At 43.8% G+C, this 144,179-nt stretch overlaps 3 protein-coding genes across 5 annotated transcripts; 2 read left to right on the top strand and 1 right to left on the bottom strand.

Moving 5' to 3' along the window:
• Window positions 1-26,241: 26,241 nt before the first annotated feature.
• LOC120020550 (sodium/potassium-transporting ATPase subunit beta-1-interacting protein 4-like) lies at window positions 26,242-95,066 on the top strand (the record flags this gene model as incomplete). The annotated part of the gene is made up of 6 exons (XM_038964257.1): window positions 26,242-26,385; window positions 28,287-28,367; window positions 45,242-45,439; window positions 80,695-80,755; window positions 92,493-92,577; window positions 94,842-95,066. Coding segments are annotated over 6 exons (579 nt in total), but the record flags the coding sequence as incomplete, so codon positions are not given.
• A 4,717-nt stretch (window positions 95,067-99,783) lies between these two features.
• Window positions 99,784-104,868, bottom strand: LOC120020074 (baculoviral IAP repeat-containing protein 7-like). The gene is made up of 7 exons (XM_038963510.1): window positions 104,246-104,868; window positions 103,367-103,466; window positions 103,175-103,253; window positions 102,966-103,011; window positions 102,008-102,223; window positions 101,164-101,229; window positions 99,784-100,614 (listed from the first exon to the last, which is right to left on the bottom strand). Exons 1-7 carry the CDS (start codon window positions 104,793-104,795, stop codon window positions 100,412-100,414), a joined length of 1,260 nt encoding a protein of 419 aa, XP_038819438.1. The 5' UTR covers window positions 104,796-104,868; the 3' UTR covers window positions 99,784-100,411.
• Window positions 104,869-117,278: 12,410 nt separating this feature from the next.
• Window positions 117,279-130,897, top strand: LOC120020139 (YTH domain-containing family protein 1-like). Of its 3 annotated transcripts, none has more exons than XM_038963610.1 (6): window positions 117,279-117,696; window positions 118,343-118,367; window positions 120,627-120,724; window positions 125,806-127,389; window positions 127,708-127,755; window positions 127,877-130,897. In XM_038963610.1, exons 1-6 carry the CDS (start codon window positions 117,670-117,672, stop codon window positions 127,904-127,906), a joined length of 1,812 nt encoding a protein of 603 aa, XP_038819538.1. In that variant the 5' UTR covers window positions 117,279-117,669; the 3' UTR covers window positions 127,907-130,897. The 3 variants fall into 3 exon arrangements, with proteins under 3 accessions (XP_038819538.1, XP_038819540.1, XP_038819539.1); XM_038963611.1 differs by having other exon boundaries at window positions 117,281-117,696; window positions 120,627-120,706; XM_038963612.1 differs by lacking the exon at window positions 120,627-120,724 and having other exon boundaries at window positions 117,280-117,696.
• Window positions 130,898-144,179: the final 13,282 nt, after the last annotated feature.

Genomic DNA, 144,179 nt, shown 5'->3' with positions numbered 1-144,179 from the left:
CAATTTCGACCAAATAAAGATATAAATAGTCACTAACCAAGAAACAACTTCATCAGATGACAGTCTGATAACATATTTATTGTATAGCATATGTTTTGTTAGAAAAATGTGCATATTTCAGGTATAAATCATAGTTTTACATTGCAGCCACCATCACAACTCTCACCAAAGCAACTAGAATAACTACAGAGACCAACGTGAATTACCTAAATACTCATCATAAAACATTTATGAAAAATACACAGCGTACAGCAAATATTTCAGATTTTTTAAGTGTTTTACAGCAAAAACACAATATAGCATTATATTAGCTTACTACAATAGCCAACCACACAACAGCATTGATTCAAGCCAACAATAGCGATAACGAATAAACCAGCAAAAGATATTAATTTTTTCACTAACCTTCTCAAACTTCTTCAGATGACAGTCCTATAACGTCATATTACACAATACATATAGAGTTTGTTCGAAAATGTGCATATTTAGCGGCACAAATCGTGGTTATACAATGAGAATAGTAGCCAAGCTGCCAACAAAATGTCGGGAGAAATCTTGGGAGAGGCACCTAATCTAATCAGTAACTAATCATAAACTTGACTAAAAAATACAGGTTGGACAGCAAATGAAATATACATTAGTTCTTAACTTTTTCTGGCTGCAAGCCCGAGGTCGGTACACTTATGACAACAGCCAGCTCTATTGCAGGGCGCGAAATTCAAAATATATTTTTTAGAAATATTTAACTTTCACACATTAACAAGTCCAATACAGCATTTGAAAGATAAACATCTTGTGAATCCAGCAAACATGTCCGATTTTTAAAATGTTTTACAGCGAAAACACCACGTATATTTATGTTAGCTCACCACCAAATACAAAAAAGGACAGACATTTTTCACAGCACAGGCAGCATGCACAAAACCAACCTAACTAACCAAGAACCAACCAAACTAACCAAGAAACAACTTCATCAGATGACAGTCTTATAACATGTTATTCAATAAATCTATGTTTTGTTCGAAAAATGTGCATATTTGAGGTATAAATCAGTTTTACATTGCAGCTACCATCACAGCTACCGTCAGAAATGGCACCGAAGCAGCCAGAGTAATTACAGACACCAACGTCAAATACCTAAATACTCATCATAAAACATTTCTGAAAAATACATGGTGTACAGCAAATGAAAGACAGGCATCTTGTGATTCCAGCCAATATTTCCGATTTCTTAAGTGTTTTACAGCGAAAACACAATATAGCATTATATTAGCTTACCCCAATAGCCAGAAACACAAGCCATTCCCCAGCAGCAAAAGTTAGCGATCGTAACAAACCAGCAAAAGATATATAATTTTTGACTAACCTTGATAAGCTTCATCAGATGACAGTCCTATAACATCAGGTTATACATACACTTATGTTTTGTTCGAAAATGTGCATATTTAGAGCTGAAATCAGTGGTTATACGTTGTGCTAACGTAGCATCTTTTTCCCAGAATGTGCGGATATTTTTATGACACTCAACTATTCTGACCAAATAACTATACATAAACGTTACTAAAAAATACATGTTGTATAGGAAATGATAGATACACTAGTTCTCAATGCAATCGCCGTGTTAGAATTCTAAAAATAACTTCATTACGATATGCAGTTTACGTTATGGCGAGAGCGTGCCCAAAATCTGGGCGCAAACTACTAGTACAACATGTTCGACAGATATATGAAATAGCATCATAAAATGGGTCCTACTTTTGACGATCTTCCATCAGAATGTTGTACAAGGGGTCCTTGGTCCAGAACAATCGTTGTTTGGATTTAGAATGTCCTCTTCTCCAGTCAATTAGCACGGAAAGCTAGCAAAGTAGCGCGAAGCTCTCCTTCCTGAACAAAGGCACACAACGCAACACGCCTAATGTCCCGAATAAATTTCAATAATCTAATAAAACTATATTGAAAAAACATACTTTACGATGATATTGTCACATGTATCAAATAAAATCAAAGCCGGAGATATTAGTCGTCTATAACGACAGCTTATCAGAAGGCAAAACCAGGTCCCTTCACGCGCTCTCCAGAAAACAGGAAACTGGTGACACGTCATACAAAGAGCTTTTATTCGACCCCAGATCAAGTTATACACTCCATTTCTTCTCTCACTGCCTGTCGACATCTAGTGGAAGACGTATGAAGTGCATGTATTCTAATAAATATCAAGGACATTTATAGGCAGGCCCTAGAACAGAGCATCGATTTCAGATTGTCCACTTCCTGTCAGGAAGTTTGCTGCAAAATGAGTTCTGTTTTACTCACAGATATAATTCAAACGATTTTAGAAACTAGAGAGTGTTTTCTATTCAATAGTAATAATAATATGCATATTGTACGAGCAAGAATTGAGTACGAGGCCGTTTGAAATGGGCACCTTTTATCCGGCTACTCAATACTGCCCCTGCAACCCAAACAGGTTAATGCAACCGCTGTGTTAGATTTTTAAAATTAACGTTACTACGACATACAGCGTGCGTTAAAGCGAGACCGCACCGAAATTAATGGCGGAATAGTAGTTTCACATTTTTCAACAGAACAACGAATTAACATCATAAATACTTCTTACTTTTTGATGAGCTTCCATCATAATCTTGGGCAAGTTGTCCTTTGTCCAGAGGAATCGTTGCTCGGTTGTAGATTGTCGCCTTCAACTTTGGAATTAGCAGTAAACATTAGCCATGTGGCGAAAGACGTGCCCAACTCACTATAACGCAGCACAAAGAAATATCCGAAAATCGCAATATACTGATATAAACTGATATAACTCGGTTTAAAATAACTACATTATGATGTCTTTAACACCTATATCGAATAAAATCAGAGCCGGATATATCTAGGGAGCTTTCCAGAACGCCATCCTGAGGTCTGTCTTGCGTCATGGCGAATGTTGAAAAGAGTGCACCCCACGTTCCAAGACCCTTTATATGGCCTCAGATCTGCCTAGCAACTCCATTCCAATTCTCACTATTTGCTGACATCTAGGGGAAGGCGTATGCAGTGCATGTCGACCAATAGAAGACATGCAAATTAATAAACTGACCCTAGAACAGCCTGCCTGATTTCAGATTTCTCACTTCCTCACAGGAAGTTTGCTCCAACTTGAGTTCTGTTTTACTCACAGATATAATTCAAAAGGTTTTAGAAACTAGAGAGTGTTTTCTATCCAATAGTAATAATAATATGCATATTGTACGAGCAAGAATTGAGTACGAGGCAGTTTAATTTGGGAACAAAATTTTTACAAAGTGAAAACAGCACCCCCTATTGAGAAAAGGTTAAGCAATGGTATTATATGCTTCCGGTTTGAATGGGAATACTGGGAAGCACAGTAATTTCTTGCAATTTTCTTGGTAAAGAAAATTGGTAGGTTCCCTGGGAAAATATTAAACCCTAGTATGGAGAGGAAAAGAGCTGAGTACTGAGTCAATTATGGAGAAGAGAATGGGCGTATATAAAACTGCTGACAGCTTTTGGGGAGGGCTTACTTCCTGCTTACGTGTTCCTTCCTGCTAAATCCCTCTGAAGTTGCTGAATTACCATCTCGCTAATTATGGTTAAACCCAAAGTGTTTGAGAAGGAGAGGAAGGGTTTATTTAAGCTGCTCTTGTTTTGTCACTTTGCCTATCATCCGTCCTTCGTTATTTTTTCACTTAAAGGGATTGCAAACCTCTATCTCTCATTTTCCCTGGCCTGGTTTGGTTCTGTCGTCTTCTCTGATGAATCAAAGCGAACTGTGTGTGTGTGTGTGTGTGTGTGTGTGTGTGTGTGTGTGTGTGTGTGTGTGTGTGTGTGTGTGTGTGTGTGTGTGTGTGTGTGTGTGTGTGTGTGTGTGTGTGTGTGTGTGTGTGTGTGTGTGTGTGTGTGTGTGTGTGTGTTCCAGCGCATTTTCTCATTCACATGTCAGAGAAGCTGATTAAATTGTGAGTGTGATTCCAATAGAACCAGGGAAAGAAGCCTGCAAGTACCAGAGAAGATGTATCTTAATCCTCTACTCTTGTTAGCCTTGACATCTCTTTGAAAACCTAGTCTATTCTTCCCAGTTTAGCCAAGTAGTTGAGTTAGAATCTGAAACGGTCTCCAATAACACAACTGTAACTGTCTCGGTAGATACACGTTATAATGATGATGACCATGATACTCAGATTTGGGAAAGGAGAGAGAAAAGAGAGAGAGGAAGAGACAAGAAAAAGATGCCAATATCCAGAATGGGCGGTCAGAGGAAGGAAGTAGCTTGTCTCTGACTATGTGGGTCATCTTTGACCTTTATTTTGGCTTGTGATGTTGGGCTGTATCTGTGTCGTGTTGCTGGGTATCTGTGTGTGTAATGTTCTGAGGTCGGCTAGGTTGTGATTGTGATGGGTCTGTGGCTGGGCACCAGTGTATCTGCCATGGGATGGGAGGTTCCAGTCAGTCAGCTGCTATCAGTGGGAAAAACAGAGTCATGGCTAAGTCACTGGGCATACTGGGGGAGAGAGGGAGGGAAAGGGTGAAACTGAGGGTTAATGAGAGAGGAGAGAGAGATATGGAGACCTGTGTGAAAAGCCACCTCCTGGTTAATTTTTGTTGACCTGCGGAATAGTTACACGGGAAAGGAGCCAATTGGAAGCTGGGGATGATTAGGTGGCCATGATGGTAAAGGGCCAGAGTGGGAATTTAGCCAGGACACTGGGGTTAACACCCCAACTCTTACGAGTAGGCAAGTTGAGAACAAGTTCTCATTTACAACTGCGACCTCTAGCCAAGATAAAGCAAAGCAGTTCGACAAAAGCAACAACAGAGTTACACATAAACAAACGTACAGGCAATAACACAATAGAAAAATCTGTATACAGTGTGTGCAAATGTAGAAGAGTAGGGAGGTCAGGCAATAAATTGGCCATGGAGGAGAAATAATTACAATTTAGCATTAACACTCAAACCAAATCAAAGTTTATTTGTCACGTGCGCTGAATACACCTTACAGTGAATTGCTTACATACAGGCTCAAACCAATAGTGCAAAAAAGGTATTAGGTGAACAATAGGTAGGTAAAGAAATAAAACAACAGTAAAAAGACAGGCTATATACAGTAGCGAGGCTATAAAAGTAGCGAGACTACATACAGACACCGGTTAGTCAGGCTAATTGAGGTAGTATGTACATGTAGATATGGTTAAAGTGACATTGCATATATGATGAACAGAGAGTAGCAGTAGCGTAAAAGAGGGGTTGGCGGGTGGTGGGTGGCGGGACACAGTGCAGGTAGCCCGGTTAGGCCAATGTGCGGGAGCATTGGTTGGTCGGCCTAATTGAGGTAGTTTGTACATGAATGTATAGTTAAAGTGACTATGCATATATGATAAACAGAGAGTTTGATTACCATTTGATTACCTGTTCAAGGTCTTATGGCTTGGGGGTAAAAACTGTTGAGAAGCCTTTTTGTCCTAGACTTGGCACTCCGGTACCGCTTGCCAAGCGGTAGTAGAGAGAACAGTCTATGACTGAGGTGACTGGGGTCTTTGACAATTTTTAGGGCCTTCCTCTGACACCGCCCGGTGTAGAGGTCCTGGATGGCAGGCAGATTAGCCCCAGTGATGTACTGGGCCGTACACACTACACTCTGTAGTGCCTTGCGGTCAGAGGCCGAGCAGTTGCCGTACCAGGCAGTGATGCAACCAGTCAGGATGCTCTCGATGTTGCAGCTGTAGAACCTTTTGAAGATCTCAGGACCCATGCCAAATCTTTTTAGTTTCCTGAGGGGGAATAGGCTTTGTCGTGCCCTCTTCACGACTGTCTTCGTGTGTTTGGACCATTCTAGTTTGTTGTTGATGTGGACACCAAGGAACTTGAAGCTCTCAACCTGCTCCACTACAGCCCCGTCAATGAGAATGGGGGCGTGCTCGGTCCTCCTTTTCCTTTAGTCCACAATAGTCTCCTTAGTCTTGGTTACGTTGAGGGATAGGTTGTTATTCTGGCACCACCCGGCCACTGGAGTGATAGATGTGCAGATGATGATGTGCAAGTAGAGATACTGGGGTGCAAAAGAGCAAGAGGATAAAAAACAATATGGGGATGAGGTGTGCTATTTACAGATTGGCTGTGTACAGGTACAGTGATCGATAAGCTGCTCTGACAGCTGATGCTTAAAGTTAGAGAGGGAGACATAAGACTCCAGCTTCAGTGATTTTTGCAATTCTTTCCAGTCATTGGCAGCAGAGAACTGGAAGGAAAGGCGGCCAAAGTAAGTGTTGGCTTTGGGGGTGACCAGTGAAATATACCTGCTGGAGCGCGTGCTACGGGTGGGTGTTGCTATGGTGACCAGTGAGCTGAGATAAGGCGGGGCTTTACTTAGCATAGAGTTATAGGTGACCTGGAGCCAGTGGGTTTGGCGACAAATATGTAGTGAGGGCCAGCCAACGAGAGCATACAGGTCACAGTGGTGGGTAGTATATGAGGCTTTGGTGACAAAACGGATGGCACTGTGATAGACTACATCCAGTTTTCTGAGTAGAGTGTTGGAAGCTATTTGGTAATTACATCGCCGAAGTCAAGGATCGGTAGGATAGTCAGTTTTACGAGGGTATGTTTGACAGCATGAGTGAAGGAGGCTTTGTTGCAAAATAGGGAGCCGATTCTAGATTTAATTTTGTATTGGAGATGCTTAATGTGAGTCTGGAAGGAGAGATTACTGTCTAACCAGACACCTAGGTATTTGTAGTTGTCCACGTATTCTAGGTCAGAACCATCCAGAGTAGTGATGCTAGTCGGGCGGGAGGATGCGGGCAGCAATATGTTGAAGAGCATGCACTTAGTTTTACTAACATTTAAAAGCAGTTGGAAGCCACGGAAGGATAGTTGTATGGCATTGAAGCTTGTTTGGAGGTTTGTTAGCACAGTGTCCAAAGAAGTTACAGATGTATACAGAATGGTGTCGTCTGCATAGAGGTGGATCAGATAATCACCAGCAGCAAGAGCGACATCATTGATGTATACAGACAAAAGAGTCGGCCCGAGAATTGAACCCTGTGGCACCCCCATAGAGACTGCCAGAGTTCTGGACAACAGGCCCTCTGATTTGACACACTGAACACTATCTGAGAAGTATTTGGTGAACCAGGCGAGGCAGTCATTTGTGTAGGCAAGGCTATTGAGTCTGCCGATAAGAATGTGGTGATTGACAGAGTCGAAAGCCTTGGCCAGATCGATGAAGACGGCTGTACAGTACTGTCTTTTATCGATGGTGGTTATGATATCGTTTAGGACCTTGAGCGTGGCTGAGGTGCACCCATGACAGGCTCGGAAACCAGATTGCATAGTGGAGTGGGATTCGAAATGGTCGGTGATCTGTTTGTTAACTTGACTTTCGAAGATTTTAGAAGGATATAGGTCTATAACCGTTTGGGTCTAGAGTGTCTCCCCCTTTGAAGAGGGGGATGACCGCGGCAGCTATCCAATCTTTGGGGATCTCACACGATACGAAAGAGAGGTTGAATAGGCAACAATTTAGGCGGATAATTTTAGAAAGGGAGGGTCCAGATTGTCTAGCCCAGCTGATTTCTTGGGATTCAGTTTTTGCAGCTCTTTCAGAACATCAGCTGTCTGGATTTGGGTGAAGGATAATCCGGGGGGGGGGGGGCTTGGGCAAGTTGCTGAAGGGGGTGCTGAGATGCTGGCCGGGGTAGGGATAGCCAGGTGGAAAGTTTAGCCAGCTGTAGAAAAATGCTTATTGAAATTACCGATTATCATAGATTTATCGGTGGTGACAATGTTTCCTATCCTCAGGACCCATTACGTACACAGGCAATGAGGCAATTATCACTGAGATCCTGGTTGAAGACAGCAGAGGTGTATTTAGAGGCCAAGTTCATCAGGATGATATCTAAGAGGGTGCCCATGGTTACGGATTTAGAGTTGTACCTGATAGGTTCCTATATTATTTGTGTGAGATTGAGGGCATCTAGCTTAGATTGTAGGATGGCCGGGGTGTTAAGCGTGTCCCAGTTTAGGTCGCCTAACAGTACGAACTCTGAAGATAGATCGGGGGCAATCGATTCACATATGGTGTCCAGGGCACAGCTGGGGGCTGAAGGGGGTCTATAACAAGAGGCAATGGTGAGAGACTTGGTTCTGAAAAAAGTAGATGCTAGAATTGTTTGGGCACAGACCTGGAAAGTAAGCCTGCAAAGTTCTGTCAATCTCTGCAGTAGATTGCAACTCCGCCCCCTTGGCAATTCTATCTTGTTGGAAAATGTTATAGTTAGGGATGGAAGTTTCAGGATTTTTGGTGGCCTTCCTAAGCCAGGATTCCGACACGGCTAGGACATCCGGGATGGCAGAGTGTGCTAAAGAAGTGAAGAAAACAAACTTAGGGAGGCTTCTAATGTTAACATGCATGAAACCAAGGCTTTTACGGTTACAGAAGTCAACAAATGAGAGCGCCTGGGGAATGGGAGTGGAGCTAGGCGCTGCAGGGCCTGGGTTAACCTCTACATAGCTAGAGGAACAGAGGAGGAGTATTGTAAGGGTACGGCTAAAGGCTATAAGAACTGGTGAGATGCATGTGTAGCTTAGTGATCATAGGGTCCAGTGAGTAGCTAGGCGAGCTGGAGACACGGTGATTCAGACATCTAGCGGGCCGAGGCTAGCAGGCTAGCATATGGACTTTCGGGGGACGTCGCAACGGAAGAGCCTGTTGAAGCCTCCTTGGATGGTTACGTCGGCAGACCAGTCGTGATGGATCGGCAGGGCTCCGTGTCGGCAGTAAAAGGGTCCAATTGGCAACATAGGTATTGTAGCCAAAGAATTGGCTGATGGACCTCTTCAGATAGCCAGGAGATGGGCCTAGCTCGAGGCTAGCTCCAGGCTAACTGGTGCTTGCTTCGGGACAGAGACGTTAGCAAGGAGTAGCCACTCGCTAGCTAGCTGCGATGAGTGTCAGAGCTGCGGTAGGAATCCAGAGATGTGGTAGAGAAAAAGCAGTCCGATATGCTCTGGGTTGATATCGCGCTGTGCAGACTGGCAGAGTTAACGGTGATGACCGCTAGCAGTGGCTAACTGACTAGTAGCTAGTTAGCTGGCTAGCTTCTGATGGGGGTTCCGATTCTAAAGTGTAAAAAATAGCAGATCCGTACCACATTGGGTGAGGAGAGTATGTTCAGTCCGTAGATGGGAATTGAGATGAAAAAGGATATTACAAATATATGCGAAATATATTAGAAGAAAAATATATATACATGGGACGGGACAAGACAAATATACTGTCCTACTGTTACGCCATCTTGGAATATGAGTGACCACAGAGAGTGAGGACACCCGTTTGAAGTCCCATCTGAAAGACGGAACCCTATAAAGGGCAATGTCCCCAATCACTGCCCTGGGGCATTGGGATACATTTTCTTAGACCAGAGAAAAGAGTGTCTCCTACTAGTCCTCTAACACTACTTCCAGCAGCATCTGGTCTCCTAACCAGGGACCGACCAGAATAATGTTTCAGAAGCAAGCCAAGAACCTCCCAATTGGAACTCTGGAAAAACTCTGGGAGCCATGGTCAGGTTATGGGGTTCCCAGAGGGAGAGGGGGAGGAGGAAAGAAGATGTGGGGAATCAGTGAGGGAGATGAGGAGAGAAACAGAAGGGTACATAAAGGAGAGGGTGGAGGGAGAAATGTAATGTGTAATGTATCTCAACCAAGGGCGTAGGAGCTGTACCCCCCCCCCAACCCCCCAATGTTAGAAGCAGGGAAAATAATAAATAAAACATCTGCAAGACTTTATTTTGAAAAATGAGTCGCCAGATTCGTTGAGGGACTTTTATTTTGAAAAGGCCTCTGCTGGAACGAGATTCACTTCTCTGCCCCCACTGACTGTTTCGTTCTCAGTTGTTGCAAGCAGTGTGGCAGTGTGTGAGTGAGAGTAAAACCACTGTGCAGAACCACCATCATTACTCACCGCAACGGGTAAAGTAATTGTTGTTGGCAACAATTATGACATGTTATGTTATGTAGTTTAACAATTGTTGTTGGCATCACTGTCAATCTTCATCATAGGGTCAGCAAGTTAGTAATCTCTCGTGGACAGGTGAAACGGCAAAAGTCTCACGTAGATTTATGTGATTACGAGCAGCAGTAGTTCCTGGTTTTGGGTTTTTGTAATTGATTATTTGGACAAATCAGGATTGGGTGAATGTGGTGCTTAAACTGGTGTGGATGATCAATTGTTTCCACTATTTTCCATAGCCACAAAGTCCAAATTGGCTATATCGTAACGATTCATGAAAACAAACAAAGTGCTTTTTGGTCATCATAAACAAAGGTGAAATTAGCGGAAGGGAGGGGTTTGGCCAAGAGTTTCCGTTTGCCAGGAAGGAGACTTCACTTCCTTCCTTTGCGCAATGGTAATCATAGTTGTTAACGGGAGTAAAACAGGAAATGTCAAACTTTGGTGAGATCATTTTACTTCTGGGTAACCGAGATGAGCCACCAGTCAAGAGGAGAGAAACAAAGAACGTAAATAGTTTTTTTCAAAGGACTGTAATATCCCTTTCCAACTTTACCATACTTCCAACCTTGTTTTGCCTTTTCTTTGTATCTGAAAGGTATTGCCGGTATCAAACCCAAAACTTTTATTTCCACCAAACAACCTAGTAATCATTTCGGTAAAGTTCTGCCTACGGCTTAGTATCAAACGTAGCTGAGTTAGCATTGGCACGCACTACGCACTCTTTACTCTTGATGGTTGCTAGGCAGCGCAAGTTTTACCATCCTCCTGGCAGTTCTAAACTTTACAAGGCATGTCACTTCACATAGCCCCACAACTAAGCGTGCACTGTTTTCTTAACCACAACTGGATGGATCCATAAAGAATTACTGTGGGAATAAATAGCACTGAATGACCAAAATATTTGAATAAAGTAGGCTAATTCAATTGAGGGCATGTGTCAAATTGTTGGTAGTGAAACTACCAAAGTCATCCAATCCATGCATAGTGTGGTCAACTAGATGATAATTCGGACAGTGTCATCGTGCTGCTTTGAGACAAGCGTGGGGTCTCTCCTTGATAAATCAATCATTGTAAGGTTATTGTTTTCACTGAATGTCCATTTGGATATTGGTTTGGCTACACTTAGGCAGGGGAAATGTTAGCTAAGTTGAGGTGAGTGCTGCTCATGATCATCTTGTCTAGTTGGTTCATTTATTACAACATTTTGCCAGCACGTTATGTAGTTTAACAAGTGGATCACTTTACTCTTCACTCGCAGTCGCTTAGTATCCTAGGCCTACTCCCAACCAGTTACTTAGTAGCCTAGGCCTACTCCCTACCGGTCACTTAGTAGCATAGGCCTACTCCCTACCGGTCACTTAGTAGACTAGGTCTACTCCCAACCAGTCACTTAGTAGCCTAGGCCTACTCCCAACCAGTCACTTAGTAGCCTAGGCCTACTCCCAACCAGTTACTTAGTAGCCTAGGCCTACTCCCTACCGGTCACTTAGTAGCCTAGGCCTACTCCCTACCGGTCACTTAGTAGACTAGGTCTACTCCCAACCAGTCGCTTAGTAGCCTAGGCCTACTCCCAACCAGTCGCTTAGTAGCCTAGGCCTACTCCCTACCGGTCACTTAGTAGCCTAGGCCTACTCCCAACCAGTCGCTTAGTAGACTAGGCCTACTCCCAACCAGTCACTTAGTAGACTAGGCCTACTTCCAACCAGTCACTTAGTAGCCTAGGCCTACTCCCAACCAGTCACTTAGTAGCCTAGGCCTACTCCCAACCAGTCACTTAGTAGCCTAGGCCTACTCCCAACCAGTCACTTAGTAGCCTAGGCCTACTCCCAACCAAAAGCCTGTGACTTCCCTGACTTGTCAGATAATCAATCAGTGATTTTGTTTCATGGAATGCCAGTCTGTACAGTATAGGCTACTTGGTTAATGGTTTCTGGCTGTGCAAATCAGTGGAGGGGGTATAGCTCATCTATTAGTTTGCTCATCTATCCCTGATCAGAAACATTTAGCATGCAATAATGTAGCCTAAATCACTGATCAGAAACATTTAGCATGCAGTAATGTAGCCCAAATAAATAATCAGAAACATTTAGCATGCAATAATGTAGCCTAAATCACTGATCAGAAACATTTAGCATGCAGTAATGTAGCCTAAATCACTGATCAGAAACATTTAGCATGCAATAATGTAGCCTAAATCACTGATCAGAAACATTTAGCATACAGTAATGTAGCCTAAATCAAGTGGAGGCTTATTATTTTTGCCTGATCGCGTATAGGCAACCCCAAAAGTCAGCGGAGGTTGTGAAAGATGAACACGAGACACACGTGCTTTTGAAAATAGGATTGCTATTATCTTCTATGGGTATCATGATGAAGATACGACCCTACGGCTGCTCCCGAACAAAGTGGAGTGAGATGTAGGAAAGAGATGAAACGTGGATACAAAAATATCCCTTTCCTATGTCAGCAGTTCCAGACGTTCCCTTGACAAGTAATGTGGGAAAAATATTATTTGTATTTTACTCTGTTGTGCGTTGACTGTGATCGGGTAGGTGCGTCTTGTCCGTTTAATGAACAAAATAACAACCTATTGATTTCATTTGTATTGCACAGTCATGGGTAACATAGGCCCAATTAAACTCAAAATGGGCTATTATTTTCTTATAATGTTTCTCGGGACCTGCCTAAACGAATTAATTAATTAATTGATGTTTTTTTGATGGTGTATATTCTCAATGGATTTATCAAGATAAATGTCAACCCACATCTGCGCACCCCTACTACCACGTGTCACTGGCGTGCCGGCATGCGCACGGTAGGTATGCAAGGTGTAGACATGTATGCAGTATAATTTATGCCTACTCCCTCAAAGAATATTCAGGGGGTGCTTGGAAGTTCACCACCAACTGTTCTTAGAGTAAAATATATGATTGTGAAGAAACATTAACACTCTCAGCTGCAATTACTGCCTGTAGGAGTAATGGTGGTCCTTTGGTAATAAACATGCTATACGGTTCTTTAATGGAATTCATCCATTCTCTCTGAGCTAATCATCTCAGCCAGCGCTGCAAATTACACATAGTCCTAGAGGGAACACCATTAAGGGTGGTGGAGAGATGGAATGACGCTCACACACACACTGCACACATGCATTAATAGGCGTATCATTTTAATGCTAGAATGGCTTGTGAAGTAATCTCGTGACAGCCTTAACATAAAAATTGAGACGATTTGGTTCTGGCATAAGTGCAACTCTGACATTGGGGGTGGACACACAAACATTTTGCTACGGGTTCAGGGGTAACTTACTTTATACACAGGTTTTCAATGCACATTTCTAGTGACCTGTTGGTTTGTGGACTCTCTCGATCTCCCTGCCTGCCCGATTGTATGTTCACGGCTGTCACTCTCCCGCCATGAACATAAAAGCGCCAATCAAAGTCTTAACACATGGAACACACCCTCATGGCCCATAATCACTATAATGAGGTTAAAGACAGCTAAGCTGAAATATCTCAAATGTGCCAGCTACTTTGCCAGGGGTTGTGTGTGGGCAGTTTCCAAGAACCTTACTTATACTGCCAAAAAATATCACCCCTTTTACAAACAGGCCCATTTTTACCACCTCCTTGCCTGCATGTTCAATTTCATAACATGAGAGAGAAGATCAGGCAAGGTTGCTACTAGGAACTGTTCTCTCTTTATTAAAGAATTGTGTCTTTGAGTGTATTTATATGGTGAACGTGTCTCTGGCTTGAACATTGTTGAAAGCTTGCTTGTAAGTAGTTTACTGTTCGGGGCTGTTGGCTGTCAAGAGACAGGAACAAGAGGTGGGACTAAGCTACACAGTGTTGAAATGGCCTTGAGGCTGCAGCATTCAGCAGGTTAACACATCAAGTGAACACATCAGTACAACAAGATACAATAGATTGACAAGCTTTTACTGTGTTCCCACCTAGGGCTGTGGCGGTCATGAAATTTAGTCGGCTGGTGAATGTCCGTTAATTGTTCAGTCTCACGGTAATTGACCGTTAATTAACAAAGACGTTTAGCATCTCCTGGTTTCCACACATAGCCTACAAGCCACTGATGCAGACCTTTGGAACATCTACATTTTAAAAGTCTAATACATCCATGTAATATAGCCTACACCTTCACAATAAATCCATTCTTTATTTGAGACAGGTCTCAAGAAACATGATATGAAGAAAGTGTAGTCTATTTCAGAAGAACAGAGTAGCATACTCTGGAGTTGTCCTTATGTTACGGCCTGATCTGGCTATGCCATATGGCTGTGGGCCACACTAGTTCATTTAGCAGACAAGATTTGCTTACAATTACGTGGCATTGTTTTATAGTATGAAGAATACAATTGAACATAGCTGAATAAAACGATTTGAAGGAGTGCGCACGTGTCCATTCTGTGTTGAGTGGTTAATTATGGCTGAGATCCCGTTAACGGGATCGACTCGACAACAGCCAGTGAAAGTGCAGGGCGCCAAATCCAAACAAGAGAAATCTCATAATTAAAATTCCTCAAACATACAAGTATTTTACACAATTTTAAAGATAAACTTGTTGTACATCCAGCCACAGTGTCCCTCAAGCATTTCCCTGTATTTAGCTCCATCCATTATTACTTCAATTCTGACCAGTTTTCCGGTCTCTGCTGATGAAAAACATTGTGGTGTTCTCGGGGTGATGAGAGGTTTTGGATTTGCGCCAGACATAGTGTTTTCCTTGATGGCCAAAAAGCTACATTTTAGTCTCATCTGACCAGAGTACCTTCTTCCATATGTTTGGGGAGTCTCCTACATGCCTTTTGGCGAACACCAAACGTGTTTGCTTATTTTTTTCTTTAAGCAATGGCTTTTTTTCTGGCCACTCTTCCGTAAAGCCAAGCTCTGTAGAGTGTACGGCTTAAAGTGGTCCAATGGACAGATACTCCAATTTCCGCTGTGGAGCTTTGCAGCTCCTTCAGGGTTATCTTTGCTCTCTTTTTTGCTTCTCTGATTAATGCCCTCCTTGCCTGGTCTGTGAGTTTTGGTGGGCGGCCCTCTCTTGGCAGGTTTGTTGTGGTGCCATATACTTTCAATTAAAAAAAAATGATTTAACGGTTGTCACGTTCGTCGTTATATGGTGGAAGAAAGGCGCAGCGTGAAGTGAATACATACTACGTTTAATGACACGAAACGAAGAACACTTGACAAACTAAACAAAACAACAAACCGACGAACGTGACGCTAAAGCTAAACAGTGCAGACACAGGCAACTGACATAGACAATAACCCACGAACTACCCAATGAATATGGCTGCCTAAATATGGTTCCCAATCAGAGACAATGATCAACAGCTGCCTCTAATTGAGAACCAATCTAGGCAGCCATAGACATACAAACACCTAGACTAGACACTGCCCCATAAACATACAAAACCCCTAGACAATACAAAACACATACATCCCCCATGTCACACCCTGACCTAACTAAAATAATAAAGAAAAACAAAGATAACTAAGGCCAGGGGTGACAGTACCCCCCCCTCCCCCAAAGGTGCGGACTCCGGCCGCAAAACCTGACACAGAAGGGGAGGGTCCGGGTGGGCCTTCTTACGGCGGCGGCTCGGGTGCGGGACGTGGACCCCACTCCACCATAGTCAATACCCGCTTTGGTGGCACCTCTGGAGCGAGGACCCTTACAGCGAGTCCCGGACTGAAGACCATCCTAGAGGGCGCCACTGGACGGAGGGGCAGCTCCAGACTGAGGGGCAGCTCCGGACAGAAGGGCAGCTCCGGACTGAGGGGCGGCTCCGGACTGGCGGGCGGCTCTGGCAGCTCCTGACTGGCGGGCGGCTCTGGCAGCTCCTGACTGGCGGGCGGCTCTGGCAGCTCCTGACTGGCGGGCTGCTCTGGCAGCTCCTGACTGGCGGGCGGCTCTGGCAGCTCCTGACTGGCGGCTCCTGACTGGCGGGCGGCTCTGGCGGCTCCTGACTGGCGGGCGGCTCTGGCGGCTCCTGACTGACGGACGGCTCTAGCGGCTCCTGACTGACGGACGGCTCTAGCGGCTCAGGACAGACGGGCGGCTTTGACGGCTCAGGACAGACGGGCGGCTCTGACGGCTCAGGACAGACGGGCGGCTCAGACGGCGCTGGGCAGACAGGCAGCGCAGGCGGCGCTGGGCAGACGGACAGCTCAGACGGCGCTGGGCAGACGGGCAGCGCAGGCGGCGCTGGGCAGACGGCAGACTCTGGCCTGCTGAGGTGCACAGTAGGCCTGGTGCGTGGTGCCGGAACTGGTGGTACCGGGCTAAGGACACGCACCTCAAGGCTAATGCGGGGACGAGGAACAGGGCATACTGGACTCTGGAGATGCACAGGAAGCCTGGTGCGTGGTGTTGGCACTGGTGGTACTGGGCTGGGGAGACACACCTCAGGGCGAGTGCGGGGAGTAGGCACAGGACGTACTGGGCTGTGGAGGCGTACTGGAGGTCTGGAGTGTAGAGCTGACACAACCCGTCCTGGCTGGATGTTTCTACTTGCCCTGCAAATGCAGGGCGCTGGCACAGGACGCACAGGGCTGTGCAGACTCACAGTACGCAGAGCCGGCGCAGGATATCCTGGTCCAAGGAGGTACACTGGAGACCAGGAGCGCTGAGCCGGCACTCTCCTACCTGGCTGGATGCCCATTCTAGCCCGGCCAATGCGAGGAGCTGGAATAGAGCGCACCGGGCTAGAATAGAGCACTGGAGACACCGTGCGCATCTCTGCATAACACGGTGCCTGACCAGTTACACGCTCCCCACGGTAAGCACGAGGAGTTGGCTTAGGTCTCCTACCTGACTCAGCCAATCTCCTCGTGTGCCCCCCCAAAAACAATCTTGGGGCTGCCTCTCGGGCTTCCGTGCTAGTCGCGTACCTTTATATCGTCTCCGTTCCTCCATTCTCCTGTATCCCTCCTCGCACTGTTCCATTGAATCCCAGGCGGGCTCCGGCACTCTCCCTGGATCGATCGACCAACTCTCTATTTCCTCCCAGGTTGTTTTCCACTCATCCTTCTCCCGGGTCCATTTTTCCACCAAATGCTGTTCCTCCCTTTCACGCTGCTTGGTCCTTGTTTGGTGGGTTATTCTGTCACGTTCGTCGTTATATGGTGGAAGAGAGGAGGACCAAGGCGCAGCGTGAAGTGAATACATACTACGTTTAATGACACGAAACGAAGAACACTTGACAAACTAAACAAAACAACAAACCGACGAACGTGACGCTAAAGCTAAACAGTGCAGACACAGGCAACTGACATAGACATAGACAATAACCCACAAAATACCCAATGAATATGGCTGCCTAAATATGGTTCCCAATCAGAGACAATGATCAACAGCTGCCTCTAATTGAGAACCAATCTAGGCAGCCATAGACATACAAACACCTAGACTAGACACTGCCCCATAAACATACAAAACCCCTAGACAATACAAAACACATACATCCCCCATGTCACACCCTGACCTAACTAAAATAATAAAGAAAAACAAAGATAACTAAGGCCAGGGTGTGACAATGGTGCTCCGTGGGATGTTCAAAGTTTCTGATAATTTTTATAACCCAACCCTAATCTGTACTTATCCACAACTTTTCCCTTACCAGTTTGGAGAGCTCCTTGGTCTTCATGGTGCCACTTGCTTGGTGGTGCCCCTTGCTTAGTGGTGGTGCAGACTCTGGGGCCCTTCAGAACAATTGTATATATACTGAAATCATGTAACAGATTATGTGACACTTAGATTGCACACCGGTGGACTTCATTTAACTAATTTTGACTTCTGAAGGTAATTGGTTGCGCCAGATCTTATTTAGGGGCTTCATAGCAAAGGGGGTGAATACATATGCACGCACCACTTTTCCGTGTTTAGTTTATTTTTACACATTTTTGAAACAAGTAATTTCTTTCATTTCACTTCTCCAATTTGGACAATTTTTTGTATGTCAATTACATGAAATACAAATAAAAATCAATTTAAATTACAAGTTGTAATGCAACAAAATAGGAAAATGCCAACGGGGTGACTATGTACACAAGCCACTGTATAGAGAGATGATAGGATCCTCCTCATTTTAATAGAGGCCATCACTATGTTTTCTCAGGCAATTGCATAGCCTATAGAAATGTTGCGCAACACGAGCTCATGGGCTCTCATGAAATGTTTGATTCGATTTTCAGTTACATTTGCATTGATGTCAGTGATTAGAGGAACAATAGAGGAGCTGAGTACCAGGCAGTTATCAAGTTTGGTAGGCTAGTAATGACCATCAGCAGTATCAGAGCTTGGAGAAGCCTAATTACCGTAACTAAACGGTCATGTGGAATTTGACTGCCATCGTGACTCGTGACTGCCGGTGTGGCGGTAATACGGTCACCGTAACAGCCCTATTCAAACCTTCTGTCTGTCTCTAACTCAACTACACACACTTTGTTTTAACACCTTAGTTTTTGCCTGACAGCCCCTCCCAGTGTATGGGGAGGGGGGGGGGGGGGGGGTCAATACTGCTGTTTTATACATAGCCGTGTTTGTGCGTGCATGTATGTGGTCTACATATCTACAAACACTGTTTTCCTGTCAGTGCAGCTCTCTCTCTGTGGTGTAGAGTACGAGCAGGAAAGAGGAGCTGTCGTAGCGACCTTATCGCTAACTCAATAACACACACTGATGACAGCAATCAATCTGAAGGTGCGCACACACACACACACACACACGCGCACACACACACACACACACACACACACACACACACACACACACACATACACAGAGTGGCAGGTAGCCTAGCGGTTAGAGCGTTGAGCCAGTAACCGGAAGGTTGCTAGTTTGAATCCCGAACCGACAAGGGGAAACATTTGTTTATGTGCCTTTAACTAATTGCTCCAGGGTCGCTTTTGATAATGTCAGAATTTGGCCGTGATCACACTCTCCGAGGTTGTCTCGGGGGAGTTGCGAAAATCAAATGTCCAATCCACAAATGCGTATAATACACACGTGTGAAATAGGACAAATGTAAGCACCCACCAAATTATTATTACACACACACACCTCAGGGTAGGTCTAAACTAATCCTTGGGAAATTGCTAATTTGGAAGTGGGGTGGAATTTGATCAAATGGATACCAATACTGAGAACCCACTACAGCAGCGCCTTAAAGCATTCCGCCACCCTCCCGCAAGTGTAAACTTGCGGTGTGTATACGTGAGTGTGTAAACCTGTGGTGTGTGTATTTTTGAGTGTGTAAACCTGTAGTGTGTATATGTGAGTGTGTGTTAAGGCGTCAACATTTTTCCATTCAGCTGGCATTACTTTGTTTGCTAGCTCAGCTGGTTAGCTTGCTCAGTCTTTTTGACCACCAAATTTTGCTAACGCTAGCCACTTAATATAACTTGTTTTCTCTAAATACTGTATATGTTAGCTAGCTAAGTTAGCAATATGAATACAACTCACATCTGCTGTCGAAATCATGATATGATTTGAAATAACTAGTTAGCTCCAAAAGTGGATATAGCTTTGACTGCACGCTGACAGTAAATTCAGTCAGACATTCAGTGGCTAGCTACACTACAAAGATAGTTTTACCAGGTTCCTGTGAAGCAATTGTACTGACAGTCCACTACAACATACCCAAGACTTTACTGATTAGAAACGGGTAGTCTGTTTTATTTAATTGTGTATTAAAAACACAGTTTGAGATCATTGTGAGGGGATTTCGCCAGTGGTTGAATAGGGAATTGGGCTTCCGAGGTTGCAACAGTAGGGGGTATAGCTACAGGTTAGCAGACGTCTGTGTTGTTCGGATTCTGGATGGTGAGATAGTGGTGCACGACTCAAGGATTTTTGGAGTCTTGGTCGACTCCGACTTCTGTGGTTGGAGTGGAAGGAGTCGACTCTTGCTCGACTCCCAAAACGTGTTGAAAGGGATGCACACACACATACACACCACCTCATTATTGCAGAGTCCTACTAGGAAGACAACATTTGCGTTCTAGCAGATTGACATCAGCTTAGCCTATAAAATACCTATTTTGTTTGAATATATAGGGTGATGTGAAGGAACTAGAATATTTCAGGGATATTTCTGCTCTGCGCAGCCTTGACGGATCCCATGGAATGCTTTGGCGCACTCTACGCTGATAAGCCTATTCTTTGCCATGTTATAGACCTATTCAGACGCGTATTACTAGAGACGTTGGTTATGTAATTACTATCCAAGCATGTGTGTTATTCCAGAGGACAATTCACACAGGATTCGTTTTTACAAACTGCTCCGTAAGTCTCTATTTGATGATGGAAGCGTGGGGGGTTTTATTCTCGGGGTGAAGATAGTTTAACGTCATGTCTACACGATAATAGGCTACATTGACAACTGATGCTTGGCTGCCAAATGTATTTATTTTTTATTTCACCTTTTTTTAACCAGGTAGGCCAGTTGAGAACAAGTTCTCATTTACAACTGCGACCTGGCCAAGATAAAGCAAAGCAGTGCGACAAAAACAAACAACACAGAGTTACACATAAACAAACGTACAGGCAATAACACAATAGAAAAAAATCTATGTACAGTGTGTGCGAATGTAGACGAGTAAGGAGTTTAGGCAATAAATAGCCCATGAAGGCGAAAAAATTACAATTTAGCATTAACACTGGAGTGATGGATGTGCAGATGATGATGTGCAAGTAGAGATACTGGGGTGCAAAAGAGCAAGAGGATAAAAAACAATATGGGGATGAGGTGTGCTATTTACAGATTGGCTGTGTAAAGGTACAGTGATCGATAAGCTGCTCTGACAGCTGATGCTTAAAGTTAGAGAGGGAGACATAAGACTCCAGCTTCAGTGATTTTTGCAATTCGTTCCTGTCATTGGCAGCAGAGAACTGGAAGGAAAGGCGACCAAAGGAAGTGTTGGCTTTGGGGATGACCAGTGAAATATACCTGCTGGAGCGCGTGCTACGGGTGGGTGTTGCTATGGTGACCAGTGAGTTGAGATAAGGCGCGGCTTTACTTAGCATAGACTTATAGATGACCTGGAGCCAGTGAGTTTGGCGACGAATATGTAGTGAGGGCCAGCCAACGAGAGCATACAGGTCACAGTGGTGGGTAGTATATGGGGCTTTAGTGACAAAACGGATGGCACTGTGATAGACTGCATCCAATTTGCTGAGTAGAGTGTTGGAGGCTATTTTGTAAATGACATCGCCAAAGTCAAGGATCGGTAGGATAGTCAATGTTACGAGGGTATAATTGGCAGCATGAGTGAAGGAGGCTTTGTTGCAAAATAGGAAGCCTATTCTAGATGTAATGTTGGATTGGAGATGCTTAATGTGAGTCTGGAAGGAGAGATTACTGTTTAACCAGACACCTAGGTATTTGTAGTTGTCCACATATTCTATGTCAGAACCGTCCAGAGTAGTGATGCTAGTCGGGCGGGAGGGTGCGGGCAGCAATATGTTGAAGAGCATGCACTTAGTTTTACTTGCATTTAAAAGCAGTAGGAGGCCTCGGAAGGATAGTTGTATGGCATTGAAGCTTGTTTGGAGGTTTGTTAGCACAGTGTCCAAAGAAGGGCCAGATGTATACAGAATGGTGTCGTCTGCGTAGAGGTGGATCAGAGAATCACCAGCAGCAAGAGCGATATCATTGATATATACAGAGAAAAGATTCGGCCTGAGAATTGAACCAAGTTGCTGCAGGGGCTGCTGAGATGTTGGCCGGGGTAGGGGTAGCCAGGTGGAAAGCATAGAAAAATGCTTATTGAAATGCTTATTTATCGTAGATGTGTTGGTGGTGACAATGTTTCCTATCCTCAGTGCGGTGGGCAGCTGGGAGGAGGTGCTCTTATTTTCCATGAGCCTTACAGTGTCCCAAAACCTTTTAGAATTACTGCCACAGAATGCAAATTTCAGTTTGAAAAGATAGCCTTTGCTTTCCTAACTGCCTGTGTATATTGGTTCCTAACTTCCCTGAAAGGTTGCATATCGCGGGGGCTATTCGATGCTAATGCAGTACGCCACAGGATGTTTTTGTGCTGGTCAAGGGCAGTCAAGTCTGGAGTGAACCAAGGGCAATATCTGTTCTTAGTTCTACATTTTTTGAATGGGGCTTATATAAGATGGAGAGGAAAGCACTTTTGAAGAGCAACCAGGCATCCTCTACTGACGGGATGAGGTCAATATCCTTCCAGGATACCCGAGCCAGGTCGATTAGAAAGGCCTGCTAGCTGAAGTGTTTTAGGGAGCGTTTGGCAGTGATGAGGGGTGATCGTTTGACCGCGGACCCATTACGCACTCAGGCAATGAGGCAGCGATCGCTGAGATCCTGATTGAAGACAGCAGAGGTGTATTTAGAGGGCAAGTTGGTCAGGATGATATCTAAGAGGGTGCCCATGGTTACGGATTTAGAGTTGTACCTGATAGGTTCCTATATTATTTGTGTGAGATTGAGGGCATCTAGCTTAGATTGTAGGACGTCCGGGGTGTTATGCATGTCCCAGTTTAGGTCACCTAACAGTACGAGCTCTGAAGATAGATCGGGGTGGCAATCAATTCACATATGGTGTCCAGGGCACAGCTGGGGGCTGAAGGTGGTCTATAACAAGCAGCAACGGTGAGATACTTGTTTCTGGAAAGGTGGATTTAAAAAAATAGAAGCTCGAATTGTTTGTGCACAGACCTGGATAGTATGACAGAACTCTGCAGGCTGTCTCTGCAGTAGATTGCAACTCCGCCCCCTTTGGCAGTTCTATCTTGTCGGAAAATGTTTTAGTTAGAGATGGAAATTTCTGGATTTTTGGTGGCCTTCCTAAGCCAGGATTCCGACACGGCTAGGACATCCGGGATGGCGGAGTGTTCTAAAGAAGTGAAGAAAGCAAACTTAGGTAGGCTTCTAATGTTAACATGCATGAAACCAAGGCTTTTTCGGTTACAGAAGTCAACAAATGAGAGCGCCTGGGGAATGGGAGTGGAGCTAGGCGCTGCAGGGCATGGGTTAACCTCTACATAGCTAGAGGAACAGAGGAGGAGTATTGTAAGGGTACGGCTAAAGGCTAAAGGCGGCCTAAGGCAATCATCTCCTTTGTCTTGATCATGTTGAGGGAGAGGTTGTTGTCCTTGCACCACACGGCCAGATCTCTGACCTCCTCCATATAGGCTGTCTCATTGTTGTCGGTGATCAGGCCTACCACTGTTGTGTCATTGGCAAACTTAATGATGGTGTTGGAGTCGTGCCTCACATAGGTGTTCCTTTTGTCCAGGTGGGAAAGGGCAGTGTGGAGTGCAGTTGAGATTGCATCGTCTGTGGATCTGTTGGGGTGGTATGCAAATTGGAGTGGGTCTAAGGTTTCTGGGATAATAGTATTGATGTGAGCCATGACCAACCTTTCAAAGCACTTCTTGGCTTCAGATGTGAGTGCTACGGGTCGGTAGTCATTTAAGCAGGTTACCTTATTGTTCTTGGGCACAGGGACTATGGCGGTCTGCTTGAAACATGTTTGTATTACAGACTCAGTCAGGGAGAGGTTGAAAATGTCAGTGAAGACACTTGCCAGTTGGTAAGCGCATGCTCGGAGTACATGTCCTGGTATTCCGTCTGGCCCTGCGGCCTTGTGAATGATAACCTGTTTAAAGGTCTTACTCACGTCGGCTACGGAGAGCGTGATCACACAGTCATCCGGAACAGCTAAAGCTCTCATGCATGTTTCGGTCTTACTTGCCTCGAAGTGAGCATGGAAGTAATGTAGCTCATCTGGTAGGCTCGCGTTACTGGGCAGCTCACGGCTGTGCTTCCCTTTTGTACTCTGTAATAGTTTGCAAGCCCTGCCACATCCGACGAGTGTCGGAGCCGGTGTAGTATGATTCAATCTTAGTCCTGTATTGACGCTTTGCCTGTTTAATGGTTCGTCGGCGGACGTAGCAGGATTTCTTATAAGCTTCCGGGTTAGAATCCTGCTCCTATAAAGCAGCAGATCTACCCTTTAGCTCAAACATAAAACATATTCTTCCAGTGCAGGGTGAGTAATCGTTGTCCTGATCTCGAGCTCTTTTCGGTCATAAGAGACAGTGGCAGAAACTTTATGTACAAAATAACGTGAAACGTAAAACGGCAGCCGTCTCCTCCGGCGCCATTATTCTCCATTTCAGAAGTTTTGCTGAGAATGGTTTGGACGCCCACGCACACCCATAAAAACTCTTCCCTTTTCTCTTATGTAGAGGATTCCCAGTCGCTCTGAAGAGTAAAAACTTCACTCAACGCAATGTTTCACACTCAGCTAATTTCCTGCAGTTCTACACGTTCTGCCATGACTCATGATATCTGAGTAGGTGTGATTAACAAAATCAATGGGGGCCCCCTAGAAGTCAAGGTCCCTGGGCATGCCTTGCTTGCCCGGCCAGTAATTCGACCATGATTACTGCAAGGTGTAGATAGCTGGCTAGACTAACTTACCTATCAATCTATAAAATGTTAGCTGACATGGGCTAATTGAGCGACTGTCCATGGCTTACATTACAAGAGGAAAATTGCTGATGCAGTACCAAATTTGTACATTATTGCCAATATCAGTTATTTTGAATTCTTTATGTTTATATTTTTCTCTAAGAGGTTGTCAGTTGGATAGGCTCTCTGCAAGGTTTTGTATTTTTTACCTGTCATATGAACATCATTTTCTGACTCAAATCGGATTCCCTCAAGATCGCTTCTGATGTCCAAAAGATTTCCAATCAAAATTTCGTTCTATGAAACTTTTAAGTTCCATATATTTGAAAATATCTGCATTTGTCAGTCCAAAATAAAAAATGTATTCTGTCCTCTAAGTGGTTGCTTATGTCGCTTATGCCTAGACACAGCTCTGTGTGTGTGTGTGTGTGTGTGTGTGTGTGTGTGTGTGTGTGTGTGTGTGTGTGTGTGTGTGTGTGTGTGTGTGTGTGTGTGTGTGTGTGTGTGTGTGTGTGTGTGTGTGTGTGTGTGTGTGTGTGTGAGGCTGGATATATCTCTGGCTGAGGCTTACAGTGCAATGCTGTGTGTGTGTGTGTGTGTGTGTGTGTGTGTGTGTGTGTGTGTGTGTGTGTGTGTGCGTGTGCGTGTGCGTGCGTGCGTGCGTGCGTGCGTGCGTGCGTGCGTGCGTGCGTGCGTGCGTGCGTGCGTGCGTGTGTGTGTGTGTGGCCGGCTGGATGTATCTCTGGCTGAGGCTTACAGTGCAATGCTCTGTGTGTGTGTGTGTGTGTGTGTGTGTGTGTGCGTGTGTGTGTGTGTGTGTGTGGCCGGCTGGATGAATCTCTGGCTGAGGCTTACAGTGCAATGCTGTGTGTGTGTGTGTGTGTGTGTGTGTGTGTGTGTGTGTGTGTGTGTGTGTGTGTGTGCGTGTGTGTGTGTGTGGCCGGCTGGATGTATCTCTGGCTGAGGCTTACAGTGCAATGCTGTGTGTGTGTGTGTGTGTGTGTGTGTGTGTGTGTGTGTGTGTGTGTGTGTGTGTGTGTGTGTGTGTGTGTGTGTGTGTGTGTGTGTGTGTGTGTGTGTGTGTGTGTGTGTGTGTGTGTGGCCGGCTGGATGTATCTCTGGCTGAGGCTTACAGTGCCATGCTGAGAGGGACAGATCAGATAGAAGCAGACCCACCTCTAGTCCAGGGATGAGGGCGGGAGGTGGTGAGGGTTGACGCATCATGATGCAGAGAGCTTCGTCTGTGAGAACCCCCTCTTTCCCTCTATAGTCCTGTGTGTTGGTCTGTGGTTCTAACATCATGTTGAGCCCAGTCTGTTATTCCCCTCCCCTTTCAGTGTTTATCTCCCTGTCAGTGTAGTTATTCATCCGTGTTTTGTAAAAAAGCTCTCCTTCTCTCTGTCTCTATCTCTGTTGTCACACCCGCACCTGCTTCACGAGGCCCATCTAAACATTTCCACCTCGTTAAGATGATGTGTCTGTGTGTGGTTATGAGACTAAGCAAACGCAGAATGGACCATTGCACTGCTTTATGCTTTCATTAAGATGTGGATGGATGTGTCATGTTGGCTTATTCTCTTGTTGTACATTGTGGTTGGTTGGGTAATGCACCTAGCCTATACTGTACCTTTGAGTTTCCTTGCACTTTCAAATGCGACCAAAAAGGATGTTATTGACCTTCATCCCCCAAATTCAGTCTTCCTAACCCTCCCTGCCCCTCTTTCTCCCCGCCTCTCTCTCTCTGCAGATCGTGGCATTGGAGAGACAGGTTTTTGACTTCCTGGGGTACCAATGGGCGCCCATTCTGGCCAACTTCTTCCACATCATCATTGTCATCCTCGGCCTCTTCGGCACCATACAGTACCGACCACGCTACATTGTAGTGGTGAGTACAAACACTCACACAGATGCACACATTACATTTGGTAATTTGTTATTTTTCCATTTATCCAAACTCCCAAGATCCCTGGCCCTCTCCCTAAACACATTGTTTGTCGTCTTAATCATTTTTAATCCATCAGTAATTACATTTAATTAATGACTCAACTTCCATTCATTTCACACTCGAACAGAGTGTACCCTAGGGCCCACCTCAGCACGAATCCACAGGATTTAGGATTTGGTTAAATCTGAGGGGTTAGGGGTGGGGGGAGTGGGGGAGTGGGAGATTAGATTAGTTGAATTAGGTGTGTTAGTACTGGGCAAGAACAAAAGCCTGGCCATCTGGTATCACTCCAGACCCAAGATTGAAAAACCTAATGTTATGCCCTAGAACATTCAAGATTGAAGCACACTAGAAGGTTGCAGATTGAAGAATACTAGAATGTTCTAGATTGAAGAACAGTACAATGCTCTAGATTGAAGCACACTAGAAGGTTGCAGATTGAAGAATACTAGAATGTTCTAGATTGAAGAACAGTACAATGCTCTAGATTGAAGCACACTAGAAGGTTGCAGATTGAACAATACTAGAATGTTCTAGATTGAAGAACAGTACAATGCTCTAGATTGAAGAACAGTACAATGCTCTAGATTGAAGCACACTAGAAGGTTGCAGATTGAAGAACATTACAATGTTCTAGATTGAAGAACAGTACAATGTTCTAGATTGAAGAACAGTACAATGCTCTAGATTGAAGAACAGTACGATGCTCTAGATTTAAGAACACATAGCTCCCAGACAGGGTATGAATATTTGAAGTGGTATTCCACTCTGGTGTCGTTTGGAGTTAGAAGATCAGTACAGGAAGTGTATTGTCTCTTTTATTCAATTAACACGGGATGGATGAAGCTAAGTAACGATAACATATTCACAAATACATCAAAAATGTATTAGCAATGTTCAGTTTGGGTGTTAATGTGGAAAGAAAATCAAAGGGCGAGAGAAGAGAGAGAGATTGGAAGGAATGGGTGAGGGAAGGGAAGGGGGAGAATAATCAAAGGCGAAAGAGGATAGAAGGTTGAGAAGGAATAGGATAGAAGGTTGAGAAGGAATAAGGAAACAATAGTGTCATCTTTCTTGGGGAAAAGGAGGGAGAGTAAAAAGCGAAGGGAGAGGAGTGGAGAGAGTAACCGAAGGCAAGAGCGGATAGTGGGAAGAATAATTGTGTGTCAGCTTTCTTGGAAAAAGTATGGTTCGACAGTATGACTCAACGTCTAGGATAATTAGGGAGGGTAAGTCCTTTACTGTCTCAATGAGCGTTGACATGTTCACATGGTGAAAAACATCTCCATTGGAAGAAGTTCAGCCTTGAGTGGAAGTTTGGTTAGCAACTTCCTGTCAGAAAGACCATGTTGATGGATGGTTATGGATTGGATTTGAGTATCGCTTTTTCAAAGTGCTCAAAGTGTCTGTAAGCAGACAAACTGAAGTTAGTTTTTTGTATAATAGACCCTTTGTAAATGTTGCAAATGTAATTCCATCCTAAGACCTGTTTATGCCCCTCCATTAAACACTCAGCTGGTTTAAAAAACAACTCCTTTAAGTCTTAATGGACTTACCGCAGCTTTGGCATGTGGGCTAGAGCGGGTAGTACACATAAATAAATTAACAGTCTAGTGCAGTGTAGAGTGTGTCCCATAACACCATTCACAGACAGAGATCTTTCATTTCATTTCCAACTTATTTTAATGTACAATGTGTTTTTTGAAGTGTGTGTGTGTGTGTGTGTGTGTGTGTGTGTGTGTGTGTGTGTGTGTGTGTGTGTGTGTGTGTGTGTGTGTGTGTGTGTGTGTGTGTGTGTGTGTGTGTGTGTGTGTGTGTGTGTGTGTGTGTGTCCTATACAGTACACAGTGTGGACAGCTCTCTGGGTGACCTGGAATGTCTTCATCATCTGTTTCTACCTGGATGTGGGAGGCCTGACCAAGGTAGGCGCTATTCTCTCTGACTCATAGGTCAACTACATGACAACTACAGAGCAACTGTCCTCCATCTTGGAGCTCCCGTGACTTGTGTGTATCTTCCACCATTTAAGATACAGTGTGTTTCTCTGTCTGTCGGTATGTTCATGTGTTCTCTCCTTGGCGCTTGAGAGACATTGAATAAAACATGTAAAATCTAAACAATTTATTCCAAGAGAGTAGAGGGCTCAACCCCAGGAGGATGTCCCACTGACCCCTGCCACAAGCACACACACCCCGTACCTAAATACCCATCCCACACACACGGATACACATACAGACACACCTACTTACCCATCCCACACACACGGATACACATACAGACACACCTACTTATCCATCCCACACACACGGATACACATACAGACACACCTACTTACCCATCCCACACACACGGATACACATACAGATACACACACACACACATCTCACCTACTTATCCATCCCACACACACGGACACACGTACAGACAGACACACCTCACCTACTTATCCATCTCACACACACGGATACACATACAGACACACACACCTCACCTACTTATCCATCTCACACACACGGATACACATACAGACACACACACCTCACCTACTTATCCATCCCACACACACGGATACACATACAGACAGACACCTCACCTACTTATCCATCCCACACACACGGACACACATACAGATAGACACACCTCACCTACTTATCCATCTCACACACACGGATACACATCAGACACACACACCTCACCTACTTACCCATCCCACACACACGAATACACATACAGACAAACACACACACCTCACCTACTTACCCATCCCACACACACGGACACACATACAGACACACACCTCACCTACTTATCCATCCCACACACACGGATACACATACAGACAGACACACACATACAGACAGACACACACACACCTCACCTACTTACCCATCCCACACACACGGATACATATACAGACACACACACACACCTCACCTACTTACCCACCCCACACACACAGATACATATACAGACACACACACCTCACCTACTTACCCATCCCACACACACGGATACACATACAGACACACACACCTCACATACTTACCCATCCCACACACACGGATACATATACAGACACACACACCTCACCTACTTACCCATCCCACACACACGGATACACATACAGACAGACACACCTCACCTACTTACCCATCCCACACACACGGATACATATACAGACAGACACACCTCACCTACTTACCCATCCCACACACACGGATACACATACAGACACACACACCTCACATACTTACCCATCCCACACACACGGATACACATACAGACAAACACACACACCTCACCTACTTACCCATCCCACACACACAGACACACATACAGACACACACCTCACCTACTTATCCATCCCACACACACGGATACACATACAGACAGACACACACATACAGACAGACACACACACACCTCACCTACTTACCCATCCCACACACACGGATACATATACAGACACACACACACACCTCACCTACTTACCCACCCCACACACACAGATACATATACAGACACACACACCTCACCTACTTACCCATCCCACACACACGGATACACATACAGACACACACACCTCACATACTTACCCATCCCACACACACGGATACATATACAGACACACACACACACACCTCACCTACTTACCCATCCCACACACACGGATACACATACAGACACACACACCTCACATACTTACCCATCCCACACACACGGATACATATACAGACACACACACACACACCTCACCTACTTACCCATCCCACACACACGGATACACATACAGACACACACACCTCACATACTTACCCATCCCACACACACGGATACATATACAGACACACACACACACATCTCACCTACTTACCCATCCCACACACACGGATACACATACAGACAGACACACCTCACCTACTTACCCATCCCACACACACGGATACACATACAGACACACCTACTTATCCATCCCACACACACGGATACACATACAGACACACCTACTTACCCATCCCACACACACGGATACACATACAGATACACACACACACACACACATCTCACCTACTTATCCATCCCACACACACGGACACACGTACAGACAGACACACCTCACCTACTTATCCATCTCACACACACGGATACACATACAGACACACACACCTCACCTACTTATCCATCTCACACACACGGATACACATACAGACACACACACCTCACCTACTTACCCATCCCACACACACGAATACACATACAGACAAACACACACACCTCACCTACTTACCCATCCCACACACACGGACACACATACAGACACACACCTCACCTACTTATCCATCCCACACACACGGATACACATACAGACAGACACACACATACAGACAGACACACACACACACACCTCACCTACTTACCCATCCCACACACACAGATACATATACAGATACACACACCTCACCTACTTACCCACCCCACACACACAGATACATATACAGAAACACACACACACCTCACCTACTTACCCATCCCACACACACGGATACACATACAGACAGACACACACATACAGACAGACACACACACACACACACACCTCACCTACTTACCCACCCCACACACACAGATACATATACAGACACACACACCTCACCTACTTACCCATCCCACACACACGGATACACATACAGACAAACACACACACCTCACCTACTTACCCATCCCACACACACGGACACACATACAGACACACACCTCACCTACTTATCCATCCCACACACACGGATACACATACAGACAGACACACACATACAGACAGACACACACACACCTCACCTACTTACCCATCCCACACACACGGATACATATACAGACACACACACACACCTCACCTACTTACCCACCCCACACACACAGATACATATACAGACACACACACCTCACCTACTTACCCATCCCACACACACGGATACACATACAGACACACACACCTCACATACTTACCCATCCCACACACACGGATACATATACAGACACACACACACACACCTCACCTACTTACCCATCCCACACACACGGATACACATACAGACAGACACACCTCACCTACTTACCCATCCCACACACACGGATACATATACAGACAGACACACCTCACCTACTTACCCATCCCACACACACGGATACACATACAGACACACACACCTCACATACTTACCCATCCCACACACACGGATACACATACAGACAAACACACACACCTCACCTACTTACCCATCCCACACACACAGACACACATACAGACACACACCTCACCTACTTATCCATCCCACACACACGGATACACATACAGACAGACACACACATACAGACAGACACACACACACCTCACCTACTTACCCATCCCACACACACGGATACATATACAGACACACACACACACCTCACCTACTTACCCACCCCACACACACAGATACATATACAGACACACACACCTCACCTACTTACCCATCCCACACACACGGATACACATACAGACACACACACCTCACATACTTACCCATCCCACACACACGGATACATATACAGACACACACACACACACACCTCACCTACTTACCCATCCCACACACACGGATACACATACAGACACACACACCTCACATACTTACCCATCCCACACACACGGATACATATACAGACACACACACACACACACACCTCACCTACTTACCCATCCCACACACACGGATACACATACAGACACACACACCTCACATACTTACCCATCCCACACACACGGATACATATACAGACACACACACACACACATCTCACCTACTTACCCATCCCACACACACGGATACACATACAGACAGACACACCTCACCTACTTACCCATCCCACACACACGGATACACATACAGACACACACACACCTCACCTACTTACCCATCCCACACACACAGATACATATACAGATACACACACCTCACCTACTTACCCACCCCACACACACAGATACATATACAGACACACACACCTCACCTACTTACCCATCCCACACACACAGATACATATACACACACACACCTCACCTACTTACCCATCCCACACACACGGATACATATACAGACACACACACCTCACCTACTTACCCATCCCACACACACAGATACATATACACACACACACCTCACCTACTTACCCATCCCACACACACGGATACATATACAGACACACACACCTCACCTACTTACCCATCCCACACACACAGATACATATACACACACACACACACCTCACCTACTTACCCATCCCACACACACAGATACACATACAGACACACACACCTCACCTACTTACCCATCCCACACACACAGATACATATACAGACACACCTCACCTACTTACCCATCCCACACACACAGATACACATACAGACAGACACACCTCACCTACTTACCCATCCCACACACACAGATACACATACAGACACACACACCTCACCTACTTACCCATCCCACACACACGGATACATATACAGACACACACACCTCACCCGCCCACCCATCCCACACACACACGGATACACATACAGACAGACACAACTCACCTACTTACCCATCCCACACACACGGATACACATACAGACAGACACACACATACAGACAGACACACACACACACCTCACCTACTTACCCACCCCACACACACAGATACATATACAGACACACACACCTCACCTACTTACCCATCCCATACACACGGATACACATACAGACAAACACACACACCTCACCTACTTACCCATCCCACACACACGGACACACATACAGACACACACCTCACCTACTTATCCATCCCACACACACGGATACACATACAGACAGACACACACATACAGACAGACACACACACACCTCACCTACTAACCCATCCCACACACACGGATACATATACAGACACACACACACACCTCACCTACTTACCCACCCCACACACACAGATACATATACAGACACACACACCTCACCTACTTACCCATCCCACACACACGGATACACATACAGACACACACACCTCACATACTTACCCATCCCACACACACGGATACATATACAGACACACACACACACACACCTCACCTACTTACCCATCCCACACACACGGATACACATACAGACAGACACACCTCACCTACTTACCCATCCCACACACACGGATACATATACAGACAGACACACCTCACCTACTTACCCATCCCACACACACGGATACACATACAGACACACACACCTCACATACTTACCCATCCCACACACACGGATACACATACAGACAAACACACACACCTCACCTACTTACCCATCCCACACACACAGACACACATACAGACACACACCTCACCTACTTATCCATCCCACACACACGGATACACATACAGACAGACACACACATACAGACAGACACACACACACCTCACCTACTTACCCATCCCACACACACGGATACATATACAGACACACACACCTCACCTACTTACCCATCCCACACACACGGATACACATACAGACACACACACCTCACCTACTTACCCATCCCACACACACGGATACATATACAGACACACACACCTCACCTACTTACCCATCCCACACACACGGATACAAATACAGACACACACACCTCACCTACTTACCCATCCCACACACACAGATACACATACAGACAGACACACCTCACCTACTTACCCATCCCACACACACGGATACATATACAGACACACACACCTCACCTACTTACCCATCCCACACACACGGATACATATACAGACACACACACCTCACCTACTTACCCATCCCACACACACGGATACATATACAGACACACACACCTCACCTACTTACCCATCCCACACACACGGATACATATACACACACACACACCTCACCTACTTACCCATCCCACACACACGGATACATATACAGACACACACACCTCACCTACTTACCCATCCCACACACACAGATACATATACACACACACACACACCTCACCTACTTACCCATCCCACACACACGGATACATATACAGACACACACACCTCACCTACTTACCCATCCCACACACACAGATACATATACACACACACACCTCACCTACTTACCCATCCCACACACACGGATACATATACAGACACACACACCTCACCTACTTACCCATCCCACACACACAGATACATATACACACACACACACACCTCACCTACTTACCCATCCCACACACACAGATACACATACAGACACACACACCTCACCTACTTACCCATCCCACACACACAGATACATATACAGACACACCTCACCTACTTACCCATCCCACACACACAGATACACATACAGACAGACACACCTCACCTACTTACCCATCCCACACACACAGATACACATACAGACACACACACCTCACCTACTTACCCATCCCACACACACAGATACATATACAGACACACCTCACCTACTTACCCATCCCACACACACAGATACACATAGACAGACACACCTCACCTACTTACCCATCCCACACACACAGATACATATACAGACACACACACCTCACCTACTTACCCATCCCACACACACAGATACATATACAGACACACACACCTCACCTACTTACCCATCCCACACACACAGATACATATACAGACACACACACCTCACCTACTTACCCATCCCACACACACAGATACATATACAGACACACACACACACACACCTCACCCGCCCACACATCATTCTTGTCACTGTTCCAACAGCGTGTGCTGACAGGTCTTCGCTCTGTGGAGTCTCTGTTCTACACGCACACACTCACCACTCTATAGCCCCTGACGGACTGCCAGACACACACACACACTCTGACAGGTCTCCTGAGTCTCTGTTTCCGTGCCAACAGAAAGTGTTACATTTGGGATTATGATCATTTCCCTTCTCTGCTCCCAATTTGAGCAGTTTGATCTGAGTGCTGAGACTGTTCTCGGTGTGTGTGTGTGTGTGTGTGTGTGTGTGTGTGTGTGTGTGTGTGTGTGTGTGTGTGTGTGTGTGTGTGTGTGTGTGTGTGTGTGTGTGTGTGTGTGTGTGTGTGTGTGTGTGTGTGTGTGTGTGTGTGTGTGTGTGTGAGAGAGAAAGAAAAATGGAGGGAGCTAGAGATGGGAAGGTAGGCTGTAGTCAACGGCTCATTCTGCTTTTAGGGAGCTATCATAAGTCCATAGGTTGGACTGACCCTAGTCAGGTATACTGCATATGTCCTAGTTCTCATGACAGTGGCTTAATCCTGGGGTCCCCCCTGTCTGATGTGGAGTCACACTTAGGCTACGTGGGGTTAAATGCGCTCCTCATCCAATTAGAGGACTAACACACAAATGGACAGTCTGTGCCTGTGTGTGTAAGTGTGTCTTTGGAATTGTGGCTTTGTCTGGCATACACAAATATTTATCCAGTTCGAATCTTGGGTTATATTCTGCCGAAGCTCACACTGCTGAGACGAGACAATGACATTGTAATAAAACATGACAGGAGATGTGAGCGGTTTTCCTTTGTATATGTCTGTCAACTTCACTGTATAGAAAGTTCACACAGGCCCACACTATGACTGGACTTAGCACACTCCAGTCTGGTTTCTCCAAATCTCCCCCGGGGTTCCTTTTAGCAGGTTAAGGATTTAGGTTTATTGGGATCCCCATTAGCAGCAGCAGCTACTCTTCTCGTTCATCAAACATTTGTCCTCCACTATCTTCACATTCTCCCCCTCCTTTTTTCTTTCTCACTTATTTCCTGTCACACCCTGGCCTGACCCATCCTCCTCCATTTCTTTCTGCTCCACTCCTCTGCTTTGTCTTCGGTCTATTCCCTCCCCGTCCTCTGTTTGATCGGCCCTGTTTCTCTCCATCAGACTCAGATGGACTCCGTCAGTGATGGGGATCTACATTGATCTCTCAGTGAAGATGAATGCTCATGCCTAACATAGTTGGAGTGGTCATGCGTGCGTGTACTCGTCGCGGGCCCCAGCTCTGGCTGGTCTCAGCTGTCGTAATGAGGTGTGTAGAGGCCAGCAGCTGGGGCTGGGCTGTAACACACCGGAGGGAAATAGCCTGCCCTCCCAAAATGCATATGGTAGCCAGGAGGGGAGACAGCTAATGGACAACACACATACACATACTGTTCCTAATTCAGGCCCCAACCAAACCCTCTATGCACCCCTTACCACCTCCCTTCAGCGACGCGTATGTGTGAGAGTGAGACCAAACCAAACGACCACGAGTAAAACAGGGAAGAGACACAGGGGGTATGCTAATTTGGTATAGAGCAGACCTAACTCACTCTAAATTAATCAAAACAGGAACATTTTACATTTGGCTAGAAATTAATAAGGAAATTATCTCCACAGAGAAAAATGTCCTCGTGTGCTACCTATATCCGCCCACTACAATCCCCATACTTTAATGAAGACAGCTTCTCCATCCTGGAGGGGGAAATCAATAATTTCCAGGCCCAGGGACATGTGCTAGTCTGTGGCGACCTAAATGCCAGAACTGGACAAGAACCTGACACCCTCAGCACACAGGGGGACAAACACCTACCTGGAGGTGACAGCATTCCCTCCCAAATATGCCCCCCTAGGCACAACTACGACAACATAACCAACAAAAACGGGTCACAACTCCTGCAGCTCTGTCGCACGCTGAGTACGTACAAAGTCAATGGTAAGCTTCGAGGGGACTCCTACAGTAGGTAGACCTATAGTTCATTTCTTGGTAGTATTACCGTGGATTACTTTATCACCGACCTCAACCCAGAGTCTCTCAGAGCGTTCACAGTCAGCCCACTGACACCCCTATCAGATCACAGCAAAATCACAGTCTACTTTAAAGGAGCAATAATCGACCATGAGGAGGCATCGAAGCTGAACAAACTTCATACTATTAAGAAGTGCTATAGATGCATGGAGGGTAGTGTAGAAAATTACCAAAAGTGAAGGTGTAAACGCAAATGTAGTCAATTTCTCAGCGTAAGGAATCACTGATATTTCATTCCAGGCATTTATTACAACGTTTTTGAGACCTGATCTCCTACGTCTCCTTTAACATACTGTAGGGGACTTCCATCAGTCCCGGATGGAAAAATCTTACTCAAAACACATTAGATAATAGTGTTTCATTAATTGATACCTCAAATAAACAATAAACAAACCCGCATTAAGTAGGAAAAATATAAACCTGTTGTTTAACAAATCTAGAACCTTTAAAAAGTTGGTGCTGTCTCATCAGCGTAATAGTCCAAACGAACGGTCGCCCACTCTTAGCTATGATGTGGGCGTACGCCAAGGGTCAATACCGTTCAGCCTGTACATTAATGATTTGCCTTCTGTCTGTACTGGGTCTGAAGTTCAAATGTATGCAGATGATACAGTGATATATGTGCATGCAAAGAGCGAACAACAAGCTGCACAAGAACTCACTACTGTAATGGTCCAGGTTACAAAGTGGCTCAGTGACTCATGTTTGCATCTCAATATAAAAAATGCATGTTCCTCACGAAGAGGGCAACAGATGCTACTGAGCCAGATGTCTGTGTCAGGGGAAAAGCTCCAGGTGGTATCCAATTTGAAGTACCTTGGCATCATAGCTAATTCCAACCTCTCTTTTGAAAAGCGGGTGAAAGAGGTATCTGAAATATCCAAATTCAAACTAGCTCATTTCCGAACTATACATTTTTTTTGACTACAGAGGTAGCAAAACTGTACTTCAAATCTATGATACTCCCCTACTTAACATACTACCTGACTAGTTTGGCCCAAGCTTGCTGTACAACATTAAAACCCATTCAGTTTGTCTGCAAACAGGCTCTCAAAGTACTTGATAGGAAACCCAATAGCCATCATCACTGTTACATCCTCAGAGCTCCTTAGTTGGAAAAATCTTGTGCAATACATCGACGCATGTCTTGTATTCAAGATTCTAAATGGCCTGGCTCCCCCTCCACTCAGTAATTTTGTTAAACAGAAACCCAAACCTATGGCAGTAGATCATGTCTGGAATATCCTGCCATCAGACACACACAACTCAACTGTACCACCTATCACACCTTAAAAAATAACATGAAGACATGGTTAGAGGCCAATCAGACTTGTGAAAATAATCCCTAGCTGTGTATTGCCGCATTCCATGTTGTCTGTGGCTGGTGAGGCGTGGAAACACTTTGTTGCTTTTATGTATTTTGTTTTGTAGCTTTTTGCATGCTATCAATCAAATTCAATCAAATGTATTTATAATGCCCTTCTTACATCAGCTGATGTCAAAGTGCTGTACAGAAACCCAGCCTTAAACCCCAAACAGCAAGCAATGCAGGTGTAGAAGAACGGTGGCTAGGAAAAACTCCCTAGAAAGGCAAGGAACATAGGAAGAAACCTAGTGAGGAACCAGGCTATGAGGGGTGGCCAGTCCTCTTCTGGCTGTGCTGGCTGGAGATTATAATAGAACATGGCCAAGATGTTCAAATGCTCATAGATGACCAGCATGGTCAAATAATAATAATCAGAGTGGTTGTCAAGGGTGCATGTCAGCACCTTTGGAGTAAATGTCAGTTGGCTTTTCATAGCTGATCATTAAGAGTATCTCTACCGCTCCTGCTGTCCCTAGAGACTTGAAAACAGCAGGTCTGGAAGAGGGATAGGTCTGGAACAGGTCAGGGTTCCATAGCCGCAGGCAGAACAGTTGAAACTGGAGCAGCAGCACGGCCAGGTGGACTAGGGACATCATGCCAGGTAGTCCTGAGGCATGGTCCTAGGGCTCAGGTCCTCCGAGAGAGAGAGAAAGAAAGAGAGAAAGAGAGAGAATTAGAGAGAGCATACATAAATTCACACAGGACACCGGATAAGACAGGAGAAATACTCCAGATATAACAGACTGACCCTAGCCCCCCGACACATAAACTACTGCAGCATAAATACTGGAGGCTGAGACAGGAGGGGTCGGGAGACATTGTGGCCCCGTCCGACGATACCCCCGGACAGGGCCAAACAGGCAGGATATAACTCCACCCATTTTGCCAAAGCACAGCCCCCACACCAATAGAGGGATATCTTCAACCACCAACTTACCATCCTGAGACAAGGCCGAGTATAGCCCACAAAGATCTCTGCCACGGCACAACCCAAGGGGGAGCCAACCCAGACAGGAAGATCATGTCAGTGACTCAACCCACTCAAGTGACGCACCCCTCCTAGGGGCGGCATGGAAGAGCACCAGTAAGCCAGTGACTCAGCCCCTGTAATAGGGTTAGAGACAGAGAATCCCAGTGGAGAGAGGGGAACCGGCCAGGCAGAGACAGCAAGGGCGGTTTGTTGCTCCTGGGCCAGACTACACTCAATCATAGGATCTTACTGAAGAGATGAGTCTTCAATAAAGACTTAAAGGTTGAGACAAAGTCTGCGTCTCTCACATGGATAGGCAGACCATTCCATCAAAATTGAGCTCTATAGGAGGAAGCCCTGCCTCCAGCTGTTTGCTTAGAAATTCTAAGGACAGTAAGGAGGCCTGCGGATTTTTCAAGAGATGCTTTATTACTGCCACTTTTAGTGAGTTTGGTACACATCCGGGTGATAGGGAGCCGTTTATTATATTCAACATAGGAGAGCCAAGCACAGGAAGCAGCTCTTTCAGTAGTTTAGTTGGAATAGGGTCCAGTATACAGTTTAAAGGTTTAGAGGCCATGATTATTTTCATCAATATGTCAAGAGATATAGTACTAAAACACTTAAGTGTCCTGGCAGAGCTGTGCAGACTCAGGACAACTGAGCTTTGGAGAAATACACAGATTTAAAGAGGAGTCCGTAATTTGCTTTCAAATGATCATGATCTTTTCATCAAAGAAGTTCATGAATTTATCACGGCTGAAGTGAAAGCCGTTCTCTCTTGAGGAATGCTGCTTTTTAGTTAGCTTTGCGACTTTTTTTTTAATGTTCTTATTCTCCTCAATTAAGTTGAAAAAATAGGATGATCGAGCAGCAGTGGGCACTCTTCGATACTGCACGGTACTGTCTTTCCAAGCTAGTCGGGAGACATCCAGTTTGGTGTAGCGCCATTTCCGTTCCAATTTTGTGGAAGCTTGCTTCAGGTCTCTGGTATTTTCTGTATACCAGGGAGCTAGTTGCTTATGACAAATGTTTTTTGTTTTTAGGGGTGCGACTGCATCTAGGGTATTACGCAAGGTTAAATTGAGTTCCTCAGTTAGGTGGTTAGCTGTTTTTTTTACTCTGACGTCCTTGGGTAGGTGGAGGGAGTCTGGAAGAGCATCTAGGAATCTTTGGGTTGTCCGAGAATCAATAGCACGACTTTTGATGCTCCTTGGTTGGGGTCTGAGCAGATTATTTGTTGTGATTGCAAACGTAGTAAAATGGTGGTCCGATAGTCCAGGATTATGAGGAGAAACATTAAGATCCACAACATTTATTCCACGGGACAAAACTAGGTCCGGAGTATGACTGTGGCAGTGAGTCGGTCCGGAGACATGTTGGACAAAACCAACTTTTGGAATTGGTCTGTGGACTTTTCCATGTGAATATTAAAGTCACCAAATATTTGAATATTATCTGCCATGACTACAACAGGTAGTCCGATTAGGAATTCATTGAACTCAGTGAGGAACGCTGTATATGGCCCAGGAGGCCTGTAAACAGTAGCTATAAAAAGTGATTGAGTAGGCTGCATAGATTTCATGACTAGAAGCTGAAAAGACAAAAATGACTTTTTTTTGTAAATTGAAATTTGCTATCATAAATGTTAGTAACACCTCCGCCTTTGTGGGACACGGAGGGGATATGGTCACTAGTGTAACCAGGAGGTGAGGCCTCATTTAACACAGTAAATTCATCAGGCTTAAGCCATGTTTCAGTCAGGCCAATCACATCAAGATTATGATCAGTGATTAGTTAATTGACTATAACTGCCTTGGAAGTAAGGGATCTAACATTATGTAGCCCTATTTTGAGATGTGGTATCACAATCTCTTTCAATAATGGCAAGAATGGAGGAGGTCTTTATCCTAATGAGATTGCTAAGGCGAACACCGCCATGTTTAGTTTTGCCCAACCTCAATCGAGGCACAGACACAGTCTCAATGGGGATAGCTGAGCTGACTACACTGACTGCGCTACGTTTTGCTTGTTCTATGTTGCTCTGCTCTGCTTGTGCTCACTGCTCATTGATTGTCTGTATTATTATTGTAAATGTTTTTTAATAACCTGCCCAGGGACTGCGGTTGAAAATTAGCCGGCAGGCTAAAACTGCCACTTTTACTGAAACGTTGATTAATGTGCACTGTCCCTGTAAAAATGTAAATAAAACTCAAACTGCAATCCACTTTAATGACCAGACATTGTTCCACGTAATGGAAGATTATAATGCTAGAATATATTAACTTCCTGCTCAAATTCACTGGTGTTACCTGAACTATAAAACCCAGCAACAGTAATCAAAAATGATCACAGAACTTTTCTGATTCAACTATTCAGACCTCTACTGCAACTGTCCCTTTGAATACCTTACAGTCCGATATAGCCCAGCGAGCTCACTTTCACCAGCTCTTGTATTCTTACCAGTAGGAAAAAACGATATATATAACCCTGTCGTGTCTTTAGCTATGCCAGATTAAGTGATATGACCTGCTATTCTATTAAATCCTTTCTCTGTAAGTAATATTACCTGATTGAGCTAATCATGTAAATGTAATTAAGTAGAAAGTCGGGGCACCACGAAATAATATTTATAGAGCAGTTATCTTCCGAATAAACTCTTAAAGACCTAGTAATATTTTACATCAATAGCAGTCAATATTAATCGTCACCTTATTTCAGTCTCATCTGAAAGTTGTAAATTCTTGGTTATCTTCACGAACCCTGGCTAACAAGTTGAATCAGCAATACAAAATTGGGTTTAATTATTTATTTACTAAATACCTAACTAATCACACAGAATTACATATACACCGAATGAATCATACCCTCAGATGATTCGTTGAGGGCCCATTTAGACAAAGGATACAAAGGTATTTTATAGCCAAGATACACCCCCTTCAGTCTACATGACAAACAACAGATGTATGTAATGGGTAACAAGGTTAAGATTTGTATGAAAGATACTTATAATTCACAGCAGACAGTATCTGCTGTAAAAACTGTTCTCATTGTGTAGAGACCAGGGTCTGTCCCTGGAGTCATCTCTCCCTGGTACCTTATAGAACAGAAACATTAACTCGTGCTCTGGAATGCGGTATCCCCCAAAGACATCGTAAATCTTCCAGAGGCCCATCCTCAGTAGAACACACACAGATGAGCGTTCTAACAACCCCTTATTCTGTTGCATAAAACAACCATTTGATGCAATAACAGCATTATTACAATCTTGTCATTTCTCCACCATACTATCAACCAAAAACACAGAGAACCAGTAAACCTTAGCTTACGCCTTCACTATGGCGAAACACTCAAACAATACAGAAATATCACTATGGCGAAACACTCAAACAATACAGAAATACACTAAGAAGGAACAGCATGTTAAAAAAACAGCTCATTGTGATTGAAGAATCAATAGAATCAAAACACTTCTGAGAAAATTGGAACACACGAAACAAACAACATGAGAGCTATCTACCCAAAATGGAGACGTATGAATAAACCTACAACCTTTTTGGACAAATAACAAAGAATCAAGAGCAAAAACATATACATGGTAATTTACTAAACTTAGAATCAGCTATTAAAGACTACCAGAACCCACTGGATTCTCAAATTATATTGAATGAACTACAGGACAAAATGCAAACCCCCCCCCCCAACCCAAAAAGCCCTGTGGTGTTGATGGTAACTAAATGATAAAATATACAGACCACAAATTCAAACTGGCTGTTCTTAAATTCTTCAACATTACCCTCAGCTCTGGCATCTTCCCTTTATATTTGGAACCAAGGCCTGATGACCACAATCCACAAATGTGGAATATGTGAGAAGTAATCTCTGAAAAAATCCTCTGCAATATCATCAACAGCAGACTCCAACATTTCCTCAGTGAAAACAATGTCCTCAGCAAATGTCAAATTGTCTTCGTAACAGAATACCGTACGACAGACCACGTATACACCCTGTACATCCTTATTGACAAAAAAAACACAAGCAAAGTCTTCTCATGCTTTGTTCATTTCAAAAAAGCTTTTCACTCAATTTGGCATGAGAGTCCACGATATAAATTGATGGAAAGCGGTGTTGGGGAGGAGTGCACATGACAGTTGAAAATAGCCAATAAACACACAGATTTCTTTCCTCAGAGCCGTGGGGTGAGACAGGAATGCAGCTTGAGCCAGACCCTCTTCAACATATATGTCAATTAATTGGCGGGGGCACTAGAACAGTCTGCAGCACCCGGCCTCACCTTACTGGACTCAGAAATCAAATGTCTACAGTTTGCAGATGATCTGGTGCTTCTGTCCCCAAACAATGAGGGCCTACAGCAGCATCTACATCTTCTGCACAGATTCTGTCAGACTTGGGCCCTGACAGTGAATCTTAGTAAGACCAAAAAACTTGAATTCCAAAAAAGGTCCAGCAGCCAAGACAAAACATATACAAATTCTACTGTTGAACTAGAACACACAAAGAATTACAGCTACCTCGGCCTAAACAGCAACACCACAGGTAACCTCCACAAAGCTGTGAATGATCTAACACAAAAGGCAAGAAGGTTCTTCTATGCCATCAAATGGAACATAAAACTCAACATCCAAATTAGGATCTGGCTCCAGGACAGAAACACAGACCCAACCAAATTATGAGAAAGCAAAAAGATTACTTTTTGACACACTGGAAAAAATCTACCAAAAAACGGAGCAAATTGGAATGCTATCTGGCCCTAAACAGAGAGTACACGATGGTAGAATACCTGACCTGTGACTGACCCCAAATTAAGAAAATCATTGACTATGTGAGCATAGCCTTGCTATTGAGAGAGGCCACCATAGGCAGACCTGGCTCTCGAGAGAAGACAGTCTGTGAACCCACTGCCCACAAAATGAGGTGGAAACTGAGCTACACTTCCTAACCTCCTGCCAAATGTATGAACACATTAGAGACACACAAATATTTTGTTAGTCGAAATACCGCAGTGTGCAATCACAGCAGCAATATATGTGACCCGTTGCCATGAGAAAAGGGAAAACAGTGGAGCACAAATTGTAAATACAACCTAGATTTATCTGTTTATTTATATTCTCTGTCATACTTCAACTACTCGCACATTGTTACAACCCTGTACATAGCCAATAATGTAACATTTGAAATGTCTATATTCTTTTAAAACTTTTGTGAGTGTAATGTTTACTAATGGTTCCCTTGTTTATTTCCCTTTTGTTTGTCTATTTAATTTGCTTTTGCAGTGTAAATATATATTTCTCATTGCCTCTAAAGAGAGAGAGAGAGAGAGAGACTTCAAATTAACTATTCCTGACAGCAACCCATTGTCCTGTGTTAATAATGCATGTATTGTTGCTGCGGGGCAACTGTGGGGTTAGATTGCTGTATTGGGGTATTGATTAACGTTTGTGAGTGTTTCTGTGTGTATATATACTGTATATATGTGTTTGTGCAGGTCCTTGATTGTGCCTATCTATCCACAAATGTGTGTGTATGTTTGTCTCTGTGTCCTTTCTTACATGTTAATATGTGTGTTTATTTCTTGTTACAGGAAAGTGACCTGCTGACGTTTAACATCTCGGCTCACCACTCGTGGTGGAGTGAGCGCGGTCCAGGGTGTGTGAGGAGAGAGATGACCCAGCCAGGGGTGGGCACTGTGGACAGCCAGTCCTACATCTCTGTCATGGGCTGTCTCATGGAGTACCAGTACATAGAGGTCCTACACAGTGCAACACAGATCCTCATCGCTGTGAGTAGTGGTTTTCTATCTTTATGCATACACACATCAAATAAAATCAAATGCTATTGGTTGCACACACATATTTATCAGATGTTATTGCGGTTGTAGCGATACGCTTGTGTTCCTAGCTCCAACATTGCAGTCAAATCTAACAATTCACAACAATAAACACAGATCTAAAAGTAAAAGAATGAAAATAAGAAATATATAAATACTAGGACGAGCAATCTATGTATGTATGTATGTATGTATAGGTGGATATACACACACAAGGTACCAGTCAAAAGTTTGGACACACCAACTCATTCCATGGTTTTTCTTTATTTTTTACTATTTTCTACATTGTAGAATAGTAGTGAAGACATCAAAACTATGAAATTACACATATGGGATGATGTAGTAAACAAAAAAGTGTTCAACAAATCAAAATATATTTTATATTTGATTCTTCAAAGTAGCCACCCTTTACCTTTATGACAGCTTTGCACACTCTTGGCATTCTCTCAACCAGCTTCATGAGGTAGTCACCTGGAATGCATTTCAATTAACAGGTGTGCCTTGTTAAAAGTGAATTTGTGGAATTTCTTTCCTTCTTAATGTGTTTGAGCCAATCAGTTGTGTTGTGACAAGGTAGGGGTGGTATACAGAAGATAGCCCTATTTGGTAAAGACCAAGTCCATATTGTGGCAAGAACAGCTCAAATAAGCAAAGAGAAATGACAGTCCGTCATTACTTTAACCTGTCTAGGACTGGAACCCCGTTCCGCTAGCGGAGCCCCTCGCCAACAGCCAATGAAATTGCAGTGCGCCAAATTCAATCAACAGAAATCTCATAATTCAATTTTCTCAAACATACAAGTATTAGACACCATTTTAAAGATAAAATTCTCGTTAATCCAACCACAGTGTCCGATTTCAAAAAAGCTTTTCGGCGAAAGCAGAACATATCATTATGTTAGGTCAGTAACTAGTCACAGAAAGCAAACAGCGATTTTCCAACCAAAGAGAGGAGTCACAAAAAGCAGAAATATTGTCAATTAATTGGCAGGGGCACTAGAACAGTCTGACTTGGTGGTGACCTAACATAATTGTTTGTGGAGCTTTCGCTGTAAAGCATTTTTGAAATCAGACACTGTGGCTGGATTAATGAGAATTGTATCTTTAAAATGGTGCCTAATACTTGTATGTTTGAGAAATTTGATTTATGAGATTTCTGTTGATTTGTATTTGGCGCCCTGCAATTTTATTGGCTGTTGGCGAGGGGTTCGAGGTTCCGCTAGACAGGTTAATCAGGGACATGTTGGACTTGTCGAGAGGTTCTAATGTGAACTTTGGACTGGTCTCTTTAGATCAAGAGAAGGCTTGATAGAGTGGACCATGAGTATCTATATAATGTGATGTCTGTGTTTTGGTATGCTGAAGCGTCATGTATGGTCAAGGTGGGAGGGGGACTCAGTAGGCCAGTCTGGGGGAGGCAGGGCATTAGACAAGGATGCCCTCTATCGGGGTAGCTATATACACTTGCCATTGAGCTTTTATTGGGCCTCCTACGCAGGAGACTGCAGGGAGTGTGCTGGACAGGCATGGGTGTGTTGACAGGCATAGCAGTGTCGGCGTATGCAGATGACGTGTCTGTGATGGTCAGGGATGGGCAGGATATGCAGGCACTAGAGACTAGTCTGAATAATACGAGGGAGCTTCGTCAGCTAAGGTGAACTGGGGCAAGAGCAAAGTTCTGTTATGTGGAGCATGGAGGTATAGGCCACTCCCTCTGCTTCCAGGGGGTTTGCAGTGGGGTTGTGAAGGGCTTAACATTTTGGGCGTATACCTGGGCTCGAGGAGGTGAGTCAGGAAGAACTGGGAGGGGCCGACCTGCAACACAAGCTGGTGGATTTTTTCTGTTTGGGCCATCACTGGCTGAGAGCGGCGGTGTTGTACATGTCTGTAAACGAAGGAGGACAGGGCGTGGTGGAACTGGAGAGCAGGGTGGCTGCATTCTTATTTAAGGCGGAAGCAGAGACTGCTTGACCATACTAATGTCGGCTGGAGGAAACCAGCATGCGCGCTGCTGAGGAAAGCTGATGAATAAGGCTTGGACCGGCAGCTATTCCTCATGAAGCTGGAGGGGCTGAGTACAGCAGGTCTCTGATTTCTACTCTGTGGTGCTGAGGGTCTGGCAGCTACTAAGGCCCACACAAGAAGGTGGTGTGGAGCCTGGGCTGTGGGAGCAGCCTATCTTCCACAACCCAGCCATCTATTTGAGATCGGTTCAGTTGGCCACCCTGCAGAGGCGACTGATGGCAGCGGGTTTACTAAGTCTGGGTGACCTGTGACCGCTGGGAGTTGAGGGGTGGAAAACCCCAGAACCCCCACAAACATCTCTTAGGCTGCTGGAGAGATTCCTGGATGAGATCCAGGAGGCACCGTCTGAGTTGGTAAGATAGATGGAGTAAAGATGGTTTAGAGGTTTAGAGTAATAGTGCTGCAAAAAAATTGGTCAAATTGATTTAAGTTTGCCTGCATTAAAGTCCCCAGCCACTAGGAGCGCCGCTTCTGAATGAGTATTTTCTTGTTTGCTTATGGCCTCATAGAGTTGGTTGCGTGCGATCTTAGTGCCAGCATCGGTCTGTGGTGGTAAATAGACAGCTACAAATAATATAGATGAGAACTCTCTTGGTAGATAGTGTGGTCTACAGCTTATCATAAGGTACTCTACCTCAGGTGAGCAATACCTCAAGACTTCTTTAATATTAGACATTGGGCACCAGCTGTTATTGACAAAAGGACACACACCCCCACCCCTCGTCTTACCAGATGTAGCTTCTGTGTCCTGCCGGTGCATGGAAAATCCCGCCAGCTCTATATTATTCGTGTCGTCATTCAGCCATCCATTAAAATGGATAAAAACGTCTTGAGACAATATGTGTGGGCATAGGCATAGGAAAAAGCTTCTTCCAGTTTGAGGTGAGTAATCGCTGTTCTGATGTCCAGAAGCTCTTTTCGGTCATAAGAGACGGTAGCAGCAATATTATAAGTACAAAATAAGTTACAAACGATGCAAAAAAACAAACAAAATAGCACGGTTGGTTAGGAGCATGTAGAACATCAGCCATCCTCTTCGGCGCCATCTTAACTGTTGAATAACTGTAGGCTATAGCAGCCTATAGGTCGGTAAATGGTGGTTTCTTCCCTGTCTTCTCACTCCCTGGCGGTGGTGTGTATGATGAATAACTGGAGGCGTGTGTATGGAGGCCAGTCGGTCAGAGGCTTTACCGTTTTGAATGGGCCAAATAAATCGGATGTAACAAGAACAGCCGGAGACAGAGAACTCTAACAGCCCCCTCTTAAGAAGTGGAACCCAGAATGATATGTGACCGCTTGGTCAAATCGCTTAAAGTAACCCTCAAATCAAATCAAATTTTATTTGTCACGTACACATGGTTAGCAGATGTTAATGCGAGTGTAGCGAAATGCTTGTGCTTCTAGTTCCGACAATGCAGTAATAACCAACAAGTAATCTAACCTAACAATTCCACAACTACTACCTTATACACACAAGTGTAAAGGGATAAAGAATATGTACATAAAGATATATGGATGAGTGATGGTACAGAACGGCATAGGCAAGATGCAGTAGATGGTATAGAGTACAGTATATACATATGAGATGAGTAATGTAGGGTATGTAAACATAAAGTGGCATAGTTTAAAGTGGCTAGTGATACATGTATTACATAAAGATGGCAAGATGCAGTAGATGATATAGAGTACAGTATATACATATACATATGAGATGAGTAATGTAGGGTATGTAAACATTATATTAAGTGGCATTGTTTAAAGTGGCTAGTGATACAATTTTACATAATTTCCATCAATTCCCATTATTAAAGTGGCTGGAGTTGAGTCAGTATGTTGGCAGCGGCCGCTAAATGTTAGTGGTGGCTGTTGAACAGTCTGATGGCCTTGAGATAGAAGCTGTTTTTCAGTCTCTCGGTCCCTGCTTTGATGCACCTGTACTGACCTCGCCTTCTGGATGATAGCGGGGTGAACAGGCAGTGGCTCGGGTGGTTGTTGTCCTTGATGATCTTTATGACCTTCCTGTGACATCGGGTGGTGTAGGTGTCCTGGAGGGCAGGTAGTTTGCCCCCGGTGATGCGTTGTGCAGACCTCACTACCCTCTGGAGAGCCTTACGGTTGTGGGCGGAGCAGTTGCCGTACCAGGCGGTGATACAGCCCGACAGGATGCTCTCGATTGTGCATCTGTAGAAGTTTGTGAGTGCTTTTGGTGACAAGCCAAATTTCTTCAGCCTCCTGAGGTTGAAGAGGCGCTGCTGCGCCTTCTTCACAACGCTGTCTGTCTGGGTGGACCAATTCAGTTTGTCCGTGATGTGTACACCGAGGAACTTAAAACTTTCCACCTTCACTACTGTCCCGTCGATGTGGATAGGGGGGGTGCTCCCTCTGCTGTTTCCTGAAGTCCACAATCATCTCCTTTGTTTTGTTGACGTTGAGTGTGAGGTTATTTTCTTGACACCACACTCCGAGGGCCCTCACCTCCTCCCTGTAGGCCGTCTCGTCATTGTTGGTAATCAAGCCTACCACTGTAGTGTCGTCCGCAAACTTGATTGAGTTGGAGGCGTGCATGGCCACGCAGTCGTGGGTGAACAGGGAGTACAGGAGAGGGCTCAGAATGCACCCTTGTGGGGCCCCAGTGTTGAGGATCAGCGGGGTGGAGATGTTGTTACCTACCCTCACCACCTGGGGGCGGCCCGTCAGGAAGTCCAGGACCCAGTTGCATAGGGCGGGGTCGAGACCCAGGGATTGGGTCTCATCAAGATCTGTTGCCTATTCCTAATAGTCCTACTCATTATGTATTATTATTATTACAAATAGAAAATTATGACTTCTCACAATGGTGCTTGATTAGTGAAGTTAGATCAAAGCTGAATCAATGTTTCGCAAGAGCACATAAGGATGTATTAGTATTTTACAAAACAGCACGGAATATAATAGCATATAAGTCTACTGAGCAAACAGGCCTCTCATATTTTACATCAAAAACACCTCAGTCATTTCTTATCTGAAGCTGAATAGTAAGAAAAAATCCTCATGCGTCCAAAACACACCTAGTAGGATATATGCTTTGAATAATGCAAAATAAGCCTACAAGAAAGGCTAATACAATAGTTTGTTAATGCTTTTATTCGCTCGCAAAACAGTAATTCAAGAAGATCTTAATGCATATTCCAATTAAACTGATTGAGATCAAATGATTGACATGCAGTATGGACATTTCACCGGTAAAACATGAAGAATTATCATTCATGACTGACAGTGATAATGGCCTATTTAGAAATGAGGTATGCCTATGCCTAACTCGGTGTTTGAGGGTATTAAAATGGATACAAACGTCTTGAGATGGTATATGTAGGCAGAGGTTGCAAATGGAGGATGCATTTTATGCATAGGCCTATTCTACATTGATATTCAATAGCCTACACCTGTCAGTACAAACTCATGACAACTGTTTTATATATTTTTTTATGTGTGCTCGCTCACCTAAAAAAAAATAGCACCACACACACAGCATTTGCCCTCCACCACGGGTGTAGGATCAGATTACCCTCAATCTCCCAATCCTAACCATAACTACTAGGTGGGTGACTCCATATGAGTGATTAGGGGTAACTGCTACTTTCTCCTCCCACAAAAGCTAATTGGAAAATAAATCCGTGTAGAGCCCTGCGATGGTGTTCTGAGATGACGTACTGTTCCTCACCTCAGGCTAGAACCAGATGAAGACGGCTCAGACAGTGATGTCTAACCCTTTGCACTGGGAGGCAAATGAAAACAACTTTCCGTGAATGGAACTGAATGAAACATTTGAAAATGTTGACCACAACAGAAGCCTACTCTTCCGGCTTTCTTTTATGACCGAAACTCTGTCTAATCCTTCTTTATCTCATGCTGGACCCCAGGCCCTTACTCTACCATTCACCACACAAATTCTCTCGCACTATGTACTGAGATGGTATTGTCCTCCTGGCATCACAACACTGTCGGAACAGCTCTCTCTCTCCTATGTTATTGAAGAGAGGGAAGTGAGGGATAGTGGCCCTTTGTCTATGTGTGGACTGTACAAGGTCACCCTGGGAAGCCAATTAAATATTTAGGCTGGGAGCAGAATGGATTATTACGATGAGAAATGAGAGTTCTGTCCAATACTGGGGGCAGTTAGTGCTGTTGTCTCAGTTATATTTGGCTTGCTGAGTGGCGCAGCGGTCTAAGGCACTGCATCTCAGTGCAAGAGGTGTCACTACAGTCCCTGGTTTGATTCCAGGCTGTATCACTTCCGGCTGTGATTGGGAGTCCCACAGGGCGGCGAACAATTGGCCCGGCGTTGTCTGGGTTTGGCCGGGGTAGGCCGTTGTTGTAAATAAGAATTTGTTCTTAACTGACTTGCCTTGTTAAATAAAGGTTCAATCAAAAATGAATCTACATATGTATATATTCTTCATGTTTGATGTGACTGGGGGAGGTGGAGGATATAGGCTACTGGTATAGGTGTATACTGTGTGCTCTCTCTCTGGGATTCTTATAGATGATCAGTAAATCCAATCTCGACTGATTTTCCTGTCATTGCCAGTCTCTTTCTCTCCTCGCTGTTGTCCTCCCGCTGTCTCCATACATCATCTGTTACATAAAACATGGATATGAGAAGGTGACTCTCCTCCAAAGATGGGAGAGAAAATGTCAGGGTAGGTAGGAGATATAGAAGGAGGGTAGAATAAATGGAGAGAGAGAAAAGAGGGACAAAAATGTCATTCTCTGGAATGTGAGGGATCATGTAGAATAGGGTAGGACTTTGGGTGTGTGTACTACTGATGTGCGGGTTGAATCACAGTAGCAGTGCATGGATAAAATCACTGGGGAAGCAAAGCTTGTTTGCTCTATAACCTGTTAGTTCATATGCCTTGCGACCGTGATATACAGTACATATACAATAGTCGGAAGTTTACATACACTCGTTTTTCAACCACTCCACAAATTTCTTGTTAACGAACTATAGTTTTGGCAAGTGGGTTAGGACATCTACTTTGTGCATGACACAAGTCATTTTTCCAACAATTGTTTACAGACAGATTATTTCAATTATTACTCACTGTATCACAATTCCAGTGAGTCAGAAGTTTACATACACTAAGTTGACTGTGCCTTGAAACAGCTTGGACAATTCCAGAAAATTATGTCATGGCTTTAGAAGCTTCTGATAGGCTAATTGACATAATTTGAGTCAATTGGAGGTGTACCTGTGGATGTATTTCAAGGCCTACCTTCAAACTCAGTGCCTCTTTGCTTGACATCATGGGAAAATCTAAAGAAATCAGCCAAGACCTCAGAAAAAACATTGTAGACCTCCACAAGTCTGGTTCATCCTTGGGAGCAATTTCCAAACGCCTGAAGGTACCATATTCATCTGTACAAACAATAGTATGCAAGTATAAACACCATGGGAACACGCAGCCGTCATACCGCTCATGAAGGAGATGCATTCTGTCTCCTAGAGATGAACGTACTTTGGTGTGAAAACAGCAAAGGAACTTGTGAAGATGATGGAGGAAACAGGTAGAAAGGTATCTATATCCACAGTAAAACGAGTCCAATATCGACATAACCTGAAAGGCCGCTCAGCAAGGAAGAAGCCTCTGCTCCAAAACCACCATAAAAAGAGCCAGACTACGGTTTGGAACTGCACATGGGGACAAAGTTAGTATTTTTTGGAGAAATGTCCTGTCGTCTGATGAAACGAAAATAGAACTGTTTGGCCATTATCACCTTTGTTATGTTTGGAGAAAAAGGGGGAGGCTTGCAAGCCGAAGAACACCATCCCAACCGTGAAGCACTGGGGGGGCAGCATCATGTTGTGGGGGTGCTTTTCTGCAGGAGGGACTGGTGCACTTCACAAAATAGATGGCATCATGAGGGAGGAAAATTAGGTGGATATATTGAAGCAACATCTCAAGACATTAGTGAGGAATCTAAAGATTGGTTGCAAATGGGTCTTCCAAATGGAAAATGACCCCAAGCATACTTCCAAAGTTGTGGCAAAATGGCTTAAGGATAACAAAGTCAAGGTATATGGAGTGGCCATCACAAAGTCCTGACCTCAATTCTATAGAAAATGTGTGGGCAGAACTGAAAAAGCGTGTGTGAGCGAGGAGGCCTACAAACCTGACTCAGTTACACCAGCTCTGTCAGGAGGATTGGGCCAAAATTCACCCAACTTATTGTGGGAAAGTTGTGGAAGGCTACCCGAAACATTTGACCCAAGTTAAACAATTTAAAGGCAATGCTACCAAATACTAATTAATTGTATGGAAACTTCTGACCCACTGGGAATGTGATGAAAGAAATAAAAGCTGAAATAAATCATTCTCTCTACTATTATTCTGACATTTCACATTGTTAAAATAAAGTGGTGATCCTAACTGACCTAAGACAGGGATTTCTTTACTAGGATTAAATGTCAGGAATTGTGAAAAGCTGAGTTTAAATGTATTTGGCTAAGGTGTGTGTAAACTTCCGACTTCAATTGTATAGGCCAAAGCCAGAGACAACACGAAGACACAGTGGCAGAGTAAATTCAACCACACCTTTGTTTCATCACAAAACGGGAGAGCAACCTCTGTCATTTGAAGTCCACAAAGACAATGACCCAAAGGACACAGCCAAGACAATGCAGGAGTGGCTTCAAGACAAGTCTCTGAATGTCCTTGAGTGGCCCAGCCAGAGCCTGGACTTGAACCTGATCGAACATCTCTGGAGAAACCTGAAAATAGCTGTGCTCAACCTACCACTATTTTCAATGGCTATCACTTTTATTATAAGGCCAAGTCCTCCCAGATTGCAGTTCCTAGGGCTTCCACTAGATGTCAACAGTCTTTAGAAAGAGTTTCAGGCTGGTTTTTGGAAAGATTTGCCAGATATTGTAGTTTTTCTAGGTGGCTCCCATTTTGACTGTAGTGTTTCCAAGCGCGTGGAAGAGAGCGCGTTCTTTGGTATTTTTCTCCGGTAAAGACAATAACGATTCTCAGTCTTCAATTTTATTGTTTATTTACATATTAGGGTACCTAAGGTTTGATTATAAACATTGTTTGACTTGTTTGGAAAAGTTTATTAGTAACGTTTGGGATTCATTTTGTATGCATTTTGATGGAGGGAAACTGGGTGGATTATTGACTGAAGCGCGCCAGCTAAACTGAGTTTTTATGGATATAAAGAAGGACATTATCAAACAAAAGTACCCTTTGTGATGTAACTGGGACCTTTTGGAGTGCCAACAGAAGAAGATCATCAAAGGTAAGGCATTTTTTATATCACTATTTCTGACTTTCGTGTCGCACCTGCCTGGTTGAAATGTTTTTCATGTGTTTGTACGCGGGGCGCTGTCCTCAGATAATCGCATGGTATTCTTTCACCGTAAAGCCTTTTTGAAATCTGACACAGCGGTTGGATTAACAAGAAGTTAAGCTTTATTTTGATGTATTACACTTGTGATTTTATGAAAGTTAAATAATTATAATTCTGTAGTTTGAATTTCGCAATCTGCAATTTCACCGGATGTTGGCCAGGTGGGAAGCTCCTGTTCCACCTGCCCATTAGAAGTTAAATACATTTTATCTACCGCACATTACGCATTACAGAAAAACATAAATGCCCATAGATGTAGCTATTCTCTCTTGGGTAAATAAATGAAACAAGTTCCAGTAGCCTAATCTTTTTGAGTGTGTACTGTATTGTTTTATACTGTATTATATGGACTGGAATTACGCACCTTGTTCAAATCATGAAGCAGGGAGAGAATATGTGATGCTGGTGCAGGAAAGTTAAAATTATAGGCAAGCACATTTTATTTTTGAAATATAATAGGGCCTATTTTACATTTGTACAATTAGTTGGCTGAAACATATGTACCTTTCATAATATTTCCCCTAATGTTATTAGCCTGCCTCCTTTATCTCTTGTTGCTTCATTCCTTCCTCGTTTTCAACAGTTACATTAAATACGTTTTGTTGTCCTTCTCTTCATCACTGTAATGACACGCTTGAATAATATCGGACTAGAATAAGACGCAGACGGCTTTCACTTCTCTTCACGAAGATTGAATGGTTATGTGTCTGAACAAATAAATAATATTGCCTACATCCATTGCGCGTTCGCTCGTCTTTCAAACTACCCGTGCGTTCTATTAGCTGCTGTATTTAACATTCAGCAAACAAGAGCTCAAGCATCCCCCTTCGAATAATCTATTAATATAAGAAATGGATCAAAAAAAATCCAGCAAGCTCTTCTAGTCTTAGCTTTTCCTGGGCCTCCAAGAGCTAAGGAGCATTTTTGAAGGAGAGGCCAGCAGAGCGCAGGTGCGTATTACGCAAGAGACAAAGGCTATACATGTAAGTTATTAGAGTATTATGCATAACCCATTATTCATTAGCTATATATAAGGCTAATACTGCATTGAATTTATTACCTGAAAGAGGTAGACTAGGACATACAGTACCAGTCAAAAGTTTGGACACACCTACTCATTCAAGGGTTTTGCATTATTTTTACTATTTTCTACATTGTAGATTAATAGTGAAGACATCAAAACCATGAAATGACACATGGAATCATCTAGTAACCAAAAAAGTGTTAAACAAATCAAAATATATTTTACGTTTTACATTCTTCAAAGTAGCCACTCTTTGCCTTGATGACAGCTTTGCACACTCTTGGCATTCTCTCTTCCTGGAATGCATTTAAATTATCAGGTGTGCCTGTTTAAAAGTTAATTTGTGGAATTTATTTCCTTAATGCATTTGAGCCAATCAGTTGTCTTGTGACAAGGTAGGGTTGGTATACAGAAGATAGCCCTATTTTGTAAAAGACCAAGTCCATATTAAATAAGCAAAGAGAAACGACGGTCCATAATTACTTATCCTGTCTGGCCGAGGCGTTCCGCTAGCGGAACTCCTCCCACATTCCACTGAAAAGGCAGAGCGCGAAATTCAAAAAATAAGAAATATTTAACTTTCACACATTAACAAGTCCAATACAGCAAATGAAAGACACACATCTTGTGAATCCAGTCAACATGTCCGATTTTTTAAATGTTTTACAGCGAAAACAGCACGTATATTTATGTTAGCTCACCACCAAATACAAAGAAGGACAGACATTTTTCACAGCACAGGTAGCATGCACAAAGCCAACCTAACTAACCAAGAACCAACCAAACTAACCAAGAAACAACTTCATCAGATGACAGTCTTATAACATGTTACACAATAAATCTATGTTTTGTTCGAAAAATTTGCATATTTGAGGTATAAATCAGTTGTACATTGCAGCTACCATCACAGCTACCGTCAAAAATAGCACCGAAGCAGCCAGAGTAATTATAGAGACCAACGTGGAATACCTAAATACTCATCATAAAACATTTCTGAAAAATGCATCGTGTACAGCAAATGAAAGACAAGCATCTTGTGAATCCAGCCAATATTTCAGATTTTTTAAGTGTTTTACAGCGAAAACACAATATAGCATTATATTAGCTTACTACAATAGCCTACCACACTTCCGCATTCATTCATCAAGGCACGTTAGCGATAGCAATAGGCACGTTAGCGTTAGCGAATAAACCAGCAAAAGATATTAATTTTCACTAACCTTCATAAACCTTCCTCAGATGACAGTCCTATAACATCAGGTTATACATACACTTATGTTTTGTTCGAAAATGTGCATATTTAGAGCTGAAATCAGTGGTTATCCATTATGCTAACGTAGCTTCTTTTTCCCAGAATGTGCGGATATTTCTATTAGACTCTCACCTATTCTGACCAAATAGCTATTCATAAACATTACAAAAAAATACATGTTGTATAGGAAATGATAGTAACACTAGTTCTTAATGCAATCGCAGTGTTAGAATTCTAAAAATATCTTCATTACGACATCCACCTTACGTTATAGCGAGAGAGTGCCCAAAATCTGGGCGCAAAACTACTAGTATACAGTTTGACAGATATATGAAATAGCATCACAAAATGGGTCCTACTTTTGGTGATCTTCCATCAGAATGTTGGACAAGGGGTCCTTTGTCCAGAACAGTCGTTGTTTGGATTTAGAACATTGTTTTTCCCTCTTGAATTAGCAAGCACACTGGCCAAGTGGCTCGAAGCTCTCCTTTCTGAACAAAGGCACACAACGCAACACGCCTAACGTCCCGAATAAATTTCAAAAATCTAATAAAACTATATTGAAAAAACATACTTTACGATGATATGGTCACATGTATCAAATAAAATCAAAGCCGGAGATAGTAATCGCCTATAACGACAGCTATTCAGATGGCAAATCCAGGACCAACTTCGCGCCTTCCTGAAAACATAAAATGGGTGACACGTCATTCCAAGAGGACGTATTCCATCTCAGACCAAGATAATCACTCCATTTCTTCTCTCACTGCATCTTGACATCCTGGGGAAGGTGTATGACGTGCATGTATACTAATAGCTATCATGCCCATTTATAGGCAGGCCCTTGAACAGAGCATCATTTTCAGACTTTCCACTTCCTGGTCAGAAAGTGTGCTGCCAAATGAGTTCTGTTTTACTCACAGACAAAATTCAAACGGTTTTAGAAACTAGAGAGTGTTTTCTATCCAATAGTAATAATAATATGCATATTGTACGAGCAAGAATAGAGTACGAGGCTGTTTAAATTGGGCACGATTTTCCCCCAAAGTGTAAATAGCGCCCTCTATCCTCAACAGGTTAAAGACATGAGGGTCAGTCAATCCGGAAAATCTCAACGATTTTCAAGTGTAGTTGCAAAAACCATTCATCGCTATGATGAAACTGGCTCTCATGAGGACCGCCACAGGAAAGGAAGACCCAGAGTTACCTCTGCTGCAGAGGATACGTTCAGTAGAGTTACCAGCCTCAGAAATTGCAGCCCAAATAAATGCTTCAGAGTTCAAGTAACAGACACATCTCAACATCAACTGTTCAGAGGAGACTGTGTGAATCAGGCCATCTTGGACGAATTGCTGTAAAGAAACCACTACTAAAGGACACCAATAATAAGAAGAGACTTGCTTGGGCCAAGAAACACGAGCAATGGACATTAGACCGGTGGAAATTTGTTCTGTGGTCTGATGAGTCCAAATTGGAGATTTTTGGTTCCAACCGCCGTGTCTTTGTGAGACGCAGAGTAGGTGATCTCCGCATGTGTGGTTCCCACCGTGAAGCATGGAGTAGGTGTGATGGTGTGAATTTATTTAGAATTCAAGGCATGGCCACCACAGCATTCTGCAGCAATACGCCATTCCATCTGGTTTGCGCTATCATTTGTTTTTCAACAGGACAATGGCCCAACACACCTCCAGGCTGTGTAAGGGCTATTTGACCAAGAAGGAGAGTGATGAGATGGTTTGGGATGAGCTGGACTGCAGCGTGAAGGAAAAGCAGCCAGAAAGTGCTCAGCATATGTGGGAACTCCTTCAAGACTGTTGGAAAATACATTCCAGGTGAAGATGGGTGAGAGAAATGCCAAGAGTGTGCAAAGCTGTCGTCAAGGCAAAGGGTGGCTACTTATGAAGAATCTAAAATATATTTTAATGTATTTAACACTTTTTTGGTTGCTACATGATTCCATATGTGTTATTTCATAGTTTTGATTTCTTGACTATTATTATACAATGTAGAAAATAGTAAAAAAAATTAAGAAAAATCATTGAATGAGTAGGTGTGTCCAAACCTTTGACTGGCACTTTTGACAGGTTTTAAAAGTCCCAGCCAGTCAGTCTGGCTGGGCCACTCAAGGACATTCAGACACTTGTCCCAAAGTCACTCCTGCGTTGTCTTGGGTGTGTGCTTAGGGTCGTTGTCCTTTTGGAAGGTGAACGTTCGCCCCAGTCTGAGGTCCTGAGCGCTCTGGAGCAGGTTTTCATCAATGATCTCTCGGTACAGTCGTGGCCAAAAGTTTTGAAAATGACACAAATATACATTTTCACAAAGTCTGCTGCCTCAGTTTGTACGATGGCAATTTGCATATACTCCAGAATGTTATGAAGAGTGATCAGATGAATTGGAATTAATTGTAAAGTCCCTTTTTGCCATGCAAATTAACTGAATCCCCCAAAAACATTTCCACTGCATTTCAGCCCTGCCACAAAAGAACCAGCTGACATGTCAGTGATTCTCTCGTTAACACAGGTGTGAGTGTTGACGAGGCTGGAGATCACTGTCATGCTGATTGAGTTTGAATAACAGACTGGTAGCTTCAAAAGGAGGGTGGTGCTTGGAATCATTGTTCTTCCTCTGTCAACAATGTTTACCTGCATGAAACACGTGCCGTCATCATTGCTTTGCACAAAAAGGGCTTCACAGGCAAGGATATTGCTGCCAGTAAGATTGCACCTAAATCAACCATTTATCAGATCATCATGAACTTCAAGGAAAGCGGTTCAATTGTTGTTAAGGAGGCTTCAGGGCACCCAAGAAAGTCCAGCAAGCGCCAGGACCGTCTCCTAAAGTTGATTCAGCTGCGGGATCGGGGCACCACCAGTACAGAGCTTGCTCAGGAATGTCAGCAGGCAGGTGTGAGTGCATCTGCACGCACAGTGAGGCGATGACTTTTGGAGGATGGCCTGGTTTCAAGAAGGGCAGCAAAGAAGCCACTTCTCTCCAGGAAAAACATCAGGGACAAAGTGATATTCTGCAAAAGGTACAGGGATTGGACTGCTGAAGACTGGGGTAAAGTCATTTTCTCTGAATCCCCTTTCCGATTGATTGGGGCATCCGGAAAAAAGCTTGTCCGGAGAAGACGAGGTCAGCGCTACCATCAGTCCTGTGTCATGCCAACCGTAAAGCATCCTGAAACCATTCACGTGTGGGGTTGCTTTTCAGCCAAGGGAGTGTGCTCACTCACAATTTTGCCTAAGAACACAGCCATGAATAAAGAATGGTACCAACACATCCTCCGAGAGCAACTTCTCCCAACCATCCAGGAACAGTTTGGTGACGAACAATGCCTTTTACAGCATGATGGAGTACCTTTCCATAAGGCAAAAGTGATAACTAAGTGGCTCGGGGAACAAAACATCAATATGTTGGGTCCATGGCCAGGAAACTCCCCAGACCTTAATCCCATTGTGAACTTGTGGTCAATCCTCAAGAGGCGGGTGGACAAACAAAAACCACAAATTCTGACAAACTCCAAGCATTGATTATGCAAGAATGGGCTGCCATCAGTCAGGATGTGACCCAGAAATTAATTGACAGCATGCCAGGGCGGATTGCAGAGGTCTTGAAAAAGAAGGGTCAACTCTGCAAATATTGACTCTTTGCATCAACTTCATGTAATTGTCAAAAAGCCTTTGACACTTATGAAATGCTTGTAATTATACTTCAGTATTCCATAGTAACATCTGACAAAAAATATCTAAAGACACTGAAACAGCAAATTTTGTGGAAATTAATATTTGTATCATTCTCAAAACTTTTGGCCACGACTGTACTTTGCTCCATTCATCTTTTCCTCAATCCTGACTAGTCTCCCAGTCCCTGCCACTGAAAAACATCCCCACAGCATGATGAAGCCACCACCATGTTTCACCATAGAGATGGTGCCAAGTTTCCTCAATACGTGACGCTTGGCATTTAGGCCCAGGAGTTCATTCCTGGTTTCATCAAACCAGAAAGTCTTGTTTCTCATGGTCGGAGAGTCTTCAGGTAACTTTTGTCAAACTCCAAGCGGGCTGTCGTGCCTTTTTCTGAGGAGTGGCTTCTGTCTGGCCACTCTACCATAAAGGCCTGATTGTTGGAATGCTGCAGAGATTGTTGTCCTTCTGGAAGGTTCTCCCATCTCCACAGAGGAACTGTGGAGCTCTGTCGGGTTCTTGGTCACCTCCCTGACCAAAGCCCTTCTCCCCCTATTGCTCAGTTTGGCCGGGACGGCCAGCTCTAGGGAGAGTCTTGGTGTTTCCAAACTTCTTCCATTTAAAACCTTTACTGCTCAGGCGTTCCGCCAGCGGAACTCCTCCCACATTCCACTGAAAAGGCAGAGCGCGAAATTCAAAATATATTTTTTAGAAATATTTAACTTTCACACATTAACAAGTCCAATACAGCAAATGAAAGGTACACATCTTGTGAATCCAGCCAACATGTCCGATTTTTAAAATGTTTTACAGCGAAAACAGCACGTATATTTATGTTAGCTCACCACCAAATACAAAAAAGGACAGACATTTTTCACAGCACAGGTAGCATGCACAAAGCCAACCTAACTAACCAAGAACCAACCAACCAAACTAACCAACAAACAACTTCATCAGATGACAGTCTTATAACATGTTATTCAATAAATCTATGTTTTGTTCGAAAAATGTGCATATTTCAGGTATAAATCATAGTTTACATTGCAGCTACAATCAGAAATTGCACCGAAGCAGCCAGAATAATTACAGACACCAACGTCAAATACCTAAATACTCATCATAAAACATTTCTGAAAAATACATAGTGTACAGCAAATGAAAGACAAGCATCTTGTGAATCCAGCAAATATTTCCGATTTCTTAAGTGTTTTACAGAGAAAACACAATATAGCGTTATATTAGCTTACCACAATAGCCAGAAACACAAGCCATTTCCCAGCAGTAAAAGTTAGCGATCGTGACACACCAGCAAAAGATATATAATTTTTGACTAACCTTGATAAGGTTCATCAGATGACAGTCCTATAACATCAGGTTATACATACACTTATGTTTTGTTCGAAAATGTGCATATTTAGAGCTGAAATCAGTGGTTATACATTGTGCTAACGTAGCTACTTTTTCCCACAACGTCCCAATTTTTTTCTGACACACATATTCTGACCAAATAGCTATTCATAAACATAACTAAAAAATACATGTTGTATAGGAAATGATAGATACACTAGTTCTTAATGCAATCGCCGTGTTAGAATTCTAAAAATAACTTCATTACCACATAAGGCTTACGTTATGACGACCGAGTGCCCAAAACCTGGGCGCAAAACTAATAGTACACAGTTCAACAGATATATGAAATAACATCATAAAATGGGTCCTACTTTTGCTGATCTTCCATCAGAATGTTGTACAAGGTGTCCTTTGTCAAGAACAATCGTTGTTTGGATTTAGAACGTCCATTTTCCCTCTTGAATTAGCAAGCGCACTAGCGAAGTGGCGCGAAGCTCTCCTTTCTGAACAAAGGCACACAACGCAACACACCTAACGTCCCGAATAAATTTCAAAAATCTAATAAAACTATATTGAAAAAACATACTTTACGATGATATTGTCACATGTATCAAATAAAATCAAAGCCGGAGATAGTAGTCGCCTATAACGAAAGCTATTCAGAAGGCAAATCCAGGTCCAACCTCGCGCCTTCCTGAAAACAGGAAATGGGTGACACGTCATTCCAAGAGGACGTATTCCATCTCAGACCAAGATAAACACTCCATTTCTTCTCTCACTGCATCTTGACATCCAGGGGAAGGTGTATGACGTGCATGTATACTAATAGGTATCATGCCCATTTATAGGCAGGACCCAGAAGAGAGCATCGATTTCAGATTTTCCACTTCCTGGTCAGGAAGTTTGTGCCAAATGAGTTCTGTTTTACTCACAGATATAGTTGAAACGGTTTTAGAAACTAGAGAGTGTTTTCTATCCAATAGTAATAATAATATGCATATTGTACGAGCAAGAATTGAGTACGAGGCCGTTTAAATTGGGCACGTTTTTCCCCCAAAGTGAAAACAGCGCCCTCTGTCCTCATCAGGTTAAGAATGATGGAGGCCACTGCGTTCTTGTGGACCTTCAATGCTGCAGAAAGTTAATTGTACCCTTCCCCAGATCTGTGCCTCGACACAATCCTGTCTCGGAGCGCTACGGACAATTCCTTTGACCTCATGGCTTGGTTTTTGCTTTGACGTGCACTGTCAACTGTGGGACCTTATATAGAGACAGGTGTGTGCCTTTCCAAATCATGTCCAATCAATTGAATTTACTACAGGTGGACTCCAATCAAGTTGTAGAAACATCTCAAGGATGATCAATGGAAACAGGATGCACCTGCACTCAATTTCGAGTCTCAAAGCAAAGTGTCTGAATACTTATGGAAATAAGGTATTTCTGTTTTTTATTTGTAATAAATTAGCTAAATATTCTAAAAACCTGTTTTCGCTTTGTCATTATAGGAGTATTGTGTGTAGATTGCTGAGGATTTTATTTTGTTTAATCAATTTTAGAATAAGGCTGTAACGTAACAAAATGTGTAAAAAGTCAAGGGGTCTGAATATTTTCCGAAAGCACTGTACATATCAACACAATAAAAAATATTTTGCATATTCAAAGTGGTAGGCATGTTGTGTAAATCAAATGATACAAACCCCCCCAAAAAATGATTTGAATTCCAGGTTGTAAGGCAACAAAATAGGAAAAATGCCAAGGGGGGTGAATACTTTCGCAAGGCTCTGGTCTGTCCAAGAAGTGAATGTTCTCTGCTATCCACTTTATGTTTTAATAATTTTTTGGGGTGTAGGGGAGTGTCACACAAGCGTTTATGGAGGCTTGGGTAAAATATATTTTACTTAATTAAGGGCGGGCCATCCATTTCCATTTCAGAGAGATCCAATCTTCTCTAGGTATCCCTCATTATAAATAATGTACAGTCCCTTATCACATACAGTATAGTCGGGAAGTTGCAGATGGGTTATTAGCAATTGCGGGCAATTGCAGGTGAACAAACAGCTGACTCACGCACCACTAGTGTGTACGTGTCATTTTTATAAAGCCTCTATAAATGTATGAGATTGTGGTGGGCTTTCACCTTGGCCGTGTGGGACTGATGCGCAACAGGGGAATACTGGATTAGTCTGTTTCAGTTTACACCAGCTAGAAACACCCCATCTCCTACGTGTTCAGAATACACCACCAGGAAGCTGTCTCACACTCCCTCCCTCTCACAATTTATACACACAGCTGCCCATGCAGACACACACACACACACACACACACACACACACACACACACACACACACACACACACACACACACACACACACACACACACACACACACACACACACACAACCACCCACACACACACAGGAAATATTAAACTAGTATAACCCTAGTTTGCTGCCCTTTGGCCATGCTGAGCTGTGTGCACGTTATGCCTTTCTCTGCATTCCCACTGGAACAATGCTGTGTAGGTTGGTGTTTCAAGAGATGGAAACCTTCTCTCCTCCCCTGTGTGGCTGAGTGATGAATGGTTGTCACTGGATGATTGAGGGGTCCCCACAAGAGGCCCACTATAGAGTGACCCCTATGATTACTGCTCTAGGCTGTGTTTGTGTGTGTGTGTACGTGAGTGGGTGGGTGCGCATGCGTGAGGCCCTTAACTGGGATGCCTGCAGAAAAATGCCAGCGGTACGACGAAGTGATATAGCGAGAGAAGCTGTTGGGAGTCAGTGTGACAGCTGCTGTGTATCTGTCTGGAGGCCCGTGACTGCATCGTACACTGAGACACTTAGTCTGGGAAGTCGGATGGCAGCTATTCTGAAGGAATGTGTTACGTGTGTGTGCAATTCTGTGTGTTATGGGTGCTGTGTGTGTTATAAGCCACTTGTGTTCGGTGTGTGTTGCATGGGTTTGTTTTATGTAGAAGATACAGTCGTATAAAAGAAGCTTTCAACCACTCATGAAACACGAGTGTGAAACACTAGCTACTGTTCTTATTCTATCGAGTTATGCTTGTTACACCGCTATGAAGCACTAATACACTGTGGATAAAGCATGCTGCATTAAAACCAGCATTAAAGGTCAGTATGAACCAGTATGAAAACTTGTACATCCGCTTAGTCTGGCTGGCTAGAGAGAGAAAAAAATAGAGAGGGGGCAAGGGGCAAGGAGGAGAGAAGGGAGGGGGAGATTGGAGGGAAAAGGAGGAGAGATAATTTTGTCCGTAGCTGGCAATGACTGGGGTAGATGGGCATTGGAGAGTCAGTGACAGGCTATAAGGAGCATAATAAAAAACATGGCATATTAAACCACAGAGTCTCCACAGCTTTAACTGTTAATCTGTTTTAGGTGAAACTGGGGATTTTTCCTCAGATTCATTTCACCCCAAAATAGAATCAGTTAAACAACGGAGAGACTGGGGGTGGTTGTGAGTGAGAGAGTGAGAGAGTGAGAGATTGAGAGAATGAGAGTGTGAGAGTGTGAGCAGCTGCTGCCTATGTGGGGAAAAAGGACTACATTAAAGATGCACTATGCAGAAATCACTCCGCCATTTCCTGGTTGCTAAAAATCTAATAGCTAGCCTGATTTCAGTTTATGTGACAAGACAAAAAAGTATAGTGTAAAGAATCATACCATCTAAACCACTGTGAAATAGTGTATGCAATGTAAACAGAACTGTCTACTTTCTTGGGGACCTGATTGTTTTCATCAAGCTGTCTGCTCAAGAGGAAGCTTCTCACTGTAACCAGGGCCTGTAATCTGGTTCAGGTTATTAATCAACCTACCAGGGTGCTTACAAACACTAAAGGAACAAAATCATCCACGTGTATAGTTCTAAAGCTGTATCCGTACCCATTGGATGCAGTGATAACAATATAGGGGCTATATCCAGGAAAGCCAAAGTAGTGTATAAGAGATTATACAAAAGATTTAGCTATGACTCTTATGTGGAAGATGTTAAAAATATTTGATCGTCTGATGTGATTAATAAGGAGCATCCAGACGCTGCACTTGATGAATTTATGAAATTGCTCCTTCCAATGATTGATAAACATGCACCTGTTAAGAAACTGACTGTTAGAACTCTGTTAAGGCTCCATGGGTTGATGAGGAATTGAAAAACTGTATGGTTGAAAGTAATGAGGCAAAGGGAGTGGCTAAGTCTGGCTGCACATCTGGCTGGCTGTCACGTTCCTGACCTGTTTTCTGTTAGTTTTGTATGTGTTAGTTGGTCAGGACGTGAGTTTGGGTGGGCAGTCTATGTTTTCTGTTTCTATGTTGGTTTAATGGGTACCTGATATGGTTCTCAATTAGAGGCAGGTGGTTTTCATCTCCTCTGATTGAGAATCATATTAAGGTAGGTGTTTTCACATTGATTGTGGTGGGTGGTTGTTTCCTGTGTCAGTGTTTGTTGCACCATACGGGACTGTATCGTTTGTTCGTTTTGTTTGTAGTCAGTACTTGTTCGTTCGTTCTTCGTTACGTGTAAGTTCGTAGTCCAGGTCTGTCTACTTCGTTTGTTGTTTTGTTTCCATTCAAGTGTTCGTCGTGTTTTCGGTTTTGTTTAAATAAATAATATGTCGAACTACAACGCTGCATTTTGGTTCAATCCCTGCTCCTCCTCTTCGGATGAAGAGGAAGAGGAACGCCGTTACACTGGCTGAGAAATGATGTGACTAAACTCAACAAAAAGAAGAAGAAACTGTATTATATACTCAAGATCAATGATATTAAGAATGATGGAAAAATCTAATGGCTTATTCATCACAAAACCATTTGATGTTGCCAAATATTTTACCTTATTGGCAAAGTGGCAAACTTAGGCAGGAAATGCCAACAATGAACAATCAGACATTTTATTCATGCTTAAAAAAAACAGATAATGAATGAAAAGCAATGCAAGTTTTAATTTTGTAAAGTTAGTGTGGGAGAGGTGGAAGAATTATTGTTATCGATCAATAATAACAAACCTCCTGGCATTGACAACTTAGATGGAAAGCTACTGAGGATGGTAGCTGACTCTATAGCCACTCCTATCTGTCATATCTTTAATCTGAGCCTAGAGGAAAGTCTTTGTCCTCAGGCCTGGAGGGAAGCCAAAGTCGTTCCGCTAACAGCAGACCTATCAGCTTGCTGCCATCTTTTAGCAAACTGTTGAAAAAAATATAATGCTATTTCCCTGTAAACAAATTATCAACAGACTTTCAGCATGCTTGTAAAGAAGGGCACTCAACAAGTACTGCACTGACACAAATGACCGATGATTGGTTGAGAGAAATTGATAATAATAAGATTGTGGGGTGCACCCGAGTGGCGCAGCGGTCTAAGGCACTGCATCGCAGTGTTGCGGCGTCACTGCAGCCTGGGGTTTGATACCAGGCTGTGTCATTACCGGCCATGACCGGGAGTCCCACAAGGCGGCGCACAATTGGCCCAGTGTCACCCGGGTTAGGGGAGGATTTGGCCGTGGGGGCTTTACTTGGCTCATCAAGCTCTAGCGACTCCTTGTGGCGGGCCGGGCGCCTGCATGCTGACTTTGGTCGTCAGTTGAACAGTGTTTCCTCCAACACATTGGTGCAGCTTGCTTCCGGGTTAAGTGGGCAGGTGTTAAGAATTGTGGCTTGGCGGGTCATGTTTCGGAGGACGCATGGCTCAACCTTCGCCTCTCCCGAGCCCGTTGGGGAGTTGCAGCGATGAGACAAGATCTTAATCACGAAATTGGGGCGAAAAAGGGGGTAAAAATTACACACTATTTCTTGGAGAAAAGAAGAAGATTGTGGGAGCTGTACTGTTAGACATCATTTACATTACATTTAAGTCATTTAGCAGACGCTCTTATCCAGAGCGACTTACAAATTGGAAAGTTCATACATATTCATATTCATATTCATCAAAGGCTGCATCAGTGCAGCCTTTGATATTATTGACCATAACCTGTTGTTGAAAACGTATGTGTTATGTATTTTCAACCTCTGCCTTATCGTGGATTCAGAGCTATCTATCTATAGAACTCAGAGGGTTTTCTTTAATGGAAACCTTTCTAATGTCAAACATGTAATGTGTGGTGTACCGCAGGGCAGGTCTCTAGGCCCTCTACTCTTTTCTATTTTTACCAATGACCTGCCACTGGCATTAAACAAAGCATGTGTGTCCATGTATGCTGATGATACAATACTCGCCAGCAACCACAGCTAATGAAGTCACTGAAGCCCTAAACAAAGAGTTGCAGTCTGTTTTGGAATGGGTGGCCAGTAATAAACTGGTCCTGAACATCTCTAAAAGTAAGAGCATTGTATTTCTAGTTCTAGACCTGGTGTGGCTGTTGAACAAGTTGAGGAAATGATTTGATGTAACCTTAGATTGTAAACTGTCATGGTCAAAACATATAGATTGAGTGGTTGTAAATATAGGTCTGTCCGTAGTAAAGAGATGCTCTGTTTTTTTTTGCTTCTACAGGCTCTAGTTTTATCTTATATTGATTATTGTTCTGTCATATGGTCAAGTTCTGCAAAGAAACACCTAGTTAATCTGCAGCTGGCCAAGAAACAGAGCAGCACATCTTTCTCTTCATTGTAATCAGAGGGCTAATATTAATATTATTTATCACATTTCAGGAGAAGACCCAGATGCAGACAGTGTCGAAGTAACAAAAGTGTATTACTAGATCAGGGGGCAGGCAAAACGACAGGTCAAGGGCAGACAGAGGTCAGTAATCCAGATCAGAGTCCATAAAGTATGGAACGGCAGGCAGTCTCGGAGTCAGGGCAGGCAGATGTCAATAATCCAGGGTGATGTGACAAGGTACAGAACAACAGGCAGGGTCAGGGCAGGCAGAATGGTCAAAACTGAGAAAACAGGAACTAGAATAAGACGTGAGCAAGGGGAAACAGCTGGTAGGCTTGAAAAACAAAATGAACTGGCAACAGACAGAGAACACAGGTATAAATACACTGGGGATAATAGAGAAGATGGGCGACACCTGGAAGGGGTGTAGAGACAAGTACAAAGACAGGTGAAACAGATCAGAGTGTGACACTTTGCATGCCAGTCTCTCTTGGTTAAGAGTTGAGGAAAGGCTGACTGCGTCACTTCTTGTTTTATAAGAAACATAGTGTTGGAAATTCCAAGTTGTTTGCATAGTCAACTTACACACAGCACTGGCAAACACACTTACCCCACCAGACATGCCACCAGGGGTCGTTTTGCAGTCCCCAGATCCAGAACAAATTCAAGGAAACGTACAGTATTATACAGAGACATGAGTGCATGGAACTCCCTTCCATCTTATATAACGCAAGTGAACAGCAAACCTGGTTTCAAAAAACAAATAAAGCAACACCTCACGGCTCAGCGCCTCTCCCCCATGTGACCTACTTGTTGTGTGTATGTACTGACTTGTATGTGCTACTGATAGATGTGCACACACACACACACACACACACACACACACACACACACACACACACACACACACACACACACACTACATGTTGATGTTTTGAAATATATGTCAATTGTAATTTTTTGTCTGTGAGGTATTTTTCGTTATGTGTTGGACCACAGTAAGACTAGCTGCTGCCATTATCATTGGCTAATGGGGACCCTAATAAATCAAATCATTTCCATAACCAAAATATTGTATTTTCAGCTGTTTGAAGCTGGCATACAAAACCAAAAGTAAAAAATGTAAAAATGAAACTTAAGACTGGGAAGCATAGAAATAGTGCACATAGAACAGATATACAGCTTCTTAGACTTGCTTCCAATGAGAATGACAGATCTATAACACAGATTTCTATATGAATTTGATCAGGTCGCCCAAAAAGTTACATATTGCAGCTTTAAGGGAAAAACAGCCGACCTCGATGTATTTATTATTTTTCTTTATAGCGTGCTGCGTGGTTAGAACTCTCTGTGAGTGCATGCATGTGTGCATTGTCTGAGTTTATGTTGAATTTGTTTAGTGTGATTAATGACAGGCAGAATATGATATGATGAGATAGGGGCAGCAGGGACTACATGCACCTGTTCTTTTCCTGTTCATCACTCCAGTCACACACACACACACACACACACACACACACACACACACACACACACACACACACACACACACACACACACACACACACACACACACACACACACACACACACACACACACACACACACAGAGAGAGAGAGGTGATCTCATTTTCATACTCAGTGGGGAAGCTGTTTACTCATCGTCAAGTAGACAGTGCCAGGCTCAAAGTATTCATTCACAGAGCCTCTGTTGGAGACAGACAGGTCGAGTCGTGAATGAGGTGAGCCCCTCTACTCCCTATAAGGTGCCACTCACCCATCTACTGGTCATTCTCAAGCATGCTTCTCTTCCTTGCGCTCCTGCGAGCAGCGAGTATTTCTAATTCTCGTTTCGATGTGTCACTATAGGATATGGCCAACTCCCGTATCGCAGACATGCTCTCCGAAGCCAGGGTAGTTTGTCCCAAAAGCATCGCCCCTCAGAGGCTCCAACACTAAAGAAGTATGCACCAACGAAGGTGCAGTGACATCCAGCTGATAAAGACCTCATAAACGTATGAGTGGTGGCCCAACATGCCATGAAGCAAATCTCCTGTAAGGAGATTCCTTAGAACAGTGCCCAAGAGGTAGCCATGCCTCTGGTGGAACAAGCCCTTCCGGACTGTAACCCTTGCTATTATATTTTCCAGTACAATAGCCTCCACTATCCCAAGGGATAGCCGTTAATGAGGTATGGGACCTCATTAGAGGCAACTCCCTTTGCAGGGAGTTGCCCCCAAAAAATGCAGAGGTTGTCGCTCCATTACTCTCGTTTCATCCAAGCAAATGCGCAAGATGCATACTGGACACAAACGTTGGAGACGCTCTTCCGTAAACGTGGAACCACAAGCTCTAGGTTGCGACAACACAGTTGCCGCTCACTAAAGGCATAAAGGCGGGGTTTGGGTAACGAGATACCTAGGAAGACCCCAGGGCATACTGAAGACACGAACGGCGGCCCTACAGCGTGTGCAGCCCACTCACTCGCGTTGCAGGCGTAGTGCAGATGGTAAAGCGGTTTAGAAGAAGTATTACATCTTCAACCTGTCCAGCGGCTCAAGATGCTGCCGAGAGGAAGCCTCAAGCACAGTAGACAGGTCCCAGTGATGGGACTAAAGGCTTGGAGACTGGACGTAAGCTACGTGCACCCGTCATCTACGACATAAGAGCTTGTTTCCCCTACTGTGTAAGTGCCAAGGCCTGTATGACAGGTCGAGATAGCAGCTAAACGGGCCTTGCAGTGGAGATCTTCCCTCTGGCCAAAAAAGGTCCTGCAAATGAAGCGTTGAAACCTTGGATACAATGCATTTAAGGAATGGTCTGTGTAGGTCACAGCACTTCTCAAAAATCGCATTGTTTTTCCAAACACTGAGCGTGCAGAAGGGGCATGGGTCAATGATCTTGAGTGGCAAGCTTGTCGCATTCATATGTATCCTCCCACGGGTCATGCCTAGAGGGCCATGGCTACTGGGTGAGGGTGGTGAATCTTTTTTAAAATGTTTTCTCTAAATAAGCTTTGTTGTACAATTAAATGTCAATACACTGCATTTCTCCTGATTCCTGCTTACAAGAAAAAATTTAAGCAGTTGTAAAAAAGTGGTAAGATGAAGCAGATGCTAAGCTACAGGACTGTTTTGCTAGCACAGACTGGAATATGTTCCGGGATTCCTCCAATGGCTTTGAGGAGTACACCACATCTGTCATTGGCTTCATCAATAAGTGCATCGATGACGTCGTCCCCACAGTGATGGTACGTACATACCCTATCCAGAAGCCATGGATAACAGGCAGCATCCACACTGAGCTAAAGGCTAGAGTTGCCGCTTTCAAGGAGCGGGACTCTAACTCTAGCTTATAAGAAATCCCGCTATGCCCTCCTGACGAACCATCAAACAGGCAAAGCATCAAAACAGGACTAAGATCGAGTCATACTACACTGGCTCTGACGCTCGTCGGATGTGGCAGTGCTCGCAAATCATTACAGACTACAAATGGAAGCACAGCCGAGAGCTGCCCAGTGACACGAGCCTACCAGACGAGCTAAACTACTTCTATGCTCGCTTCGAGGCAAGTAACCCTGAAACATGCATGAGAGCACCAGCTGTACCGGATGACTGTGTGATCACGCTCTCCGCAGCTAATGTGAGTAAGACCTTTAGACAGGTCAACATTCACAATGCCGCAGGGCCAGACGGATTACAACCTCTCCCTGTCCGAGTCTGTAATACCAACATGTTTCAAGCAGACCACCATAGTCCCTGTGCCCAAGAACACTAAGGTAACCTGCCTAAATGACTAACGACCGTAGCACTCACATCTGTAGCCATGAAGTGCTTTGAAAGGCTGGTCATGGCTCACATCAACACCATCATCCCAGAAACCCTAGACACACCCTAGAAACCCTAGACAACAAATCCACAGATGATGCATTCTCTATTGCACTCCACACTGCCTTTTCCCACCTGGAGAAAAGGAACACCTATGTGAGAATGCTATTCATTGACTACAGCTCAGCGTTCAACACCATAGTGCCCACAAAGCTCATCACTAAGCTAAGGACTCTGGGACTAAACACCTCCCTCTACAACTGGATCATGGACTTCCTGAGGGGCCGCCCCCAGGTGGTAAGAGTAGGCAACAACACATCTGCCACGCTGATCCATAACATTGGGGCCCCTCAAGGGTGTGTACTTAGTCCCCTCCTGTATTCCCTGTTCACCCACGACTGCGTGGCCAAACACGACTCCAACACCATCATTAAGTTTGCTGACGGCACAGCAGTGGTAGGCCTGATCACCGACAACGATGGGGCAGCCTATAGGGGGGAGGTCAGAGAACTGGCAGTGTGGTGCCAGGACAACAACCTCTCCCTCAATGTGAGCAAGACTAAGGAGCTGATCGTGGACTACAGGAAAGGGCAGGCTGAACAGGCCCCCATTCTCATCGACAGGGCTGTAGTGAAGCGGGTCGAGAGTTTCAAGTTCCTTGATGTCCACATCACCAACAAGCTATCATGGTCCAAACATACCAAGACAGTTGTGAAGAGGGCACGACAAAGCCTTTTCCCCCTCAGGAGACTGAAAGATTTGGCATGGGTCCCCAGATCTTAAAAAGGTTCTACAGCTGCACCATTGAGAGCTCCCTGACCAGTTGCATCACCGCCTGGTATGGCAACTGCTCGGCATCTGACCGTAAGGCGCTGCAGAGGGTACTGCGAACGGCCCAGTACATCACTGGGGCCAAGCTTCCTGCCATCCAGGACCTATATAATAGGCGTGTCAGAGGAAAGCCCATAAAATTGTCAGACTCCAGTCACCCAAACTATAGATTGTTTTCTCTGCTACCGCACGGCAAGCGGTACCGGAGCGCCAAGTCTAGGACCAAAAGGCTCCTCAACAGCTTCTACCCTCAAGGCATAAGACTGCTGAACAATTAATAAAATCGCCACCGGACAATTTATATTGACCCCTCCCCCTCCCTTTTGTACACTGCTGCTACTCGCTGTTTATTATCTATGCATAGTTACTTCACCCCTACCTACATGTACAAATTACCTCAACTAACCTGTACCCCCGCACACTGGCTCGGTACCGGTACCCCCTGTATATAACCTCATTATTGTTATCGTGTTACTTTTTTATTATTACTTTTTATTTTAGTAAGTAAGCATTTCACGGTAAAGTCTACACATGTTGTATTCGGCGCATGTGACAAATAAAGTTTGATTTGATATTTGATTTGGCAGTAGTACTGTAAATTATTTTATCACTGACGTCAACCCAGAGTCTCTCAGAGCGTTCAGTCAGCCCACTGACATGCCTATCAGATCACAGCAAAATCAGTCTACTTGAACAGAGCAATACTCAACCATGAGGCGTCAAAGCCAAAGGAACTGAATAATATTAAGAAATTCTATAGATGGATGGAAAGTAGTGTAGAAACCTACCAAAAAACTATTAGGCAACAACAAATTCAATCCCTTCTACACAACTTCCTGGACAAAACGTTTCACTGTAATAGTGAAGGTGTAAACTTGACAGTAGAAAACCTAAACAGTATATTTGACCTTTCAGCTTCCCTGTCAAATCAAAACATTTCAAGCAGACAACCTTAGAAAATTAACAACAGTGACAAATGGTTTGATGAAGAATGCAAAAATCTAAGAAAGCAATTGAGAAACCTATCCAACCAAAAACAGAGGCCCAGAAAACCTGAGCCTTCACTATGGTGAATCACTAAAACAATACAGAAATACACTACGGAAGAAGAAGGAACAGCGCATCAGAAATCAGCTCAATGTAATTGAATAATCCATAGAATCTAACCACTCCTCGGAAAATTGGAAAACACTAAACAAACAACACGAAGAGTTATCTATCCAAAATGGAGATGTATGGATAAACCACTTCTCCAATCTTTTTGGCTCTGTAACAAAGAACAAACAGCAAAAACATATACATGATCAAATATAAATCTTAGAATCAACTATTAAAGACTACCAGAACCCACTGGATTCTCCTATTACAGTGAATGAACTACAGGACAAAATACAAAACCTCCAACCCAAAAAGACCTGTGGTATTGATGGTATCCTAAATGAAATGATAAAATATACAGACCACAAAATACTAGAATCTGAAGTCAAATGTCTACTGTTTGCTGAGGATCTGTGGCTTCTGTTCCCAACCTAGGAGGGCTTTACAGCAGCACCTAGATCTTCTGCACAGATTCTGTGAGACCTGGGCTCTTGACAGTAAATCTCAGTAAGACAAAAATAATGGTGTTCCAAAAAATGTTCAGTCGCCAGGACCGCAAATACAAATTCCATCTAGACACCGTTGCCCTAGACCACACAAAAAACTATATGTACCTTGGCCTAAACATCAGCACCACAGGTCACTTCCACAAAGCTGTGAACGATCTGAGAAAGGCAAGGGCCTTCTATGCCATCAAAAGAAACATCAAATTTGACATCCCGATTAGGATCTGGCTAAAAATACTTGAATCAGTTATAGAACCCATTGCCCTTTATGGTTGTGAGGTCTGGGGTCCGCTCACCAACCAAGAATTCACAAAATGGGACATACACCAAATTGAGACTCTGCATGCAGAATTCTTCAAAAATATCCTCAGTGTACAACGTAAAACACCAAATAATGCAATGCAGAGCAGAATTAGGCCGATACCCACTAATGATCCAAATCCAGAAAAGAGACGTTAAATTCTACAACCATCTAAAAGGAAGCGATTCCCAAACCTTCCATAACAAAGCCATCGCCTACAGAGAGATGAACCTGGAGAAGAGTCCCCTAAGCAAGCTGGTCCTGGTACTCTGTTCACAAACACAAACAGACTCCACAGAGCCCCAGGATAGCAACACAATTAGACCCAACCAAATCATTAGAAAACAAAAAGATAATTACTTGACATATTGGAAAGAATTAACAAAAAAACAGAGCAAACTAGATTGCTATTTGGCCCACTAAACAGAGAGTACACAGTGGCAGAATACCTGACCACTGTGACTGACTCAAAATGAAGGAAAGCTTTGACTATGTACAGACTCAGTGAGCATAGCCTTGCTATTGAGAAAGGCCGCCGTAGGGCAGATCTGGCTCTCAAGAGAAGACAGGCTATGTGGACACTGCCCACAAAATTAAGTTGAAACTGAGCTGCACTTCCTAACCTCCTGCAAAAATGTATGACCATATTAGAGACACATATTTCCCTCAGATTACACAGATTCACAAAGAATTCCAAAACAAATCCAACTTTGATAAACTCCCATATCTATCGGGTGAAATGCCACAGTGTGCATCACAGCAGCAAGATATGTGACCTGTTGCCACAAGAAAAGGGCAACCAGTGAAAAAACAAACACCATTGTAAATACAACCCATATTTATTTGTATATATTTATTAACCCTTGTTTACTTTAACTATGTGTACATCGTTGCGACCCTGTATATAGCCATAAATTGACATTTTACATTTCTCTATTCCTTTGGAACTTTTGTGAGTGTAATATTTACTGTTCATTTTTTATTGTTTACTTCACTTTTGTTTATCTACACTGCTCAAAAAAATAAAGGGAACACTTAAACAACACAATGTAACTCCAAGTCAATCACACTTCTGTGAAATCAAACTGTCCACTTAGGAAGCAACACTGATTGACAATACATTTCACATGCTGTTGTGCAAATGGAATAGACAAAAGGTGGAAATTATAGGCAATTAGCAAGACACCCCCAATAAAGGAGTGATTCTGCAGGTGGTGACCACAGACCAATTCTCAGTTCCTATGCTTCCTGGCTGATGTTTTGGTCACTTTTGAATGCTGGCGGTGCTCTCACTCTAGTGGTAGCATGAGACGGAGTCTACAACCCACACAAGTGGCTCAGGTAGTGCAGCTCATCCAGGATGGCACATCAATGCGAGCTGTGGCAAGAAGGTTTGCTGTGTCTGTCAGCGTAGTGTCCAGAGCATGGAGGCGCTACCAGGAGACAGGCCAGTACATCAGGAGACGTGGAGGAGGCCGTAGGAGGGCAACAACCCAGCAGCAGGACCGCTACCTCCGCTACCTACCTCCGCTACCTCAGCAGGAGGAGCACTGCCAGAGCCCTGCAAAATGACCTCCAGCAGGCCACAAATGTGCATGTGTCAGCATATGGTCTCACAAGGGCTCTGAGGATCTCATCTCGGTACCTAATGGCAGTCAGGCTACCTCTGGCGAGCACATGGAGGGCTGTGCGGCCCCACAAAGAAATGCCACCCCACACCATGACTGACCCACCGCCAAACCGGTCATGCTGGAGGATGTTGCAGGCAGCAGACCGTTCTCCACGGCGTCTCCAGACTCTGTCATGTCTGTCACATGTGCTCATGTGCTCAGTGTGAACCTGCTTTCATCTGTGAAGAGCACAGGGCGCCAGTGGCGAATTTGCCAATATTGGTGTTCTCTGGCAAATGCCAAACGTCCTGCACGGTGTTGGGCTGTAAGCACAACCCCCACCTGTGGACGTCGGGCCCTCATACCACCCTCATGGAGTCTGTTAATGACCGTTTGAGCAGAGGGTCAAAGATCATACCCCCAAGACATGCTAACTGTTGTTTTTGTTATTTCCTGATAGTTGCTGGTTGAAAAGACAATCTACACAAGCCTTTTTAATCAGCAGGTTTTGCATGGGTGGAGTTTAGGGTTGCCTGGTGACATCACCTGGCGGTAAATTAGCTATTAGACAAATAACAACGAGAGTTCCAAAACTCTCTGCCAATAACAGCTGGATTTCAGTTATCACCTCCCCATTAAGACCATTCCCAGACAGTCCTAACTAAATTCTAGCTTGAGAAATCGTTTTTTGCTAAAAAACTATATATTTTTTATTTTAACCATTGGAAATGGTTGGAAAACTATTACAGTAAAGTACTTAATTGTTACCCTGAAATTATTTGAAATTGATATAAAAAATGGCTGCATTGTGCTTTTCTCCAAGGACAGTGAGCCCGATCAATAGTGTGTTAATTAGCCAGCCGATCAATGGAAATCCCCCTCCTGTCTCACACACACACACGCAAAGGACTGACTGAAAAATAACTACTGCCAAAGGACTGACTGAAAAATAACTACTGCCAAAGTAAAAGAAATACAATACGTGTTACTGGACTGGGCACCCTGATGAAGGCCTCAATTCCCCAAAATGTCAGATATGCAAATCATTTTAATTGTCGTCATTTCCTCTGTGTGTGTGTGCATGTGTGTGTATGTGTGTGGAATCTGGTTGTCTCGCTCTACCTGGGCTAATATTTGCAGCGTTGACAGTGCCCTTCATTAACGCATGCAAATGTCTGTCTCCCCTAGCTGAGCAGCTGTGCGTCCTTCAAAGCTACACTGCTTCTCAATGGCAGTAGTGAGTAGTGTGTGTATGTGAATGCCGTTGTGTGTACATGCACATGTATTATTGTGAATGTGTTTGCTTGTGTGTGGGCTGATGTTCTCCTGAGAGGATGAATGTGGAATATCATGTTTTCTCCCAAAGCCTGTTTCCTCCGATAAGCTTTGCTATCACAGGAGGTTGGTGGCACCTTAATTGGGGAGGATGGGCTCATGGTTGTGGCTGGAGTGGAAAGGGGTGGAATGTCATCAGATGCATCAAACACATGGTTTCCATGTGTTTTGATGCCATTCCATTGGCTCGGTACCAGCTATTATTATGAGCCGTCCTCCCCTCAGCAGCCTCCACTGTTTGCTATAGATAATAGATGAACGGCAAATGGAACAAATCCTGGGTTTGAAGTCATCCAATCATTCTGAATTCTTCTCATCTCAGCCGCATTTTCCCATCCCTCAACCCCGTTTTCCATTCTCCACCCTACGTTTTCCTCGGTCACACACTCCGCTTAAGATGCGGTCACACACGTACGCATAGCACACCCAGACATACCACCTTAGACAGAGCCGAGGGTAGCTGTCAAATGAGTCACTTTCCATTAGTGCTATTAGAACGGAGAGACCCCCACAGACGGCCGAGAGAGACGAGAGGAGCTGTCAGAGGAGTCACTTTCCATTAGTGTTATTAGAACGGAGAGACCCCCACAGACGGCCCGAGAGAGACGAGAGGAGCTGTCAGAGGAGTCACTTTCCATTAGTGTTATTAGAACAGAGAGACCCCCACAGACGGCCGAGAGAGACGAGGGGAGCTGTCAAAGGAGTCACTTTCCATTAGTGCTATTAGAACGGAGAGACCCCCACAGACGGCCGAGAGAGACGAGAGGAGCTGTCAGAGGAGTCACTTTCCATTAGTGTTATTAGAACGGAGAGACCCCCACAGACGGCCCGAGAGAGACGAGAGGAGCTGTCAGAGGAGTCACTTTCCATTAGTGTTATTAGAACAGAGAGACCCCCACAGACGGCCGAGAGAGACGAGGGGAGCTGTCAGAGGAGTCACTTTCCATTAGTGCTATTAGAACAGAGAGACCCCCACAGACGGCCGAGAGAGACGAGAGACGAGTAGTGACTGCATACGTTTGACTTACTTCTTCGTACTGGTGCCCCGTGGGAATGGAGCCCACAACCTTGGGGTTGCAAGCGCCATGCTTGACCAACTGCGCCACACGGGACCGACAGTTGATTTAATGTCAGCTAATAAGCTGTTGGACCGTTGTGACTCAGAAAATGACCAGTAATGACTGAACGGCTACAGATTCAGGACAACAGTTGAGTTAAATACCCCCCCCCCCCCCCCCCACATACAACCTCCCTATCAACCTCCACCTATGCGCTATCCTCCCACCCTGACAGTCTGTATTTGCTGACTGTGTTGTTGGCTGATCCCTCCAGACACTTTAATCAAGGCAATTCATGCATATCAAACACACACACCACACACACACATTGTTAATGCAAACCAAACAATGTCTGGCCCCCTGCTGCTAACACCATCTTGTGTGTGGTCCGGGCTTTACGTGTATGTTAATTCCCTACTACTGTAATGGCTGGCCTGCCTGTCAGAGGTAATTAGCTGACAGAGAGAAGGTAGGGTGGACTCAATTTTCTCTCTTAAAACTAATTTAGGCTGCTAATGTTGTCTGAGGGTGTGATTATAGGACTAGTCATTACCCTTCAAGAACACACAGCCACAGACAGACACTCGTATACTGTATAGCCTGTACCATCACTAGGCTCACTTGTGCATGAAAACATGCATGCCCAAATATACACACACACACACACAGTCTCCGGTTGCCCCGTGTGTGTTTTGAGGGCATTGTGCCCGACGCTGGTTTAATTGGCATGGCAGTGTGCCAAGTCATCGGGGGTAGAGAGTGTCTGTCTGTCTCTCTTTCTTAGCCCCAGTGTGTGTGTCTCAGAATAGATGACAGCCATCTGTCGACAGTACAGCCTATTGTCACTTTGCCTCGATTCAGGACGATAGGCTGCTGAGCCCAGAATAGTGTCCTTGGTTGGGTTATCTAATGGTTACACCAGCTTGTTTAAGTGCAGGGTGTCTTCATGCGTTTGTTTTCTGAGGAAGTGTCTCTGGGCATGTTGTTGATTTTGTGTATCGCAGAACACATTATTTAGATCGAGAGGAATATAGATGAGCTCATAGACTCATACTGCACATGCTGATCTATGTGCTGATCAGCGATTTTGATTGCAACCTGTCGTGCCATCCCCCAACCAGCTACTCCCTGTACATACACTCGCGTCCCCAGTCGCTATGTTTGAATGGAGGTGTTTATCCCCTTGGGTACTGTATGTTTTCTCTGTTCTCTCTATCCTATAGTTGTACTTCATATGTTTGCACACGCACACACACACTCCTCTGTGTGCTCTAACTCACTGTGTGTGTTTTCTCAGCTCCTGGGCTTCGTGTACGCCTGCTACGTCATCAGCGCCATCACTGAGGAGGAAGACAGCTGTGAGTACAACAACTTAACTTGACACACACACACACACTTGCACACCCCCTAAATGATCCACAACCTAGCCACATAGCAAGACAGGAAAGGAGGAAGAGGAGAAAAGAGAAGAGGAGAGGAGGGCCTGTAGCTCATTAAAACCTCCCTCAATCCCTCCTCCACCTTGTCGTCTCCTCCCTTACTCCCCCTCTCCCTCCCCCTACCGGCTGGTCTCCTTCACTCTGTGTCCCCTTCCCATTCCACACCCATCCAACCATTCCATTCTCTCTCTCTCTCCCTCACACCATTCCACACCCATCCAACCATTCCATTCTCTCTCTCTCTCCCTCACACCATTCCACACCCATCCAACCATTCCATTCTCTCTCTCTCTCCCTCACACCATTCCACACCCATCCAACCATTCCATTCTCTCTCTCTCTCCCTCACACCATTCCACACCCATCCAACCATTCCATTCTCTCTCTCTCTCCCTCACACCATTCCACACCCATCCAACCATTCCATTCTCTTCATTCTCTCTCTCTCCCTCACACCATTCCACACCCATCCAACCATTCCATTCTCTCTCTCTCTCCCTCACACCATTCCACACCCATCCAACCATTCCATTCTCTCTCTCTCTCCCTCACACCATTCCACACCCATCCAACCATTCCATTCTCTCTCTCTCTCCCTCACACCATTCCACACCCATCCAACCATTCCATTCTCTTCTCACTCTCTCCCTCACACCCATTCCACACCCATCCAACCATTCCATTCTCTCTCTCTCTCCCTCACACCATTCCACACCCATCCAACCATTCCATTCTCTTCATTCTCTCTCTCTCCCTCACACCATTCCACACCCATCCAACCATTCCATTCTCTCTCTCTCTCCCTCACACCCATTCCACACCCATCCAACCATTCCATTCTCTTCTCACTCTCTCCCTCACACCCATTCCACACCCATCCAACCATTCCATTCTCTCTCTCTCTCCCTCACACCATTCCACACCCATCCAACCATTCCATTCTCTTCTCACTCTCTCCCTCACACCCATTCCACACCCATCCAACCATTCCATTCTCTCTCTCTCTCCCTCACACCATTCCACACCCATCCAACCATTCCATTCTCTTCATTCTCTCTCTCTCCCTCACACCATTCCACACCCATCCAACCATTCCATTCTCTCTCTCTCTCCCTCACACCATTCCACACCCATCCAACCATTCCATTCTCTCTCTCTCTCTCTCCCTCACACCATTCCACACCCATCCAACCATTCCATTCTCTTCTCACTCTCCCTCACACCATTCCACACCCATCCAACCATTCCATTCTCTTCATTCTCTCTCTCTCCCTCACACCATTCCACACCCATCCAACCATTCCATTCTCTCTCTCTCTCCCTCACACCATTCCACACCCATCCAACCATTCCATTCTCTTCATTCTCTCTCTCTCTCCCTCACACCATTCCACACCCATCCAACCATTCCATTCTCTTCTCACTCTCCCTCACACCCATTCCACACCCACCCAACCATTCCATTTTCTTAATTCTCTCTGTCTCCCTCACACCCATTCCATACCCATCCAGCGATTCCATCCTCTTTATTCTCTCTGTCTCCCTCACACTCATTTCACACCCTTGACCCAATTTTCTTTCCCTACAGTGTCCTCACTTTACCTGTATTATCGAACACCTGGCTAATCCCCACTTTCCATCTCTCTTTTTCATTCTCTCTCCCGCCTCCCCAGCTGTTAGTTCTCATGGTGGTGGTCGGGGGTTGGTAGTGTGAAAAAGAGAGTGTGTTTTTGTCATCTACAGCTCAGCACTGCTCACACCCCCCATATCGTTGACACATCCACACACGTCATGCCTCCTTTCTTCTTTTCTCCCACCCGCCACTGCAACAGGTCTATCTCTTTTAGAAGTACCTATAGGGTTGGCTAATACAGGGGGGGTTGAAGGGAGAGATCAAGAAAAAATAAACTGGTGAAAGGTGTGGAGAAAGAGAGAAAAGACAAAAGAGTGGATTAGAGAGAGGGAGCGAGAAGGGGTAGAGAGAGTAGTCTTGAAAACCTGACCCTAGGCAACTTGGGGTCGGGTGATTGATTATGAGATGGTCTGGTTTCAATTATGGTCTCTTTTGGCATAGAGGAACTACATCACTGCCTACGACACTACTTTATCCACTTGAATAAAATACAAAATAGAAACTGGCAAGATGGAGATCACCAAGGTTATTTTTAATGAGGGCATTTCGCAAGTGACTAGTTAGCATCAACTGCCTTAGCTAAAACCCCTGCAAAGGTTTCGCCTGCAGACTTTGGTTTTGAATCGCAACTTTCTGGCGTGTCTGACTCGTGATTTGTTGGAATAGTCCCCGGAAAACTTTCCCCTTCTCGACGTAGGCAGTGACTTAGTTCCTCTATGCCAAAAAGAGTCCATTGTTGAAACCAGACCCTACCCACTAGGAACAGATGTCAGTTAATGCAATGTCTATTCCACGTTGGGTCAGCGTAACTTTATTGAAATGAAACAACGTTGATTCAGCCAGTGTGTGGCCAGTGGGTAATCAAATTAGTTTTTCGAGACTAGAGAGAGGGGCACACATTTGAAGAACAGCTCATGGTAGAAGTGACCTCATAACCTCGAGGTCAAAGGTCATAGTGACGGTTAACTAATCGGGTCGCAGGACACATTTGAGTGTGGTGACAATGGTTGGCATACTGCACGTTTACAACGGCTGCAGTTCAGTGAGTGGGAGGAAACGGTGCGTGTTTGGTTGGTGTGGAAATACAACCACTTCTTTGCTGGAGATTCAGTTGCTGTGAATGTTTAGCCCGTCGACACCCATCGGCTCTGAGCGTCTCGTAATCAGTCACCCCTACGTCACCCCAGAGGTTGAGGGGGAGTCGACTTCAAAATGAGTCACTGACTTTTCCCTCGCTGCTTTTGTTTTTGCTGACCTCGGCGGCCCTTCCATCCGTCGTGTGGACAGTTGGTACAGGCGCTGTCTGTGTAAGGGGCGCATGTGACAGACGTCCACTTTGAAAAGCACACAATGACAGAGAGAGAGAAAGTGTCTGTGTGAGTGATATATATATATATATTAGTTGAACCTTCATTTAACTAGGCAAGTCAGTTAAGAACACATTCTTATTTACAATGACGGCCTACCCCCGGCCAAACCCGGAGGTCGCTGGGCCAATTGTGCGCCGCCCTATGGGACTTCCAATCACGGCCGGGTTGTGATACAGCCTGGATTGGAACCGGGGCGTCTGTAGTGACGCCTCTAGCACTGTGATGCAGGGCCTTGGACCGCTGCACCACTCGGGAGCCACATGCATCTATCTTTGTACAAATAGATTGCTAAGAACAACATGGCTGAATAAAAAAGGGGGAAAGAAAAGTAAAAAAAGAGAAGTGGTTGATTCAGTATTCTTTGCTAGTTTTAATTATTCAGTTAGTTCTAGTCTGATCCTTGCTGTCTGGTCGTGTAAATGGACAGCTGTCTTGAAGCACAGCTCCCATGCCCACCTTTGTTATTGTAATCAGCCCTGTGCATATGTATGTGTCTTCTTTTATTTTCAATGCCACACACACACACACACACACACACACACACACACACACACACACACACACACACACACACACACACACACACACACACACACACACACACACACACACACACACACACACACACACACACACACACACACACACACACACACGCACCATGTACGATACTCCCTTAATTGATTCACTCATTTGAAGTGCCATATTAGACTGTTCCTTCAGTGAGCTCCCCACACTCCATCAGCATCGGTTCTCCCCCTCGGTTTTTCCCTTTATTTTCTCTCCATCCTTCTCCTCGCTCTTCTCTCTTGCATCTTTCCCCCTCTCATTCTCTAAGCAAGTGGATCCATTTTATATCTGTAAATGTAAAAGGAACTCTCTCTTGCTGTCTCTCTCTCTCTCCCTCTCTGTATGTAGTTCATGAAGGTGTGTAAGTTAGGTGTCCGGTCATTCCTTGCTGCCTCATTAGGCCAGACTCTGTTCGATATCTTCCGGAACAACCCCCCACCATCACCTGAGGAAAGGAGGGATGTGAAGAAGAATGGAAGAGTGAGGTGGACAGGAGAAAGAGCAGAAATAGAGAGATGGCACCTGAGGAGATGCGTTAGGAAGGGAGGGAGGTAGAGAAAGGGGGGGGGGGGAAGCCTGCTGTGGGACGAGAGAGTTCAAACACAAAGACTAAGCTCCTGAATATGTCATTTAGATGAGACATACATTCCTTTCACGCAAAAAGCCTCACAACAAACAAAGTCTCAGTGGACCAATGTAGGTTTAGAGTAGAATACTCAAGCTAGAATACACACACACACACACACACACACACACACACACACACACACACACACACACACACACGCACACACGCACACACACACACACACACACACACACACACACACACACACACACACACACACACACACACACACACACACACACACACACACACACACACACACACACTCTCTCTCAGGCTAAGGAAAACCAGGAAGAACAGAACAGTGAGCATCACACTCCTCTCAAGGATCAGCTTCATGTCTCTCAGGCCTTATGTTCCTATTAACATAAGCTGCAGTGTGTGTGTGTGTGCGCGCGCGCGTGTGCATGTGTATGTAACTGCACGCATACATGTGTGCGCGTCCAGTTATCAGTATAAAGCAGACATCCAGGCAGAGCGAGTGGAGGGGAAAAGCCTCTTTGGAAAGTAGGTCAGAGAGTTATCCTAGTGTTAGCGTGACGGCTAACTGTGGCGCTCCTCTGTACTGACTCACTGTTTCAGTAAATCCCCTGGAGTCATAGGGCAACAGAGGGAGGGAGGGAGAGGAAGGAAGGAAGGAAGGAGGTGAATGGGTGGGTATGTGTAACTCTGATAGGTAGAGACGTAGGGTGCGTTCGTAAATTCTCTCTGGCTATCTACTCCGATTTCAGAGCCCTCTCGTCTGAGTGTGCCCGAGCGCAGAACAACTGATGAATTTACCAACTCTCAACACCTGTTGAATATGGCCAGTGTCAGTAAACATTGGCAAAAAAAGCGTAATGAAATTGTTGCCAGCAGAACAGTTACAGTCACCAACGCTCTAGATAACATAAAAACAGCCTAACCTGCTCTGCTCGGGGGGGTTAAAATGATCAGTATGAGGTGTTCTCTCATTTGTGTCTGGAAGTAGCTAGCAAGCTAGTTAGCTTGGGTGCTTGACTTGGTGCCCTTGTGAGGTCAGAACTCTCGGATAAACCCTACTCCTCGGCCAGAGCGTACAGTGTGCTCTCTGAACGCTCCCAGAGCGGAACGCTCTGAATTTACCAACGGACAATTTGACAACGCTCTGAATTTACGATCGCCCAGAGCGCACTCTGGCGCTCCAGATTGAATTTCTGAACACATCCATGGTGTTAGCATGGGCCACCGCCCCACTGTGTGTAACCGATGTGAAATGGCTAGCTAGTTAGCGGTGGTGCGCGCTAATAGTGTTTCAATCGGTGACGTCACTCGCTCTGAGACCTGAAGTAATTGTTCCCCTTGCTCTGCAAGGGCCGCGGCTTTTGTGGAGCGATGGGTAACGATGCTTCGCAGAAAGACAGAAAGACAAAAATAATGAAAAAGAGAAAGAAGGAACGAAAGAAAGAGAGAAAGAAGAAGGAAAGAAGGAAAGAAAGTGGGAGAGATGGGGTGAAAGTAATTAAGAGTTAGATGGATGGATGATGGTAACAGAGCCAGAAAGAGTTTGGGGGTGGAGTGACAAACATCAGGCAATGAAGGTAGGGGGAGCAGTGTGCAAATAGAAAGAAAATGAGATGGATAAATTGGGACCCACACATGCTTATGATGAATTGTCTTTGAAGCCAATGGTCTGTAATGCAGACTCATCATTAGTTTATTGTCCGGTTTACATTTGTAAGCCATGGCTGTGATTCTTATCATGACAAGATCCACAGAAAGACTCAGTAGCGTAGCCACTGTCATTGACTCCCCTGTTTCTATTTTGTTCCACTCTTTTCCTCTCACACTTTCTTCCCTCTTGCTCCCCATCCATCTCTCTCCTACCCTGTTGTTTTTCTTCTCTCTGGCTCCCCATCCATCTCTCTTCCCTGTTGTTTTTCTTCTTTCTTGCTCCCCATCCATCTCTCTCCTGTCCTGTTGTTTTTCTTCTTTCTGGCTCCCCATCCATCTCTCCTCCCTGTTGTTTTTCTTCTCTCTGGCTCCCCATCCATCTCTCTCCTCCCTGTTGTTTTTCTTCTCTCTTGCTCCCCATCCATCTCTCCTCCCTGTTGTTTTTCTTCTCTCTGGCTCCCCATCCATCTCTCTCCTGTCCTGTTGTTTTTCTTCTCTCTTGCTCCCCATCCATCTCTCTCCTGCCCTGTTGTTTTTCTTCTTTCTGGCTCCCCATCCATCTCTCTCCTCCCTGTTGTTTTTCTTCTCTCTGGCTCCCCATCCATCTCTCTCCTTCCCTGTTGTTTTTCTTCTTTCTGGCTCCCCATCCATCTCTCTCCTTCCCTGTTGTTTTTCTTCTTTCTGGCTCCCCATCCATCTCTCTCCTGCCCTGTTGTTTTTCTTCTCTCTTGCTCCCCATCCATCTCTCCTCCCTGTTGTTTTTCTTCTTTCTGGCTCCCCATCCATCTCTCTCCTGCCCTGTTGTTTTTCTTCTCTCTTGCTCCCCATCCATCTCTCCTCCCTGTTGTTTTTCTTCTTTCTGGCTCCCCATCCATCTCTCTCCTGCCCTGTTGTTTTTCTTCTCTCTTGCTCCCCATCCATCTCTCTCCTCCCTGTTGTTTTTCTTCTTTCTGGCTCCCCATCCATCTCTCTCCTGCCCTGTTGTTTTTCTTCTTTCTGGCTCCCCATCCATCTCTCTCCTGCCCTGTTGTTTTTCTTCTTTCTGGCTCCCCATCCATCTCTCCTCCCTGTTGTTTTTCTTCTTTCTGGCTCCCCATCCATCTCTCTCCTGCCCTGTTGTTTTTCTTCTCTCTTGCTCCCCATCCATCTCTCTCCTCCCTGTTGTTTTTCTTCTTTCTGGCTCCCCATCCATCTCTCCTCCCTGTTGTTTTTCTTCTTTCTGGCTCCCCATCCATCTCTCTCCTGCCCTGTTGTTTTTCTTCTCTCTTGCTCCCCATCCATCTCTCTCCTGCCCTGTTGTTTTTCTTCTTTCTGGCTCCCCATCCATCTCTCTCCTGCCCTGTTGTTTTTCTTCTTTCTGGCTCCCCATCCATCTCTCTCCTGTCCTGTTGTTTTTCTTCTTTCTGGCTCCCCATCCATCTCTCTCCTGTCCTGTTGTTTTTCTTCTCTCTTGCTCCCCATCCATCTCTCTCCTGTCCTGTTGTTTTTCTTCTTTCTGTCTCCCCATCCATCTCTCTTCCCTGTTGTTTTTCTTCTTTCATGTTCCCCATCCATCTCTCTCCTGCCCTGTTGTTTTTCTTCTTTCTGGCTCCCCATCCATCTCTCTCCTGCCCTGTTGTTTTTCTTCTCTCTTGCTCCCCATCCATCTCTCTCCTCCCTGTTGTTTTTCTTCTTTCTGGCTCCCCATCCATCTCTCTCCTCCCTGTTGTTTTTCTTCTCTCTTGCTCCCCATCCATCTCTCTCCTCCCTGTTGTTTTTCTTCTTTCTGGCTCCCCATCCATCTCTCTCCTCCCTGTTGTTTTTCTTCTCTCTTGCTCCCCATCCATCTCTCTCCTGCCCTGTTGTTTTTCTTCTTTCTGGCTCCCCATCCATCTCTCTCCTGCCCTGTTGTTTTTCTTCTTTCTGGCTCCCCATCCATCTCTCCTCCCTGTTGTTTTTCTTCTTTCTGGCTCCCCATCCATCTCTCTCCTGCCCTGTTGTTTTTCTTCTCTCTTGCTCCCCATCCATCTCTCTCCTCCCTGTTGTTTTTCTTCTTTCTGGCTCCCCATCCATCTCTCCTCCCTGTTGTTTTTCTTCTTTCTGGCTCCCCATCCATCTCTCTCCTGCCCTGTTGTTTTTCTTCTTTCTGGCTCCCCATCCATCTCTCTCCTCCCTGTTGTTTTTCTTCTTTCTGGCTCCCCATCCATCTCTCTCCTGCCCTGTTGTTTTTCTTCTTTCTGGCTCCCCATCCATCTCTCTCCTCCCTGTTGTTTTTCTTCTTTCTGGCTCCCCATCCATCTCTCTCCTGTCCTGTTGTTTTTCTTCTCTCTTGCTCCCCATCCATCTCTCTCCCTCCCTGTTGTTTTTCTTCTTTCTGGCTCCCCATCCATCTCTCTCCTGCCCTGTTGTTTTTCTTCTTTCTGGCTCCCCATCCATCTCTCTCCTGTCTTTTTGTTTTTATCGTTCATCTCTCTGGCTCCCCATCCCCATCCCCCATCCACCCCCCATCGCCCCCCCCCCCCCCTCCTCTTAGAATGTTATTGTGACAGATAGATGGTCTTTGTGTCTGTTCGTTAAGCATAGCCCCTGTGACGTTAAACATTTCCCCTCCGTAGTGAATCTGTAATCTCCTTATATTGCTCTGCTTAGTTATTTACTCCACGTTAACACATTGACCCACATACCTGTCATGTCTGGCATGCTTTCATGTCGAGGTGGTCCAGTCAACGCTGCTTGCATGATGGGTGACCTTGCTTGAGACCTGAAGACTTGTGTTTGCTCCCAGAGCTAATCTTTGGCTTTAGCTCAGTGGAATAACATCTGAGTGGGTTGGGACGACGCCGGTTGAATACCTAGTCTTTGACGTTGGGATAAGTTCATTTCTCAATACTGCACTGCACACCACACTAAATTTGGAGGAGGTGAACACCTTTACTTGATTTAAAGATATACTCCACTGGGAGAAATTGCCTCTCTCATACAATAAAAAAACGTACATTTCCTGGACACGACTCCACTGCCACATAGGTTAGTACATGTACCACTGGAACAGCACAACACCAGCTGTAGTTTTGCCATATTCAGTTTGGTACATTAATACATTACAATTATATCACAACCCATGTCTCGCACAGTGTGATTTTCCCAGTCACTATTTCTCTCAATCTTCCCCACCTCTTTATCTCTATAAGGGCACAAGGCGAGGCCCGAATGCAGACACAGCAGGCAGATGGTTGAGCTCCGATATTTATTATACCAAAAGAGGTAGGAAAAAGGCAGGTCGGGGACAGGTGAGAGTTCATAAACCAGGTCAGAGTCCAAACAGTACCAGGTGATAGGCAGGCTCGAGGTCAGAACAGGCAGAGTGGTCAGGCAGGTGGATTTGGCATCAGGACAGGCAAGGGTCAAAAACCAGGAGGGCTAGGAGAAAACAAAGACCGGGAAAAATAGGATCTAGGAAAAATGTTGGTTGACTTGGAAAAACAAGAGGAACTGGCACAGAGAGACAGGAAACACAGGGATAAATACACCGGGGACTGATGGGGAAAACAGGAGACACGTGGAGGTGTGTGGAGACAATCAGAAAGACAGGTGAAACAGGTCAAGGCGTGTCAATCTCTCTCTCTCCCTTTTCTCTCTCTCGCTCTGTGTCTTACTCTTCTGCTATGTGGGAGGTCAGGGGTGGAGAAAATTATATCCATCATTATCTCCTTTAACCATATTTTACCTCGCACCGATCATCAAGGCAGGAGATGGAACCCTCACTGCCTGCTTGCAATGAGAAAATCACTGGTACAGAAAAGTCCAGGCCAGCCGTGTGTGTTTACTGTCCAGATCAAGTGTGTGTTTAACCTTTGTTCACGTCACTCACCTTACTGGAGCTGCCACTTCCTGATAACTCAGCCTATATATCACTGGCTGAGAGGAAACTGAGAATCCCAAGGAGCCGGAATGGAGCCAGAGGAGAGGGACATGTTAGCTTGTCACTCTTCTTTATTGTTTATCGACAGATAAGTTGCCCTATCAGGAACTCTAGTCCCTACAATTTACTTCAAATATTCTATTTGTCTGTTTGAATCTCTCATAAAACAACCGTTCCAAGTGGAGCAGTTTCCTGGCCACCACTCAGTGTATGTTTTTATCGAAGCGGAACCACTTCTGTCAGGATTAGTTATCTTCAAGAACCACCACCAAATTACTGTCCTGTTGTAACGAGCCAGTTTCACTGCATCCTGTCCTCTATGGTGTTTACTGGGCTCTCAGATCCATTGAGCCAGTTTCACTGCATCCTGTCCTCTATTGTGTTTACTGGGCTCTCAGATCCATTGAGCCAGTTTCACTGCATCCTGTCCTCTATGGTGTTTACTGGGCTCTCAAATCCATTGAGCCAGTTTCACTGCATCCTGTCCTCTATGGTGTTTACTGGGCTCTCAGATCCATTGAGCCAGTTTCACTGCATCCTGTCCTCTATGGTGTTTACTGGGCTCTCAGATTCCATTGAGCCAGTTTCACTGCATCCCGTCCTATATGGTGTTCACTGGGCACTCAGATCCATTGTGATAATACATGCACATGCTGTTTTCACACACTCCTTTAACCTCATCTCATTGGCTCTGTGTCAGTGAAAAGTCTAATAGTCCTCTCTCTTTTCCCCTACTTCTCTCTCCCTCTCGCTGACTGTTTGCAGCACTCTGTACTTTTCTTTTTCGGAGTAAATATACAGAGTCGGTCTGTCACTTAGTGAAGGTCACCCTCTGTTTTTCAGCGATAAAGAGCTTATTTTGACAGCCGCCTGACTCTCGGCTTGTGCCCTGGGCTCACAGAAGTGTGCCTCTACCTCAGATAGTCAATATAAATATGTGTTTTGTAGCATTGAGGCCTCTCATACTGTAGGTCTAACTCTGTGTTTTGTAGCATTGAGCCCTCTCATACTGTAGGTCTAACTCTGTGTTTTGTAGCATTGAGCCCTCTCATACTGTAGGTCTAACTCTGTGTTTTGTAACATTGAGGCCTCTCATACTGTAGGTCTAACTCTGTGTTTTGTAGCATTGAGCCCTCTCATACTGTAGGTCTAACTCTGTGTTTTGTAACATTGAGGCCTCTCATACTGTAGGTCTAACTCTGTGTTTTGTAACATTGAGGCCTCTCATACTGTAGGTCTAACTCTGTGTGTTGTAACATTGAGGCCTCTCATACTGTAGGTCTAACTCTGTGTTTTGTAACATTGAGGCCTCTCATACTGTAGGTCTAACTCTGTGTTTTGTAGCATTGAGGCCTCTCATACTGTAGGTCTAACTCTGTGTGTTGTAACATTGAGCCCTCTCATACTGTAGGTCTAACTCTGTGTTTTGTAGCATTGAGGCCTCTCATACTGTAGGTCTAACTCTGTGTTTTGTAGCATTGAGCCCTCTCATACTGTAGGTCTAACTCTGTGTTTTGTAACATTGAGGCCTCTCATACTGTAGGTCTAACTCTGTGTTTTGTAACATTGAGGCCTCTCATACTGTAGGTCTAACTCTGTGTTTTGTAGCTTTGAGGCCTCTCATACTGTCGGTCTAACTCTGTGTTTTGTAACATTGAGGCCTCTCATACTGTAGGTCTAACTCTGTGTTTTGTAGCATTGAGGCCTCTCATACTGTCGGTCTAACTCTGTGTTTTGTAGCTTTGAGCTGTTTTCTCTTTACTTTGTTTTGCCATAAGATTGTCTTCTTCCATTCATTTTGTGAATCCAGATTTGTCCCGGGATGTTGTTTTATTAGTGTTTCTTTCCGCCCATCAATGTCTGCCTGTCTGTCATGTTCTGATTTCATTTGTCATTTTACCATTTGATCTTTTTGTTTTCAGTTGATTTTGTTGCTGGATTTGACCCATTCCCTCTCTACCATGTCAATGAGAAACCATCCCATCTCCTCTTAAAGCCCATGTACCTGTAAGTAGGGTGTGTGTGTGTGGGGTGGGGGTATGCATTTGTTCTTGTATGTGTGTTTTTTTATGTTTGTGTATGTGTCAGCTATTATTTTTGTGTTAGTTTTCATTATATGAACACTGTATCATGTGTCATGTTTTCCAAAGGGGGTCTAGGCAGTACATACAGTGTTATGTAATTCTAATAGCTCTTCTCGTGTTTCTCTGAGCTAGGACTTTTACCATTGTGGCTGAGAACTCTCTCTCGCGTGCCTTTGTTTCTCTGCGGCTAGTCTTTGAGATGAATTAAGATGTCACGTATTCTTCGTTAACACAGTGTTAGTTGGAATGAGCCCTTAATTACTCCACTCTAATGGGCATTTCAGTTTTCACCTGACAAGCACACAATTCAAAATGACAGTAGATAAATGGTTCCATGGTGTGATGTCATAGGGGTCAGGGCATTTGATATGGTCCCAGAGAAAACAGGACAGAACTTTGGACATGTTCCTACTGTATATAGTACACTACCTTTGGCCAGTGATAAAGGTATGTGGCTCTGGCAAAAAAAGTTTATAGGGAATAGGGTGTCATTTGGGACATGTTGGTAAGTGTTAATACTTTTTCCCTCACCAACACGTCTGCTACTGTATGCCCAGTTCCCTTTCTGGGTGGGTGAAATATGAGAAATAGGCCAGTGTGTGGGAGACTAGAGTTAGGCTCCCTTTCTGGGTGGGTGAAATATGAGAAATAGGCCAGTGTGTGGGAGACTAGAGTTAGGCTCCCTTTCTAGGTGGGTGAAATATGAGAAATAGGCCAGTGTGTGGGAGACTAGAGTTAGGCTCCCTTTCTGGGTGGGTGAAATATGAGAAATAGGCCAGTGTGTGGGAGTCTAGAGTTAGGCTCCCTTTCTGGGTGGGTGAAATATGAGAAATAGGCCAGTGTGTGGGAGACTAGAGTTAGGCTCCCTTTCTGGGTGGGTGAAATATGAGAAATAGGCCAGTATGTGGGAGACTAGAGTTGGGTTTCCTGTCTGATCCAGTTAACCATACACTTCAATACCTCAACACATCAGGCCAGTGTGTTTTCATTAAAGATTAGCCAATATCAAATCAATAAATATTTGAATTGTACAGGTTTTGCTATCGGGATGAAGTATATAACAACCGTATCATGGTAGACTCTTCTTCTGTGACTCGTATCAAGGTTCTTTCTGGTTCTGCTAGCTCTGTGTGGGAGGATGAATAAGCCTGACTGGAGTGAACAACACTATTAAACCTGCTATATCTTGTCTGAAGGCTTAGGGGAATATGTACGTGTGTGTGTGTGTGTGTGTGTGTGTGTGTGTGTGTGTGTGTGTGTGTGTGTGTGTGTGTGTGTGTGTGTGTGTGTGTGTGTGTGTGTGTGTGCATTTATGCATATAGACGTACAGGTAACTGCCAAATAAAGGAAACGCAAACGTATTGTTTTAATAGGGCCACCACAAGCTGCCAGACGAGCTTCAACGCGCCTTGGCATAGATTCGACAAGTGTCTGGAACCCTATAGGAGGGATGCAACACTATTCTTCCATGAGAAATTCCATGATTTGGTGTTTTGTTGATGGTGGTGGAAAACGCTGCCTTAGGCGCCACTCCAGAATCTCCCATCGGTGTTCAATTGGGTTGAGCTCTGGCGGCTGCGACGGCCACGGCATGTCATGAAAGATCAGCAAGTTGTGCAGTCTTCATCACTGGAGCGCCTGCTAAACGTGCCCCAACAATCACCACTCTTTCAAAGTCACTGAGATCTCTTCTTCTAGCCATGGTAGCCTAAATAATGGGCAACTGGCATTTTATACATGACCCTAAGCACGATGAGATGTTAATTCCACACCTGTGTGCAAGGCACCTGCTTTCAACATACTTTGTGTACCTCATTTACTCAAGGGTTTCCTTTATTTTGGCAGTTACCTGTAGAAATACCGTGGATTGGAGGTTCTCTGCCTTTTAACCACCATCACAGCTTCCATTGGAATGATCTACTCAATTATGCAGGAAACTTAATAACAATGTGGCCAGTGGCGTCAGTCTTTTAATTTCCCTTAGCCCAAATGGAAGTATTATTAGCCTGCAGGACATCTCTCCTGACAGCTTCATCATTTCTGTTGCAAATGAGACAGAAGGAATGTTTTGCCCTCCTCCAGCACTAGGGATATAAAGCCTAGATAATAAATGTACTGGAAATCGTGTGTGCTCATGTGCGTGTGTTCCTCACCCACTCACTGTCTTCTGTGTTCTATCACCTCCAGGTCTACGTAAATAGGGCAGAAGGCAACATTGCAGGTTCCGATGGAAACAAAGTGGCTGCTCTGACTGGCACAACAACAGTCCGAGAATTCACTGGGGCAGGCCAGACGTTCCTCTGGTTCTCTACATCTCTTCAGTACTTTAAACATGTAAATTACTGGTGCTCTGCTTAATAATGACTGTACTTCCCAGTTCTGTTCTGTTGTTAGTGGGAGGGATGGAGAGTATAGGGTTGGGGGATGGGGAGGGAGGGGCTGGGGGTAATTACAGTGTAACATGGGCCTGATCTCTTACTGTGTACTCAAGTATAAATTATTTATCTAGAACTACAAACGGCATCCGACAACAGAGACGTACAGTACCTGCTGTCAATGGCTGTATTTCTGTCCATTGTTCTATCAGAACTAGTGATCTATCTATAGATCATAGCTATATATACAGTACCAGTCAAAAGTTTGGACACACCTACTCATTCAAGGGGTTTTCTTTATTTTTACTATTTTCTACATTGCAGCATAATAGTGAAAACATCGTCGCTATGAAATAACACATATGGAATCATGTAGTAGCCACCCTTTGCCTTGATGACAGCTTTGCACACTCTCACATTCTCTCAACCAGCTTCACCTGGAATGCTTTTCTAACAGTCTAGAACGAGTTCCCACATATGCTGAGCACTTGTTGGCTGCTTTTCCTTCACTCTGCAGTCCAACTCATGCCAAACCATCTCAATTGGGTTGAGGTCAGGTGATTGTGGTGGCCAAGGCATCTGATGCAGCACTCCATCCCTCTGCTTCTTGGTAAAATAGCCCTTACACAGCCTGGAGGTGTGTTGGGTCATTGTCCTGTTGAAAAACAAATTATAGTCCCAATAAGTTTGAACCAGATGGGATGGTGTATTGCTGCAGAATGCTGTGGTAGTCATGCTGGTTAAGAGTGCCTTGAATCGTAAATAAATCACTGACAGTGTGTCACCAGCAAAGCACCATCACACCTCCTCCATGCTTCACGGTGGGAACCACACATGTGGAGATATTCCATTCACCTACTTTCATCTGTTCACCTGCTCTGCGTCTCACAATGACATGGCGGTTGGAACCAAAAATCTCTAATAAGGTCTCATCAGACCAAAGGACAGATTTCCACCGGTCTAATGTCGATTACTCGTGATTCTTGGCACAAGCAAGTCTCTTCTTATTATTAGTGTCCTTTAGTAGTGATTTATTTGTAGCATGACGGCCTGATTCACACAGTCTCCTCTGAACAGTTGATGTTGAGATGTGTCTGTTTCTTGAACTCTGTGAAGCATTTATTTGGGCTGCAATTTCCGAGGCAGTTAACTCTAATGAACGTATCCTCTGCAGCAGAGGTAACTCTGGGTCTTCCTTTCCTGTGGCGGTCCATATGAGAGCCAGTTTTAGCATATTGCTTGATGGTTTTCGCGACTGCACTTGAAGAATCTTTAAAAGTTATTGAAATTTTCCGGATTGACTGACCTCCACTGTCGTTTCTCTTTGCTTATTTGAGCTGTTCTTGCCATGGTCTTTTAGACTTGGTCTTTTACCAAATAGGGCTATCTTCTGTATACCACCCATACCTTGTCACAACACAACTGATTGGCTCAAACGCATTAAGAAGGAAAGACATTTCACAAATGAACTTTTAAAAAGGCTCACCTGTTAATTGAAATGCATTCCAGGTGACTACCTCATGAAGCTGGTTGAGAGAATGCCAAGAGTGTGGAAAGCTGTCATCAAGGCAAAGGGTGGCTACTTTGAAGAATCTCAAATATAAAATATATTTTGATTTGTTTACCACTTTTTTGGTTACTACATGATTCCATGTGTTATTTCATAGTTTTGATGTCTTCACTATTATTCTACAATGTAGAAAACTGTAAAAAATAAAGGAAAACCCTGGAATCAGTAGGTGTGTCCACATTTTTGACCGGTACTGTATATATGTATCTACACACGCATATAAACTTGTGTGAACCCGACAGTTCAACCTTCCTCCTGTTCTCTGGTCTGAAAGGCCTCTCTGTCTGTGGCTTTGTGGTTTGGAGTGTTATTATGGCCTGGTCTCGAGATCCTCACTCTGAGGCTGAATTACAGTTGAGCCTGTGGAATGGAATGAACGATTGTGTTCTGCTGTTTACTTGAGGCCAGGATATGTGCACATAAATACACAGGCAAAGCAGTAAGGGGTAGGGCGGAAAGGAGTGGGAGACGGGGTGGGACGTAGGGAAACAAAGCAACCAAACCTACAGGGGCTTCAGTCAAAAATAGAACTGGAAGAAGAAGAGAAAATACAACACAAGATGGGAAACGGGTTTGAGTCAGGGTTTTGAAATGCTACCTAAACAACGACAACCTCCAAACAGAGATAGCTTAAGGCATTACAGTAAAAGCACACAGGCAATAATGTTTGAGTCAAAGTTTTTGTTCATCCAGTCTTACTTTTACAGTGATGTGACTGGTTATGATATACAGTGTTTATAAAAACGGTTTATCTGTCACCTTGTTTTACAGTCGTTGGTGTTGGTGCTTTGAGGTTTGTGTCAGGATGTAGATGTGTCTTAAAGCCCCTGTCCAACAACCCAACTGCCTCCAACTACTGCGAGGGTAGGGGTTTGAGTGTTTGACAGTTGATCATAAGTCATACACTGTGGCTCACTGTATTTTCTCTCCAAAATAGTACGCGATATGAGAGGTAGTTTGTCTACATTTCCCCTCCATGGCATACAAAGGTATTGAATGGAGTGTAAATGGTTTTAAGTAGCACAAATATAGCAAAGCAAGAAGACAGAAACATACTGTACACCACTTGTTTTCTCTATCATTCCCATCTACAGATCGATGATTCAACTGTGATACATGTCAATAGTTTTTTCATAGCATGTTTGAATGGGTTTTGTATGATAACTGTGGATATTCTGTATTATACGGTAATAATCTATTGTATGTTTGGGTCTCTGTGGGTTTGGGGAGCAGTTATCCCACAATTCATAGACATCAACTATTTTGTCCAAACTTTAAGATGGGGGCTAGTTCTTGAGTATTTTGGACTTTGTGTTACAGAGTGTGTAACTGCCTGGGTCTTTGGCTGTGTCCCTTTATGAGTAGAATGGAGTTGCCACTAGACACTAATCTAAGGTGAGTTTTGTGTTTCATCCCTCACTTAAGATTTGAGAAGGGGCAACTGATCCTAGATCTGTGCCTAAGAGCACCTCATCTACCTGGACTGTCCACCTTCTGCCTTAATCTTCCTGTGTACCACTACTGCCCCCTGCTGTTGAATGTAGTCATGTACACATTCAAATACTACTGAATATATTTCTGTTCTGGACTTCAATAAAGCCCTCTGCTTTGTCATTTAGGGTTTCATGGCATACTGTTTATTGATAAGATATAATACACAGTTTAGGTTATTTTCCATTGGCCTACTGGACACCATAGGAAGGTCCAGTGTACTACCCTGCATGTATGTATGCCTATATCTCACAGTATACTTCTTTATCGCCGTGTTATCCACTCAGTCTTATACTTGACGCCGTTCCAGAAGAACAAATGTATTTCTCTGTTCCGACTGAAGCCTCTACATTTATTTTGTATTTATTTGTATCGTTTGTCTCGATGCAATCTGCTGTGGCATGAATGTGATGAATACCCTTGTTATTAAATCAAAGCTTGTTTCCCACTTCATCAAAAAGAGCCTTGAACACGGCACATATGGAGACTGGAATTTGGTTCGGTCTCGTGTTTCCAGCACCTGATCAACACCTTATCCCCTTGTGGGCTTGATAGAGAGGCTTCTGAGCTGATATTAACATCACAGCTGTCTCTCAACTGATATTGGCTTCAGATGAATGCTTTTGCAGAACAGTGGTAGGGGCTTCAGTGATGGTGCAAAGAATAATGATTGTAAACTATGGGCCTTGTTCCAAATGATATCCTGAAGTAGTGCACTATATAGGGAATAAGGTATAATTTGAGGTGTAAATGTACAATTTCAGGACAGTGCAATGTTACAGAAGATTCAGATATAGATGTATTGTGCAATAGACGTCATTCTGTCATAGATAATGCCAGCTCTATGCATTACATTTCTATCTGTAATACTCTATGTTGCACTCCGATGAATAAACCCCAAGCTTATCAATACCAAGCCGTGGCTGCCTGTCAATACTTCTGAACAAAGGAGTAGATACACTTTATTAACTGTAGTCAGGATCATTACCAACGGTGAACACACTGCACATTATGTCTTGATAAATATCTTTGGACACCTAAAATCATTTCATTTATAGGAACAGTTTTGTTCCTTTCAATGCAAAACAGCCTCTGCAACAGGGAATGGAAGAGTCATACCTGACATTAGTTAGTTGGAGCCTATTGTGGTCGTGTGATGGATACCACTGAAAAAAAAGTCCACTTTGTAGATAATTGTTTTTCTTTGTATGGAAAAGTGGGGGGGAAAGCTTTTTGTATTTGTCTTTATTTTGCGTCCTCTGTAGTCCTCTTCATGTGACTCAATTATGTAATCATATTTGTCCAAACCTGTGCTGTGTTCAATAGTGTAAATATCAGTTTGTTAATAAACAAATGTTGTACTTTTTTTTGTTGTTGCCCTTTTTCTCCCCAAGTTCGTGGTATCCAATTGGTAGTTACAGTCTTGTCCCATCGCTGCAACTCCCGTACGGACTCGGGAGAGGCGAAGGTCGAGAGCCATGCGTCCTTCGAAACACGACCCTGCCACGCCGCATTGTTTCTTGACACACTGCTCGCCCAACCCGGAAACCAGCCACACCAATGTGTCGGAGGAAACACAGTACAACTGGCGACCATGTCAGAGTGCACTGCGCCCGGCCCGCCACAGGAGTCGCTAGAGTGCGATGGGACAAGGACGGCCAAACCCTCCCCTAACCCGGACGATGCTGGGCCAATTGTGCGCCACCTCATGGGTCTCCAGGTTGAACCCGGGTCTGTAGTGACGCCTCAAGCACTGCGATGCAGTGCCTAAGACCGCTGCGCCACTCGGAAGGCCAAATGATGTGTACTTTTAATAAACCGATTCTGTGTCATTTGTTTTAGGGATTATTCATAGTATTTGTACAAACTGTAATCTGATGTGCAGTTGGACTGATACGCTTGCTCTCCCAGTTGATCTCTGTAAACACCAATAATGATATTGCCAATGTGTTTACTGTATTCAAATAAATATATTCAACAACATCTTCTCCAGCCAAAAAGAAGCCATTTTGATTTTGGTGGTTATTTTGAGCAGGGCAAATCAACAGCAGAGCAGTGTTGAGGTTAGCAGAATGGGTCAGATCTGTCAGGCATCTAAAATCCAGGAGACATTTTCACAAAATTCTCACAGCACCTATAGAAAGATGAGCCGCCCAGAGGGGTTGTAGAATCTGTCTTCATTTGTCAAAGGCAAACAAAAGCCTAAAAGTGAAACGAGGATATTGTGTGTTGGTGTATTAGGTATACTTTCGGGCAATCTTACGAATATACACACATACACACTCCGACTCACACAAGGGTCTTGTACTTGAATGTGGCTCTCAGGACATGAATGCTCGGACGCTGCCTCTGATGGTGGCTCTGCAGATGGGGCAGTGACGCAGGCTGGCAGCACAGTCACTACACACCACCAGGTGACCACAGGGGATGAAGACGATGGATACCAGCTTGTCCATACACACCTTACATGTTCGCTCCTCCTGCAGCTGACGCAGGAGCTCCTCAGGGGTGGAGTCTCCCACTGCTGAAATACAAACATGAATTTACAAGTGTGTGTGTGTGGATGTGTTTAACTATTCTTGTGGGGACCAGAAGTCCCTACAAGAATAGTAAACGAACAAAAAGTTGACCAGCTGGGGACATTTTGTTAGTTCCCACAAGGTCAAATGCTATTTCTAGGGGGTTTAGGGTTAAGGTTAGAATTAGTGTTAGGGTTAGAATTAAGTTAAATATTAAGGTTAGGAGCTAGGGTTAGGGTTAGGAGCTAGGGTTAGGTTTAGGATAAAGTTTAGGTTTTTGGGTTAGGGTAAGAGTACGGGTTAGGATTAGGGTTAGGGTTAGGGGTTAGGGAAAATAGGATTTTGAATGGGACTGAATTGTATGTCCCCACAAGGTTAACTGTACAAGACTGTGTGTGTGTGTGTGTGTGTGTGTGTGTGTGTGTGTGTGTGTGTGTGTGTGTGTGTGTGTGTGTGTGTGTGTGTGTGTGTGTGTGTGTGTGTGTGTGTGTGTGTGTGTGTGTGTGTAATATGACCTGTGTGTGTGTGTAATATGTGTGTGTGTGTAATATGACCTTTTTCTCTGATGGGTGTCTGTGTCCTGACCCCTCCTGCACTGGGCCCCTGTCTCTCCACCGGCTCTGATGGGACAGAAGACGCAAACGGTAAGGGTGAGACACATGGTTACACACGGTAACAAGATCTATTTGCATCGTTAACAAGAGTCTCCATTGGTTGTTTCTCAGTGTCAATCCAATCAATTCAGATGAGAATATCAAAAGGTTGTGTAAAAATATGAATGTGGTCAACATTAGAATTGAAAATACCAACATTGGTCTCAGCAGGCTATTTTTAGGACACCCCCTAGGGTAAAAGTGTAATTACAAAGCTTTAGGCTGTTTATTAAAGTGATGGCCTTTACCCCTGCTCTGTGGGTCCCCGGACTCTACCCAGCCCATAACCATCTGCTGGTCCCTACCTCAAGACAAGTACCTCATCCACTACCAGGGTGTATATTAGCAGCACCTGCCTGGGTATAGCTCACATGGGTTAGTAAGGGTCAATCCCTATACATTTGCCCTATCTAAAAGAACCCATTGCCACCCATATGGAAAAAATACATGAATTGCACATGTGAACACGTGAAGTGTTTCAAGAACATGTTTTAATGTGATCACAGGCGATCTTACGTGAAGTGGATGTGATAACGTGACAACATGTAAAGCAACATGTGAAAACATGAAACTACACATGTGAACACGTGATCACATGTGAAGTGTTCCAAAAACGAGTTTCCACATGTGAAATCATGCAGTTTTTCCTGTAAGGGCCTTACAATGTGCTTTGAGCATCAGGAAGCTCTATGTATATCCAATCCATCATTCTTAATATAATCATTATCATGATCACCATCCTCACCCTGGACTCTGCTCTGCAGCCCCCTGGTCCGGTCCTCCTCCTCAGCAGCCAGTACGTCAGTGACTAGGTCCGACACGGAGGTGTAGTGCTGGCCGGTCAGCAGGTACTTGGTCTGGACCAGACTCTCCACCAGGCCAGCCTCGAAGCCCATCTGGAGCACGGTCTGGACCACAGGAGACAGCATGACTGAGGGTGTGCCCAGACCACCCACCACGTCTGACAGAGGGGAGGAGATGCCGGGAGAGGGATCAAAAGAAAGAGGGAAGAGAGGAATGGAGGGCGGGGGAGAGAAAAAAAGAAGACAGGTGTTGGGTGGGAAGTGGGGAAAAAGATAGAGTAATATATATAGAGAGTTTCACTGAAAACCAATAGCGCTGGGGAAAAAATCTATCTAACCGAGGCAATCTCTCTCTCCATGACAGAACAACATATGTGTTCAAGCAAAAAGCAATTACCTTTTCCCGCTCCTGTAAAAAAAAGATGGATGGCAGTGCAGATTCAGCAACAGGATGTGATGACAAGTGTGAGCATTCTATCATTTGATAAACGGCCCAGTAGAGAGAGCAGTACCCCAGGGTGTGTGACTCTGACACACATTTATCCACAGGAAGAAATTCCGTTTTCAATTGTGCTCTAATAGCTCAATTGAAAAGCACCACTGAGGGATCCATCTGTTCCTCTGCCTGTTCTCTAAAACAGCAGAAAACGAGCAGTATTTGTGATTATCCAGCTACATTCACACGATTAAGGTCCCAATTATGAAATACGACATCCTCTTCGTCTGCAGCCAAGGGGAAGCAGCGTATTCGTTTCCAAGGCAATCCATATTTATTGTGTTTGTTCAGCATAGGTTAACACATGGGGCGGATGACCCTGTCATTTCATTGGGGGGGGGGTCAAGAGAATGAAGCGGTTGTAATGTAAGTTTCATTGTTTTCATTTGTATCCTGGGACTCACCATTTTCTGAAGTAATTTCTTGGGACACCGGTGTCTGTGATCCACCCTGGAAAACAAATCCACCCTCAGGATCTATTCTGTAAGTGCCCTAACACACTGCAGCGACCACAACGGTTATGATGCCACATTATGAATACGCAAATGATTTTTGATTTTGGTATGACAATGTATGAGAGCGAAGGACAACACTGAGGGATGGAGGTACTTACCACAGTCTCTCTGTGGAAGTGGGTAGCCCGGATATTGCTGACATAGTCACGTCCTCTCGTCTGGACCAGGAAGTCACATCTGAGGAAGGAAAGGAGTAGCCTATTGACCCAGCCGCGCCGTGGACACAGGGTCAAAGGCATTACAGAATGCCTTTTTTACAGGCTGTGTGTGTTGGTGCTGTTGTGTGTTACCGCGGGAACCACTTGGCGTGCTCCTGCCAGGGGTCATCTCCAGGTTCCCAGTTCCTCAGCCCTCCGTCGCAGTAAAAGCATTTCACGTTGTCACCGTGGCCTAGGAGTGTGAGGGACACGGACCAAGTATTATCACAGCACTTACTGACGCAAAGTGTTGACCTGAATATTAGACACACACTAAAGGAACACATTTTCTCTCTCTCCTCCTCCCTCTACCTCTCTCTCTCTCTCTCTCGCTCACACACACACACACAAATAAACAAACACATGGACATATACACACAAATACACTCACACAACCACACAAACATACACACATATGCATACAGTACACACAGACAGAAAACAGTGTGTGTACACAAACACAATGAGACAAAAGTTCACAATGAATACACACCCAAAACATCCCTGCTGTGAGAATGTGGATTGTATTATTGCATTTCCAACACTGAATTCCAAACAAAGGAAAGTAGTTTCTCTAATTCTCTCTCATAGAGTCGCTTTAATTTCTAAGCTTTAAATACCACAACAGTCTAAGCACTACAGCGATGGTATTTTCTCCTTTACGCAGTCCGGGTCGTGTCCAGCTTTTTCTGTCCACAAATACATGACTCAGCGTCACTATTGTCACATGAACTCACACACAATGACTGGAAACTCGTAGTGACCACTGTTCCACTACCACTATCAAATAACAAATGCGTAATTGCCAAGGCGTGCTTAACTTTATCCAAAAGCAAAGCTTCAACAAACATTAATGGGACTTTATAGGGAACCAAAAGCAATTAAACGTACCCAACAGAATTCAGAAAAGTTCAGAAATTCAGAAACAATTCACAACACCCACTGTCACCATCAACAAAGACTATTGCGTACCTGTGTAGAAGAATCCTGCCCTCGACAGAACATTGGGCTGGACCGCAGCACCCGTGGGCCAGTTGTGAAAGGTGGTGAGCCTGGATTCCTCTAACTCCATCTCAGGGTAGACAGCCTGCCCGGCCATTCCCTGGTCGTCCACGGTCATCCTCTGGAGCTGGCTCAACAGCTGGCCGTCCACGGAGTCAGAAGGGGACCTGGAAACGACAAACAGCGGGATATTCCCAACGGCTCTACCCAGCACGAAACTACAGGTGGGGAAGTGCCTCTTGTGTTCGACGATCGGACTGTCCCCATGGACCCAGTACCGCAGGATCCCTCCGCAACAGAAGCACTGAACCTTATCCTCGGGCTCCAGAAAATAGAATCCCGCTCTGGCCAGGTTGCCCGCGGTGACTGGTGTGTCCCTCCGCCAGTTTTCAAAAGTTCGAAGCCGTTCCTCCTCGCCTCGCATCTGGGGCTTCTCCAGAATATACAGCATCTTGCTCCTGTAACCCGTCATCCTGGGACTTGTGGTGCCTTCTTTCTCCTTCGGTCCTGTGCCAGTCATCCCCTTTCCGTTCCATAGTGGACTGTGCGGGTGGAAGCGCGGATCGCGCAGTGCTGGACATATATTCCCTGCAGCTGTATGAAGGGATTGCGCAGTAAGGCACGTCGGGCAGCCTTCCAGAACTCACTCAACAGATGCCAGAAAGCAGTCAGTCCCATGCGGTCAAACCTCGCAGCTACAACCTGTACTCAGGGGTAGACATGATGTAGTAAATGTAAATCTGGAACACTCCAATTAGTATGATATGTTACGTTTCGTATGGTATGTATTAATTTATAGATGTCCATCACACATTTCGTATAATATGTTACGAATTACAATTCCTATGAAATGTTACACATTGCAATTTGTACAATATGTTACGAATTGCAATTCGTACCGTATGTTACGAATTTGCAAAGTGTATTATATGTTACGAATTCCAATTTGTTGTGGCTAACGTTAGCTAGGTGACTGGGTGGCTAACGCTAATGTAAGCTAGGTGGCTAACAGTAGCTAGGCTAGGGGTGCTTAGGGTTAGGGTTAAGGTCAGGGTTAAGCTGTTAAACTCTGAGCGGTTGTTTTGGGGAGCTTAAGTGGTACCTAAATCCATCAATTTCGGTCAGAAAATAGAAAGTGACATATCATTCGAAAGCGACTTCACTTGTCTTTTTGAAAATGAAGCTCAACTTTTACTGCTGGGGATGTCACGAGAATGCCTCGCTGATTATTGAGATGCGTCTGTGACTGAAAAGCAATGCATATAAAATATGTGAGAAGATAATGTCTTGAGTATAATTTGAAATGTTGAGACAAGAAGAAGGGGGGGGGTATGTGGTGAAGATATTGGCATGTCTCTTTCCAGAATGCGAGTAGCTCTCCCTAATGTGCTCAGCTGTCTCACACCAATTCTTGCAGATTCATTGTATTATTGTACTAATTGTTTGCCCATTGATTCTCTATTTTGATCAACTCCTCATTACATTTGTCACCAGTAGTACATTTACCGTTAATCCCCATCATTTGGTGACATACATTTCTGTTCATGCGTGGATTAATTAGGCCTACAGTCATTTATGTTCTCATTCTCTGAGTGGAAAGTTGGTTGCAGAGTTCACAGCCTGCTACACTTGTGAGAAACAAGTTTTGGTTTATTTCCTACCATCATTTTTTTATTTTGTCATTGTATTTTGTTTGGAGCACTCCATGTGAGCAATGGACGTGTCTGGTTTCTCTGTCCTCTTAATGTTGACGGGGCGCACGCGCATGAGCACGCATGCAAGTAGGCTAGCTGACCTGCTGCACGTATCACCACCACTAATAAACTGAGCTTCATTGTTTCTTCACCTCACACAATAAGTCAACAAAATCATTTTTTCTTCACCTCACACAATAAGTCAACAAAATCATTTTTTTGTATTACATGTGAATGATAATAGTTCCTCACAGTAGCCTATTTGAAAGGTCTTTCCAACACTATCCTCCTCGATAATCAACAGGCCTCGGTGTGAAAGAGCACAATCTCATGCTCTGAGGATCCCATATATCCAGTGGAAACCTGAACACATTTCTCTTTGCGCAAAAACAGCTGTGTCTGTCCGGAGCTGGTGTGGGAAACTCTGAGGGCACAGAATAGGCTATATGATACAGTGTTGCAAGTTCACTAGCAACAGCTTCAGACCTGACCCTCATATACAGTATACAGTCATTGGGCCAGACCCAGTTGATTGATTTGATACAATGTTGCACTTCACTTGCGATAGTGATAGAAAGAGGGAGGCAAACAGGCGGAGTAAAGAGATGAATGTGACTGAAAGAACCTGCATTTTCATCAGGATATTTTCAGTTTTAATTTGTCAACTTCATGTATTTTTACTTAGTTGACAACGGAAGTTATAGTCCTACTGCTACATTGGCCTAAGATTTCTCTTAGTTCCACGGGCTCATTTCTTTAGCCACCAATGGCTTACGGTGAATCAATGTGTCCCTATGGCAGAGGCTGGTGCTCTCGCATCAGTGGAATTTTTACTTTTAGATTTCTCTCATTTTAATTCCGATTTGTATTATTAACCACATGAAAACGATTCTGAGAAACAAAAACGTTATTATTGAAATGGAACTGTTCCACGGAAGTGCGCATATGAAAATCATAACTATTACGCAGATCGGTAGAAATGGTAGGATAAATTGTAAGCTTCAAACTTGAAACTCAAAAACTTGAAACTCACTTGCTGCCTAGGAATAGACTGTTGTGAACAGAGCGCACAAATGGACAGCTATGCGATCCATCATGGAGAAAAGCGCTCACCTCGATTCAGCACCAGCCACGCCCAGAACTATGTTGCTTGCTAGACTTATTTTTGGGGGGGGATGCCTGTTTTGCATGTTATTTTGGTATTGATACGTGTCACATATCAGCTTGCAAACATTGTTAAAAAAATTGAGTTTATAAAGCCACATACAAGCTTCGTCTCTTTTTTGCTTTCTTGCATAAGGCAGCTCCAAAATGCAGGTGTTTCAGCCTAGTTCAGTGCTTTCTGTGGTGGTGGGACAGCCAGTGGAAAAAACGGAGCGTAGGGGTTGGTAATGTTCTCTAGTTGCGCCGTGATTGGCTCAGTGTTCTGTCACTCATGGGGACACTACGTCACCGCCAAATCTAAGGGTAGAGCACGAAAATTTAAGCCCCTTAGGTACTGCCATAGAGTTACATTAGAAGTGCCCATCCAAGAAGGCTCAAGGTCATTGGCCACAGATAGATAGATGTCAAATCACGTTATAACTACAGCAGCTTTGATTGGACTGATCTTAGCTAGCATGCTAGCAGTCATCATATTAAATTAAGTCGACAATCTACTGGCAAATCCTTTTTAATCCTTGTCATATGAAGATAATTAATGAAGAGAAATTATAGATAAAACCTATCGGTGCTCATCGGCCATTGGACATAAACATTGGAAATCGCAAATTCAACAATGAGTGGTTTGTAAGGAGTCAGTGGCTAACTGCAAGCATTGCAAAGTAAGCATTAGCCTGCTATTCAGTGGAGTGGGTGTGTGGTCCAAAGTCTGGGTTTAAGGGTCTCTTTTCCAAGCTTAAAAGGATAAACATTCAACATTGGCCATGGTGTCAATCCAGCATGATACGCTCAAAACAACTGGAAACTCAGAACTGGGAAATCTGATTTCAGTGAGTTCAAGACAACTGGGAACTTCGGGAAAAAACGAGCTCTGACTGGGAAAATACATTTTGAACGGTCATCCAACCCGGAATTGCAAGTCGGAAACTGTGGCCTCTTTCTAGAGCGCCAATCTGAAGATCACTGACGTCATCATGATTCAACCTTGTTTTCTTCAGAGTTCCCAGTTGTCTTGAAGCACCATAAATCCAGAGAATACCACACTTTGATGACAAAGTTTGATGACAAAATTTGCACACGAAGGACCGCCGCGCCACCTTGCTGCTCAAGTGAGCATAGCACAACAAGGTGAGTCCAAAAATGTATTGCATAAATGTTATGCCAGAGAGATATGTACACTGTAGCAAAGAAAGTAATACTAAGTGTATGTTGTGTAGTAAGCTGTTAGTAGCCCATGTGCCTCACCCTAATAATTTGGTCCGTTTCCCCTCCTAATTTTGCCTACTGTTCAGACTTGGTGGTGCACATGTAGCCTATAGCCTGTTTTAGAGAAATTTCATCATCAAATATTGTAAGAGCTTTCATTGTCTGCTTATATGCCCCCTTTATTTATCCAACGGTTATGACTTGGTGTACAGGGAGAATACTGTAAGAATGGTCCATGTTTTGAATTCTGTCACTGTACATTTCAAAAGTACTGAACAAATAGTTATATTGACTATGTCCATCATAGCTCGCTCATTAATGTCTTAATCGAAATTACCGATTGCCTCTTATCTGCTTGTCGTCTCCTTATGCCATAGTTTGTACATCTCAATTGTCAGTAGAAACCACATTTGTTTAAACAAGTCAGCCATATCAGCTATGTTTTTTTAAAAGGTAGTAAATGAGGCTGAATGAACTGTTTCACTGCCAGACAAGGATTTATAGCCGGGGATCTAGGGTCCATCCCTCAGATCTTTGTTGTTGCAGATTTAGGCCTTAAGCCAATTTACTCAAATTCTACAGTTTGCATGGCTCACCATGGAATTAGACTTGTCATTGGCCCACATGTATTACTTTTCCAATAAAAATCTGTTAGGCCAAGGGTTTTATCAGCATATTGATTTAGGCCTAGCCTAGGCAAATACATTTTTTACTGAAGCCCTAAGTCCAATTGTCACGTATAGCTAGGAGTGGTGGGTGTGGATTCAGGCGCAGAGAGCAATGCTTCCAATGCATACATTTATTAAGCTGGGTCTAGCCAACAAACAGGGAAAAATACCCAAAAACAGGTATGTCCCCAAAACCAGGGAAAATAACAGACAGCAAAATACGTAAGCACAACAATCTCACCAGTGACAGTGAGAACAAGCCCGCACAAAAGAAGGCGGGCCCTGGACGTTTAAATAGGCCAATAATTAACAACAAATAAGTAACAGGTGAAAACAATCAAGACAAAACTAACAGAAAAGAAAAAGGAATCGGTGGCAGCTAGTAGACCGGTGACGACGACCGCCGAGCGCCGCCCGAACAGGGAGAGGAGCCACCTTCGGTGGAAGTCGTGACACCAATGTTCCCTCAAAAAATGTTTTGCCACTGAACATATTTCAGGTCTGCTGAGCACAAACTTGAACGCAAAAATTCTGTGCAACTTCTGGTGCACATTTGCTGCTGTAACCGCTCATCACACCCTGATTGGTTTCACCTGTCTTTGTGCTTGTCGCCACCCCCTCCATTATCCCCTGTGTATTTATACCTGTGTTCTCTGTTTGTCTGTTGCCAGATCGTCTTGTCTCGTCAAGCCTACCAGCGGTTTTCCCGTACTCCTGTTTTCTCTCTAGTCTTGTTTTTTTCTTCAGTTTCCTGGTTTTGACCATTCTGCCTGCCCTGAGCCTGCCTCCCATTCTGTACCTTGTGACACTACCATGGATTACCGACCTCTGCCTGCCCTGACCCTGAGCCTGCCTGCTCCTGTTCTGTACCTTTCGGACTCTGCTCTGGATTACTGACCTCTGCCTGCCCTTGACCTGTCGTATGCCTGCCCCCTGTTTTTGTAATAAGCTTTTGTTACTTTGAACTGTCTGCATCTGGGGCTTAGCCTGAGGTCTGATATCGCTTTAAGTTACAGTTTTAACAGTGGCCAGGTAGTTCTATCAGAGTGGCCTACCATTAAAAACAAATGGAGAAAAACACATTCCATAACATTTTCATATGCAAATAGCTGTTCTATCATTCAGCCACAGTAGTAGTCAATGTGTAGTGTTCAATGCCTACATTCCATGAGACTTTTGAAAAAAAATTATGTTTATGAAGGAGGTTGTTTGATGCAAGAAACCACTTTACAAAATAAAAGTATTTATTTTTCCCATACCATTATTACAGAGAATCAGACAAATTATGCTACGCTCTGCCTATGGGCTACGTAGCTTATTCAAGACGTCTCAAAATACAACACTTCCTCTTTAAGATATAAAAAAAGCTATTAACCTGACGTGCTTTTCAAAGATGGATAGAAATCTACACATTTTGTGCTCTTGTTGGAAGCAACCACTCCCCCATTGACTAGAAATTAGCTATAACTGGGCTAATAACTCATTTTAACTAGCAAATAATATGAACAAATGTGCATACATGGCTACACACAGCTCTCACTTTGATCTCAAAACAAGCACATCTACTCGCCACCACTCATAATGTAGCCTAAAGTCAGTCCAGTTCTTCTTCTTCTTCTGTTGGTTTTATGGTGGACTACATCCCAAAATGGTGTATTGCCTCCAACAACTGGACGGGTAAAAAAAAAAAAAAAAGGTAAAAGGAAAATCCATATGTGATAGGGAAACTAACTTTATCCACCCAAATAATAATATTACATTGACAAAAACAAAACTCTCACCACCGAGAGATCTTTCAGTCCCAGGAACCGCTCCGTCACATCCACAATGATATCCATCTTCATTGACCTTGTCTCCACCTTGGCAGTGCTATTAATCACCATGGCTATAAAGGCCACAAAGTCCACCTTCTTAGTAATCCTCTTTGGGCTAGATGGGGCGCTAGTGACCCACCTCAACAACATCCGGTGAAATTGCAGAGCGCGAAATTCAACATACAACATTTTTTATATTAAACATTCATAAACATACCAGTGTCCTACATCATTTAAAAGCTTAACTTCTTGTTAATCCAACCGCTTTGTCAGATTTCTAAAAAGGCTTTACGGCGAAAGCATACCATGCGATTATCTGAGGACAGCACCCCGCATACAAAAGCATTAAAAACATTTTCCAAACCAGCAGAGGCGTCACAAAAGTCAGAAATAGCGATAAAATAAATCACTTACTGTACCTTTGAAGATCTTCCTCTGTTTGCAATCCCAAGGGTCCCAGCTACACAACAAATGGTCGTTTTGTTCGATAAAGTCCTTCTTTATATCCCAAAAAAGTCAGCTTAGTTGGCGCGTTTGATTCAGTAATCCACTCGTTCAACATGCATACAAAGGAATCCCAAAAGTTACCAATAAACTTCGTCCAAACAAGTCAAGCAACGTTTCTAATCAATCCTCAAAGACCCTAATATGTAAATAAACAATACAATTTAAGATGGAATGTAGTACGTTCAATACCGGAGATAAATGGGTCTTCCAAATGGACAATGACCTCAAGCACACTTCCAAAGTTGTGGCAAAATGGCTTAAGGACAACAAAGTCAAGGTATTGGAGTGGCCATCACAAAGTCCTGACCTCAATCCTATAGAAAATGTAACCTTCTGACCCACTGGGAATGTGATGAAAGAAATCAAAGCCGAAATAAATAATTCTCTCTTCTATTATTCTGACATGTCACATTCTTAAAATAAAGTTCTGATCGTAACTGACCTAAGACAACACATTTTTTCTTGGATTAAATGTCAGGAATTGTGAAAAACTGAGTTTAAATGTATTTGGCTTAAGTGTATGTTAAATTCCGACTTCAAATGCATAAAAAATTCTAAACAAGCTCGGCTCTCGTGATCTTCACAGCTTTCACTTTACCCAGTACTTTCTCCACCAGTTTGGATAACTCAAATGGTTTCTTCCAGATTGGTACTCTGCCCAGCTGCTCCTCATTATCAAACCGTACTCCTACTGGATACGAAGGGTCATTCTCATCACTGTACACTACTTTGCTCTGTTTTCCATTCTTTTGGACAATTCTCCAAATCTCCTTGATTCTCCTGCTATTTGATTCAGAATCCACTTCATCGTCCACTTTCGCCATATTTGTTGTTTCCCAGTTCAAAGTAAATGGCACAGACCCATATATGGCTATGTCTATTTGCATATACGTAGGCCTACTGCAGCTCTGATTGGTTATGGTGCACCGGTCTGTGTAGAGTACGGGTCTGAGTCGTGCCTGTCAATGCAATAGAATATTACTCCAATGTGCTCTGCCATCTTGCAAAGTTCGTTTTGTTTTGGTATATTACATTGAAAGTGGCTAATATTGCGTTGTTTTGATCACAATTCCCACAGTAGAGCGAAACATTGAGAGTGTTAACTAAAGAGGAAAACTGTAGAAAATTGAGTGAAGTTCAATCTCGCGCATCTTTGCGAAAGTCCGAGGGGGGGCTGCACACCCGCAAATTAGAAGGAACATTGCCAGTGTCTGAATGCGACTCCTGTATCTGTCTTGGTGTCTATCACAACAACAGTAACATTGAACTATTTCTTGAAATGATTGCCCCTCATTGTCATGTATCGCACATGTTTTGCAGAGGGCTACATGTTCATACACTTTCCATAACTTGTCACTGGGTGTACAGTACGTGTTTGCGCACTGGCTGTGGACGGAAGACGGAGGAAACTGAGGTTTTGATTGAAACTGCTAGTGAGTCGGGTGAAGCTAAGAGTACAGAAAGTGAGAATGAGTGGCTTACAGTTGCGAAGAAAAAGGGAAACAAGAGAAGTAAAGCTATGTTGGAAAATAGGAAACCGCTAGACTTGTTTTTGGTCGGAGTCAGGGTTTTGGATGAATGCTACTTGGGAAATCCGTCTAACGTCTCCAGGAAAATCTGGAATGTGTTGGAAGAAAGTGTGGAGTAGGTGAGACTCTGCGGAGCAGAAGAAGCGTGTGTTAAGACTCAAAAAGATATCGGAGAGGAATGTTTTCTGCTTAGATTTTCGTAGCAGGGCGCCTATCAAGGGGGTTATTTCTGTGGTGGCGCAAGAAATAAAGGCAGAGGATATAACTGAAGACATCGATGGAGTGGTTGGTGCGAATGACCTGTATGGTGGACAGAGGAAAGAAGTTCACTTCATCCATGCTACTGTTCTTTGATGAAGAGAGCACTGAGGGGAAGGCTGTCGTCTTATACGCTCCTAACCAACTGTGCTATTTTGTTTTGTTTTTACGCATTGTTTGTAACTTGTTTTGTACATAATGTTGCTGCTACCGTCTCTTATGACCGAAATGAGATTCTGGACATCAGAACTGCGATTGCTCACCTCAAACTGGACCAAGAGTTCTTCTTCAATGAGTCTGACGGGAGGGATATAATGCAGACACCTGACCAGGCCCAGATCCCCGTTAAATCGCTGGAGAAGGAAACAGAGACTTCGCGGAGATCAGGGTGCCTTGTGATCAGGGTGCATTCCTATCAACATGTTAAATGTGCAACCAGAGGGAAAAAAATTCTAGACCACCTTTACTCCACACACAGAGACACGTACAAAGCACTCCCTCATCCTCCATTTGGCAAATCTGACCATAATTCTATCCTCCTGATTCCAGCATACAAGAAATAATGTCATTAGGGCTAGGTCCCTTTTTTCTCAATTTCTTCCTGAATGACGTGCCGAAAGTAAACTGCCTGTTGCTCAAGCCCTGAAGCCAGGATATGCATATAATTGGTACCATTGGAAAGAAAATACTTAGAAGCTTGTAGAAATGTTAAAATAATGTAGGAGAATATAATACAATAGATATGGTAGGAGAAAATCCAAAGAAAAACCAACCGGATATTTGTTTTTGAGAGACCATGCTCTTACAATGGCAAGTATAAGGGCATACTGGAAATTAGCTCCCAGGATGCAATTCCTATGGCTTCCACAGGGTGTCAGCAGTCTATGTTCAAGGTTTCAGGCTTGTAACTTCCAAAATGAATAATAAATATCAGTTTTAGTACAGGGACACAGTCTTGGAAATTCGTGTTTGCGCACGCTATGAAGACAGGACGCACCTGCTAAAATCGGTTTCCTATTGAACATACTTCTTTCCGTAAGAAATGTTATAGTTTGATTACATTTTAGGGTATCTCAGGATTGATAGAAACTTATTTTGACTTGTTGAAACAAAGTTTAGGGGTAGATTTTTGGATTCCTTTCTCTGCATGTTGAACGAGTGGATTACTCAAATCGATAGCGCCAACCAAACAGACTTTTCGGGATATAAAGAAGGATTTTATCTAACAAAATGACACTACATGTTATAGCTGGGACCCTTTGGATGACAAATGAGAGGAAGATTTTCAAAAAGTAAGTGAATATTTAATAGCTATTTGTGAATTTATGAAACCTGTGCCGGTCGAAAAATATTTTGATGTGTGGCGCCGTCCTCAAACAATCACATGGCATGCTTTCACTGTAATAGCCACTGTAAATTAGACAGTGCAGTTAGATTAACACGAATTTAAGCTTTCAGCCGATATAAAACACTTATTATGTACCTAAATGTTTAATATCCATAATTCTTGTGATTATTTATTTGAATTGCACGCCCTCCAGTTTCACCTGAAGTTGTCCTGCTAATGGGACGCCTAGCCCTATTAAGCAGGAAGCACCAGTGACTCGGTCTATAAAAACGTGGTGAGAGGAAGCAGATGCTAAACTACAGGACTGTTATGCTAGCACAAACTGGAATATGTTCCGGGATTCTTCCGATGGTATTGAGTACATCACATCAGTCACTGGCTTTATCAGTGCATCGAAGACGTCGTCCCCACAGCAACTGTACGTACATACCCCAACCAGAAGCCACAGGCAACATTTGCACTGAGCTAAAGGGTAGAGCTGCCGCTTTCAAAGAGCAGGACTCTAACCTGGAAGCTTATAACAAATCCCGTTATGCCCTCCGACGAACTATTAAACAGGCAAAGCATCAATACAGGACTAAGATCGAACCCTAGACCCACTACAATTTGCATACCGCAACAACAGATCCACAGATGAAGCAATCTCTATTGCACTCCACACTGCCCTTTCACACCTGAACAAAAGGAACAACTATGTGAGAATGCTATTCATTGACTACATCTCAGCATTCAACACCATAGCTCCCTCAAAGCTCATCATTACGCTAAGGACCCTGGGACTAAACACCTCCCTCGGCAACTGGATCTTGGACTTCCTGACGGGCCGCCTCCAGGTGGTAAGAGTAGGTAACAACACATCCGCCACGCTGATCCTCAACACGGGGGCCCCTCAGGGGTGCATGCTCAGTACCCTCCTGTACTCCCTGTTCACTCATGACTGCACGGCCAGGCACGACTCCAACACCATCATTTAGTTTGCTGATGACACAACAGTGGTAGGCCTGATCACAGACAATGATGAGACAGCCTATAGGAAGGAGGTCAGAGACCTGACCGTGTGGTGCAAGGACAACAACCTCTCCCTCAACGTGAACAAGACAAAGGAGATGATTGTGGACTACAGGAAAAGGAGGACCGAGCACGCCCCCATTCTTATCGACGAGGCTGTAGTGGAGCATGTTGAGAGATTCAAGTTCCTTGGTGTCCACATCACCAACAAACTAACATGGTCCAAGCACACCAAGACAGTCGTGAAGAGGGCACAAGAAAACCTATTCCCCCTCAGGAGATTGAAAAGATTTGGTCCTCAGATCCTCAAAAGGTTCTACAGCTGCACCGTCGAGAGCATCCTGATGGGTTGCAACACTGCCTGATATTGCATCTGCTCGGCCTCAGACCGCAAGGCACTACAGAGGGTAGTGCGTACGGCCCAGTACATCACCGGGGCCAACTTCTTGCCATCCAGGACCTCTATACCAGGCAGTGTCAGAGGAAGGCCCTAAAAATTGTCAAAGACTCCAGCCACCCTAGTCATAGACTGTTCTCTCTGCTACCGCACGGCAAGCGGAACCGGAGCACCAAGTCTAGGTCCAAGAGGCTCCTAAATAGCTTCTACCCCCAAGCCATAAGACTCCTGAACAGCTAATCAAATGGCTACCCAGACTATTTGCATAGCCCCCCCCCCCCCCCCCCCCCCCCGCCCTCCCCTCTGGAACGCTGCTGCTGCTCTTTGTTATTATCTATGCATAGTCACTTTAATAACTCTAACTACATGTACATATTACCTCAATTACCTCCACACCGGTGCACCCGCACATTGACTCTGTACTGGTACCCTCTTATTTACTGCTGCTCTTTAATCATTTGTTATTCTTATCGCTTACTTTTTGGGGGTCTTTTCTTAAAACTGCATTGTTGGTGAAGGGCTTGTAAGTAAGCATTTCACTGTGAGGTCTACACCTGTTGTATTCTGTGCATGTGACAAATAACATTTGCTTTGATTTCTCATATAAAGTTAGGATTCATGTGATACCCTGTAAGAGCTTTTGTGCACAAACCCCTTCAGTGTCATGAATGTAAAATATTTGGTAATGTGTCAAGTGTGTGCAGAAGGGAAGATCGTATGCCAGATGAAGGGAAATGCTGCAACTGTGGAGGTGAACATGCGCCTGAATTCTTGGAGTGCGCTGTTGAAGGGTGAAGGAGAATAAGTTGGCACGGGTAAGGAGTGTCCAGCGTGTCCCCTATCTGGAGGCGGTTAGAAAGTTGTAAGGAACGAGTGGCGGGGAAGAAGCAATGGTAGTAGAGCCACCACGACCAGTGAAGGTTTCTCCTCAACCGAGCGATAGTGAAAATCTACATGTTAAAATGGTGGACTTTGTATTATTTATTGCAATCGTCATGAACTGTACAGCACAAGCAGAGAAGAGGTCTAACAAAATTGGAATGATTGTGAATGCCGCTGTACGTTTTTTGGTTCTTCATGGTTTCACAGACGAGGCCGTGCAAGAAATTATGTTGGTGAATGTAGCCCCATCACAGGCCCCTGAGCCTGTGTAGGGATGTATTTTGGAGTGGACTATTTTTTTTTTAGTTGACGTGTTTTATTTTGTGTGATGTCGTGTTCCCCCTTTAACATAATTGTTTTGGTTGTTTCTTATTCTACACGCCGTCCAGCTGGTGGCGGTAATGCACCAATAACATTGGATGCCAACCACCGTTAAACCCCATCGAATAAAAATAGGAATTTGTCAATGGTATTAAATTCATTCTAACCTCGCAGCGGTGGTTCACCGCCACCTCCTCTCAAGAAACCGGTGTCGCTGACGTAGTGCCCTGTCTAGAACCCGGATGGAGCAGCCATTGGGGGAAGTGTACAGGGCCTGTCGCTAACCGAGGAGGGATCTCTGGAGTGAAACAAAAAAAAGACGCTAAAGATTCAACCGTGGACAAGTATTGTACCGGATCCAATAACAACATTCTGTGGAGATCTGGAAATAATATCCGGACTTGTTTACCTTTGGACATTCGGACCCTATAAGACTGAGACTTGAACTGTGGAAGTTGAACTGGGGATAGCTAACTACGTGTAGCGGAAAAACACTTTAGCTAACGTTAACTGAGCTGAGAACAATCGAAACCCGGGGCCCCAGATACATTATAGTGACCAGCTAGGCTCCGTGCGAATCCAGGGACTTACTTGATGAATTATGTCCGCCACAAGCATTGACCCTCAGGTAGGCATGACGATGCATCTCGCCCGGCGGTAGCTAGCTAATCTGTTAACTAACGTTAACTAGCTAACATTGGCTAGCTATTTACGTTTCAGACTTATTTCACGTCTAACGTTAAACTAGCCAACGCTTTGAATTTTGACGGGTAGTTTGTTGTCAAGCAAGCCAAGTTGCATAGGTTGATACATTGTTTTTGAGGGAAAACAAGCTATTTGCTAGTGAACATTAGCTTGCTAGCTAACTTGTTAAGAAATCCGGTGTTTAACGTTAACTAACCTTATAAAGTCAAATGTAAATGGGTCATTGGTTAACATTTGAAGTTGGCTAAATATGTAACGAGCCATATCTAGCTAGGAAGCTAGCCAGCTTGCAACGTTTACGTTGCTTGATCGTAACTACCGCTAGCTAGTTAGTCATATTAGGCTATGCGTTTAGCCGGAAAGCTAACCAGCAGATGGGATTCTCCCACAGTGTTACATAGCCACAACTTTTAACTAGCTAATGTTAGCCTTATCATGGCTAGCTAACTGGTCAGCTAACGTTAGTTAAGTTAGCATATCAGTTGGCTAATTAGTTATCTAGTCCTTGTTTGGTGAAGCTCCCTTTGAAAGCCTAACATGTATGTTTGTTTCCCCCGGGCATGATGCAGAGATCAAAGGGACAAGCATCTAAAGGTAAGAATCATTGCATTTCACATAGGCTTTTCAATCAAATAGGCCTATCTCTAACCTGAATTAAAAACAGCCATGTAGATAATCTTAGAAAAAAAGATTCTACCTAGAACCTAAAAGGCTTCTTTGGCTGTTCCTGCGGGGAACGCTTTAAAGAATCCCTTTGGGTTCCATATAGAATCTCTTTGGGTCCATTTAGAACACTTTCCTCAGAGGGTTCTCCCACAAACACAGCCTAAAATAAGGGCTTCCAAGTGGCGCAACGGTCTAAGGCACTGCATCTCAGTGCTAGAGGCATCACTACAGACCCTGGTTTGAATCCAGGCTGTACCACAACCGGCCGTGATTGGGAGTCCCATAGGGCGGCGCACAATTGGCCCATCGTCGTTAGTGTTTCGCCGGGGTAGGCCGTCATTGTAAATAAGAATTTGTTCTTAACTGACTTGCCTAGTTAAATAAAAAATAAGGTGACAGATGATCTTTAGTCAACTGCACCAAGTTACAGATTTCCCCCTACATGAAATGTATCTGATCTAGACAGTGTAGGGCGCGATCTAGAGATGCACAACACAACCAAAAGTATGTGGACAGCTGCTCGTCGCACATTTCCTTTCAAAATCATTGCAATTAATATGTTGGTCCCCTTTGCTACTATAACAGCCTTCACTCTTCTGGGACGGCTTTCCACTAGATGTTGAAACATTGCTGCTGGGACTTGCTTCCATTCAGCCACAAGAGGTCGGGCACTGATGTTGGGGGATTAGGCCTGGCTCGTAATCAGCATTCCAATTCATCCCAAAGGTGTTCGAAAGGGTTGAGGGCAGGGCTCTGTGCAGGCCAGTCAAGTTCTTCCACACTGATCTAGACAAACCTTTTCTGTATGGACCTCGCTTTGTACACGGGGGCATTGTCATGCTGAAACAGGAAAAGACCTTCCCCAAACTGTTGCCAGAAAGTTTGAAGCACAGAATCATCTAGAATGGCATTGTATGCTGTAGCATTAAAATGTCCCTTTCACGGGAACTAAGGGGCCTAGCCCGAACCATGAAAACAGCCCCAGACCATTATTCCTCCTCCACCAAGCTTTACAGTTGGCACTGTGCATTGGGACAGGTAGCTTTCTCCTGGCATCCGCCAACCCAGATTCGTCTGTTGGACTGGCAGATGGTGAGGTGTGACTCATCACTCCACATACGTATGTCTATATATAGTGTAGTTTGGCTAGTCTAGTACCTTTTGCATGTCAGTTAGCTAAATAAAGGATAGTCAAAAACCTAATTTGCATCATTTGTTTGGTCTGAGTTAGTGAAAAAAATTCAATACCCTCTGGATGAGTTGACTTTAACATGGACACTTAAACAGGAGAGATTTATTACACACACACATTTAGTGACTCACTGATTATTCACTGCTGTGACGTTGACGGGTGTTGATTATGTTGTTGTGACTAGCCTTTAATTGTGTGTTAGACATTGAGAGGCTGGCAGAACAGGCAGGTAGTGACACACAGCACGGGCCTTGAGGTCACAGCCTGATTCACTTCCAGGTTACTACTTGTTTCTCAGCAAGGGCCAGAGAGGTGTCCTACGAAGCAGGTTTGAGGAGTTAGCGAGGTTAACTTAGGTCTAGTGAGTTCAGCTCGGATATTCAGTCATATGAATGTGGCTCACTTTCTAGCTAGAGCCATTTCTATGGCAACGAATCCTTCAGAACTATCCTGCTCCAGTGCGGACTAACTCAAGGCTAACTCCCTTGAATGAAATGACTGTGCTGCAGGTTGAGGACCAGTGAAATCAGATTCCTTCCCTCTAGCAAAGATTGAGTTATCATCCCCTTCATTTGAGGAAGACGACTGATTTAAATATTTAATGAAATGTTTTTGTGGGAAAAAATAGTGATGTGAAAATATTACACATTTAGTAATTACAATGCATTTTAAACTTCATGCAATGTATGTCGGGGTGGGGAAAGTTGCTTGTGCATTGATAAGCACACCAAAGACGGCATTACCAATAAGTAACAACATAAAGACGTCACTTCTAAAATCCTATTCCGCGGGAGCTGGCGTAGCCTGCATGCTTATCCCCCTGGTGTCTGAGCTGAGTGACAGTGTTAAGAAAGGCTGGCTTTACCACTAAGCAGACTTCAAAATGCCCTTCACCTAACTGACGGTGCAGTGCCACTCACCTGTTATTGTTGAGAAAGGAACCCTTGCTCACTCTTTCTGTCCAAAATTCTAACTCCTGTGTGTTGTCGTTTCAGTGCAAAATGGTTCACTGCATCAGAAGGAGACTGTCCACGACAATGACTTTGAGCCGTACCTCACTGGCCAATCAACCCAGGTGCGTGACTGGCCGCAGGTGATAATGCTGACCAGTCTTTTATGGGATAATGTTTCCAGTTTCTTATTATTCAATATCTGCACGGCATTTTTGTGTCTTTGAATTTACGTGGCGGTGTTTTGTGTCGAAGCTGCAGTTGGTTACTCTCCATTTGTATACATCGTTTTCAGTGACGGGTTGGTCTTTTATTTAAGGTCTTAAGTCTTTGAATCAAGGTTTCACATTTCCCTAACGTGGGCAAGGCCCCTCAAATTCAAATCTGGACCTCAATGCGGTTTTGACTGGATGGGATGCCGCTAATGTCAAAAGTGACTTTTCGTTGCATGTTAGGAAAACTTACGCAGCAGGTTAGGAGAATTAGGTTAAGGTTAGGAAAACGATTAGGGAAAATGCACAAATTCTCCCCCACCTGACTCGAACGTGCAACTTTTGATCTCACTTTGACCTTAGCTGCATCCCTTCTAGAAATGACCCCTCGAAGCCATATCCTGTGCTTTTTAAAATTCTTTCCCTCTAATCAGGGACTGATTCAGACCTGGGAGACAAGGCATTTATTATCAGGTAAAAACAGAGAGGGGTCTGTTTTTTTGTCTCCAGCAGGTGGCCTGTTGTTCACCAAGCGATGTGTTTTTGTATGGAGGTCAGTGTCGAATTTGGTTGAATGGGTTATATGATCGAATCATGGTTTCGTAATGATTAGGTTGTTACGAGTGTACTGGTATAAGTAGGACACGTGACATCCTGTCAAATTTGAGAAAAAACACTTTGTATCGGTGTCATCACTAGTTACCACAGCCACAAAGTTGTTAATCCTGACTCTACAATTTCTCTTAAAATGTGATTTCAATCCTAACCTGAACCACACTGCTAACCTTATGTCTAACCTTAAGTTAAGGTTAATTTTTGTTTTCATACATTTTTACTATATAGCCTATTTTGACTTTGTGGCTGTGTTAACTAATGGAAACGGTTGCCTGTTCTTGACACACGTATCTGCCATCTCATTGGCTGGAATGGTCCCATCTGATCTTGCATCCTCCCGACTGCCATCCATTTTTGAAGAACTTTCTTTTCCTTGTTAGAGCGGCCACTAAAGTATCTGGTCAAGATGCATAATGAATCATCTCTGGTAGAAACCATCAGTACTCCGGACCTCGTAGGGTAAGATTTGAACACCCCTGAGCTAGTTTAGTAGCATCCCCATTAGCTACTGCACATGCAGCAGCTACTCTTCCTGGTGTCCGCATGAAATATACAAATGCATGACAAAGTACAGAAAAGTTATAAACAAGAACAACAGTAGATATTACTTTAAATTCACAATGTTTTTTTTTTCTTCTTAAAAATAAGAGTGGTATATTGGAAAGACATCAAGAGACAACAAAAATACTATTTACACACTTCATATAGATTACTTTTTTTTTTAAATATACAGTGCAGTTAAATGAGATGTTTAGAAAAAGGAGAGGTGCTGTGATACAATATATTTTTTTGTGACAGTTTTTGTATTTTTTTATGAGTTTTCCTGAGTAACCTCTGGTGGCAGACCATTCCATGATGACATGGTTCTTTCTATGCATAACTGAGCGACGCATTAAATGTGTTTCTGGTTTGGGTGAAGTGGCGTGTCTGGTGGCTTATGTACAGTGTCTTCAGAAAGTATCACTCCTTGACTTTTTCCACATCTGTTTGTGTTGCAGCCTGAATTTAAAATGGATTACATTTAGATTTTTTTTGTCACTGGCCTAAACACAGTACCCCATAATGTCAAAGTGGATAATTTTTTTGTTGTACTTTAGAATTATTTTCTCAAATGTAATAAAAAATGTCTTGATTCTAAGTATTCAACCCCTTTCTTATGTCAAGCCTAAATAAGTTCAGGAGTAGAAATGTGCTTCAGTCACATAAGTTGCATTTACTCACTTTGTGCAATAATAGTGTTTAACAGGATTTTTGAATGACTACCTCATCTCTGTACTCCCACACCTACAATTATCTGTAAGGTCCCTCAGTCAAGCAATGAATTTCAAACAGATTCAACCACAAAGACCAGGGAGGTTTTCCAAGGCATCACAAAGAAGGGTACCTATTGGTAGATGTGTTTAAAAAATAAAAATAAAAGCTGACTTTGAAAATCCCTTTGAGCATGGTGAAGTTATTAATTACACTTTGTGTGGTGTATCAATACAGCCAGTCACTACAAAGATACAGGCGTCCTTCCTAACTCAGTTGACGGAAAGGAAGAAAACCGCTCAGGGATTTCACCATGAGGCTAATGGTGACTTTAAAACAGTTACAGAGTGTAATGGCTGTGATAGGAGAAACCTGAGGATGGATCAACGACATTGTAGTTACTCAGAGTAAAAGAAGGAAGCCTATAGAGAATAAAAAAAATAAAACAACGTGTCCTGTTTGTAACAAAGCGTTAAAGTAATACTGCAAAAAATGTGGCAGAGCAAAATGTTTTGTCCTGAACACAAATTTGGGGCAAATCCAATAAAACACATTAGCGAGTACAACTCTCCATATTTTCAAGCATAGTGGTGGCTGCATCATGCTATGGGTATGCTTGTAATTGTTAAGGACTGGGTCGTTTTTCAGGATAAAGAAGAAATGGGATAGAGCTAAGAACAGGCAAAATTCTAGAGGATAACCTGGTTCATTCTGCTTTCCACTAGACACTGGGAGATGAATTCACCTTTCAGCAGGACAATAACCTAAAACACAACGCCAAATATACACTGGAGTTGCTTACCAAGATGACAGTAATTGTTCCTGAGTGGCCAAGATTACTTAAATCTGCATGAAAATCTATGGCAAGACTTAAATGGTTGTCTAGCAATGATTAACAACCAATTTGACAGAGCTTGAATCATTTTTTAAATAATAGTGGGCAAATATTGTACAATCCAGGTATGCAAAGCTGTTTAGAGACTTACCTCAGACTCAGCTGTAATCACTGCCAAAGGTGACTGTAACGTGTGTTGACTCAGTGGTGTGAATACTTATGTAAATGATATAACATTTTTGTCATGGGGTGTTGTGTGTGTGTATATTGATTAGGAGAATGTATTTAATCCATTTAGAATAAGGCTGTAACGTAACAAAGTGGAAAAAGTGAAGGGGTCTGAATACGTTCCGAATGCTCTGTATATGGTTGAGATCATTATTTTAATCCATTTAGAATAAGACGTAACAAAGTGGAATAAGTCAAGAGGTGTGAATACTTTCTGAAGACACGGTATATTATTCACCACCTGAGGAAGTGGGAACTCTAAATATGATACTTGCTGAAGACACGGTATATTACTCACCACCTGAGGAAGTGGGAACTCTAAATATGATACTTTCTGAAGACACGGTATATTATTCACCACCTGAGGAAGTGGGAACTCTAAATATGATACTTTCTGAAGACACGGTATATTATCCACCACCTGAGGAAGTGGGAACTCTAAATATGATACTTTCTGAAGACACGGTATATTATTCACCACCTGAGGAAGTGGGAACTCTAAATATGATACTTTCTGAAGACACGGTATATTATTCACCACCTGAGGAAGTGGGAACTCTAAATATGATACTTTCTGAAGACACGGTATATTATATTATTATTATTATATTATATAGGGCTGGGCGACATGACCAAAATATCCTATCACGGTATTTTTACAAATTGGACGGTAATGACAGTATTTTATGTTTTAGAATAATACAATTACACGTTTGCTTTATGAGTAGTGTGTGTGACCATTGGGTGGCAACACATATATTCTAAATTATTTCAATGGGTCTTCATTCTTTTTTTTTTTCCTTTTTTTTAATTCTTTTTTTTATCCCATTTTCTCCCCAATTTTCGTGGTATCCAATCGCTAGTAATTACTATCTTGTCTCATCGCTACAACTCCCGTACGGGCTCGGGAGAGACGAAGGTCGAAAGCCATGCGTCCTCCGAAGCACAACCCAACCAAGCCGCACTGCTTCTTAACACAGCGCGCCTCCAACCCGGAAGCCAGCCGCACCAATGTGTCGGAGGAAACACCGTGTACCTGGCCCCCTTGGTTAGCGCGCACTGCGCCCGGCCCGCCACAGGAGTCGCTGGAGCGCGATGAGACAAGGATATCCCTACCGGCCAAACCCTCCCTAACCCGGACGACGCTATGCCAATTGTGCGTCGCCCCACGGACCTCCCGGTCGCGGCCGGCTGCGACAGAGCCTGGGCGCGAACCCAGAGACTCTGGTGGCGCAGTTAGCACTGCGATGCAGTGCCCTAGACCACTGCGCCACCCGGGAGGCCCCAATGGGTCTTCATTCTGATTGTTTTATACCGTTCAACTTCAACCTAAAATAATTTCCTGCATTTCCTGCACTCATTTGAGATAATTTCCACACTGCCACGATACGGGCAAAAATACTAGGCCTCATTTTTAACCAAATGTGGCAATTGCAATTTGACTTGTGATTCATAGCAAAACACTTGGGTGACCTGTTGGAATCATGGAAATAAACGTTTATTATAATTCTATAGTTAGAATATAATAGTGGACACTTTGAACACAGTGTTGTTTGGCATGACAATGAATGAAAATGCCGGGGAGGACTTATTGTAACAGGGTAGGAACCAAAGTGTTGACAAGGGTTTCCTAGGGGACCCTATAATCTTTCAGCTGTACCTGCGCCATAACTCCTGTATTTTTCATCCTATAACTTGTTCTATATCTTTTGAAATGTTGAGCCAACATGTTTTCATCACTTTTATTTCAATAACTGATCAAAACTAATTTTCTCCTGCTCTCTCTTGTCTCTCTGCAGCAGACATATAGTGAGCAGTATGTGTGGAACATCAAATCGTAATAAAATCACAGTATAGAATCGCAGTACATATAGAACAATGCACCTAAGCATTGTAATGATATTGTATCGTGAGGTCCCTGACAATTCCCAGACCTATATTTGTTCTCCATTTACTAGCCGAGTGTTTTGTGAACTGCTGTTTATTAGTGTTGCACAATGTTAAGCAAACACCAAAAGACAAAATGAAACATATTTTTACATCACTGTCCTAGATTATTGATGTCGTTGTTCTACCTCCACAGAGCAACAGCTACCAGTCCATGACTGACCCCTACCTGTCCAGCTACTACGCCCCCTCCATCGGCTTCCCCTACCCCCTCAACGAGGCCCCTTGGTCCACCGGCGGAGACCCCCCCATCCCTTACCTCACCCCCTACGGACCCTTGAGCAATGGAGACCACCACTTTATGCCCGACACCATGTTTGGCCAGCCTGGAGGGCTTGGGAACAGTATTTACCCCCATCGTTTTAACTTTTTCCCTGAGAACCCGACCTTCTCCACCTGGGGCACCAGTGGCTCCCAGGGCCAGCAGACTCAGAGCTCATACGGGGGTAGCTATAGCTACCCTCCCAGCTCCCTGGGGGGCACCCTGGTGCCTGACAGCCAGACAGGCTTCCACAGCGACACCATCAACAAGGCCCCAGGCATGAACAGCCTGGAGCAGGGCATGGTGGGCCTAAAAATCGGTGGTGACATCACAGGCCAGGGGTCAGGGGTCAAGGCTGTGGGCTCTGTGATTGGTGGACCGCCGGCGGTGGCGCAGGGGAACGGGGGTACGCCCATCGGTATGCCCCTGCCCAAGCCCACATCATGGGCGGCCATTGCCAGTAAGCCGGCCAAGCCCCAGCAGCTGAAGGCCAAGATGACACCAGGCATGTCCAGCCCTGGGGGAGCCCTGCCCCCTCCGCCCATCAAACACAACATGGACATCGGCACCTGGGACAACAAGGGGCCTGTGAATAAAGTGGCCCAAGCCCCCATGCAGCAGGCTATGAGCATGCCACTTGGTCACCCCATGCAGCCCCCTCCCCAGTCCCTGGTGCAGCAGCAGATCCAGCCCATGGCCTTACAGCACCAGCCCCCTCAACCCTACCAGAACCAAACCCCACCACCCCAGACCCGCTGGGTTGCCCCGCGCAACCGTAACTTCAGCTACGGGCAGGTAGGGGCCGGAATGGATGGTGGCAGTATGATTGCCGTAGTTGGCGGGGGTAACGGTGCCCCCCTCGGTCCTGCCAGTATGGTACCCGGTGGAGCAGAGAACCACCCGGTGCTGGAGAAGCTGCGTGCAGCCCACAGCTACAACCCCAGGGAGTTTGAGTGGAACCTGAAGAACGGCCGCGTGTTCATCATCAAGAGCTACTCTGAGGACGACATCCACCGCTCCATCAAGTACTCCATCTGGTGCAGCACCGAGCACGGCAACAAGCGCCTGGACGGGGCCTTCCGCGGCCTCAACTTCAAGGGACCCGTCTACCTGCTGTTTAGCGTCAACGGCAGTGGCCACTTCTGCGGCGTGGCAGAGATGCGCTCTCCCGTGGACTACGGCACTAGCGCTGGCGTGTGGGCGCAGGACAAGTGGAAGGGTAAGTTTGATGTGGACTGGCTGTTTGTGAAGGACGTGCCCAACAGCCAGCTGCGCCACATCCGCCTGGAGAACAACGACAACAAGCCGGTGACCAACTCCCGGGACACCCAGGAAGTGCCTCTGGAGAAGGCCAAGCAGGTGCTGAAGATCATCAAGGGTTACAAGCACACCACCTCCATCTTCGATGACTTCTCCCACTATGAGAAGAGGCAGGAGGAGGAGGAGGAGGTGCGCAAGGTGGGTTAGATACGCTGGTCTGGTTAAATCCAGTCCATCCACTCCTAGGCTTTATGGATGCTGAACAACCTCCCATGAAGTTATATTGATTTTTACCTGTTTCAAATGCTGTCCTTTGTTGTTGGTAAAAGACATTTGATTCATTGACATTTTGTCATTTGTCATCATCTTGGCGAATATGAAAATGGTATGCTTATCATGATCAGTTTCGAGCCTCTCATATCCCTTCAATAAATGTCCATAAGAAGTTGCTTTATATCTATGCAACTGTGTGCTTGACTGCCACCTCTTCTTCTCTCCCTCTACTCCTGCTGTCAGGTCTTTGAGCCACCTGCACCCATCCAGAACCGGTCTCGACTGGATCAGGTACCTGTCTCTTAACTGGAATCCATTTTGGTGACTGTCGTGGTTTAGATTTATTTAATGGAGTGTTATTTAATGGGTACTTCTTGAATGTTATTCATGTCCTTCTCTTGTCTCCCCACAGGAGTGCCAAAACAGGAGTAAACAACAGTAGAAGACATTTATCCTTGGCTTGATCCACATTTACACTAGGACTTGATTTCAAAGACAGAAGAATTCAGAATTTATTTTGAAAAAATAAGTTGTTTTTTTAAATATTTAATCCTGGTGAATTTCTGCCACCGCCGTTAAGACTTGCGCTTTGTGCTCCAGGTACCACCCACCACCTCTTGTGCAGGGATAACAAGCTGATTTAATGTATTACCTAGCCACCACCACTGCACTGTTTTAGTTCTGATTGACTTAGATTTTTACGTTCTCTCCGTCATGTACTCTTTCTCGTCAGACTGGGTTGGTTTTGACCTTTCCTGCCCCCTTCCTCCCTTCTCTTGCTCAAATTGAATCAGGGTTTGACAGCACCAAGGAGAAGAGAATGTCTGCCACTTTATATTTCTGTACAATCAGGAACTGCCGTGTCCTGCCCCTGTTTGTCCATTAGGGGGCGGTGTTGCCATGCTTCAGAGGTTTAACTGTGCCAACAGGGTTGGAGGATCCCAAAGGCAACATTTTCGGACTTGGAACTGTGTGCGATTAATTAATAAGACTTCAATGGTTTATCTATTTTTCATTCAAGATCAACAAAGTCTATATTTTTTGGCTTACTATTGACAATTTTCAGTTCAGAAAGCTGCTTTTCTGGAGCCTTAATATGTTATTTTCTAGTTATTGATGACATGTAAGAATAACTGCTCTTTAATAACTGACAGTGCTGGAGAAATCAGGGATAGTGTGAAGTCACAGACTCTGGACATTTCACAGGAGTAAGTGCAAAGGCCTCTGGGAAGTAAGTAACTGATGTGTGTCCTCCAGGATGACGGAGCTCTCACCATCTGAATCCAAAATTGTACAATTTGACATCCCTCATACCCCTCCACTTTGGTTTGTTTTGATAAATGACGGTTTTGTATGTTTCATCATTGGGAGATTCTGTTCACGTATTCAAGCCAGTCTGAGAGAAATGTAGCATTCACCATTTTAAAAAGATTTTTTAATTATGTGACGTAAACTGCTACATATGAATGAATTGTTTGTTGCTCTTTTTGGGAAAATCACTTCGGTTAATTGTCCGTTGGCCATCATTTTGTCTTAATCTTTTGTTTTGTTTGACTTTTTTTGCTTCTCAAAATGTGGTTTTGCTATAAATCCAGGGCTCTACGCTGACTTAAAACATTTTTTTTTACAAGGATCACGTGTGTGCTTTAGTTGAAAAATGTAGGAGCACACAAAGAAATTATTTAGGAGCACAATGAAAAAATGATTGAAATAACAAGCCGTTTTCTTTGTTGTAATGGTGCAAGCATGACGGTCATGAATCTGCGCTCAGTGAGTTCTCCATGGCACCCAGGCGCTGCGGTACAGTGAAGTATCATTGCAACAGCTATCATCTGGGTGGGTTTTCTTTCTAAGTGCACTGGTGCACTGAAATCTATAATTTCCTTTGTAATGCTAAGCTTTAACTTAGGAACATATAGTGACGGAGAAAGCCTACAACGTATAACCTGCAAATAATGTAACTGATTTACTATCAAGAGTAAGAAAAAAAGAAAAAACAAGAACGAAATATGCTTTCTGTGTTTTTCCTTGTTGCCGAAAATGTGTGTGTGCTTTTAGAATGGAGTCATTTGATTAATATATGAAAGAGATTGATTGGGGGTTGAACATTGAAAGTATCTCTCTAATTAATCGCCTACAATGCGTAATCATGCAGGCTGTCAACAGGTTAAAGCTGGAATCTGCATTAGGTGAAACCGCGCCGCATTTGTTGTTATTTTGTTTATGAAAGGACCGAAGCATCCAACAGCACCTTGATAACATATATCATCATAGACCAGACCAGAAGAGTACGTACTATCGCGGGTGCAGTGATGTGCATTGATGTATGAGGGGAAACGAACCGTGTTCATTGTTTTGAAGTAATGTATTTGTTTTAATATCGCAGAAGGAGCTACGGATTCCAGCTTTAAACACCATACAATCCTTCGAGTAGTGCTTACTGCTTTTCAATGTTTTCTGTCATTTTATGCCACGTGTCTGTGAACACTTGGACAGGACAGAGTGCTAATGAAAGTAATGACATGGATGTGAATGCTGTCGCTCCACTGTACACGAGCATGGACTCGTCTCTTGTGTTCATGAAGTTGTGTAACTTGCGATGTGCGTGGATCAGTTCCCGACTTGCTGGATGTGTGGTGCTCGATTGTGTCTGTGTCACCACAGTCCCTTCTCAGATGTTGGTTTTGTCTGTACTCTGTAGCGTAGCTGCCCCTTTACCTGGCCAGTGTAGTGTATAATTCTCGTATGACTGGAGACATGACCTATGACCTTATACAGGGGACACCCTGGGTGCATCTCAATTTAGGGAGAATCTCAATTTTATACTCGTCCTCTTTTTGCCTCTTCAAAACCCGTTGGAGAAGGTCAGAGGGGCGGGACCTATGGCTTTCTCATCCAATGGGTTCTGAGAAGGAGATGACTAGAGGGGACGCTAGGAGTATGCATTTGAGATTCTTCCAGTCTAAAGTGACTTCCTTCCTCTCCTTGATCTGCACTAATGTGAAAACACAGTGTTAGAGCCATATGGGTGGATGCCTTGGATGGTGTTTCAGTCCTCTTTCACACCAGTATAGATAAAGAAGACAAGTGGAGACAGCTACTTTACCCTATAGACATGCATCACTGTTGCCTTTCTTTTGGTCGAGAAGCATGGAATGGTTGTGATGCCAATTGTTTAGGACTTACACGCACGTGTCAAATGATTTCTGTAAGAGGGCCATGTTTGTGGTTTTAAAATAAATGATATCTACTACAGAATAATCAAATCAAATCAAAAAAATATTCAAAGGAATTATCGTCGTATAGACTTGCAAGTAAACCACTATAGCTATATCAGTGGGAGTAACCTGTAAGGTTTTTAAAACCCAATCTTGGTTTATTTTTATTTTTTCCTTTAGAAGAAATCAAGCCTTAATAAAATATTTAGCATCAAGCACTTTGTCTTCATCTCATTACTGTTGACAATTCTGGAGAGAGACTTTTTCATTTAAAACATGAGAGTGAATGTTTTTTTTGTTTTTTTACAGAAAGGGCCTGTCTCCAAGAGCTGTGTTGTATTGAACTGAAATCAACTGGGTGATGATTTTCAACTGGCCATTATAATGACAGGCAAGAATTCCCAGTATATTGAGTCATGTTTTTTTTCTTGTTGGACAACTATGCCATGATCGAGGTGTCTACTTCATAACATTCTGATGCAGACCCATATGAAGACAATTTGACTAGACTAGAATGAGAAAATGTATGTGGAGCAGGGTTGGGAGTCAGTTCCATTTCAATTCCAGTTAATGCAGAAAGTAAACCAAATTCCAAATGTTCCTCATTGAAAAGCATGGAATTGGACATGGATTTGGAATAGTATTTTTCTGCATTAAAAAGTGTATTTTCTGAATTTACTGGAAAATTAAATGGAACCCCAAACCTGATGCAGAACACGTGATGGTAAGTAACTCCCTTGTCTGGGACAGTAGGCCTACATTTCCACGGACACTAATGTGCTATTTTGAATAGATCAGTAGACCTATAAAATAAGTCAGAAAACAGCTCAGGTCAAGCCCAAGTAAATTTTATTGAATGATAAAAGTATATTCACGCAGTGGCGACCTGTCATTCAGGGCCAAAAAAATTGTACAAATGTTTCGTGGTGGGGCTTGCCTGTTTTGTGTGTTATTTGGCATTAATATGTGTCACATATCAGTTTGTCAACAATGTTAAAAAATATATATATAATTGAGTTAATAAAGCTGCATGCAAATATGTTCTCTTTTTGGTTTTCTTGAGTAAGGCAGCCCCAAAATGCAGGTGTTTCAGTCTAGCTCAGTGATTTCTGTGGTGGTGAGGCAAGCCAGCAGAAAATATGGAGCGTTGCGCCGTGATTGGTTCAGTATTCTGTCGCTCATGGGGACACTACGTCACCGCCAAGCGTAGAGCTCTAAAATAAAATTATAGCCCCTTGGGTGCTGCAATAGAGCTACATTAGAAGAGCATATCCAAGAAGGCTCAAGGTCATTGGACACAGATAAAATTACGTCAAATCACGTTATATGTACAGTAGCTTTGATTGGACTGATCATGTCAACATCATACTTTTAAAATCTTAGCTAGCAGTCATCATGAATCAAGTCGACAATCTACTGGCAAATCCTTTTTAATCCTTGTCATGTGAAGAGAAATAATGAAGAGAATTTATAGATAAAACGTATCGGTGGTTAACAGCCATTGGACATAAACATTACACAGCAAGTTGGAAATCGCAAATTCAACCATGAGTAGTTTGGAAGGAATCAGTGGCTAACTGCAAGCATTGTAAAGCAATCATTAGCCTGCTATTCAGTGGAGTGGCTGTGTGGTCCCAAGTCTAAGATTAAGGGTCTATTTTCCTAGTTTAAAATTATAAACATGCTGTCAATGAAGCATTATTTATGCTGCGCTCAAAACAACTGTTAACTCGTTACTGCAAAATCTGACTTTAGCGAGTTCAAGACAACTGAGAACTCAGGAAAAATGAGCTAAGACTGGGAAAATACGTTTTGAACTTTCATCCAACTCGGAATTGTAAATCCGGAACTCTAGCCTCTTTCTAGAGCTACGACTTGAAGATCACTGACCTCATCATGATTCAACTTTTTTTAAACTTCCCAGTTGTCTTGAAAGCACCATAAATCCAGAGAATGCCAGACTTTGATGAGAAATTCTGATGACAAAATTTGCCCACGAAGGACTGCCTCGCCACCTTCCTGTTCAAGTGAGCACAGCACAACAAGGTGAGTCCAAAAAATGTCTTGTATGCTACTGCATAAATGATGTAGTATGCCAGGGAGATATGTATACTGTAGCTAAGAAAGTAATACTAAGTGTATGTTGTGTAGTAAGCTGTTAGTTGCCGATGTGCCTCACCCTAAAAATGTTGTTAATTTTCACCTCTTAATTTCACCTACTGTTCTGAGTTGATGGTGGACATGTAGCATATAGTCTGTTTTAGAGAAATGTAATAATCTAATATTGTAAGAGCTTTCATTGTCTGCTTATATGCCCCCTTAAATTTATCCTACAGTTCTGACTTGCTGTACAGGGAGAATACTGTAAGAATGGCCCATGTTCTGAATTATGTCACTGTACATTTCAAAAGTGCTGAACAAATAGTTATATTGACTACATCAGTCCTAGCTCGCTCATAAGTGTGTTAATCGAAATGACGGTTTGCCTCTTATCCGCTTGTCGTCCCCTTATGCCATAGTTTGTAAATCTCAATTGTCAGTAGAAACCACATTTGTTTATTAAGCAAGTCAGCCATATCAGCTATGTTTTTTTAAAAGGTAGTAAATGAGGCTGAATGAACTGTTTCGCTGCCAGACTCTGCTTAATAGACAGGTGTAGCAGTGGTACGGTGTTGTGACTGCTGTTGGGACTCTGCAGATTTATGTAGGCCCTAACAGTTTGTGGGAACCGTTTGTCACCGTTATAGTGCAATTAATGTATTGTTTAGTGTTGTGTAGTGGCTTTGCTGGCATGCATCCCAACATTTTTTCGGGGTTGGCCCACCAAGATTACATGCTAAAATCAACACTGTTTTCACGCGATGTACGTTTATTTAGTCGCTGGTTCAAGCGGCCAATGAATTGTAGCCTAACATCAGCATGATATAGGCACAGGTCTATGCCTACGTGAATTAATTTAAACAAGGCTTCTCCTGCTTTCCAGATCCGCCATTGGGTGGGACGAGTTGAGAAGACCGCCCGGAACAGTGCGATTGAGAGGAGTCGTCGGCCTGTATGCTTCCCGGGCAGCGACGGGACTAAGTAGGCTAGGTCTAAGTAAGTCTACTAGCTGTCCAGCATGATCATAGGGTAGGCTACAATATATGTTATATAGGCCTAACTGAAATACCAAAACTGAACGACTTTTTATCAGCCTTTTAATCATGTTAGGCCTAGGCTAGACCTATGGTAAACGTTCTATTGCTAAATTCATCCACGCAACCTGGCGGGAGCTCTCCATGGTCCTGATAGACTATCGTTAGACTAACCTACTGAGGAAATCTCAATTTGTTAAGACATTCCTACTACGTGATCTTGATAGGCCTAATGTCTTGCGTTGCTCGAATCGTTGTCACATATGCACTTTATACCGGTATGCCTATTTTACATAATTATTTAACTGAAACCTTCCCCCTTTCCTAAGTTGTAACAAAATCACACAGACAATTAAATAATAGCCTATTTCACTCATTTATTGGTTATATCGAACAAAACATTCCACGTGTAGGCTACATATGGACCTAACATAGAAAATAATGTGAACAACGTGACCTTGTAAAAAGACGTTCGGACATTTTAATCAGAATATATATTTCACTGTTGATACAACCAACTACTTACCTGAGCGATCTTGATAACACTCTCAATCATTCAGAATATCCAAAGTATCCATATCCTCGGATTTGTCTTCTCTATCAAACATGCCTATATGATATTGGGTCCCAAAAAAGTTATTATTGGTGCCTGCTGCAATTATATAATAGGTCTACATTGTATTTATGTCTATTTGTTGTTGTTTTGTTCCTGCTAGGCCATTGTTTTATAGAAAAACGTAAGGTCGGAGTCATTTTTGAATAGTCCGTATTTGAGTTGGCCTAGGCTACATAGCATTTATACAATCACGCCTATAGCTCCCGCCAGTGATATTCCTTGTCAATATGGTTCCTATAGGTGGCATTGACTCAGGAAACGCTCATGACAAGGCGTTATGGCGGTAGCCTAACCACAAACGCCTCCGCGGAGTCGAAAACAATGTCTGTCGTTTTAATTCACTTCGTTGTCAGTTTGGCTATTTCATTGTGTGTTAAATATATGTTGAATCTGTTGCGTATTGTAATATTTTGGGACTGTGACAGGAATGTAAAAATATGAAAGTAAAGAAACGCCAACGCCTCATGAAGGCTTAGGGTTGCAGTTACATCAATGCTTCATCACTGCGGGGCCTTGTGGTTTTAACCAAGAAACAGACCTGCGTCTGCAGACATTATTATATGCTCATTGAAATGTACCAGCACATTATTTAAATGGAGTTGAGATTTAACAGGTCTGGTTTCGTATTCAGTCAGGTAATAAACTAAACGCAGGTCTGGTTTTGTATTCAGTCAGGTAGTAAACTAAACGCAGGTCTGGTTTTGTATTCAGTCTGGTAATAAACTAAACGCAGGTCTGGTTTTGTATTCAGTCTGGTAATAAACTAAACGCAGATCTGGTTTTGTATTCAGTCAGATAATAAACTAAACGCAGGTCTGGTTTTGTATTCAGTCTGGTAGTAAACTAAACGCAGGTCTGGTTTTGTATTCAGTCAGGTAGTAAACTAGACGCAGGTCTGGTTTTGTATTCAGTCAGATAATAAACTAAACACAGGTCTGGTTTTGTATTCAGTCAGGTAGTAAACTAAACGCAGGTCTGGTTTTGTATTCAGTCAGGTAGTAAACTAAACGCAGGTCTGGTTTTGTATTCAGTCTGATAATAAACTAAACACAGGTCTGGTTTTGTATTCAGTCTGGTAATGAACTAAACGCAGGTCTGGTTTTGTATTCAGTCTGGTAATAAACTAAACGCAGGTCTGGATGTAGATGTAAAATCTATGAATTTGCTAAGAGCCAGAAGCCACCAACACCACCCACTTTACGCATTGCGCATGCACTCAAGAGTGAACACGCACACGCACACAAACACCTGCAATCTCAACGCAAAGATGATGTCAATGCTTACATTATGAATATGGAAAGGTTAGTGTCTTCAACGCGTAATGCAGATTGAGTGAATGCCTATATCAGTGAACTCGATGCTGTGTAGATTCCTCTCTTGGCATTCACCGCGTGCCTTAATTGTATGGACATTAAATCAAGGTCCGCCGTGAACACGCAGAGTGATAACCCTTCCTGACGACGCCACCCCGCAAAGATACGAAAACCTGGTCACCCCTCCATGGATGCGTAAACTGCAATGTCGGAACCCTAACCCTACACCCAACTTCGTGGCACTGAAAGAAGCAAGGAGGACATGCAAAACTACTAGCACGTCAAACACTATGCACGAACACACACACACACACACACAATCCTAAACCAACTCACTGCCCTGACCACTGTGATTGAAATCCTACACGACTTCAGTCGTATCCATATTCTTCGTCGAAACGCACCATCACATTCCACTATAGCATTTATATGAGCACACGCTAACAAAGACAACAACGCAACACCGACTCCACACGCCACTGCAGACTGGATAATGCTACTATCCATCTGTCATAAAGCTTAATAGCTCAGTGACATTTCTGCTCTAGTTTTTCTAGCAGCTGTTCGCCTTTACGCATCTGTTGATGGCTGTCCATGTTCAAAACGACATCTCTCTGTATATCAAAAAACGACAAAAACAAAAGCAGCCTATGGCTTGTCCCCATAGACAAAAACAAAAGCAGCCTATGGCTTGTCCTCATAGACAAAAACTATTGGATGGTGTATCACAAAGACGCTATTTGGTTCAAATGATGTACATCCCATTGTGCGGTGTAGGAAATAGAAATGCGCTCGAAGCGTAGCTGAGATGCACTTCCTCCACTTGTCCGTTACAAACGCCCTCCGCTGAAACGCTGGATGGCTCTCCCCTCTCATTCTGTTGACAGGCTATAAATATATATACATTATAGTATGATTACATACAAATATGAATCTTTAAGCATTTTGGTCGCATGCGTTACAAAGCTTTTCCCTATTTTGCCATCTCGGATTTCAAGAAAGCAATTTTCTTCACGTCTCTAAAAATACATCATGTATTTTCTTCTCCATTGAAAAAAGAGGTTAGAACCCAGCGCGTGCCATCGGTGTCCTCTCTCCCCGGCAAATCGCGCACTCCGTCGGTGCCTGTAAAGGACTGGAACCCGTTCTCTCTCTTACTTTTTAATCTGGACCGTTCCTCGGCACTGCACGGAACCACTGGATGCATGCATGTCCCACCAGTCTCGCGGATTAGAGCGCGCCTCTCTCTTCCCATCCCAGACAATCGTGAGCCTCTGCTGATTGGACTCAGCGCAAAAGGATTACATCGGCACACAATGACGTCATGGCCCGGGCCCAAGTTCTCTCCCCCCCCATTAACCAAATCCTCATCAGCAACAATGTCCTTGAAACCACGCGGCTGACATTCTGCACGGCAGCGTTAGCACACGTAGCCCGCCTACACAATGATTACGTCGGTGACGCATAGGCCTAGCCCGCCGTAGTGTTCCCAATCTATTTATGTCTGCTGCATTAGTTAACAATCGCAACGTTTGTCCTATCAACCCTCTATATGACACATGTACCACGGTCATTGTATTCCAACATGTAACACACGTCTCTTTGGCCTTGAACTAAAATCTCTCCTTTTGAGATGATACAGGGAATATAAACCTGACATTAGGAGGGGGTGATTAAGGTACCCTACTTCTACAGTAAGTGCAGGCCTATGCCCATAGGTCGGTTGTTCTAGTCTATAGCCTTAACTTCTGGATTTTATTTTTAGTTACCCAGGTACTCGGGGAAAATGCCACTAAGGAAGTGTCAGGTGTAGCCACTTATTCCCATTCATAAACTAGTTTGTTTGTCTAAGCAAGACCATTATCCACATAGCCTACTTAATTTTTACCAAACGTTGCTTTTTTTTGTGTCAGCAATTGGGCATTGTTCTTAAGGAGGGGGGGGGTAATTACCCTATGCTAGTCTATTCTTTTGGTATTAAAAGAGGAGGAAAGCTATGATAGAATATTAGCTACACCTGGTAAAACTATGGACCGTGTATGAATATAAAGGCTCATTTTAGGCTTCCGTTTCACGAATGTAGTTATTAGGCCTAACGAATTTTACTGTCCTTGATATAAGCCTGTGTGTTGTTTTTGTTTATACACACAGCACTCCACTCTCATTTTCACCTAATGTATCACCTGATTTACTTAACAAAAGGTACAGCTCAAACTTCACTTTCCTCAAACAAGAGGAGGCCGAGGACACCTCAGACCATCAGACCAACTCCTTGAAGGTTGCAGTAGTCTAAAAAAACACAATTTAAAAACGTATAGTTTTACCTTTAAGTGAGTGAACATTCCTTTAGCCCTATTTATATTTGGGATATTGTTTTTCAACAGAAAAAGTTCAAAAATAGCCGGAATGCGTCTTTAAGGGTCTAGTTTGGGTCTAGTTTGTAGTTTGTACATTTAGGCCCAATTTGAAAACCACATGTCTGAATGCAATTCTAAATAATTTGTCCCCATGCACACATATCTTTTTGATAATAGCCTATCTGATAAAAAATGCGGCAATTCTTATGAATATTATAGACTAGTGTTTGAGTGCAGGCTACAGCTATGTTCTTATTTCATAATAACACCATTTAGTGTGAGCTAATGACATTTCGTTTGAACAAAGCCGAAGATGATACACTTTTAATTTATAGCCTACCTCACCGACTCAAAATCCCCGGAATATATCGATTGCTAGCTATCACGGACAAAAATGTCATGGTCTATTCAAATGCCCCCCCCCCCCCCCCCCCCCACACACACACACATCCCTCTCTCTCTTCTACCACCCACTGTCGATTGAACAAAGAGCGAAGCGCTTTACCATCAATTATCGAGGCTATATATTTGCAAATGTATGTTGTTAATGATCTATTTCAGGCTACTATTTCAACCACGACCGCGTTCGGAATCTACATAGCCTAGCCTAAATGACATTTCAGGTCCACTAATATCGTTACTATTCTTTTGCAGTCTTGTGCCAGAATTTCTTCTCCAATCTAATTAAAATGCTGCATTTTTACCAATGCTCGGGAAAAGACGGTATCCACAATAAAAACGATAACATGTGTATTGGCTAGAGACCTATAGGAAAATAATAACATCCTTTAAAAACAAGACTAATACTCCTGAGACGGGAATATCAATCAGTCGGCACAGATACTTCTCCTGTTCTTATACATAACCGTGCTGCGAAGCTTCCCTCCAACAATCCTTCACGGCTCTTCTGACGGTCTTCATTGCGTTCAGAGACGATGTATCGCCATATCCTCTCTAGAAAGAAAAACGGTACACTGTTTTTGACAGTGTAAAAAAACAAACATTTGTTGTCTTCCGTTCACGGCGAGGGAAAATAGAGAGAGAGACGGCCAAATATGGCCGGGAATGTTTTCTATCTCCTCTCTCTTCTTCGCTGCTTGGTTGCTCGGCCTCCACATCCAAAGGCTGAATGAAGGGGGAGTTGTCCCGGTGCATTACAATGACATTCTGTACTCATTCATTCAGCCTCTGCCTAACGGTCTTTGGATAGCAAATGCACCCCATCGGGGTGTCGCAGCCCCCTCATTACACCCCCAATCCCAACATGCAGCTCCCCAACAAAAGAGAGAGGGGATTCTGCCCCAGTTGCGCGCGCTGCGGCCCCTGCACTTTGAGAGTATGCTTGGAAAGTGTTCGCCTGTGTTTGAGATATTATGACATGCGTGTGTTGAAGTATTTCTAAGTATGTATCCCTTAAACTTAAGATGTAGGGTGAAAATATAAAATCATTTGTATAGTCTATATCCTTTGCATATTCTCTCTCTCGTTCGTTTGAACCTTTATTTAGTTGTAGGCAGTACGAAGATGCGCAGAGTAGACTACCGCTTGTAGAATGAGTGGGTGGCTGGTATGTGTGTGTGTGTGTGTGTGTGTGTGTGTGTGTGTGTGTGTGTGTGTGTGTGTGTGTGTGTGTGTGTGTGTGTGTGTGTTATAGGCAAAGCCTGTTTTGTGGTTGAGCTGTTTTGCCGGTATCAAAGGTGTAATGTCTGTGTACTGTCCGATCTACTTTATCCACTGTGGATGTAGACTCTCATGTCGCACGTAAAGGTGTGCGCGTACTGATACATATCGTAGTGTTCACGAACATGGATTAGGCCAGCATCAAACGTTATTTAATTAGCTCCAACTCCCGAGTCTTTATTGTTTAGTTGTGTATTTGAGGTTACAAACACGACACAAGGGTTCAGTAGACAGATGGAACAACTGGATTTAGCATTACAGTGTAAATCAATCAATAATACGTCTATATATGGATTCATTAAACTGAGATTCATTTTGAAATAAACACAGAAGTTAAAAATCTATTGACTAAACATTGATAAGATATCACTTAAAGACACTGTATCAATTGGAAAAATATGCCTTGGGGCAACGTCAAGATGCAGTAGGTCATGTTTAAATTGGAATCTATTTCCGCTCGTTTAGAGCCTCATTGACAATGTGCGAGGAAGACACAGGTCCAAAAGCACGGTCGCCATTTCTTTCCCTTGTCTCTCTCCCAGGACACAGTCACGTTAACAGTATATAATGCCATTCGAAGTCTTCTCTGCTATGCACCTGCTGCGCTCCACGTGAAGCATGTGTCTACATTAAACGCAACATGCTTTATACACGAAACCTGCTCTTTGAGGGTCGACTTTATGACATCAAAACAAGGCCGGAAATCATTTGAATGTACAACTTTGAATATTCCTAAACATGCCTTCATAAGCTTGTTAATTGGGGATAATCCTGCAGCACTTTTCTCTAACGAGCAGCCGCGCTGCTCATTTAACATTAGGCTATGAAAACAATGTTGGTCAAATATAAATGATGTTAACGACAAAATATTAGGATACTAATAATAGGCATAATCATAACAGACGCAACACGCATTCATTATAATCGCCTAGAAACATTTGAGTTGATTATTATATACTCCAAATGTCCAGTGACATTTATTGTCCAGTGACACGTATTGATTAATAGAAAACCATCCACGAAATGTGGACACTATGTTGAAGTTATCATGGAAGTTTTTGGGGTCCCCGGTTGGAAGGCCTACTTTCACATGGAAATCATACCAATTTCCCGACACTCTGCTGAAGGACCGGATAGGCACAGCTGGGTCCCTGCTTATGGGCCTTTTCAACCAGGGGAGGGAGAGGTCATCGTTACTACCTAGTGTTCAGGACACCACAGAAAAGCTCGTTGCACGCAGCCTACAGTCCCTCATAATCAACATATAGGCCTATACAGAGAGAGCAAGTCCAACGTCCTATTCCAACACATATTCATTCATATGACAATCAGAAATACTTTGTGCATGTTGATTATTTATGTGTGTTCACTGAGTTGAGTTCGTCTTTCTGCCCGTGTAGGCTAATCATAGGACATTTAATTTGGATTTGATTTGCAGTATGTAAACAATGGGGATAGTTTTGTCATTGTAAATGTAAGCTGACTCATTGTAAATTTAATCGAAAAATACATGATAAATGCACGGTCAAATCCCTAATAAATCGACAACACACATTTTTCTTGTCATAGGGGTCTGTTACGTCGCGCTTATTCTACCACCAAAGCAGCGTTATACAATTAACACACCGTTTCATCATTTTTATTTTTTCCTTAAACCTGCACAAGACTCTGAACTTGTTTGGAGAGGCATATGTAGAGAGGTATAATTTTGCAAACATTACATAAGTGCAGGGCCAGAAGGGCCCTCTAATATTGTCCACGGATCGAAAGAGAAACACCTTCACAAAATAATCCATTGTTCAATGAACAATCCAAGGGGCCTAGTAAACTGTCCTTCAGGATCACGCAGCCAGCCGGTGATTTGAATGCAAGGGGCCCGGCCTCACTAACTCTCTCCGTGGGCTGAGCTGTGAGTGAACCCATCTCTCTCTCTCTCTCTCTCTCTCGCACACACGCACACGCACACGCACACGCACACGCACACACACACACACACACACACACACACACACACACACACACACACACACACACACACACACACACACACAGAGAGAGAGAGTAGTGGATCATCATGCCGATCTATAAAAGCATGAGATGCATTTCAAATTTCAAAGCAGAACAGGCAAACAATTGACATTCCTGTAGCTAGGCTTAATTTTGGCTGGGTTATGGATTTCTGTAACACAGTGGTCATTTGTTGTGTGGATATTGATAGCGCTCCTTTTGAACTACTTGACTGACACATGTGAGCATCAATATTAATGTTGGCGTCCTTCAGAAATGAATTGCAGTATGGAGGTGTTCATTTCGAGTGTTCTGATCCCATTTGATAGCATTTGATTGGCTATTCATGCATTGCTATACCGCTATAGGGAAAAGACAGTAGTACAGTGCATAGTGAATAATTGGGTACACTAAATGGCCTCGTAGATAATCATTGCTTGCGGGTTGTAAAAAGAAGTCGAGACAAAAATTAGTTTAGAACCTTTGTGGGATTGCAATGAAAGGGTTGGTACAGGGTCAGGGAGCTAACGCGACTCCAGTGCTGAGGTGAGTTTGCATGCGAACCCTGCATGTCAGCCATTCCGAGAAAAACAAAAGCACAACTTTAACCTCCCTTCAAAGTCTAGCGCTCATCCAGCATTCCTATCTCATCCACAATGTTTTGATATTATTATTTTTTATTTTGTATTAGTTTACTTTCAGTTAGTTTGATTTACACCTCTTTTATTAAGTTTTAGTTTGATAAAAACATTTGTATTGGACAGCTAACTTCCTGCAGTCTTGGACAGCTAACTTCCTGCAGTCTTGGACAGCTAACTTCCTGCAGTCTTGGACAGCTAACTTCCTGCAATTCTACATATTTTGCCATGGGGCAGAGAGGAAAATGTGCAGTTTCATAGCTCATCTCATGCTATTCTATACATTTTGTAGCATTTTTAAAGCTAATTAAAGCTCAAATATAGGTGTGTTGACTGTGATAAAGGGCACTGGATTATGGCCGGTCTTGTTTGCTAAATAAACATTTTAAATAGGCAGTGGCATGGTGCATATAGCCATAGAAGCACAGTGACATGCCACAATGCAGTCAAATTCATGGCTTATTGGGGGTGTGGCTTTCAGTTAGTTCTTTTTGGCAACCCCTCCCGTGAGAGTGAATGTCATTCCAGGTCATCTGTTCTGTTCAATGATTTATATATACAGTAGATGACTGATAGGGGGCGCTGTGTTGAAGCCACCGTGAGATTACAAAACAATTGAGATTACAAATGTTACTGTCCCCACTACAACAACAAAAAAATACTTAAATACATGTCATTTTGTCCTTGAAAGATTTAATTGAAATACTGTAGAATTCCATAAATTCCTGTGGTGGACTGCACCTACGGGGGAATGCCAATATGGCCGATCAGTGGCTTCAAAGCCTTTCAAAGACCAATACATAGCATCAGCAATCCAGGGTTTATATAGATTATTGGTTCTGTTATATTTAATCAAATCTGACTAACCCCGGGCACTGCTTGCTATGAATTCAATCTGATGGTGTTTGCATGTTTAGGTAAAAAGACAAATAATGTCCTGTTCGGAATACTGACAAGTAGAGAGCATAAAAAGATAAGTACAAAAATAAATTATATATAACTTCTTTTTTTGGGGGGGGGGGGGGGATCATTCTGAGTGGGTGGGCTTGGCTCCCCAGTAGTTGGTATGTCATATGTTCATTCATATACAGTCATTGAGGCACACATCTCAGAACGATTAAAAACCAAAATTTGCAGGCAAAACCTTTGCTGTGGTTTTAGTGAAGGTCTGAGGATGCAAACTAGCCACTTGCGAAATGCGCTCGTTAAAAATAACCTCTGCGTTCTCCATATCGCTAGCTAGCTAGCTACTACAAGTGGATAGGCGGTGACGTCACCGGATAAGGCAGTGGCAGTCTTCCCTGTTCCGGCTCCTCTCTGTTCCAACTGATACAGGTACTTGTACAGATGTGTATGCTGGAATATTGATTGGTACATTGCGGGAGTCAACCCATCTGTCTAGACAGACTAGATAGCTTGTGATACCGATGCACAAGCTAGGCCTATTTGAAACATTACCTGGCAGCATTTACCTGATCAGAAGCTTGAATGTTTTTTTACATTTTTGCCCAAAGTTTAGAAAACTAAAACTGAACGTAATTTATGATGGTTGTTATTTTATTGTAGTAGGAGTCCAAAATAATAGTTTCAGTATAGTTTTAGTTTTTCAAGCAGATTTATTTTTTGGGGAGAAATAGAAAACGACTGAAAACATGTTGGTGCCATGCATTTTCTCCATATTTCACTGCCAGCCCAATCAGTGTATGTGTGTGCTATGTGTTACTCTATCAGTGTGTTTGTGACCATGTGTCT

This window comes from Salvelinus namaycush, chromosome 25 (assembly GCF_016432855.1).
Source record: "Salvelinus namaycush isolate Seneca chromosome 25, SaNama_1.0, whole genome shotgun sequence".
In the NCBI taxonomy this organism is placed as follows: Eukaryota; Metazoa; Chordata; class Actinopteri; order Salmoniformes; family Salmonidae; genus Salvelinus; species Salvelinus namaycush.
This window is presented reverse-complemented; position numbering and strand designations above follow the sequence as displayed.

Coding starts and splice junctions, on each gene's coding strand:
- LOC120020074 (XM_038963510.1), bottom strand. CDS start 104,795: ATGACTGGCACAGGACCGAAGGAGAAAGAAGGCACCACAAGTCCCAGG. Junction 101,230..102,007: donor GCTGCAGAGCAGAGTCCAGG/GTGAGGATGGTG, acceptor CTGTCCCATCAG/AGCCGGTGGAGAGACAGGGG. Junction 100,615..101,163: donor GACACCCATCAGAGAAAAAG/GTCATATTACAC, acceptor TTTGTATTTCAG/CAGTGGGAGACTCCACCCCT.
- LOC120020139 (XM_038963610.1), top strand. CDS start 117,670: ATGTCCGCCACAAGCATTGACCCTCAG. Junction 120,725..125,805: donor AGGTGCGTGACTGGCCGCAG/GTGATAATGCTG, acceptor CTACCTCCACAG/AGCAACAGCTACCAGTCCAT. Junction 127,390..127,707: donor AGGAGGAGGAGGTGCGCAAG/GTGGGTTAGATA, acceptor TCCTGCTGTCAG/GTCTTTGAGCCACCTGCACC.